Source organism: Adiantum capillus-veneris, chromosome 1 (assembly GCF_014529385.1).
Source record: "Adiantum capillus-veneris isolate H3 chromosome 1, ASM1452938v2, whole genome shotgun sequence".
Lineage (NCBI taxonomy): Eukaryota > Viridiplantae > Streptophyta > Polypodiopsida > Polypodiales > Pteridaceae > Adiantum > Adiantum capillus-veneris.
Genome location: NC_140931.1, coordinates 144,911,294 through 145,055,472, shown reverse-complemented (window position 1 = coordinate 145,055,472; position 144,179 = coordinate 144,911,294). Strand labels below are relative to the sequence as shown.

At 42.8% G+C, this 144,179-nt stretch overlaps 1 protein-coding gene and 2 pseudogenes across 1 annotated transcript; 2 read left to right on the top strand and 1 right to left on the bottom strand.

The window, feature by feature from the left end:
• Positions 1-61,961: 61,961 nt before the first annotated feature.
• Positions 61,962-65,694, top strand: LOC147465740 (uncharacterized; annotated as a pseudogene).
• An 8,115-nt stretch (positions 65,695-73,809) lies between these two features.
• Positions 73,810-75,773, bottom strand: LOC147465739 (uncharacterized; annotated as a pseudogene).
• Positions 75,774-77,381: 1,608 nt separating this feature from the next.
• On the top strand, positions 77,382-121,580 carry ENO1 (enolase 1). The gene is made up of 8 exons (XM_086521584.1): positions 77,382-77,538; positions 77,633-78,078; positions 118,295-118,602; positions 118,686-118,840; positions 119,898-120,215; positions 120,309-120,455; positions 120,553-120,603; positions 121,202-121,580. Exons 1-8 carry the CDS (start codon positions 77,437-77,439, stop codon positions 121,265-121,267), a joined length of 1,593 nt encoding a protein of 530 aa, XP_086377710.1. The 5' UTR covers positions 77,382-77,436; the 3' UTR covers positions 121,268-121,580.
• Positions 121,581-144,179: the final 22,599 nt, after the last annotated feature.

The window sequence follows — 144,179 nt, the reverse complement described above, 5'->3', positions numbered from 1 at the left end:
GGAAAAGCAAAGCTCTCTCTTCCTCTCTCTCATCCTTGGCAAGCAAAGCAAAGGAAGACTCTCTCTCGCTCTCGTGTTGAAGAGGAAAAAGGAAGACTCTCTCTTGCTCTCAACCTCAAGCGGGAAGAACAATCTCTCTCTTTAACTCTCCTTGTCGGCACAAGAGGAAAGCAAAGAACGGCTCTCTCTCTCTCTCTCTCTCTCTCTCTCTCTCTCTCTCTCTCTCTCTCTCTCTCTCTCTCTCTCTCTCTCTCTCTCTCTCTCTCTCTCTCTCTCTCTCTCTCTCTCTCTCTCTCTAGTGTTGGAGAAGCAAAACAAAAAGGAGACTTTCTCTCTTGCTCACGACCAAAGGAAGCAAGGAGTCGGGGAGGAAGCTCTAAAATCTTAAGGAAAAGGAATCCGCCTCTCTCTTATTCCTTAAGGAGCAAGTAGGCTCAATCTATCGAGCTCGGTAATACAAAGGCAATCAGAGAAAGTAAATTAGAGGAGAGTCGAAATTTGTAAGGCGGCAATTAAGGCAGTGCAAAGCAAATAGAGCAGGAAGTTGCAAAACATTTGATAATAATTGAATCATGAAAATCAAGGCAGTGAACAGAATTGAAATTTGCAGAATCCAAGGGTAGTTGAAGCTGGTAAAGCAGCAGGCAAAAATTTTCTTCATCGACATCAGTCCGAAGGTTGATTAATCATTTCATTAAGCCCTAATGTCGTTAACGGCCCGATTAATCTGTGAAGGAAGCTTAAACTCCTATTTACCAATTAATCCGAGTGTTGGTGCTGCTAAGAACCCGCCTTGGCTACCAATTACATTGTACTCAGAGTTTGAATTGATTAATTGAAGACTACGATGATTGCCAAATCCATATGTATCTGTTTTTCTTGTTCTCTCTCACACCCCCCACAACTAGAGGCCCGGCACCTGCCGGACTCACATTTCGAACACAAATCCCCCAACATCCCTGGTGAAGCCGATGCAAACCTGAGACGAGGTGGGAAAATAGTTGAAGAGTATGTCTACACCGCAAGAGGCAGCCATGCAGTAGATGATACAACAGTTTGCAGTGTACATGCAGCGGCAACAACAGGCCGCCCAGCAGCAACATAATCTGCAAGAGTGGATTCGTAAAGCTCGATAAAGTGTTACAGAGAAGTTGCAGCGGTTTGAAGGCCGAGATATTCAATTTTTTTATGAACAGTCTATGGAAGATAATGGAATTGAAGACCAAGACTCAATGGAAGGATTTCATCTGATTGCAGTGTCGGAGCTTAGGACCTGGACTAAAGAAATTCAGGCAGCTCAAGGACCGAATTGGCAGGACATCAAGAAGGCACTGCAAGAGGAACATTTTTTGGAAGATTCTCAGAGGGTGACCAGATAGAGTTTTATGAAGTGGGTGTAGAAGAAGAGTAAAAGTTTATTTGCACGAGGATTGTTACAAGAGTTTGATCAATTGTCATCAGCTGAACAACGCTCTTTGAAGGAACAGAAGGTGGAATTGTTTATTCAAGCTGCTGATCCATGACTTCAAGAGAATTTGGTGCAATTATTGGAGGACCCGACAGGAGAACTGGGGTTGACATCAGACTAGAAAATAGTCTCTGAAGCGTGAATATGATTCTAAAATGGCAGAAGCGAGTTGACAAGCAGATCGTTGTTGAGGTAATAGATGATGCTGAAGAAGAGATTACAGAGAAATCACCCTTAAGGGTACCCAAGGTGGAAGGGCCTGTTCTCGAAGATCTGGTAAAAGATATTCAAGAGCTAAATTTAAATTTCAAAACTGTTAAATTTGAAGGCTAGCTACAAAATCATCTACTTCCGAGCCTAAGCAGCAGCAGCCACCACGTAAAAACTGGGATAATCGATGCATGTGGTGCGATAGCCAAGACCATAGGTATGTGAAAGAGTGTGATGAGTTTGATGAAGCTTACAAGAAGAGTGTGGTTTTCTGGAAAGACAGGAAGATTCATCTCAAGGCAACAGGAGAGATGCTTTGCTTAAACTTTGGCAGGGGTGGCATGAAGAAGCTAGTGGAAGAAATACAGCATAATGTTGCTCTTGTGGAAGCAGCTACATATGGGCTGCAGGTTTGTGGTAAGGGAGATGATGAAGGTATAGGTACAAAGGGCCAATTGTGGCCGTATGCTTTAAAGACAGCAAAAGCAGGTAAGATAACATATGGGAAGTTACGACAGGTGGGGAATTCAATTTGGGAAACTACAAGGTGGACCGATCCAGTAGATTCTCTTTTAGAATATGCATATATTTCCAAAGCTCAAGCCAATGAAGCTATGGTGGAAGAGAAGCAGAAAAGGGATGAAGACGTTGCTGGGACATCAAAAAGGACAACGAGATCCAGCAGCAGCAAGAAAGAAGAACGGCTTGCTCCTGAAGCGGTTATGGAGGAGGCTCCGAAGGACAAAAAGCAAGGGAAGCCTAAGGGACCCTCGTATAAACTCAAATCTGATATTGAATTGGCTACAGATTTAAAGAAGGTTTCTGAAGAGTGTATCCTGAATAGTAAAGTGGAGCTCACATTGGGGGATATTCTGGGAATTGCCAAGCGCGAGCTCCATGAGGAGATCATCGAAATTATTAAAAGGAAGCGAGAGATACCGAGTGAGTAAGAGCCAAAATCAGTTAAGAGCCAAGTGGTTTGTCACATTGAAGCAATTTTGGATGATTATGAAGAATATTTAGCAGATCTTGAAGAAGAAGAGCCAAAGCCTATGGTGGTTTCAAACCCGATTGTACCCGAGGTAAGAAACATGCATTTTAATGACGGGGAAGATGAAGAAACTATACCCAAGAGTCACTTTTCAAGGACTCATCGGGCAAGAGCAACAACAGAAACTCTGGTAAAGCTTGGCGACATTGAGGAGCTAGTCTTAGCCCTAATAGACCACGGTTCAGAAATCAATCTTATGGTGAATAATTTGCACCAAAAGGGAAAGTGGCCTATTGATGTGGACCACGGGTGGAGGATTCGAGCTGCCAATATGCTTCCAGGAAATCTTTATGGTGCATGTGCAAATGTCAAGGTAACTATTGGGGATGTCTGTGATGAGCAAAATTTCTTTATACAGGAGCATTCCTCCTACCCACTAAATCTGGGACAGCCCTACATTACGACTGTACGGATGGAAATTAAGGTGCTAGATGATGACTTGGCCTATACCAGGGTTTGGAGCTGAGATGCTAAGAAAGCGGTTTAATCTTTAACTGTATGTGTTGACCATGCCAGGAACAAAGACAGTTTATGTGATCATCCAATGCCAAAGATACACAAAGAGTTCAAAGAATAAAGATTTGCTCAGGATTTTCTTGGGGTGCCACTATAAAGCGGGACTATGTTGGTACAAGTGAGGAGAAGTTCTTGCAAAGAGAAACCTTCTCTTCAAGATTTTTGGGAATGACATCTGAGGGTTCAGTATCTTACAAAAAATTTAATGATTTACCTAAGTGGGAGAAATAATATGTCTCAAGTATTCAAAGTGAATTGTAGGGATGTGATGTGCTTAAACCAGATGATGTGATTTCAAGAATCTTCGAAGAGATTTCTTATGTTGACACTATGTCAGAGCTTGAGGATATCTGGAAAAACAGGTTAGAAAGTGGAACTGAAGTTGTTAAAGTGCACTCAATGGACATGTATGAAGAGCGAGACATATATGAGGCATTTAAGCATATTGAGGATAACTTGGGTAAAGAAGTTGAAGCACAAGTAGAGACAAAGTACAAGACAGTTGTGCAAAGAAAGTGAGACCAGTGGCTACACCTCTACCAGAAGGAAGTGATGGGGTGATTAAAGAAGCTTCTTGACAGCCTATGCTCAGAAATCCTAAGAACATTGGGCATAAATTCACTAAGGAGATATTGCAACAGCTGAAGATTGGAGAAGATGGTTTTCTCAATGAAGAGGAAATCAAGTGCTTTCAAGGTATGCTCAAAAAACACGGTAAAGCTTTTGGTTTTGAGCCAAGTGAGATTGGGTGTGTGGATCCAAGTGTTGTTTCACCTATGGTTATATTCATTGTTCCTCACATGCCATGGAGCTTATGTCCCATTCCAGTTCCTAAAGCTCACTTTCCAAAGCTTATCAATTTGCTTAATGAGAAGATACAAATGGGAATTTTGGAGCCATCATGTGCGCCATACTCCAACCTATGGTTCACAGTTCCAAATAAAAATGGTACTTTAAGGTTTATACAGGATATGCAGCTGGTTAATAAAGTAACAATCCGCAATGTGGGTACTTGCCCAATCGTGGATGAATTTGTTGAGGCCTTTGCAGGTAGATCAATTTACTCTATCGGTGATCTTTACTCTAGATATGATCAATTTCAGTTAGCTTTGGAGAGCAGGGATCTTACTATGATGCGTACACCTGTCGGGTTGGTAAGGATGTGCACTCTGTCATAGGGTGCTACTTTTTTTGTAGCTCATATGATGAACAGCATGAATAAGGTATTAAGGGACTGTATCCCTCATGTTAATATGCCTTTCATTGATGATCTACAATTAAAGGCTGTGAGAGGAAGGTTCAAAAGCTGAGGTAAAAGATCAGAGGGGGTGCCGACAGTTTGTTGGTCAATTGTGATGCTATTTTATCCAGGCTTGAAGAAGTTAACTTAATACTTTCATGGCAAAAATCAACTTTTGGTGCTAGAGAGGTTCTAATTTTGGGGCATATGTGCAGTCCAAAAGGTAGAAAACCAAGTCCGGCTAAAGTTGAAGCTATTCAAAAGATGAAGGAAACGTGCTCTTCGGAAAATGAAGTTCGTCGGTTTTTGGGTGCATGTGTATTGCATACCTTTTCCTCTTTCACCCAAAATAATTCAAAAGAGGAATCATATCATATGATTTCAATATCTTTTTTCATATCCATAATTATTCCATATTGTTTCTTATTTTATACTCATTATTCTAACACCATGTGCTCATTGAGCTAAAATCCATGAATAGTCCATACACTAGTCCCACCATGTATATATTTCTTATTTCCTCAATAATCCTCCTTCATGCATGTAAAGGGAACTTTGATTCTTTGTATCATGATATGACAAGGGAGGGGCTCACTCTTGGATGCATTGTGCAAATTCAACAAAGGAGGGGGCCACTAAAAGACTTTTGCAGGCATTAAAAACAAGCTTTTTGGTGAGATTTTTGGCACCCATCTCCGCTCAGAATTTGAAGAAGTGGTCAGCAAAGAAAATGTAGCCCATAAGCTGAATAATCACCTCAAATGTTTTTATGATTTTTGGAGCTACCACCGGTGAAATAGGATTTTTTGAGTGGACCCTAGTCTGCCCACTTTTCTCACAAAGTAACCCATAGTCTTCTCTCACCTCCTTTCCCACTTCCACACACACACACACTCATTCCTCTCCATCCTTCACTCAAACTTGTAACTTTCATGGCTTCTTTCATCTTCTTCACCATTTCCATCTCTCCCTTACTCTATAGCTCAACATTGTCATCTCTATACATATAAAGCTTAATTTCTCTCTCTAGAATCAAACTCATATTACCATAACCTCTTCATCTTTTCACAGAAAGAGAAAAAATTAGCAAAAAACCAAACTCAAGCTCTATAAAAGGAGGAGTTTGATCATGGAAAATTCAACTTTCCCATGGTCACAAAGACTACACCGACAAAGTTCTACAACCGCTTCATTCACTGGAGGAGATAGGTGAAAAATTCCATTTCCATCTTGTGTTTTCCATCAAATTGTGTATATTCTCATCCTTCTCTTACTTTTTATCATTGTATAAATCGTGTAATGCACCTTGAGTTCATATGCCATGTAATTTTACCCCATCCTACTAACTACAAACTACTAACACTAATGACTAACCCTTCTTGTAAATTGCACCCCCTCTACTTTACCTTGGAGTAAGTAAACTCACCCAAAAAATCACTCACCTCTTTAGAATCTTCTCTATTTCACCTCAATAATTCTTCCTCTTGAGCCCACATCCATGTGACTCAAGAGACAAGAGAGGCCCACTCTCATAAGAACATATAAAATTTTCATAAACATGGTTTTCTATGAAAATGTTGATTAGGTCTAATCCTAATAAGAGCTCACCTCACCTATAAACAGAACCCTTTTCCCTTTGTAAATAGCATGATCTCTACACTATTGCTCACTACTTTGAGCACACCATTTTCCATCTTGATTGTAGGGAGAGAGAGTGAGCTCTCTATGCACAATTACTTGTGGTGTATAGGAAAGCTCCTTTGAGCTAGTTGTAGCATTGCAAGGGAGGGAGTGATTCATAACTTCCAATCAAAGTTGTACCTACTCTTGCGCATCAATTGAATCAATAAGTTGGGTGCAACCACGGTTCAAAACTCTCTTGAGTCTCTCCAATTCATGCTTGGCAACCTCATCTCGTTTGGTCTAAGGTGACACATTTTCATTTTGAGATTATTTGTAGTATTTTCTTGTATGTGACTCAAGAGCTTCTGTGTTTGTTTTGTTGCTTGGGAAAACATTATAAGAGGGTTGTATGGTGAGAGGGCTCCCATAACCCTAAGATAATGTGTAGATTGCAACATCATCAAAACTTAATTGTGTCTGTTGACTCTTCTCCAAGATGTTTATACACCCGCGTCAATCATTTAAATTGAAGTTTAATTCTTGCACAAAAATCTCTTTGACTCTCTCTCTCTCTCTCTCTCTCTCTCTCTCTCTCTCTCTCTCTCTCTCTCTCTCTCTCTCTCTCTCTCTCTCTCTCTCTCAGTGTTTGGTGTGTATTTGTAGCATTGATATTAGTGATAGTGTACCTTCCTTTTTGCTTGTATTGCTCAAGGATTCTCCTCTTTTGCATCCTAGGTCGCTCTATAACTAGGTGGTGCCCCTTCACTTGTTTGGCTGTGGGTTTTTTTTTGTTGTTCCTTGTTCCTTGTTCCTTGCTTGTGGTTGCCCCAGACCCAATTGAGCAGCACGCCTTGAGGGGTGTTTAGCGGTCGCCTCTCTTATTGCCCCGCCCTGGACCGCCTCAATTTTGGTGTCCCGACTGAGGAAGGCTTGTGTATTTTTGTGTAGGATCAACCTTTATAATAGTCAAGTAGTTTACATAAATCATGAGAATTTGTATGATCCTTTCATTCCCATTGCAAGGCAAAAGGTGCACATAATTGTTAGTACTAAGTTGCAATTTCAATGAGTAATTCATAGAATTTTGGGCCATCTTAGGTCGGCCGAGATAAACGCTTCAGTAAATCCTTTTATTTTGCCTCTCATTAGGTACGATCTTAGTTTGAACGTCTATATTTTTGTTTTATTTTAAGCATTAGGTCATACATAGACCATGGATAATGGCCCAGGAATAGAGGCTTTCCCCTTCCATTTCACTCCACACATTGAAATAAACGTTGCAATCAGTAGAAAGATCCATTTTCAACAATGTATGGTGTTCATGTTTGGTGCCCAAAGAGTAGGAGAAATTCTTGCATCACCAAATCCTGTCATCCTACCTCTTGTTGATTATCAGATATCATTATACTATTTCAAGGTAGAAGATAGTATGCGTGCACAATTGGCAGGGATTCTCACTTATAGAGTACATGAGAAGGAGATTAAGGTGCCTGAAGTAAAGACCCTACCATTGCCACCACCTAAAAGTATTCCTAATGCCTTTACCTTGTTCTTTGATGGAGCTTTTTGACGAGCCACAGGAAAAGCAGGGGGAGGGCTAGTGTTGCTCAACCCAAGTGGAGAGGTGGTCATGAAAGAGAAGTTCAATCTACCAGGTTCAACTAGCAACAATGAAGTAGAATACGACACACTACTTCATGGTTTAAAGATGTGCATTGGACAAGGTATACAACACCTCATGGTAAAGGGGGATGCACTTCTCATTGTGAAGCAGATTTTAGGCATTTGGGCATGCAAGAATGAAAGCCTAAGGACAAAAGTTCATGCCATTCGTAGGTTGTTTAATCAGTTTAAAGAAGTGCAATTGTATCATATTCCTAGGAAACAAAATGAAGATTCCGATTTACTTGCACAACAAGCAGTCACATGTGTGAGAAAGAAGTGCGGGTCATCATGGTGGCAGCAGCTATCAAGCAACCGAAATTCCAGGGATTGGAGTCATTGGCTCCCATTATTGGCTACATTATGGAGGGCGAGTTTCCACAAGATTTCACAAAAGCTCAGAAGAGGAGACTCATGAAGAAGTCAAGTGTCTATCTCTTCCTAGAAGGATCCCTTTATCAAAGAGGGAAGGATCAAGTGTGCAAAAGAGTACCAACTATTGAGGAAATTCTAGCCATTCTAAAAGGTTTTCATAAAGAAGCATGTGGTGATTATTTTGCCCAAGAGTTAACTGTGAAGAAGATTTTGCTTGTGGGGTATGTTTGGCCAAGTCTGCATGTGGATGTCCAACATTGGTGTAACAGTTGTCACAATTGTCAGGTAAATGGAAATAGAAGATTGGTCCATGGTCCAAGGCAGATCGTGCCTGCAAATGGACCCTTTGAAAAGTGGGGCATTGATGCTATGGGTCCTCTACCTAGAATAAAAAATGGTAAACTCTACATTCTAGTGGTTGTAGATTACATGAGTAGGTGGGTAGAAGCTCAAAGTGTGGCAAGGGTAAATGGAGAAACAATGAGCAGTTTGTCTACACTAATATTTGTTGCAGATTTGGCACACCTTTGGAGATTGTTTCTAATAATGGTCGAGGGTTCAGGAAGGGTTTACTCATGGAAGTTTGTGAAGAGCTTCACATTCTACATTGCCATAGCACACCCTACTACCACAGTCAAATGGTTTGGTAGAAAAGGCTAATGGTGTCATTGCAGACATCATTAGAAAGATGGTGAAAAAAAAGACAAAGTTGTGGGATGACTTCTTGGATGGTGCCTTGTGGGCGTATCGAACCACATATAAGGAAGCCACAGAGTTCACACCATTTCACTCGGTCTATGGTCAAGAGGCTTTACAGCCAATTAAGCTCAACATTCCAACAATGCGACTTCATGGCAAACAAGCACAAGATAATCAAGAAGCATGGATGGATTGACTTCTTACCTTAGCTGAGCTTGAGTGGAAAAGAGAAGCAACATACGAGCGCTACAAGAGAAAAGCTACACAGGTGAAGGAGAAGCTTGACAAGAAACTGAAGGACAAAGGCATCAATGAAGGAGATCTTGTGCTAAGGTATGACAATCGACTCGATAATCATTTTGATGCCAAATTTGAAACTAGATGGCAAAGGGACATAGTCAAGAAGGCTTTCAACTCAAGTTACTATCAGCTTACGGACTTGAATGGGAAAGAGCACTCCAAGAAGGTAAACGGGTATCGCTTCAAGCCCTATTTGAGTCACCTTCTACCAAAGGATCTACCAAAGATCTGTCAGAAATCATCTATCTCATGTAAGTATTGTTCCATGAAGCATGAGTGTACTCGAGCCAAAATTCCAAGGGGCCAAACAATGAAGATCTCGTCAAGGACTCTAAAGCACTCTCTTTGGAAAAGATGCTCTATGATGGTACATGAATATACCATCATCCTGGGGGAGGGCTAATGATAGCCATTTTTCAGCTATTCAAAATTGCCATAGTGAGCTACCTCACCCTATCAAATCACTCAAACACTGTGGTTATCCTCACCCTTTAACTGTACATAAGCGTGTGTGAGTTAGGGGACTTTCTCCATATCTCCTTGAAAACTCAATTAGCTAGTCACTAGGCTAACTGAACCAAAAAGAAAATTAAAAAATTTTAAAAAGTATATTATGGCATTTTTTGTGTATAAATATTTCAATCTATATATGACCTAAATATAGGGATTTTTATAATTATTTTGGTATTTTATTTAAATATTTATACATAGGTGTGTGTTTTATTAAATGTCTTCTTTCATCCTCTTGCTTCATAAGTATATTTTTTTGCCAACGTGTACATACTCTAACCTCATATTTTTTTTTATACAAATTATCTCCACATTTTCACCCTCACCCCCGTGAAAACAAAAAATTGATTTCTACTCCCTCAGTCACGTTTAATATATTATTTTCATTTACTTGCATACCTTTTCCTCTTTCACCCAAAATAATACAAAAGAGGGATCATATCATATGATTCCAATATTTTTTTTCATATCCATAATTCTTCCATATTGTTTCTTATTTTATACTCATTATTCTAACACCATGTGCTCATTGAGCTAAAATCCATGAATAATCCATACACTAGTCCCACCATGTATATATTTCTTATTTCCTCAATAATCCTCCTCCATGCATGTAAAGGGAATTTGGATTCTTTGTATCATGATATGACAAAGGAGGGGCTCACTCTTGGATGCATTGTGCAAATTCAACAAAGGAGGGGGCCACTAAAAGACTTTTGCAGGCATTAAAAACAGGCTTTTGGTGAGATTTTTGGTGCCCATCTCCGCTCAGAATTTGAAGAAGTGGTCAGCGAAGAAAATGTAGCCCATAAGCTGAATAATCATCTCAAATGTTTTTATGATTTTTGGAGCTACCACCGGTGAAATAGGATTTTTTGAGTGGACCCTAGTCTGCCCACTTTTCTCACAAAGTAACCCATAGTCTTCTCTCACCTCCTTTCCCACTTCCACACACACACACACTCATTCCTCTCCATCCTTCACTCAAACCTGCAACTTTCATGGCTTCTTTCATCTTCTTCACCATTTTCATCTCTCCCTTACTCTATAGGTGAAATATTTTATCTCTATACACATATAGCTCAATTTCTCTCTCTAGAATCAAACTCATATTACCGTAACCTCTTCATCCTTTCACAGAAAGAGAAAAAATCAGAAAGAAACCAATCTCAAGCTCTACAAAAGGAGGAGTTTGATCATGGAAAATTCAACTTTCCCATGGTCACAAAGACTACACCGACAAAGTTCTACAACCGCTTCATTCACTGGAGGAGATAGGTGAAAAATTCCATTTCCATCTTGTGTTTTCCATCAAATTGTGTATATTCTCATCCTTCTCTTACTTTTTATCATTGTATAAATCGTGTAATGCACCTTGAGTTCATATGCCATGTAATTTTACCCCATCCTACTAACTACAAACTACTAACACTAATGACTAACCCTTCTTGTAAATTGCACCCCCTCTACTTTACCTTGGAGTAAGTAAACTCACCCAAAAAATCACTCACCTCTTTAGAATCTTCTCTATTTCACTTCAATAATTCTTCCTCTTGAGCCCACATCCATGTGACTCAAGAGACAAGAGAGGCCCACTCTCATAAGAACATATAAAATTTTCATAAACATGGTTTTCTATGAAAATGTTGATTAGGTCTAATCCTAATAAGAGCTCACCTCACCTATAAACAGAACCCTTTTCCCTTTGTAAATAGCATGATCTCTACACTATTGCTCACTACTTTGAGCACACCATTTTCCATCTTGATTGTAGGGAGAGAGAGTGAGCTCTCTATGCACAATTACTTGTGGTGTATAGGAAAGCTCCTTTGAGCTAGTTGTAGCATTGCAAGGGAGGGAGTGATTCATAACTTCCAATCAAAGTTGTACCTACTCTTGCACATCAATTGAATCAATAAGTTGGGTGCAACCACGGTTCAAAACTCTCTTGAGTCTCTCCAATTCATGCTTGGCAACCTCATCTCGTTTGGTCTAAGGTGACACATTTTCATTTTGAGATTATTTGTAGTATTTTCTTGTATGTGACTCAAGAGCTTCTGTGTTTGTTTTGTTGCTTGGGAAAACATTATAAGAGGGTTGTATGGTGAGAGGGCTCCCATAACCCTAAGATAATGTGTAGATTGCAACATCATCAAAACTTAATTGTGTCTGTTGACTCTCCTCCAAGCTGTTTATACACCCGCGTCAATCATTTAAATTGAAGTTTAATTCTTGCACAAAAATCTCTCTGACTCTCTCTTTCAGTGTTTGGTGTGTATTTGTAGCATTGATATTAGTGATAGTGTACCTTCCTTTTTGCTTTTATTGCTCAAGGATTCTCCTCTTTTGCATCCTAGTTCGCTCTATAACTAGGTGGTGCCCCTTCACTTGTTTGGTTGTGGGTTTATTTTTGTTGTTCCTTGTTCCTTCATTGTGGTTGCCCCAGTCCCAATTGAGCAGCACGGGAGCCTTGAGGGTGTTTAGTGTGGACCGCCTCAACGTCTTCTTATCTACATGCAAATTGTGGTAATATTGCACATATTTTTGAGGTATTTTTTGAGGGTTTTTAAGATGGAGAGTGGCTTTTGATCGGTCGTTACCTTATCACTCTTACTAAGCATGAAGGGTGGACGGATCAAGAGTATAAAAGGATCAGAAAAAAGGCTTACGAATATTTTTTGAAGGATGGACATTTATGGAAACAACCAAAGCACTTCAAAGGGGTACCACAATGGGTTGTTTGTGATAAAGTGACTCAACAGCACGCTATCAAAGCATTTCATGAAATTTTATGGGCTGGACACAGAGGAGTCTGGGCAACTTTTGTCAAGATTAAGGATCATTACTGATGGAAAGGTATGTATAAAGATGTGGCTCACTTTGTGGAGACATGCTTAATATGCCAACATTATTCTAATGTGCGACATCGAGATGGATTGCATCCCACCTATCCACTGGCTATGCACTACAAGTGGGTGGTGGACTTGATCACTATGCCAGTAGGTGTTTGGCAGATACGGTATATTGTTCTTGCCAGAGAAGATCTTACTAATCAAGTAGAAGGCAGAGATTTGCGTACCAAAGCTACCTTCTTGCTTGAGGATGTTATTTCAAGGTATGGATGTGTTGGTAGAATTACTTCAGATAGAGGAGAGTTGGATGCAGATGAAGCTCGGGATTTCTTCGCTCGCTTGGGCATTAAATTGGCCCTCACTACAGCATACAATCCAGAGGGTAATGGTAAAAGTGAAAGAGGGCATCTGCCTATTGTTAAAGCTTTAGCAAAGGTGTGCTAGGGACATATTGGTGATTGGCCTAAGCTCCTACCATTTGCTTCATGAACTGATCCAACTACATATAATTCTGTTACAAGTTTTATGCCATTTGAGCTAATGTATGGGCAAAAACCCATTATGCCTACAGAGAAAGCGGTTATTTCTTGGGTCGTAATGCCATGGAAAGAAGGTATGCCTACAGAAGGTTTGCTTGCTTTGCACATTCGCCAAATTGAAAGGTGTCAGGAAGATATTGAACATGCTAAAGTAAAGCTTAAGAAAGCAAGGTTAGCAGCATTTGATGGTAAGCACAGACTACGACCTCGTGCTATTAAAGATGGGGATTGGGTCCTTGTATATGACAGTAGCCTGCAGAACCAGTACACTGCAATGCGGAAGATGGTTAAACGATGGTTTGGACCATATGTAGTACTTCATGTTTATGATAATGCGACCTATAAATTATGTGAGCTTGATGGCACTCAGCTCAAGGAGCCTATTGAAGGGAAAAGAGTTAAGATGTTTAAGCAACAAGATGGTGAGATTAATATAAAAGATCTCAACACAGATCAACCTCCTAAATATAGTGTTATGTATGCGTCTGATGATGATTTTGATAATAGTTCTTAACACTAGGTTGGTAACCTAACCGGACATAAAAGTGTCCTTTCAGGGTTTTGGAAAAAACCTCCAAAACCATAGTAGATCCACTCATTTTGTAAAATCCTTTCATGAGGTTATAGTTCAAGGCCTACTACACATGGAAAAAATAAGAAACTTGTAAAATTTCTCATCTTTTGGTCACACCAAGCCTCCAAAGTTGATGGACCAGTGCATTTTCATCAAAACAGTAATTTCTTACGTTTTGTTGCATAAAAATAAGATTAGGGATTTTTGTAGGACTTGAGATAAATTCCCTAGTTAACTTCAATGGGTTGGTGATCAGAACATATGATTGCTTCTCACTCACTATTTTTAGTTTTTCCAAAATAAATAGGTAGAAAAAAGTTGAATTTTTACCATTCTGCAAACCTATCATCAAAGTTTCTATAGCCACGCTCAATACAAATAATATATGCATGTTTTCTTAGTTCCCTATTGTCCTTTATGTTCATAAGGAGCCATGGAGCATGTCAAAAGAATAATACATTTCTTACCAAGGGGAATCTTAGGGACAAATATGAAGTGCTAAATACAGCAAACATGAAAAAACTGGGTTCAACATTATGAGTTGTAGAATCCCATAGAAACTATTTAATATCTAGCGAAATTTGATCCTTATGACTAGATATGGTTACTACCTACAAAATGCATGTAGTTGTCACAAGAAACTAACAATATTGAAAAAGCTATACTTGATATACTAGAATGTTTAGTTTTCTTCTATAATTGAAAAAATCAACCATCGTTGTATACTATGCAAAATAGGGTATTAGGTGCCCCAAAACTCAAGGAATATTAGCTTTATATTACAATATGCGACATAGAAAATAAAAAATGCATTTGGATATCATGAAATCCACCAAAAAAATCATAGAAGGGCTAAAATTGGCTAAAAAACAGGATTTGACAATTTTTGTAATTTGGTCATAACTTACAACTTTAATATTTATTTCTCCCTAGAAGCATCAGGACATGTTGAGGACTACTAAAGATAGTTCTCTAGCATTATAGACCGCACAAAAATGAATTCTAGAGTGGTATAGTTGCAAAAAGTTGAAAAAAGCCAAAAACAGGACCCGTTTTTTCACACAGTTTAGGTTGTGAAATGTTGTGCAAGGACAAGGTTAAAGATGGAATTGATATTCCAAAAAAATGTCGAGTTTTTTTCAGCTCATGAGACAACTTTCTAGATAGATAGCACCTCAAAATCCATTTTGAAACTCTTGACATAATTCAAGGAAAATGGTCACTTAACAGGACATAAAAGTGTCCCATTACCAACGTAGTGTTAAGTGCAATTGGCACAGATCGAAGGCTGTGCAGGTTTTGAGGGGGTGGATGTCGTGAAGCTCCGCTTCCATGCCAAGAAATATACCAGAAAAATTCACATTGAGCTTGTTTGAAGCTTACTTGATTAATGAACAATGTTCAGGGCTTGGTAACATGCCACGTTTAATGTTGAATGTATGTCAGATGCGGCTTAAAAGGACAACTCTACTGGCTATCTTTACGCCTCGTCGATTGGAGCTACAGTGCAAAAGTTATGGCAAGTTGAAGTAGATCCGTACCGGATTGGCAACTACATCTGAGGGAAAAGAAATGAAATGAATGCATGAAGTTCTCACTTTGTGGAGCGCATCGGTCTTTTCAAATCAGTGGATCAAAGTTACGATTGCCAAGATATTCGCCATTAAAAATTCACCGGAGGCCGGTTCCGTACAAGTCTGGTCCGCTCGGTTGTTGTTCCATCTGGGAGTTTTGAGCTACAGCCAGGGTTTTGAATGCAGTAGAATAAGTGCTCGAGGAGTATCATATCTGGTATGCCATCTCTTGCAGTACATTAATGACGAAAAATATCAAATAGGGAAATGACGGGAAAGCTATGGATGGCTTGGCACTGGATCCGTGCCAAATGCGGTACTTGGATGATGATTTGGCCAATAAGTATGCCTAATATGATGCTTTAGCACTGCTTTGGTTGAGATGTGTGTCGGATGTGATGCACTTCAGAGAGCACAATAAGTGCTTGAGTGGAGTTTTTTTAAAGGTCGTCTCTGGCTGTTCAAGATCTTGATACGGGCAACGAGACTCATATTGAGATTGCTTGATAGGGGCTACTGGAGAAAATTGTTGTGCCTTGCAATATGTTCGCCAGCATGTGTACAAAATGTGGCGCCCTTACAAAGTGGCTAGGTCAACCAATTAAGCCAATTGATTTTGGCCGCCTGATCGATATGTATGCCAAATGGGGTGACCTTGAATGGAAGCTGCCCACTAATGGCTGCCCAAATTACTTGGTCATGCTTGGCATTGCTTTGCTCGGTGCATATGTTCAATGTGGTGCCCTTACAAAGATTAAGGCCGCCCGCTATGGAAGCTGCCCACTATGAAGCTTAAGGCCGCCCATCACAATCATCGCCCGCCCAATAAACGCCCAAAGGGTTTTTTAAGTGGGGAATGAAGGGAAGAAATAGGGGGAGAAATGTGGTAGGCAGTAAGGTAGGACACAGGGTAGGAGAAACATAAACACGTAGGCCAAACAAGGCTTGCCACGGCACTCCATTTTGGCCTTACTCCCGCTATGATTCGTGCTGCTTGACTTGCCTCCCTGCCACGTCATAGGACCCACTCCCATGCCACGTCAGTCACGGCATCATGACTGCATGGGGGAGGGGCTTATTTATAGGGAATTGGAAGGGTTAACAAAAAAAGGTAAGGAGGAAACGAAGCAAGGAAAAGTGTGACGAGCAGGAGTTTTAGGGCTCAAGGAGGAAGGAAGTGCAAGGGAGGCTTGCTCTCTCTCTCGTCCTTGGCAAGCAAAGCAAGGGAGGCTCGCTCTCTCTCTCGTTCTTGGCAAGCAAAGCAAGGGAGGCTCGCTCTCTCTCATCCTTGGCAAGCAAAGCAAGGGAGGCTTGCTCTCTCTCTTGTCCTTGGCAAGCAAAGCAAGGGAGGCTCGCTCTCTCTCTCGTCTTTGGCAAGCAAACCAAGGGAAGGAAAACTCTCTCTTTCTCTCTCTCGTCCTCGGCATGCAAAGAGAAGGGAAAACAAGAGGTGCATAAGGAGAAAGCAAAGAGGTTATAGCTCAGCAAAGTGAGACTCTTTCTTTCTCTTGCGGAGAAAAATGCAGAAAATAAGCAAAAAGAAGCAAAATTAGCAACAAAAGGGAAATTTTTTGCCGCAATTCAACATGTTTAGTCTTACGTTTGTCAACACCGATCATCAACGGACATTTTCAATCAGTGCAGGCTAAACTAATTTGGCCTAGATTTTGTAACGAGAGCTTAAACTCCTTAATCCGCAATTAAGGAAATTAACGGTGTTGTTAACAGCACCACCTTGGCTATTGTGCGTCGGATTTTGTCGGCATCTTGAAAATCAATTATTTTGGCACTTCGTTCCATTTTCGAAGAGGTTACTTGCCAATTGTGCGGTATATGGCATCTTTTCTTCTCTCTTCTCCCACAGCTAGCAGCCTGGTGCTGACCCGGTTCACATTTCGAGCACATATCCCCCGATGTTTATTCTCCCACATTAAGTGATCAGTTTAATATGATAAAATTATTTGGGTTAGCTAGATATTAGATTTTATGACATTACCTCTCTCTTGAAATCATAGTCGTCCTAGACTATGAGGTAGAGAAGATAAAGCCTAGTCATTAGTCCATGTTTCTTAGCGGGTAGAGGATCCCTTTTTACCCTACGACATCATTCCAAGATGGATGACCAATCCATTTGGTGCTCAAGTGACTTAGCTACCACAAGCATGTCTGCTCTTTAGTCCATATCATACTTCCAAAGTAGAGTGACAAGTTCTACTTGGTGTTTGGGAGACGTCGTCACCACAAACATGATCCTAAGCATGCATACTTCTTAAATTTTCTGCACAATAAAAGAAAGAGAATGAGTCTTATAAGACAAAAACATTGGTTCATTTAAAATGCATTTTCATTTGCTTACTGTAGTGTAGCATTGTAAGCATTGACAAGGTTCATATTATCCTTAAGCTAGGTTCCTTGCATCCATCTTGCATCTTTAAAAGGATAATTCTTAAACTTAATAAGATATTCTTACCGTTTCTTAATACCTTGTCTTCATGTCATAGGATGGACTCAAATTGAAGTACTTCTTCTTTATCCTAAATTTTTGGAGGGTCTGCAAGTATTGCTTCTTTTGGTGATGCTCCTTTGTAAGGCTTACGTAGGCTCTCATGGAAAACATTGGGCATCATTGATTGGCGTAAGAATTTAAAAAGGACCATAGTATCTTTCTGCTAGTTTAGCATAATACTCTTGGTGTCCCATAGGATTCTTGCCTGTAGTATGCCTTAAATGAGTCTTAAGAAACTTTAGCAATACCCAATCATTTTCTTTAAAGGTTAAGGCTCTTCTGTGCTTATTAACAGTAGCCCTTCTTGCCTTTGCTTTGAGATGGATATAACCTCTTTAATCTTTTGAAAAGATTCTTGTGAGTCTCGGATATATACATCAGTAGCGAAGATCTTCCCATGTACTCTAAGTAGTAAGGGATGTTTGGATCTTCCCACTTTAAACTCGAAAGATGCTTTCCCCATAGAAGTATGTACAATGTCATTGTACGCATACTCTATAAGAGGTAGGTACTTCTCTCATTGAGAACGTTGATCTACTTCCATGACATAGGCTTTTAGTAGATTCAAGAATCGTTAGATTAGTTATTTCACTTTGGTCATCCGCTTGTGGATGATAGGCCACGAGAGAAATTTAATCTACTTCCTAGATTCTTGTTGAGACCCTTCTAGAAATTACAGGTCGTTTTAGGATCTTTGTCCGACACTATGGATGTTGGAAAGCCGTGATACTTGAAATTTTGACATCTAAAGAGGGTTGCCGTTTGATGTGCCTTAATAGTCTTTTTGACAGGCACAGAGTTTGTTTTCTTGCTAAGCCTGTCATCTGAAACAATCCAAGTTGCTTCCCTCGATCAAATTTCAATTTTTGGTATACCACGCATTTTGAAACATACTCTTGTATGTTTACTTTTCATGGTAGACCACATAAATACATTTCTACTCCTCGAAGAGTAGATTATGGAATCCCTCTTTGCCTCGCATAAGGAGAAGCATGGGATTCATACATGACTTTCTTATTGTATGGGTGAGTAACACATAGCCTATTTCCGTTTCGAAGATAACCATCCCCCAAGGTGAGTGGTTCTTTTTCTTCCCTAATGCAAAAGTTGTAATTACTCAAATAAAGTCTTGATCAGTAGCATACTCATCTATCATAAAAGATCATTGTGAGTTGCTATAGACACCACATTTACCCTTGGCCGTCATGAAAGTGCATCGACCACTTGATTGTGCTTGCCAGCAATGTGAGCAATATGAAATTTAAATTGCAAAAGAAAATTTTCCCACCTCATTTGTTTGTCAGAGAGCTTGGTTTGCGTCATGAAGTTCTTGAGGCTTTGTGATCCATTTGTCAGATGAATGGAGTCCCCAAGAGATAGCGTTTCCACGTGTCTAGGGCATATAGAACAGCTAGTAGCTCTTTTTTGTATTTGCCCAATACTTGCTTATCACAGTTGAGTCTTTGACTATCATATGCTATGGCATGCCCTTCTTGAAGCAAAATAGCTCCAAGGCAATCACCACAAGCATCATATTGGACCTCCAATGGCTTTGACCTAGTGTGAGCACAAGTTGAGAGATAAGCTTCTTCTTAAGCTTCTCAAAAGCTTCTTGCTATTTTGCAGTCCATGAATACTTAATGTTCTTTTTTCTGTTAAGGCATGTAATGGACCTTCTATTAGTGAGAATTTTTCTATGAAGCATCTACAGTATGCACACATACCTATAAATCTTTGTAGCTCCTGTAGAATCCTTGTATTAGGCCATCCTTTTATCACCTCTAACTTTGTTGGATCCATACGGGTGCCATCTTTAGAGATAATGTGACCTAAATATTGAATTTCTTGTAGGAAAAATTCACTTTTCTTTTGATTAATGAAAATCTTATTCTCTCTCACAACTTGAAAAGATTACCTGGAGGTGTCGCTTGTACTCCTCAAGAGAATTTGAGTGCCTTAAGATTTTTGTCCATCATGAGTTTCAATGCGGCTGGAGCATTTTTCAGGCCAAAACTTGCCACAGATCTTCTACCCGTGGCACGGGAAATCTTTTTGTTTATAGTGATCCATTTAGTGCACTATAGTCGACACACATGTGATATGTGCCATCTTTCTTTTGCACTAAAAGTAATGGTGAACATAATGGAGAGGAGCTAGGCCTCACTATCCCTCTTTCCACCAATTCTTGAACTTGCCTCATGATCTCCTCTTGTTGAGCTTGTGAAACTCAATAAGGAGGTTAATTAGGCGATGAGCTTCCTAATAGGAGCTCTATTGCATGGTCATTATCCCTCATTTGGAGGTATCTCACTAGGGATGTCATCAATGAAAACATCTTGGAATCCATTTAGGAAATTAGACAACTCTACTTTCTCTTGATTTCCTTTATTGTTCCTTGTGAGACCATTGGAATCATTTACAGATTCTCCAACCAAAATCATATACGTAGACGTAGAGCTTTTCAAGGACTTATCAAAAGCAAGATTATTTACCAGGGATATGGTGTTCCTCGACTCATTAGCATCTATGTACATGCTCTTTTCCCTGTAGGTGAAGTAGATTCTTCTTTCAGGGAACTTCATGTTGGAAGCCATGCGGTTAAACCATGGTGCCCCAACGATAACATCCTCATTTTTGAGAGGGGAGATGAAGAAATCTTCTTTGTCCACATACCTTTGGACATGAAGCCTCAATTTTCCAATTAAGGGAGTAATTGAGACGTCTTGTCCCTAGATCGCTCCAACGGCTTTCAATGCATCTCCCATCTTGTGGGCTTGTATGCCTAGCTTGGTGGTCAACTCCGTGGATATGAAGTTGTGAGTTGAACCAGGGTCAAACAAAATAAAGGCATCATGCTCTTCATCTTTTCTCGAGCATAGGAAAGGAGAAATCCTTGGCAATAAGCATCCTCTTTTGGAGCTTCAACGATAGAGGCTCTAGGCGTCTCATTGTGCATATTTTTTTGGAGACAAGCATGATAGGATTGTCCTTGCTCCTCGCACTTGAGGCACTGGTTATCTTTGCGATAACGCTCTAGCTCCTCGGGAGAAAGTTGATTCTTGCCTTTGTAGACTCCTTTCTTCTTAGCTTTATTGTTGTTGATAGAGTTTCCTTGGAAAGAATTTTGAGCATTTTTCTTCCCCTTTGCTTCATTTTGATCTTTGTTTTCCATGGACTTGGCATTCCTTTTATCCCCTTATTGGAAATTGATGCGCGAATCAACCATAGTGTGGTGGATTACTTCCGTGATAGAACCAGGCCGTTGGGAGTTGACACACTCGGCCATTTCTTCAGGTAATCCCACACATAAATGTTGCTTTATCTCGGCAAAGTCTATTTTTTGAAAGACAGTAGCCTTGAGATGTAAATCCCAAAACTTGTGCACATATTTGTGGATAGACTCATGGGGGAGAAGCTTCAAACTCCACCATTCGGTAAGCACTTTGTCCTTTGCATCGCTTGCAAGGAATTGCTTCATGATGGAAACTCGTAGAGTTTTCCATGTCTTTGGGGCTTCACCATTTCCACGAAGGCTAGCCCACCATTGAAGAGCAGATTTTTGGAAGTGCATAGCTACATGACATAGCTTGGAGGACTCTATGAATACCTCGTCTCCAAAGGCCGCATCAAATTGATGGATGAAAGCCAATAATTTGTTGGTAGCACCAAAGGTGTCATCATAGGTGAGAAAAGAGATACTCTTTCATCCCTCTTTGAACTTCTTGAGCTTTTGTGACCTTTGCCATGTAGGGTAAGATTTGCGATGTCCTCCCCTCTTGTATTCTCCAGGAGAATAGCCATAGCTTTCGTCGAAAGAGGAGGAAGGTAAAGAAGAGGGAGAAGAGGGTGACCTCTTTCTTACCCTTTTCTTCCTTTTCTCCTCTCTTCCCTTTTGGATTGACGATGAGAAGGACTATGGTTTGACCTTTTCCTCTTAGGAGGAGTTGGCGATCGTCTAGACCGCCATCTTTTGGAGCCACATCTTCAGAGGAACTTAGAAATTCATTACTTTCTCATTCTTTGGATTCCTCCTCTCATATGGGAGAGAGTCTTCTTTTGGGGAGTCTCATCAAGAGGCCTCCTAAGCTCTCTCTCCTCTTGGAGAGGAAGGAAAATCTCATAAGCACGAAGTTTTGAGTAACTTTGCATTGCAAAGTAGGGTTGCCCTTAGCTTGTTTCAACCTAGTAACAAGATAATTAAAAAACATGGGGACAACATCATTAGCACCTTCATGTGAAAAATCAAAGTCGTCAATATTCATTCTATTCTTTTGGTTATTGTCATCCATGCTAATTAAACTTAAGTATAAAATTACTTTGTGCTTTGGCATTACTCTTCTTTACCTTTGAAAATTAGTTCTCAAGTAGACACACCCGTGGTTTAGGCACTGTTGATTGCAAAGACTAGTGGAGAGGGTCTAACATTGCTCGGTTGATTATAGCTCCTATTGAGCTTGCTAGTAGCTCAATAATGGTTAATCTATAGACAATCCCTGAGAGACTCCATTGTTAAGACTATAGTTCCCAAACGGTGTACCTCGAACTAAGTCCTTCTCAACCAAGATAATAGATCTCTGTCCCACTTACCCTATAAATAGGCCCAACCTTTCATGGAAAACTTAAGGACCTCTCTTCTTAAGCAAGAAAAGAGAAACCAATAGCTGTGATACCAATGTAATGGAAATGGCCCATGAACTTTGAGAATAGCAGAATTAAGAAAATTAGAGTAAGCATTTTTATGAGACTACTTTGAGAACATAGAGGGTGAACTTAATTAGCAGTAGCAACATAACTATAGTACTTAATTAATTTGGCATGAACAATACTTTTACAATAAAGAGAGAGTTTAGAGAACTTGACAACAGTTGAGGACCAGATTGATGTGGAGCCAGTCCCCCCTCCAATAGGCTTTTGTATTATAGATTCTCCTATCAAAAGAGACTTGGTATAATACAATCTTTGTGTTCCTTGTGACCTAGGTTATGCAATGAAGATGGAAAGCTTCATGCATCACGAGCATAACATAAAATTTATAGAAAGCATTAACCATCCCTGGCCTCGGTCCCAAGGCCTCAAACACCTTCAAAGGTGGAGAGAGCGAGCGAGGAATGAGGGTAGGGAAGAGGAAGAAGAATCATTCATAGGAGAAAGAAATAGTTCCTCTCTTATCTTGACTATTCTTGCCTAGCATAGCATAATAGCATAGTAATCAAGATGGAGAAGATGGCAAGCTTAAGCATTGAAGCTTGGCTCTTGGTTGGATTTTCATTCCCTAACCAAGAGTGTTGGTGTAGGCTCTCAAGTTCTCAACAAGCTTGGAGAAGGAGATGGAGTTCCTCCACTTTCACCAAGTGAGAATGTGTGAAAAATGAGTGTGTGAGAGGGTGTATATCCCCAAGCACACCCCTTGCTTGCCTTGGTCGACCCCTCCTTATAGCTCAAGCCTGAAGCTCATTGGACCTCTCTAAGCCTAGCCAATCACATGCACAATGCATTTCAAGCAACATGGGTAGCATTAGGACAAGTGTCCTCCTTACCTCTTTGAGAGAGAGAGCTTGAAAATATCTAGATATTTTTGAATTGAAGTAGAACCTCATTGGACCCCTCTTTAACCCAGTCAATAGGATTCAAGCACACCATGTGGCTAAGCATAGGGAGAGTCTGACATGTTTCCATGTGCCCCTTGAGAAAGGGGGTGCCCTTTGGGTGAGTGGGAGGTTAAGTCAAAGATTCCCCTAACTTTGGGGCTTTCCCCCTCCTTTTTAGGGTCTCTTTTGACTCAAGAACCTTACCCCCCATGCATGGGAAGCTTCTCAAGCACCTTCCTCATCAAGCATGACAAGCACCTCAAGCACCTTAGTCAGCAAGCACGACAAGCACCTCATGCACCTTACTCATCAAGCATGACAAGCACCTCAAGCACCTTAGTCAGCAAGCACGACAAGCACCTCATGCACCTTACTCATCAAGCATGACAAGCACCTTAGTCACCAAGCATGACAAGCACCTCGAGCGTGGGTGGGGTTCCCACCTCAAGCACAGCCCTAGCTTGCCTAAGGTCTAAGGACTTTTAACACTAACCTTTGGAGGTCTTTAATGAAGCTAACCCTAAGGTATTTTAAGCTCCATTAGATGCACATTTCTCTTTGATAGACTATCTCCTTTTGGATCCCTATTGAGATGTAGCTATCTCTCCTCTCTCTCCTCTTGGTCCCCTGCTGAGATATGTCTAGAAGCAATTATTACACATTGCTATTTGGTAGACAATCTCCTTTTGGGCCCTTATTGAGATGCAATCATTTCTCCTTTTTGTTCCTTGCTCAGATAGGTTTAGAATCACATGTCCCACATTAAATGATCAGATCTTGTACCGACGGCATGGGAAATATGTTCTTGATAGTGATCCTATTTAGTGCCCTTTAGTCTACACACATGTGATAGGTACTGTCTTTCTTTTGTACTAGAAGGACTATGGTGAATAGAAAGGAAAGGAGCTAGGCCTCACCATCCCTTTCTCAACCAGTTCATGTACTTGCCTCATGATCTCCTCTTGTTGAGCTTGTGAAACTTGATAGGGAGACTTATTGGGCGGTGAGCTCCCAGGTAGAAGCTCTATTGTATGGTCATCATCCCCTTGTTTTGGAGGTAACTCTCCAGGGATCTATGCCTCACCATCCCTTTCTCAACTAGTTCATGTACTTGCCTCATGATCTCCTCTTGTTGAGCTTGTGAAACTCGATAGGGAGGCTTATTGGGATGTGAGCTCCTAGGTAGAAGCTCTATTGTATGGTCATTATCCCCTCATTTGGAGGTAACTCTTCAGGGATGTCATCGATAAAAACATTGAAATCTATTTAGAAAATTAGACAACTCTAATTCCTCTTGATTCCTACCACTTTAAATTACTAAAACATTAGGATCATTTATGGACTCTTTAACAAAAATCATGTATCCGAAAACTGAGCTTTTCATTGACTTATCAAAAGCAAGTGTATTTACAAGGGGTATAGTACAACCCGACTCATTAGCATCTAACCACAGAGCTCTTTCTTCTTCCAAAGATAAGCCTCCTTTCACATTAAAGTTATTGACCTTTATACCTAGGGCTTAAATTGGCCAATGACCAACTCACATGGACTTTTACAAATGTCATGGCAGAATTACAACTCAGGGAATTGACATGCTACCCTGGAATCAGGATTTACACAGAGTATCACTACACTAGATTGAAAAAATAATAGAGTACAAATGTGGTGTTTGGCTACGTGTCCCGGCAAGTGGACGCCCGTTTGGTCAATTTGCTCACATTTTCCCCTCCCTAGCTCATGTTGTCCCTTGACACGACCATGTGCAGTCTTGACATAGGGTTGTCTTCAGCTTTGTCTTCAAGGTTGGTTTTTAGCTTGGAAAGTGCTTTGTCATTGATGATGCTCTTCCCTTCCTTGAATGATTCATATCTGTCGTGTTGTTGATACATGATGGGACTTCAATTTACAAGGCAACTTTACAGTTTGTTGCGCATTTTCTTTTGTTTCTTCCACTTTTGGTATTGCAAATGGTTGTTGTCATTGCCTGCCTTTTCAAAAATTGAGCCTTTGGGTCGTTGACTTGAGGATAAAGTTTGTGTTTGGTTTCATAGCAATGCGAGTTCTCTGCAATGTTGCACTAAGTTTGAAGCACGTTGTGAGCTCCTTCTGATTTGTTATTGATTTCCTTCATATTTGTTGTTGATTTCTTTCTTGCTGAATTTTTCATTGCTTGTTCTTGTAGGTCATTCTTTGTTTTTCATTGCTTCTTGAAGCTTTGTTGTTTCCATTGAATGTAGGATATTCTCTTGATAAGTACAATGGTATTTGTAGTTGTAGCTTCAAGTCATTGCCGATTGATATAGATAGTTATTCCTTATTGTTGATGTAGAAGAAATATACACAAGAGGATGATGATGAGTGTTTCTAGATTATGGTCTAGAACATGGATGACCAAAGGGAAAAAACCCAGTGGAAAAAAAGTTCCTTTGGTTTACGCTCTTATTGGAGTTGAGAAATTACACTTGAAGTACCTATCATGCAAGGTGAGTGCTTGGGAGAAACAAAGGAAGAGTGCCTAAACGTGGTAATAATCGCGGTAATAAACACGGTAATAGCCTCGGTAATGCTTGGAGCCTACCGCCATCGCTCCCTCTCCAAGCTCCCCCCCCCCCCCCCCCCCCCCCCCCCTCCCTTCCCCCCCCCCCCCCCCCCCCCCCCCCCCCCCCTCTCCACCTCCCAAACCATCACTCCCCCTCCCCTCTCCCTACACCCTCTCTCCCTACTCCATCTCAAACACAATATCAACACATACACACACACACAAACATACACGCACATTCGGGTCAAGGAGGAGCTCGTCGAAGGGGGTTTTCCGCGTTCGTCATTGGAAGCTCAACCTAACCGGCAACCACGCTACAACGAAAGGTAAACACAAAACAACGCTCCTCCCCTCTCTTTCCCTATTGTTTTCTACTCCACACACACACACACACACACACACACACACATAGTGCCAAATATGGGACACTCTACATGCATATGAGAAATTTTTCAAAAAAAAGCATGCAATGCAAAAGAGGGATTCAAGGAACAAATGTAGCATGTGTGACATCAAAGGACATCGCAAAGCTTCTACATTTCCAAGAAGGGTTTTTGATGTAGAAACTTTTCCACTTGTATCTCACTGTGTTCTGTGCATAAGTGTCTTTTGGACTTCCTCCTTCACTTCACCAAACTTAATATACATAGACTTTGACTCTTATGCTCACCTATACCAGCATGAGCGACACAAAGTAATTATGCTCAACTCTTCCAGCTTGAGCAGTACCTAGAATAGCTAAGACGCTTAGACCACAAAGAATATTACTCGAAGCTTTGGAACTAACGCCTCACTCATTTGGTAGCTTAGCTACCCAACTTTGACTTTTATGACATGTATTTTTAATGGCGACTTGGATTTACCTGTTCAAAGCCAAAAACCCAATTCCATAAGTTCTTTGAAATTTAGGCCTCTTTCATTGTGTTGGTCTATGAATGCCACCATTTTGTCCAGTAAACTAGCATATTTTGGTTCCTCTTGAGTTGCTTGTTGTATGTTGATAATGCTTTGTGAAACAAGTCCTTCAACTCTTGTAGTGACTGATGTAGCCTTTGCTTTATCTCGCATGAGAAGCGGTTGAATCTATGTGTGGTTTCTTTGTGTCTGAGTTTCCACGAGAGATTTAGGAACCCACCTTCTCTTTGGTCCCTGGATGACTGTCTTTTGCATTTTCTCCTTTTGCTTGATGGCTTGATGGACATTAGGCTTCAGTAGCCAGACCAATGACTTTTGTTATAGAAGCCTTGATTTTTGAGTAGATGACAAGGTATCCATCTAGAGTTTGTAGCACCCTTTGTTATGATTGTCTTGTGTTGGCTCTTTGTTGTCATTGCTTGCTTTTGGGTGAAGCCCTTTGCTATATGAATGATATTCTTTGTTCCAGGTTGAGCTACATTTTTTGGTAGCCATATTTGTGTGTTACCTTCATAAAATCCTTGTGTTGCAACTAGCTTGACTAGAATCATCCAATGCTTCACCTGTCTTTGTTGAGTAGATTTGTTGAAGTCTGACTTTGACACCCATACTTGTCGTGTTGCTTGCTTGAAAGGTCTTTTTTTATTCCTTTTGCGGTTGTTTTTTCTCTTTCTTGAGTTATTGGTCTCTCGTTGATGGCTCGGCTTGCTCCTTGTAGAACTTCTTTATTGAGTTGAGTAGATCCAGGCAATTACTTTAGGTTTTTTGGCCCAAATACTTGTGCTTCCTTGGAAGTAGACTTGAGTTGTGATTGACTCATTTGATGCGACCCACTCTATCACCTTTGGTTGTTGAAGTTGAACCCATGCTTGATGTATCCAAATTGGGTCTTTGACTTTAATGTGCTCTTTGGATACCAATACTTGGTTGATTCTCTTCGGCTTCTTCTGGATGCTTTTTTGTGATGGAAACTTTCGTTGATAGACCCTTTGATTTGGTTTCCATTGCATTGTCAATGATCTGGATTTTGATGTAGAGGCTTCACAGGAAGTTTGATGGATGCTCGTTGAAGGTAAAGTCATCTTGCGAGGTTGATCTTCTTCAACATTTACCTTCTAAGCCTTACCTTTTTTTGTGATGGTTAGTTATTTCTTGTTTGCATTTACCCCAAAGTTCTTCTAAGTCGTTTAGTGTTGTTGTTGAAGATTTTCTTTGTGGTCGAAAGAAGATGTTCCTCCAGCTTTGTGTCAAGAGCATACTCTCTTTGATATGATGGGAGTCAATTATCTGGAAAGTATCCTTATACTCCCAGCTACTCAACTTGAGTACCGCTTCTGCCATGCCGAAGCTAGGAATCAACATTTTTGAACTTGTGTACACTGTTTCTTCTAGCTCTTTGATTGGCAGCTTTTCCTTCATGATCCATGTTTCATAAGTCATTAGATTCTTTTTTGCTTCTGGATCTATCATAGCTGAACATGTGATTTTAAGTCATGTTTCTCTGTACGTATGTTGAATTTCATCCCCATTTGATCTTTGTAGGAGACAATTGATCTTCTTCCTTATCCTTGTTCTTCTCTTGATCGTTTGTTTTGTAATGGAATTGGCCTATTTAACTTGAGAGTAGCGGAAATTAATGAGAGTGCTTTTGAGAAATGACTTTGTCAGCATAGCGAGTGAACATAATTGAAGATAGCAACATAATCATAGCAATTAGTTAACTTGGCATGAACAATACTTTTGCAAGAGAGAGAATTTAGAGAACATGACAACAGTTGAGGACCAGATTTATGTGGAGCCGGTCCCCCCTCCAATAGGCATCTGTATTATGATTTCTCCCATTAAGAGAGACTTGTTACAATACAATCTTTGTGTTCCTTGTAACCTAGGTGATGCAATGAAGATGGAAAGCTTCATGCATCAAAAGCATAACATAAACTTGAACAAAGCTTTAACTATCCCAAGCCTCAGTCCCAAGACCTCAAACACCTTCGAAGGTGGAGAGAGCTAGCAGGGAATGAGGGTAGGGAAGAGGAAGAAGAAACATTTCATAGGAGAAAGAATTAGTTCCTCACTTATCATAACTCTTCTTGCTAGAATACATAATAGCATAGTAATGAAAAATAAGGAGATGGCAAGCTTAAGCATTGAAGCATGGCTCTTGGCTGGATTTGCACTCCAAAGCCAAGAGTGTTGGTGTAGGCTCTCAACCTCTACTTACTTGGAGAAGGAGAGGGAGGGCTTGCACTTTGCATAGCACACAATGAGAGTGTTTTTGAGTGTGTGTGTGGGTGAGTATACCTTCTAAGCAACCCCCTAGATTTCTTGGGTCGAGAACCCCCATTGTAGCTCATGCTTGAAGCTCATAAGACCCCTCCAGGCCTAGCCAATCACAAGTAGGAGGCATTACAAGCAGCAAGGGTAGCCTTGAGACAAGTGTCCCCCTTTCCCCTTTGAGAGAGAGGACTTGATAAATGCAAAATCAATTAAACAAATATCCTAAATTATCATTGGACCCCTTGGGTGGCAAACCAATAGGCTTTAGGCACACTATGAGGGCAACATGAGGAGGAACTTGACAAGTGTCCCTTCTGCTTTCTTTGTACCATGCATGCCTTGTGTGAGTGTGTGGGTGTTCTCTCTCATCCCCCCTCATGTAGGGCTCGCCCCCTCCTTGTAGGGATTGAATATTTGACTTTTTGACACCTCAAGCCCCTCATGCATAGGCCCAGTTCCCACCACAAGTTTGGCCCTTAAGCACTTTAAGCTTGGGTTGGGTTCTCACCTCAAGTGCAACCCTAGCATCTCAAGCATGTCAAGCACCTCAAGCGTCTCAATCATCAAGCACCTCAATCATCTCAAGCACCTCAGTCATCAAGCATGACAAGCAGGACTAGCACCTCGAGCTGGGTCGGGTTCCCGCCTCAAGCTCAGCTCTAGCTTACCTAAGGTCAAAGGACTTTTACACACATTATTGGAGATCTTCAATGAAGCTAACCGTAAGGTATTATTCTCCAATGGTTAGCCTTACTCTTTGATAGACCATCTCTCATTTGGGCCCCTTTACCATTGGCCCCGTGTTGAGATAGATCTATAAGAACGTGTCTATATCTTAACACTTGTTCCCGTTTATTCTCCCACATTAAGTGATCAGTTTAATATGAAAAATCATTTGGGTTGGTTAGATAGTAGATATTAGATTTTATGACATTACCTCTCTCTTGAAATCATAGTCATCCTCGACTATGAGGTAGAAGAGATAAAGCCTTAGTCATTAGTCAATTTTACTTAGCGGGTAGAGAATCCCTTTTTACCCTACGACATCTTTCCAAGATGGATGACTAATCCATTTGGCACTTGGGAGACATAGCTGCCGCAATCATGTCTGCTCTTTAGTCCATTTCATTCTCCCAAAGTAGAGTGACAAATTCTACGTGGTGTTTGAGAGACGTCGTCATCACAAACATGATTCTAAGCATGCATATTAGTTAAATTTGTGCACAATTGAAAAGAGGGCTAGTCTTATAAGACAAAAACATGAGTCATTTAAAAGAAATTTGTACATTTGCTTACTGTAATGTAGCATTGTAAGCATTGACAAGGTTCATACTATCTGTAAGCTGTATTCCTTGCATCCATCTAGCATCTTCAAAAGGATAATTTTTGAACTTAATAAGATACCGTCGGATAATCTTACCATGTCGTAGTACCTTGTCTTCATGCCGAAGGACAGCTTCGGGTTGTAGCACCTCTTCTTGGTCTTCAACTTCGAGAGGGTCTTCAATAATTGGTTCACTTGGTGGCTCGCCTTTGTAGGGCTTAAGTAGGCTTACATGAAATGCATTGTGTATGAGCCAATGGTTGGGAAACTTGAGTTGACAAGCCGTCTCATTGATGGGCTTCAAGATTGGAAAGGACCATAGTAGCTTTTCGCTAGTTTAGCATAATACTTTTGATGGCCCGTAGGATTTTTTCCCGTCTTTTGCCTTAATCGAGCCTTAGGCATTAGGAAAATTTTGAACTCATTTTTGGACCTTTTAAGAGTGCCACATCATCAAAGTTGTACAAAAGAAAGCAACCCGGTAGACCCCTCTAAATATTTCTTAGAACCCCATGATATGACCTATCATTGGAAAGTTCTTGAAAAATGGATTCTAAAGAGCCAAGGTCCGAAAAGTTTGGATGACTTCTATGAAAGTTATGCCATTTTTTTTTCAATCAGCCAGGTTTTGTTATCGTTACGGTAATCTGAAATCACCTTTTTCTACATCTACATGAAGGCAATGTCCGATACATGTATGCTATATATCAATAGATAGCATTTGAAGAGTAGAATCTAAATATCCAACCTCCAACAAGTTTGGATCTTATTTGCAAAAAAAAAATACCGATCCCCACTTTTTGAAAGCTATGCCACATCAAGAATTCTTACAAGGCCCATTTTTTAGTCCAAACTTTTCCTAATGAAACTTGAGTAAGACCCAATCATTTTCTTTGAACATTAAGGCCCTTCTGTGCTTATCAGCAACAGCCTTTTGCCTTTGTTGAGAGATAGATATAACCTATTTAATCTTTTGAAAAGATTCTTGTAGGTCACGTCTATACTCATCGGCGGCGAAGATCTTCCCATGTACTTTGGGTAGCAAGGGACTTTTAGGTATTCCCTCAATGATCTCAAAAGGTGCTTTTCCCATAGAAGTATGTACAGTATTATTGTAGCCATACTCTACAAGAGGTAAGTACTTTTCCCATTGTGATCGTTGATCTAGTTTGGTAACATAAGTCTTGAGTAGATCGAGTATCGTAAGATTGGCTATCTCACTTTGGCCATCCGTTTGTGGGTGATAGGCCGAAGAGAAATTCAATCTTGTTCCTAAATTTTCAAAGAGACCTTTCCAAAAATTACTAGTCATTCTAGGATCTCTATCCGACATGATGGATGTGGGTAATCCATGGTGCTTGAAAATCTGAGATATGAAGAGAGTTGCCATTTGATGTGCCTTAATAGTCTTTTTGGCAGGAATAAAATGTGCTTGTTTGCTAAACCTATCTACTATTGTCCATATTCTCATATTCCCATGGATAGACTTGGGTAATCCAAAGATGAAATCCATGGATATACTCTCCCATGGTGAATTTGGGATAGGCAATGGTTGGAGTAATCCAGGTTGCTTCCCTCTATCATACTTGGTCTTTTGGCATACTACACATTTTGAAACATACTCTTGTATGTCCACTTTCATGGTAGGCCAATAGAAGTATGTCTCTACTCCTCGGAGAGTAGGTTGAATACCTCTATGCCCCGTATATGGAGAAGCATGGGATTCATACATAACTTTATCACGAAGGGAATGTGTAACACATAGCCTATTGCCATGGAGAAGATAACCATCCTGCAAGGTGAATGGTTCCTCTTTCTTCCCCAAAGCAAGGGCTAACATTTTGTCTCTATAGTCAGGGTCAGTAGCATACTCATCTATCATAGAAGATAGATCATTGTGAGTAGCTATAGATACCGCATTAACTTTTGGTCGTCGTGAAAGTGCATCGGCCACTTGATTGTGCTTACTAGCAATGTGAGCAATATGAAAATAATATTGCGAAAGAAAATTTGCCCACCTCATTTGTTTGTCGGAAAGCTTGGTTTGCGTCATGAAATACTTGAGACTTTGGTGATCAGTTTGTAGAATGAATGGAGTCTGCAATAAGTAGTGCTTCCATGTGTCTAGGGCATGTAGAACAGCTAAAAGCTCTTTCTCATAAATGCCCAAGACTCGTTCATCAGTATTGAGCCTTCGGCTCTCATATGCTATGGCATGCCCTTCTTGAAGCAAAACTGCTCCAAGGCAATCACCACAAGCATCAATGGTCCTTGCGAAAAGCTTCAAGATCTTCAAGAGAGTTTGTTTTTACCTTTGTAAACTCCCTTCTCCTTGGATCGATTGTTGTTGTTGTTGTTGGAAGTGCCTTGGGAAGAATTTTGAACATTGGTTTTCCCCTTTGCGTCATTTTTGTCTTTGCTCTCTATGGGCTTGACATTATGTCTAGCCCCTTGATGGAAATTGATGCGTGAAGCAACCATGGTGTGATGGATTACTTCACTAATAGTACCAGGCCGTTGAGAGTTAATGTATTCGGCCATCTCTTCAGGTAATCCTACACAGAATTGCTGCCTTTGCTCGGCAAAGTCTATCTTTTGAAAGACATTAGCCTTGAGATGTAAATCCCAAAACTTGTCTACATATTTGTGGATAGACTCATCGGAGAGAAGCTTCAAGCTGCACCATTCGGTAAGCACTTTGTCCTTTGCATCTCTTGCAAGGAATTGCTTCATGATGGAAACTCGTAGAGTTTTCCATGTCTTTGGGGCTTCACCATTGCCATGAAGGCTAGCCCACCATTGACAAGCTGATTTTTGGAAGTGCATAGCTACATGGCGCAGCCTGGAGGACTCTGTGAAGCCCTCGTCTCCAAAGGCCGCACCAAATTGCTGGATGAAGGCCAACACTTTGTCGGTAGCACCAAAGGTGCCATCATAGGTGAGAAAAGAGATACTCTTTCCTCCCTCCTTGAACTTCTTTAGCTTTTGTGACCTTCGCCATGCAGGAAATGGTTTGCAATGTCCTCCCCTCTTGTATTCTCTAGGAGAATAGCCATAACTTTCATCGGAAGAGGAGGAAGGTGAAGAAGAAGGAGAAGAGGGTGACCTCTTCCTAGTCCTTTTCTTCCTTTGTTTCCTCTCTTGCCTTTCAGAGTGATGAGGAGAAGGACTATGTGTTGATCTTTTCCTCTTGGGAGGAGTGGGCGATCGTCTAGACCGCAGTCTTCATGGAGCCACATCTTCAGAGGAACTTAAGCTTTCATTGCTTTCTTGCTCTTTGGATTCCTCCTCTCGAATGGGAGAGAGTCTTCTTTTGGGAGTCTCTTCAAGAGGCCCCCTAAGCTCTCTCTCCTCTTGGAGAGGAAGGGAAATTCCATAAGCACTAAGTTGTTGAGTAACTTTGGCTTGCAAAGCAGGGTTGCCCATAGCTTGCTGCAACCTAGTGACGAGATAATTGTTGTGGCAGTTACGCCGCTAGCGGTGGCTATGATAGCGAGAACTCAACCGAAAAACAAGAATGTCAGACGAGGACGGATCTTGGCCTGCAGGCAGATGCAAACAAATAGGTGGGTGTCAAATCACCTACTCGACCTTCTAATGACAATCACTACCAAGGAAATCAAATCTAAGTTCTCAAATACACAAGTGACTGAAATCCGTACTACGAACAAATGCTATCCGAAACATGATCTAGATTCATCGAATCAGCCTCAAACTCAAAGGGGGATCTCTACACTAGGTAAGGACAATACCCTATGAATCTACAATACAATCTCAACGTGTAACCACTCCGTGCGGTAAACGCGTATGAAGACAGGCCAAAAAATACATGTGACTGAATCTCGACTCCGATGGTACTAATGTGTATCTCTACTCGTTGCGGTTCTATAGATATATGGCACACTCAAGTCCGACACACAGGTAGGGAGAAAACTCACATAGAAGCTCGTGGGAGCTCCGTGCGCACACGCTTGGTATCGGTGCGTATCTCTCGCCGTTGCTAACACAATGGCAGTGTCGCTTCTCCAATGGCGGCTCTGTAGCTCGCGTAGCAAGAGGATAGACTCTCTCTCTCTCTCTCTCTCTCTCTCTCTCTCTCTCTCTCTCTCTCTCTCTCTCTCTCTCTCTCCCTCCTCTCTCTCTCTCTCTCTCTCTCTCTCTCTCTCTCTCTCTCTCAGACACAGTCACGGCGCTCAAAAACTCACCTTGATTAATGATTCAAAATTGTGTCCTTAGGTTTACAAAAATTGGCTCTTATACCTCAGCCTTGGAGGTGTGAAAACATCTCTAATCTAATTACATAAGCAGGTGAAACTACTTGGGGAATACAAGCTGGAAACTCAATTGAGTCCCGCTAATAACAATGAATCGGCTCCATGAAAAAAATGAAATGTCGGAAAGACATTTATTACAATAAGTGTTTACAAAAACATGAGTGTGAGCAAAAATGTATAGGTGTGGTCCTCCGCTCAACACTCCCCCCCTCTACGTTCATGTCGTCCCTGACATGACATCCTTGCTTTGTCTTTAGTGGAGTCCCATCGATTTCAGCATCTGAAGATGTGACTCGTATCTCAGGTTTCCAATGGTCAGTGTAGGGCTGAATATCTTATTTTCATGAGTAAAGAAACCAGTGTAGAATGCCTCCTCAAAGGCCTGCATGTGGAAGCTCGGCATAAACATGATTCTCTAATAAAAGAGGTGTAATACTTTTGGAGATGGCTGCAAGGCTAGATCATACATCATATCTGTCACTGTGTCGGCCGTTGACAACAATGTTGAGCTGGTAGCTTTATCCGGCGCGAACACTTCAATGCAAGCCAATAATGTTCTGCAAATATTTTTGAGCATTTGACACGAAAGGTCGAGAGAGCCAGTAAAGAGCTTAATGGTGCCCGTTAGGGTTTTCACCATGTAGGCTTTACTTATTCCCTCTCCCACCTTCGGTCCTGGCATCCTAGGATAATTAAGCCAAGTTGGCTTCTTTGCTGTGATTTTCCCATGTTCTTGCCAACTCCTGACTCGTGGCACTGGGCAGAATGTTGCATCTTCTCTAACTTCCTTGGGTGCCTTCACCAAATAGATTAGGTAGGTTGGGTACTTTGTCAACCACCCTTTCCTCCATCTCGGCTAGGAGTCTACTATCTTCTTTGATTCCTCCTCTTTTGTGATGTCGCCTTTGTATAGCACGACATACTGCTCCTCTTCTAGCCTTTTCTTTGTTTTCAGCACTTCAAACTTTAGTAGAGGAAAGGGCAATGTAGGTTGCATCCACTGTTCTTGCAGCACCTTAGTATCCAACCCGTGAAGTCCGATGGAGAACATGAGTCTTCTTTCCCACTCCATGGCCGCCTTTGCACTCTCCTCTGTTGCCTGCTCTATCTGCTTGTGCAATCTATTTTCCTCCTCCTCGGTAAGTCTTGATGTTGTGGCCTCTTCTTGTGCTGGGCTGGATCTTCAATAGTTGTGGCTTCCCCAGTCTCTGGTAGCTCCACGGCTGCCCCGCCTATTTCTTCTTGTTGAACCTCTGTATCTTTTATCATTTTGTCTTGCAGATCTTGGAGCTGCTTTTGAAGGGCCTCATTCTCCGCTCTCAGTGCTTGGTTCTCTGATGTAAGTAATTCTTCTGCATCCAATGAGCCCTCCGTAATGTGCAATCTCTGCACTTGCTCTAGCCGCAATTCTCTTTGCAAGCTCCGGACTTGATCTTCCAGAATGGGGACTATTGCTCCCTCTAGCTCTACTCCTGCTTTGCTAGCTCTTGGTGTGGATCTAAGCCTTAGGATTGTTCTCTCTTGCAGCTCCATCCTTTCTTGTAGCTCAATGAGCTCGTCCTTTGTAGCTTCAAATTCATCTTCAATTTTTTCTTTGGCTTCTTGTGCACTGGCCACCTCTCTTGAAGCATCAGCAAGTTGGAGGATTAGTCCATCTCTTTCATTTTCTGCTTCTTCTTTGCTGTCCCTCATTGTCTTTGATCGGGCTTTGATCTACTGCAATAGTTGATGCACTTTTTGGATATCTCTTTCATCCTCATCTTCAAGCTCAAGTGCTCTTTCTACTACAGTCTCCTTTAGCTTCAACTCATCCTTTGCCTTCTCAGGTACTAACCTCTACTCTCTGTCTAATCTATTCTTGGTCCTCCTCTCCGTTCCTCTCCGTTCTTCTTGTGCTATGGAAATGCCATACACAACCTTGAGGGCCTCTTCTTGAGTATATCTTGTGTCTATTAGAGCATCATATTGCTCTTTCTTCTCTTGAATAGGATCCGTTGTCTTCTCCTCTTGCTGTATTTCGGGCTTTTCTAGCACATCCACCTCAACTTCAGTAGTCTTCTCCTCCACTATCTTTTCCTTTCCTTTAGGACTTGGCTCCTCTACCTTGCCCTTGCCCTTGTCACCTCTTTTTAATTCAGCTTTAAGGTGTTGAACTTCTGCTTCAGTGTATGGCTCTACTGGTTGCTGCTCCAAGATAGCTTTTGATTCTTCATAAGCCTTGATATATTGATCGTACTGATCAACATTTGGTCTTGTTGAGCTGGCTCCGACTTTTGTTGGGTCTGGTACCCACTTTTCCTCAAAATCTCCTTTTAAAGCTCGCTCGGCTCTAAACTGTTCAATCAGCCTCTCCATTCTGGCGGCTTTCTGGCTCTTAGTTTGCTTTGGAGCAGGTTTCTTCTTGGTCTTCTTCTTGAGGGGCTCGTCTTCTTCTTCTTCTGGCTTGGATACAATTTCTAGTTTTCGCCTTGCCCTTGTTGACACTCTCTTTGTGACCTCTAGCTGGTCTTTATCTTCATCTATCTCTTTTAGCCATTGGTTTTGCGAGGGAGCCTTTGGCCACTGGTCCCTTGCTCCGATAGCTTCATAAGCTATCTTAGTCAACACTTCGACTCCTCCAATGTACTTTGGCTTCTCGTTCTGCAAAGCAATTACTTTCTCATGGATGTGTTGAGCATAATTGACTTCCTTCGTGATGTTGCTCTTTATTGCCCAAGTGATTGTTGTGGCAACAGCATGTGGTGGTGTGGTATACTTCTGTGGCCTTTTGCTGCATATGTGTAAAAACTAGTTGTAGAGCCGACAAAGCTTTGCCGCTCTCAGATCTGCCATGTCTTCATAGGTGGCATTTTGCTTCTTTGGCCCATACACTTCTATGGCTTCCCATCTTTCTCTGACTGAGCATCCTTTGTTGTGCAGCTTCAGAACATCTGCAATGAGCTAAGGAGTGATAACCACTTCAATTGTTTCCCCGTCCAAGGCTGTGAGTGTAGCCTTTCCGTCTTTCTGTATGGTGGTTGCCAACTCATACACTCTTTGAGTGTCTACTCCTGATGGTCTGGAAGTGAAAAAACTGTGGAGATCTGCCCTTTCCGGGTATCTGCTTATCTCCTCTGTTCTGCTATAGTCCACTAGTTCTTGGGGAATCATTGGGATATCCACTGTTTGTCCCCGTGGGTCTTTGAAAGTACCTTGGTGTATCTTTATCCCCTGTTCTTCTAACACTGCTTCTTCTACCCAAGTCTTTGTGGGCTTGAGAGTCTCTAGGGGAATAGAAAATGGCTCGGCTTCTGCTATTGCTTCTTTGAGTGTCGGTCTCTTTCTCTTTGCTGACGACTTCCCCAAATCCATGGATCTTGTAACTCCAATTTCAGAAGTTAGCGCCTTTTTCAGTACTGAAAGCCGAAATTAAGCTTTTAACTATCCAAATGACTTAAAAATTGAAACATAAGCTATTCACGGCCTAAGGATGAAATGCATGTGGAAAAATGTGCAATTTGGGTGCAAAATCATGCTGGAGACATCATACGCGTATGATGTCTTTTGTGTCAAAATGGCTTGATATTGGTTGTGCTTGTAGCTGATAGTGCATACATTCATTCTATATGCTTGGATTTGAATTTGGGTCCCATTTGGTCAAGTTATGGCCATTTTAGTCATGGTCAGGCTCTTTGCAAGATATTGAGAGGGAATTGGATTTTGTGATCCAAATTGGATGAAACTTGGTGGTTTTCTCTCAAATGGCATGTAGATCACTTCTGTGTGGTAGTTGCAACTCTGAAATGCAAAAATCAAGTAGGGAGACATCATACGCGTATGAGGTCTTTTTGGGTAAAATTGAACCATTTTGCATTGTAAGCTTGGATTTGGCTTTATATAGGCTTAAACAATGATTTTATGAAATTTGGGTATAGTTTGGACCAAAATCGGCTCTGGAGACATCATACGCGTATGATATCTTTTGTGCCATTTTTGCATGAGATTGATTCTGTGGGCTCCTCATATGATAGTAAAGGACTGTGTGTACTCAAATCTTGACTTGAAGTTGAGTATGATGAATTTTGGCAAGATTAGGCTTTAAATAGAGGATTTTCCGCTAATTGGGCTAATGGAGTGATCCCCTTGACCAAATGGTACCAAACTTCATATGTGGCATGTATTTGATATATATAATGGATATATGATGAGAAATGATCAATTTTGGCTCTGTATGTGCAAAGTGACATCATATGCGTATGATGTCTTTTTGGCCAAAATAGTACTTTTTGGTTCCAGATAGCTTGTGCATGTGTTGAACAACAATCCTACAAAGTTTCATTGAGTTTGGAGCTATTTTGGCAAATTTAGGGCCATAAGTCGGTTTTATGCCCTACTTTGCGTCTTTTTAGTTTCCAATTGGTTTTTCAACTCCAAATCTCATGATACTTTGTACATTTGATGTTGTTAGCATATAGAAAGAGGCTATGCATTCATGTGTTCAAGATGATGTGAAAATCATGTTGTGAGACATCATACGCGTACACTGTCTCTTCTTGATAAAAAAGTGTTTTTTGTGCAAAGCATGGTTTGTGCTAGTGCCCTAAGCCCTGCTAACTAGTTTTCAACCTTAAAAATCATTAGTTTAGTTAAAAGCCCCCTTTGTAGGCATTTCAGTCTCCGAAGTCGTCTTTTGGTGTTGAAGTTGATTTTCCTCGATCTTTCTCCTCGAGAGTTGCATCCCGAGCTCATTTGAGGTGTTGGGAAGTCGTCTATGTAGTTGGACTCGACTTTGGTCCCTTCTTTTCCACCTTTAGCCATTTGGTTTCCCGAAAGTGTCTTTTTCACCATTGGTAAGTGAAACGGCTTTCTCTTGGGTTTTGCTTGTACACATGTATGATTAATGGCTATTTGAAGCTGCTTGTGAAGTTTCATGGCAATCGGTCGTCCATTTTGGCCGTTATGCCAAAATGACGCTTTGTGTGTCTGCCGCCGAATCGGTTGTTTCGACCCACTTTTGGTGGTCCAAACCTGGAGATACTCCATGGTTGCATTGTCCTCAATGTTGTTAAGCTTCTTGTGAAGTTTTGTGTCGTTTTGACAACTTTTTCCTGTTTGCCGCTTGCAGGCTCTATTGACCTAGGGTTTTTTCAATTGGTCTTTCTCGTACTTTGAGAGTTAGAAACTCATCTTCTACACTAGGGTAAGCCACCTATTAGTTCTTGCATGGTTTGGTTAGGCAGTTGTGCCTCTACCTAGCATTCTACCCATTTCCCCGTCTGCTCTTGTTTCTTTGTTTTGGTTAGTTTTCACGACAAAAGTTAGTGGTAAGCATCAAAAGCTTATGGCAATGAGTCTACCTCTCATATCTGGAGTTCTCTGAGCTCTCGTAGCAGTCGTAGAAGGCTGTAGAAGGTCGGATGCTCCTGTGTGCTCTTTGCTCTCTCCAAGTGGGTAATAGTGCAAATGAGCTTGTAAGTGAAGTCAAAAATACTTAACTTTGGACTTCCCGGCTCACTTGTTACCAAATTTGACATGTGCTCCTATCTCGTCGTGAAATGCACTTTAGGATTTGAAATTTCTCAATTTGGACTCCGTTTGACCTATTTCTGAGAAATCTGTCCCCTTTGCCAAAATTCTGTCATTTCGGGCTTTTCGCAACTTTTCCCGAATTGTACCCAATTTTTACCATGGGTTGCCCTTGTCATTAGGATCATCACCATCTATTCTTTTCTTTTTTCTAATCTCGTTTCACCTGCTTTTTTATTTTTCTTTTACTTTTATTAAGAAAATCCTAAAAGATAAAGGAAAATAGCAAATTGAAGCCAAAAAATCCCAAAAATACACAATAATTAGCTGGTAACCCTGTGTATATGTATATACACTTATTTATGGTTTCTCGGCTTGGATTACCACTTTTTTCACTTTTTGGCTCCAAAAACACGCATATTTAGTCGTATTTACAAACTTAGAGACTCAAATTCATCATTTGATCTCTTATTATTGCAAAACAAAGTATATAAGGGCATAAATATTATCAATATCCGCAATCAAACATAAAAATTCTAAATCATGTAAGACACTGCCCTTGTAATATCATTTTCTTTTTCTTTTTGTCCTTATTGCTTGTAGTTCCTGTATACCTCCCCCCCTCTTAGTCTGAGTCCTCCCGGATGACTATGAAGTGTCTGAGGGTGAAGCATTGTATTTGTTGTGGTCATGCTTGGTCAATTCAATTGTAGATCGATGAAATAGCAATATTTCCAATAATGTCGCTCTTTGTTTGATTGTCACGTTTTTAAGAAATATTTGGGTTGTCTGTAGCACTTTTGTAGTAGAATCAGTATCTGGATTCTTCTTTACATTGTTATCCTTTTTTATAATCCAAATCTGCTTCCGATTTGCCTGTGCTTGCCACTTTTTTTTTTCTACCCAAATTTGCTTGACTTTAGGTTGTGATGTCTCTGTCCTTGAGTACTTAGGATTCTCTGTTGATTGTACTGAAGGGAGTTTCTGCTTACAAATCTTTGGAATCCAAATTTCCTTGCTATGGCTTTGTGCTATCATCAACTTCTTTGGAATCCGGATCTATTTCACTGAATTTGACTGTCTGAAATCACTCTGTTGTCTGGTGTTGAAGACTTTGTTTTCCACCTTTGTTCTCTCTGGCACAACCTTCTTTGGCCTCCATACCAACTTTGAGTCTGTCTTTATCCAAGGTTGAGCTGTGCCTTTATTTTCTTTCTTCTTTACCCATTTCTGAGAGTTCTTTGTTGAGGAGCATTCCTGTTTTGTAGAAGTGGCTTTTGGTTGCCATTGCTCCTTCTTAATCTCTTTAGGTCGTTTACCCTTATCATTGGATTCTTCGGCTTGCACCTGTATGGTTGCTTTGGAGAACGGAATTGATTGACTTTCCTCCTCATATTTGATGTTAACGGAATTAGAGCTCCAATTAATCATCGCATTGTACTGCTTTTTCCATGGTTGTCCTAGCAACAACGGATGTTGCGTAGCTTTGTCTTCAACCACATAATACATATGTGGATACACATATTGATTTATCTGTACGTGCAGTACTGTGCATCCAATTTCTTTAATTGAGTGTTCTGAATAACTCTTCAACTCCTGTTTGTCAGTTTGCAGCTTAGTGTCATGTTTCAATTGCTTGTACAAACTGACTGAAAGCAGGTTAGCTTGTGCTCCTGAATCCAATAGTTCTCTGGCTTTAACCTAGTTTGTGCCCACTTTCAACTCGATGATGGGTTCTACTTTGTCTTCACCCATTTCAGAAACACTGACTGCGTTTATTTGTAAGGCTCCTTCATTGCGCTGTCTCTGATGCAGTAGTCTTCTTTTCTCCATTCTTTCTTTTGCTTCCGCTTGCGCTTCCTCGACAATCTTTTTCTTTTTTTGAAGTCGCAGCTTATCTTGATGTATTTTGAGAAGCATCTCTTGGGTTAGTGGAAAATGATACTTCTTCAATCTGCATCCACTAATTCAGTTTGGCATTTCTTCTCCGTCTAATGTAGCAAGCTTGACGGCCCCACTTGGTGATAGATCTTTAATCACAAGAGTTCCCATCCCTCGCTTTTTAAGTTTTTTTGCATGCTGTTTTAGAGTGTATACTAAGACAAAGTCCCCAATCTTAAACTCTTTAGTTCGCACATGCTTATCAAAGAACTCTTTTTGTCGCCTTTTCTGAGCGTAGATTGAAGCCACGGCTTTTAAGCAAAGCTCATCTAGCTTTTCAAGGTCGTCTATTGTATATGAAAGCTCATGTCCTGTCCACTCTAATTCTTTAGCTACTCTCAACGTTGGAATTAAAAATTCTATTGGTAAAATAACATTCAAACCGAAAACCATGTTATATGGGGTCGTTCCTATGGATGTTTTATCTGCTACCCTATACGCCCATAATGTCGAATGCAATTTCTGGTCCCAATCAGTTCTCGACTCAGATACAATCTTTGTAAGGACCGTGCATATGGTTTTGTTCGTCGCTTCAGCTTGTCCATTGGCTTGTGGATGATATGGAGCTGATTTGCGATGTATTACCATGAATTCGTCTAGAAGGATCTCTATCACTTCATTTATGAAGTGTGTGCCTCGATCACTCACAATTTCTATTGGTAATCCATATCGTACAAAGACGTATTCATACAGAAATTGTGTCGTGGTCCTGGCATCTGCTTTTTGAGTTTCTTTTGCCTCAACCCACTTTGTTAGATAGGCCGTCGCCACAATGATGTATTGTGCATGAGTCCTGTATGCAGGAGGTGAGATAGGTCCAACATAATCAATCCCCCATTTTGCAAAGGCTCTTGCTCCCATCATTGGCCTGAGCCATCATCTACACCTATAGGGTCTTCTCCATTCGTCAACCTTGAAAGGTGATCCGCTCTAAGATGTGTCTTTCCTTTCTTTACTACTACCGTGAAGTCGAATTCTAATAAGATGATGAACCATCTCACTATCCGTCCCGTATTGCATGGTTTGTTCACTAGGTAGAGCAAGGCTTGATGATCTGTGAAAAACACAAACTTATTGGCTAGAAGATAATGCCGAAATTTCTTCACAGCATAAATCATTCTTAATCCCTCTCGCTCTGTTGTTGTGTAATTCCTTTCAGCATTGTTGAGCTGTCGACTAGCATAGCAGATTGGAAAATCCATGTTTCCTTCTTCTAGCTGAGCTAGGATGCATCCTATTGCATATGCCGAAGCATCTATATACACATGGAATATCTTCTCCCAATCTGGTGATTTCAAGACTGGAGCAGTAATGAGTGCCTCTTTCAGTTTCTTGAAGGATTCCTCACACTCCTCTGTCCATTCTAAATTCACTATTAGCCTGTAAAGTGGTTGGCCTATTATAGCGTACATGTAAATGAATCATCTATAATATCCACAATGTCCCATAAAGCTCTGCACTTGTTTCGCGTTGGTTGGTCTAGGCATATCCACTATTACTTTTATCTTTTCCATATCCGTGAATATTCCGTTATGTGAGACAATATGTCCCAGAATTCTGCCTTGTCGGACCACAAATACACACTTCTCAGGATTGAGACAAATGCGATATGTCCTACATTTCTCGAATACCTTTCTTAGGTGTTCTAGATGCTCATCTCTCAGAAGAGAGTGTACACACAGGTCATCCATGTATATTTCTAGAAACAACCTCAAGTACTCTTTGAATGCATGTGTCATCAGCCTTTGGAATGTTGCGGGAGCATTAGTTAAACCAAACAGCATTACTCGATAGGCATAAATTCCCCACTCCGTTGCAAAAGCTATTTTGTGTTGATCCTCTGGTGCAATGGCAAGCTGATTATATCCTGAAAATCCATCTAGAAAGGAATATGCTCTTTTCCTCGATACACGTTCTAGAACATGATCAGTTATTGGCAAGGGATAATTGTCCCTGATTGTCACAACATTTACTTTCTTCAAATTGGCATGCACTCGGAGTTTTCCGTTTTTCTTAGGCACTACCACAATCGGAGATACCCAGTCCGTGTGATCAATCTCATATATGAATTCAGCTTCCATTAGCTTGTCTATTTCTTCTTTGATTCGATTAGCAAACATGTCATTATACGTGTATGGTCTCTGTCTGCTAGACTTAGAATCTTGTTTCAAAGGAATTGTGTGTTGGCATATTGATGGATCGACTCCTTTCAAGTCCTTGTACGACCATGCAAACACATCCCTGTATTCTCTGAGAAGACTCAAAAGTCTCTCTTCTTCTTCCGGAGACAAATCTGTAGCTATGTATACCGGTCTCGGTTCCTCTCCTAGAGCTGCTAAATCAACCTTTTTAGCGTCCTCCGGTCCATCATAGGATTCGTTCTCCTTTCTTTCTCTAATAGGCTGGGTTAATATCACCTTCCTATCCTCTATCGTAAATTTCCTGTAGTGAGAGGGAACATCCATGTTTTCCTTGATGTTAGCGTTTTCGTCCTCACCACTCTCGAATTTAGTAGTCCAAACTTCTTTCAGAGTTTTCTTTAACTCTCTGTACTTGTTTCGGCGTTCTAATTTGAACTCTTTGTTTTCCTTGTTTCTCATGTTCTTTTCCGCTTTATCTGTTTCGGTTTTCGTTTCACTGGGTTGAACTCGATTTCTTGAGCTTCGTTTGTCTTTCCGTGAGCTCGTTTCCACATTTCCTCTCATTCTTCCAGAAATCTTATCCTTGACACAATCTTCCGCCTTTAATAGCATTAGGAATTGGTTTTTCCCTCTTATCCTAGGCATCGGATTGTTTCTAACCCCTATTGTTTTCCTCTTTGCTCTATAGCATTTCTGGCGTTTTTCAGTCTGATTTGGGAAGTCGTAGAATCTGACATCCTTTATAGTTTCCTCGTTCTCGCTTGAGTTGTCTGTGGACTCATTGTCAGCTTCATTTCCCCATTCTGGATGATCGGGAATGTCGGGAAACGTCTCCTCTTTATCTTCCTTGTCTGGTGTATCAATCTTTTCAGTCTTCTTTTCGAGTATAGCTCTCATCATGAAGTACGGAACCACATCATATCCATCTTTATCATAGAACTTTGTTGTGGGACCATCTTGAATTGCACAAACATCTAGGGTTGCTAGAATGTGTGTCCATTCTAATGGTTCAAGTGCATCCTCTGGAAAGGGTTCACCTATATAAGTTTCGTCTTCAATTTCCCTTTTTAAAACACATTCTTCGCGCTTCAGACTGAATCCACAGCTTGAAGCTCCACACATCTATAAACTCTCGGGGTTTGCCTAACCAAGCTGGAAACTCTGATCCTACCAAAGTAGCTAAATCAAACTCTTCAACTGGTGTTCGGTTCACATCCTTGTAGCTATGGTCTTTTAGGTTCACACAAGTAGTGTTTTCCATATGTCTCAAGTATATGTGGTCGTAACCCCAATCCTGTACCATTTTCAATTGTCTCATGAACGGTCTTCCAAGTATAATATCATAGTTATTCTCCTTGCCAAAGTCAACAATAGCAAAAGTATGCTCGTACTCAATTCTGCAAGAAGTCACTACGACTTTGTCTAATAGTCCCAAAGGTCTCCATATGTTCGTCCGCTAGTTGGAGTTTCAACCTCGTTTTTCTTATCACCGGTTTTTCCCATTTTTTCCATATTTCTTTCGTAGAAATGGCTACCCCAGCCCTGCTGTCAAGTATTGCCATCGTGTTAACTCCCTGGAATTCAACTGGTAAGGTTGTATTCCTCTCTTCGCCTTCGCAATACTCTCCGACCTTGTTCAAAGGTACAGGCTTAGCATTTTTTGCAATTCGTATGCCCTCTTGCAGTTTTGCAGTTGGGTCTTTTATCCCAAATTTCTCCAAGCATTTTCCTACAGTTGCCCACATGTTTGGTCGTAGTCTCAAAAGCTCAGCTAGGGTGATAGTGCATGTCACTGGTGTTGACAAAATCTCTATCAATCCTTGCGAGTCCAAAACTTTTTCTGAAGAGATTCCTCGTGAGGGAAGCGCTCTAATCTCATATTGTTCTTCGTATTCTCCTAAGTATGAAGGTAAGGTATTCAGCGAATGAGGTTTACTCTCTACTGTTCTAACATAGCCTACATCTCCCTAGTAAGAATGCAGATCTAAGTCCACTTAAGATCCTGCCTCAAATTCCTCTATGGGAGAATTCCTGATGTGCTTTTCCCCATTAGTCTGATTAGCTTGACAACTCAGCTTGTTTGCAAAGTTTGCCTCTCTCACTTGTTTCCAAAACTCATTGTAATCCTCATCTCTTCGGTAAGACCTCTATATCATAGGATGAAAACTCTCTATTTCTTGATCTGTTGTGTTCATCACTATACGTTCATCCCCGTGCATTTTTTCAAGCTTTTATGCACTGTTAGGCTTTTCAACTACCCGTGAGAGGATAGTCTCTTGATGAATTGGGTTTTCCGCTCCACAATTCATTGGTTCTCTAGGTGGTTCTAACAAGGCTTGTGCAGTCTCGATCATTCTCTGACACATTTCGAGTCTCTGCTTTTCCAATTCCGCATTTGGATAAGTCAACCACCGTTGTTCTTGTGTTTGGTTGCTCTTTAATCTCGCTTCGTAAGCTCTCATCAGTGCATCCAATGGTTCGTGTACATTGTCGACTAACACTGATCCCCCTAAGCTCACGCTCGTTGTCTCTTTGATGCTCTTCCGAGTTTCGACTTTTCAGAGTCCATTTCCCGTATTCCATTTTGACTCTCAAGTTTCTCTAATCTGTCTTTTGTTTGTTTTAATTCCTCAGCTAGAATCGCGTCTTGCTGTTCTTTTTTCAGTTTCATGCGTGCTTTCCTAGCTTTCCATGTGTTTCTATGGCTTCGTCGTCCTTGACTAGCCAATTCAGTCTCTGACTTTCCATTCTCTGGTTCTCTAGAGGTTTTCTTCGCTTGAGCTCTAGTAACAACTTGCGTTGGTATCAGAGTTTCATTTTCAGACCCACTGCTAGTAGGAATCGACTCTAGCATGTTCACTGTCGTTTTTTGCACTTTGTTGGGATTCTTTGAACAATCCTCAATGAAGTGAGTGACACCACACTCTGTGCAATATGAATTTATTCTAATGATCTCTGTGTGTGGACAAACATTCATCAAATGGTCACCTCCACAATTATAACAGGGTCCTAATGCAGGTCTTTGTGTCCCTTGATTTGCCCTTTGTGGATAAGTTGGTCTTTGGCCTGACAACCCTCCATGAGCTATGAACATAAGTGTCCTTGTGTCCAAGCTATACCTCTCTTCATCTGAGGCGTGTGCGGCTGTTGGTGGTCCAACATTTCCCATCATGCTCCAAGGTTCTGGTTGTTTTGGTTCTTCAGGTGGGTAATACACAGTAGGAGCCATGAGTGCACCAGAATCTTCGTAATAATTCTGAACAGGCACTAAAGCTTGTTCTTCCTGATTCTCTAGGGTGGGTGCATATCTAATGCCCACTGGCCTTGCTCATGGTAAAGGTGGTTGTTGCCCCAATACCGGCTGTGGTCTTTCTATCCCCATAGGTCGTGGTAGGTTTTTCATTGGGTATCGAGGTACTGGATGTACCTGAGGTGGTGCTATTTGAGTTGGAGGCGCATACTGACACTCCTTCACATAACCCTTGTTGTAATAGCACTCCTCTGTTGAGTGATTTGTCCATTTTTGTTCAATCGCACACCATTTCGTTAGTTTTGGAATTGGTTTAGGGTATGGTGCTAATCTCCTTATAGCATCCTCTATCATTTGTTCCATGTTCGGCACTGTTGTTGTTTGGAAATTCTTCTTAGTGGTGGTCTCGCTAGCTACGGATGATGAGCTAATGGATGCGACATCCGTATCCGTTCTAACTTTTCAGTCTCGGCAGTTTGTTTATCCCAATTCTTTATGATCAAAAGTGATCCAAACTGAATGATACTTGGTCAAATGGTTTGTTTTGTCAGTTGGAAGACTTTTGTTACCTCAAGCGAAAATTTTGTACCAGATTTGCTCAAAAAGACATTATACGCGTATGATGTCTTTTTTCACAGATTTTGGATATTTTTGCTTTGCTCACTCCCAGTAGCACCCTTATACTCTGTCCACTCACAAAATTCAATTTGAACTCTGTTTGTGCAAGTTATGGCCAGATTAGGCTTTTCTTGGCAATTTTCCGATTTTTGACTTACTTGGGGTCAAATGTGATCCACATGACATGAAACTTGAAATACAAGCTCTAGACAACTAGTACAAAGGATCTGTGTTAGCAAAATATCAAAATATGCCCAGAATTAAGAAAAAGACATTATACGCGTATGATGTCTTTTTGCCCAATTTTAGTCCAAAATTGATATTTGAGCTTTGCACAATATTTGTAACAACCTTGTCAAGTCAAATTTGAAAAATCACTTCAGTAAGTGCCAAAAGACATTATACGCGTATGATGTCCTTTTTCACATATTTGTCCAATTTTCAATTTTAAGCTTCTCCAATTGTTTATCTTTGAGTTTCAAGTGTTTTTATCAAGTCTGAATGCAAAAATGGGCTCTGAATCAATTTTCCCTATTCTTTGCATTTTTTGCACTCTGACTTGGTATTTTGAGTTTCTAGGGTTGTTAAAGCCCTTGTTTTAAGCTGAACTTAGGGTATAACCCCCCTTCTGAACACTCTGGTAATGTTAAATTTTCTGTTTTGGTCTTTGTTTAGCCCCTAAGACATCATACGCATATGATGTTTAAAGTTGCAGAATTTCAGTTTTTCAACACAGAACTCTTCCAAGAGCTCTCCTAAGTGCTCAGCAACACTCAGTCTCATAGAAAATTTCTTTGAACTTTGTTTATACGAGTTTCACTACCAAATCAACGGTTTAGTGATCTAACATGCAAACAAACACATAAAGCAAATAAATCACTGATTAATAGCTCTAGATCAGGATCAAATCAAGTCCTACCTAAGCTACTTCTAATCATAAAATGGGTTTTTGCAATTGTGAGTATAAAGAGATTCACTACCACACACGGACTAGTAAATACCTCAATCTCAACAACCACTCAACACCAACAAAAATCAATCTAATTTAAACTAAAAAACTGTCAAACACGAAAGACCCAGGAATACCACAAGTTTCCTAGTACCTCTCAAAGATCCTCGGAGTCCACCACTCCTAGACCTTTCTAACTAAAATATACAAAGTAACAAAACAAATCACCTCGTAGGATTAGTCTAAGGTTACCTACTTAGGGCTCTTGTCCCCGGCAGCGGTGCCAAATGTTGTGGCGGTTACGCCGCTAGCGGTGGCTATGATAGCGAGAACTCAACCGACAAACAAGAATGTCAGACGAGGACGAAGCTTGACCTACAGGCGCATGGAAACAAATAGGTGGGTGTCAAACCACCTACTCGACCTTCTAATGACAATCACTACCAAGGAAATCAAATCTAAGTTCTCAAATACACAAGTGAATGAAATCCGTACTACGAATAAATGCTATCCGAAATATGATCTAGAGTCATCGAATCAGCCTCAAACTCAAAGGGGGGTCTCTACACTAGGTAAGGACAATACCCTATGAATCTACAATACAATCTCAACGTGTAACCACTCCGTGCGGTAAACGCTATGAAGACAGGCCAAAAAATACAGGTGACCGAATCTCGACTCCGATGGTACTAATGTGTAGCTCTACTCGCTGCGGTTCTATAGATATATGGCACGCACAAGTCCGACACACAGGTAGGGAGAAAACTCACATAGAAGCTCGTGGGAGCTCACCTCGCGTAGAAGCCGAATGCGCACACGCTTGGTATCGGTGCGTAGCTCTCGACGTTGCTAACACAATGGCGGTGTCGCTTCTCCAATGGCGGCTCCGTAGCTCGCGTAGCAAGAGGATAGACTCTCTCTCTCTCTCTCTCTCTCTCTCTCTCTCTCTCTCTCTCTCTCTCTCTCTCTCTCTCTCTCTCTCTCTCTCTCTCTCTCTCTCTCTCTCTCTCTCAGACACAGTCACGGCGCTCAAAAACTCACCTTGATTAATGATTCAAAATTGTGTCCTTAGGTTTACAAAAATTGGCTCTTATACCTCAGCCTTGGAGGTGTGAAAACATCTCTAATCTAATTACATAAGCAGGTGAAACTACTTGGGGAATACAAGCTGGAAAATCAATTGAGTCCCGCTAATTACAATGAATCGGCTCCATGAAAAAAATGAAATGTCGGAAAGACATTTATTACAATAAGTGTTTACAAAAACATGAGTGTGAGCAAAAATGTATAGGTGTGGTCCTCCGCTCAACAATAATTCACAAACGTGGGAGCATCATCATTAGCACCTTCATGTGAAAAATCAAAGCTATCAATGTTCATTCTACTCTCTTGATTATTGTCAGCCATGTTAACAAAATTTATGTATGTACTTAGTGTATGCTTTGGCAATTCAAAACCTTAGTTTCCACTCCTCTTAGCCTTTGAAAATCGGCTCTTAAGTATCTACACCCACGGCTCGAAGTGGTTAATTATAGAGAGTAGAGGAGTAGGTCTAACATAGCAGAGTTGCCGAGGGCTAGCTCCTTTCGGACTTCTTATGGCTCAATAATGGTAAAGCCGTAGGCAAGTATAAAAAGACTCCATTATTAAGTCCAAGCTCCCGAGGTGTGCACCATCATCCCCCACATAGTGGGCTCAACAAAATTGATAATAGATCCCAATTCCACTTATCCTAATATAATTAACAACATCAACCATTTATAGCCTACTTAAGGACCTCTCTTCTTAAGCAAGAAAAGAGAAACCAAATGCTCTGATACCAATGTAATTTGGCCTATTTAACTTGAGAGTAGCGGAAATTAATGAGAGTACTTTTGAGAAATGGCTTTGTCAGCATAGCGAGTGAACATAATTGAAGATAGCAACATAATCATAGCAATTAGTTAACTTGGCATGAAAAATACTTTTGCAAGAGAGAGAATTTAGAGAACATGACAACAGTTGAGGACCGGATTTATGTGGAACCGGTCTCCCCTCCAATAGCATTTGTACTATGATTTCTCCCATTAAGAGAGACTTGTTACAATACAATCTTTGTGTTCCTTGTAACCTAGCTGATGCAATGAAGATGGAAATCTTCATGCATCAAAAGCATAACATAAACTTGAAGAAAGCTTTAATTATCCCAAGCCTCAGTCCCAAGACCTCAAACACCTTCGAAGGTGGAGAGAGCTAGCAGGGAATGAGGGTAGGGAAGAGGAAGAAGAAACATTTCATAGGAGAAAGAATTAGTTCCTCACTTATCATAACTCTTCTTGCTAGCATATATAATAGCATAGTAATGAAAAAGAAGGAGATGGCAAGCTTAAGCATTGAAGCATGGCTCTTGGTTGGATTTGCACTCCATAGCCAAGAGTGTTGGTGTAGGCTCTCAAGCTCTACATGATTGGAGAAGGAGAGGGAGATCTTGCACTTTGCATAGCACACAATGAGAGTTTTTTTAAGTGTGTGTGGGTAAGTATACCTTCTAAGCAACCCCCTAGCTTGCTTGGGTTGACCCCCCCTTGTAGCTCATGCTTGAAGCTCATTGGACCCCTTGAGGCCTAGCCAATCACAAGTAGGAGGCATTACAAGCAGCAAGGGTAGCCTTGAGACAAGTGTCCCCCTTTCCCCTTTGAGAGAGAGGACTTGATAAATGCAAAATCAATTAAAATTATATCCTAAATTATCATTGGACCCCTTGGGTGGCAAACCAATAGGCTTCAGGCACACCATGAGGGCAACATGAGGAGGAACTTGACAAGTGTCCCTTCTGCTTTCTTTGTACCATGCATGCCTTGTGTGAGTGTGTGGGTGTTCTCTCTCATCCGCCCTCATGTAGGGCTCGCCCCCTCCTTGTAGGGATTGAATATTTGACTTTTTGACACCTCAAGCCCCTCATGCATAGGCCCAATTCCCACCACAAGCTTGGCCCTTAAGCACTTTAATCTTGGGTTGGGTTCTCACCTCAAGTGCAACCCTAGCATCTCAAGCAGGTCAAGCACCTCAGTCATCAAGCATGACAAGCAGGACTAGCACCTTGAGCTAGGTCGAGTTCCCACCTCAAGCTCAGCCCTAGCTTACCTAAGGTCAAAGGACTTTTACACACATTATTGGAGGTCTTCAATGAAGCTAACCCTAAGGTATTATGCTCCATTGGTTAGCCTTGCTCTTTGATAGACCATATCTCATTTGGGCCCCTTTACCATTGGCCCCGTGTTGAGATAGATCTATAAGCACATGTCTATATCTTAACACTTGTTCCCGTTTATTCTCCCACATTAAGTGATCGGTTCAGTATGAGAAAATCATTTGGGTTGGTTAGATATTAGATATTAGATTTTATGACACGTTTGTTGAACATTAGACTTTGAACTTGGATACTTTGGTCCTTCATCTGCTTTCATTTGCACTCTTTCTCGAGTAGTCTTCTTTGAAATAATTTTTGTTGATTCTTTAGGTATATCAATGATGATATATTCTCATGGTTGCTTTGCTTCCTTTGTTTACACTTTGGCATCATGTTCAATGATGTAGCTATCTGTCTCACCTTTTCTACTTTCACACGCACAAACCTCATTAGCTTTCTCAACACCTTTATCATAAACAAAGAAGTTATGTCATAGCCACTTAAAAATTGGTCTTTAGCATCGTTCCATAATTTGTCACTCCTCAAATCATGGTATTCATTAGCTTCAGAGAGGTTTTCAGTTTCTTAGACTGCCAAAACCATTAGAAAGGGTCTTATATCATACCCATCTTTGTTGCAAAATTTGGTATTGGTTACCTCGTTTACGCAGACATCAAGAGTCGTCAGTATTTTCTCCCATCCAAAAGGTTCAAACAAAAATCCTCTAGAAATGGTTCCTTAATGTAAGCTTCATCTTCTATTGAACGCTCTAGGATGCAATCTTCCTTTCTAAGACTTCCGTATTTAGATACTCTGCACATCCAAATATGCACTTTGCTTTGCAACCAAGCAGGTACCTCGTTTTCCTATTTAGTTGAGGAGTGTAATTCTTCCCCCCGGGTTCACTGTACATCTCTATAAGTAGGATCTTTGACATTGATTTTTGTAGTGATCCTCTTTGTGTCTTAAGTAGATATAGTCATAGCCCCAGTCTTGTACCATTTGGAGTTGATGCATGAATGATCTGCCCAATATGATATCAAAGTTGCTGCTCTTGTCAAAATTCATTATGGCAAAGGTGTGCTTATACTCAATGCCACACTAGGATACAATGATTTTTTCTAACATTCATATTGGTCCCTCCATGTATCCATCCGCTAATTTCAGTTTCATTCGAGTTTTCCTAAGAGCAGGCTTTCCCCATTTTTCCCACATCCCCTTGGTTGCAATGGCTATTCTTGCCCCACTATCTAATATCACAATTGTCTTTACTCCTTTGTACTCCATAGGTAAGGTCATGTTTCCTTCCTCGCCTTCGCAGTAACCACCCACCTTATTTACTGGTATTGGTTTTGCTTGTGGTTTCTTAGGCGAATTTTTATCCATGTTGTCATCTGCAAGCTGGTCATGTGAAGGAATTTTCAACCCCATCTTTTCTAGGTTTTTGCTCATTTGTCTCCATAAATGCAGTCTAATTTTCAGCAACTCTGCAAGAGTAATAGTGCATCTTATAAGGGATGACATCACTTCGTGTAAGCTTTTGATATCCGTCACTTTTGGTGTGGCTTTCCATTGAGAAGGTATCACTCTAACCTCAGATTTTGTTTCGAGTCCTTCTATGAAAGATGGCAAAGTCTGTCGAGAGTGTGGTTTGCCCTCTTCAGATGCGACAAACCCGACATCCTCATATAAAGATTGTATCTCCCCTGGAAAAAATTTGTGATACATGTTTATCTCAGGGGTATGTCCTAATTGTAAAGTAGCACTACCACCTTTTTTGTTTCTAATCGATTCCCATAAGGATTGTGGCCATGGTTCTTCTACCTTTGGAATTGCCATCAATTCTTGTGCCCCATTTGTGGTATTGGCTACTTCCCTTGTATCTAAAGGTGCCTCAACTTATGGCTCTTCCTAGTCTGTATTTACAACACCTTGATTCTCCATTTCCTTGATTCTTTTGCGGATTAGCACCTCTGTTTTTGGAGCATCTGGAACATGTGGTTCCATAAGATCTTGGGCCACCTAGATGAGCTCCTTACACATTTGCAACCTCTCTTTTTCATACCCTAGATGAGGATACATATGCTCTTGGGTTTGATTGGGTTTAGCCTAACTTCATAGGCCTTTAAAATTGCATCTAAATGTTCAAAGACTTTGTCCACCAAGACTGAACCACTTGAGTCAGCCTTTGACTCTTCAGGTCCCTTTGCGTTTTTCTTGCTATCCTGCTCTCGTCTAAGCAGTTCTTTTGTTTGGTTCAATTCAGTTTCTAAAGTTGTTTTATCCTTTAGCCTCGTCACTTTCAATTTGTCTCGTTTGGCTTTCCATGATTTTCTTCCAGTTCTCACAGATAAGTTTTTTATTTCTGTTTGAGGTGGCCATGTGGGTTCCTCCTCAACAATTTCACTTTTGGTAGCTTCTTGAGTTTGAGATCGAGTCATTACCTTTAAAGGAATCATGGGTTCTACCTTGAATATGCTTGAAGAAGGCATTATGCCTACAACATTCATTGTTACTTTCCCCTTATTATCGGGATTCTTAGCACAATGTTGGAGTAGATGGTCTCTCCCACAATTGTCACAAAATACAAATATTTCTATTTATTGACCCTTGTTTGGACAGCCTCATGCCCAATGGTCACTTCCACATTCATAGCATGGACCTTCTTGTTTCATAGCTGGTGATCCGACCACTGGTTGTCCTAATCTGGTGAGGATGGCCTTTGGACCATACTCTTGATTGGCTATGAACATAAGCTTATCTCCGTCCATGGAATACAGATTTCTCGTGGGTTGTGGCACATGGAATGGTTGAGTGTAGCTGACTACTACTCTACCGTCATTAAGAAGAGGCGATTGTTGCCCTAGCATTTTTTGCGACTTTAGTTGAGTGCTACACCATGGAGTAGGGTGATCCCTCCACAAGTATTACATCTCCTCTATTGAGGTTGTTGTACATTTAGGTTTTGTATGTAGACTTCATTTATCGTTCTAATAACCTCTTTGATCACTTGGTCAAAGCACTGCATTGTAGGAGTTTGAACATCTTGCTTTGTTGCGGATTCACTCTTTGGAGAAGAGGCACTACTAGTCATGTTGTCTGTATCTTCCATCCCCTCTCCGTAGGCTTTACAATTGTTCACTAGATATAGAGCTTTCTAGTGACTTGATCGAACGCCATGCATCCTTTCAAATGTAGGTACTTTTTTAGAGTTTCATTCCTCAAGCCCTCTATGAAGAGAACTGATAATTCTCTCATCTTGTCGTAGCTCTCTCACAAGATATTTATCTATGTACTGTTTGAAGTGAAGCAGAGCTTCCTTCACTTTTTCGTCTTTTTTTGCTTGAAAGCGTAGATATGTGACACTTGATTCCCCTTTTTGAGAACTCCACAATCTGTTCAGCTCCCGAAACTTGTTTGAAGAGTGAGACATGAGCATATGGATCCCCTGACCCATTATACTTTGTTTTGACACATTGGGCCACTTGATGTGGTCTTAATTGTTGTGGTTCAATCACCAATCTAACCAATTTGTGATCTCTTGGAAAGACGTCTCTCACTCTCTCCTCTCATCTTAGAAATAATCCCGGTAGAATCCTCTCGGAATCACACTTTGGCATTGTTTTTGGCTGAAAGTAAGTAGAGATTGGAGTACCCTTGTACGTATATCTCTCTAGGTCAATTGGATCGACAAGTTTTTACCCTCTTCCATACTTATCTACCATCAAAACTTGCACTCCGTGGACATATGTATACATGAATGCATAGAGGTTCTTATGGGTGGTCAACTCTCTCGCATTGGATTCTCCACACTTGTAGAAGATATATGAATCCCTGTTTGTGAACCTATAAAAGCCCTCATAAGAGTAATCTGTAAGCACTTTCATGGATTTGTTGATTTTGATGAATCTCACATTCGGTTTGTTCATCAAAGGATGCCTCTCCTCTAAGGATTCTCCCAATCCCACTATTGAAGGCATTGTAGCATTTCTTGTGTTTTTCATATCTCTGAGTGGAGTAGGAAACTTTGGTGGTGGATGATTTGTCATTATTAAGGCTCAGTCAAGACTCTCTAGAAAGCCCTCAACAAGCTCACTTTGGATTAGTGCAACTTATCCATTTTTTCCCCTGATCAAGTATCTCAGAAGTTAGAAACTTGTGACTCTTTTGGTCTCTAGAAACTATTTCTAAGTACCCTAAAAGTGTGGATTTAGGAAACCTCAAAATATTTAACGTTACTCTATTACCCGCAAGCTTTCTTCTTGGCTATACCTGGCTCAATTTGGAGTTGTCTACCAAAAGTTAGAGCAGTTTTAGTGAATTGCACTGAAATGGCACTCAAAACAGTTTCAAGTGACAGGACTAGGACACCGGAACTTTGGCTTGTATCTTAGTCTCCAAAGGGTATTTTTATATTAAATTTGAGATTTGAGATGTTCTCAAGTATTTCTACAAAATCATCAAGTCAGATACATCCACTATGCTGAGGTGCATGGATCACGATCCATGACCCCCTGTCAAATTTTCACCCCCAATTTGACAGTATGTACACAAGGTCATATGCAGACTTTGTACCAATGTTCATCAAATTTTGAGCTTGGGATACATGGATTGCAATTCATGTTCAACCACATATGGACTTGATCTCTTAGAAGCTTGTTGCACTCTATGTCCACAAGCTAAATCTCAAATCTGTTTGGATTTGGACTTGTTTTGACAGGTCAAATGTCCAACACTAGGTCAGCACTATGGTTTTTAGTGTGTCACCTATTTTGCTTCCTTTTGACCCAAATTTGTTTGTTTTTTTCCAAAATTGGACTTTGGGGATATGTTTCCTTGTGTATGCACTACTGAAAGACTTGGTTTTTTATATCCAAATTTTGTTTTGAAAAGACCACTAGACTCCTTGTGATGTGCTCTAGCTAGGGTACAAGTTTGGTCTCAGTTTGTGATGACAGAGGAACATGGATCGTGATCCATATACACTTGTGTCATATTGCACTAAAACTTAGCACACAGCTTGCCCTTCGTCTTTTGATCCTTGCTATATGGTTTTTGTGTGATTTGGATCACTTTAGGTCAAGCAAAAGTCAATCCCTAGGTCTGTTTTAGGGTTTTCACCTTGAACTGTTTATGACACTTTTCACCCACTTTTTTGATTTTTTTGACAATGCTTCTTTGAGGAGTTTTGTTCACAATGGTCTTTGTTACAGGTTGGTAAAGTTTCTGTCCAAAAATTTATCAGGGGTCATGGATCGCAATCCATGTTCCACCACTTTTGGACTTGATCTTTGGTGTGTTGATACCTTATGATCTTTGTAGACTGCTCATCCATAAATTTTTGAATTTGGATCGGTTTTGCCCAACCAAAAGTGAATTCTACAGTCTGCTATGGCGATTTTGAGAATCTTCTGTTTTTGGCTCTTTTGACCACTTTTTTCAACTTTTTAACCAATGGTTGTTTTGGAAAAGTTGTTCCAAATGGTATCAGCTCCATTTCTAGCCAAAGATCATGATGAGGTACATGGATCCCGATCCATGTTTAACCTCATTTTGACATGAAACTTGGTCAACTTGTAGTCCATGTTATGATGACACTCTTCCCCAGATCTTTTCGAATTTGAATCACTTTTGCCAAACCAAAAGCAAAATTTTGTGTTTACTTTGCGGTTTTTCGTTATCTAACAAAATTTTGGTGTTTTGATCAACTTTAAAAAAAAAAATTCTATGGTCCCTTTTGGCAAAGTTGTTCCACTAGTTATTAGGGATGTGCTGGTCAAATATTAGTCCTAAATGTAAAAAAGGTACATGGATCGCAATCCATGTTCTGAAGCATTTTGTCATGAATTTTTGTTATGATTGTTCTCTATTCCCTGTAGAAGCCAAATCTCACCCCTTTTTTGATTTGGGTCCCAAAAAGTTGAAAAACCCCAAATTTTGTGTTTAGAATGCTTGTTTTGTTGTTTTTATCCTATCAGCCACTTTTAATGTGATTTTTGAGTTTTTCTTTCAACCAAACTTGATCAGAGCAATATCCCACTGATGCACAATCTCACTGGTCACTTTTCTGCAAAATTAATCTTTGGGGGTCATGGATCGCGATCTATGTTCCTCCACTGAATCTAGCCAAACTTTCTAGCTTTCTTTTAGAGAGTCTGCTAATGCCCTTGATCAACAAAGTTTTGATTTGGATCACTTTTGAGCTCTCTACTCTCAAATTTTTAGAATTTCAGAGTTTATGTTTGTTTCGGTTAAAATATGGTTTTCACTCTTGTTTCCCTCAATCTTTTAGTCCAAATTTGATGGTGGTAGTTTTTACTTACCCTACTCCTAATTACAAAAATGAAACTAGGAAGAAAAACAAACAAAACAGTACAAAATAAAGTCAAAACAAAAAACGAAACAGCACTTTGAAAGCATAGAGAAAATCGAAGAATGAAATGCTTTTGGCTATCTCACTCACAACCCTCTTTACCACTCGAGAATAGATCTAGCAAGTCCTTGACTTCTAGAGTCTACCAAGCACTAAACCCCGTGTCTAGTTGCTTCAGTGCTAAGGTGTAAATGGAATGGAAGACAAATCTTTGAAAAAGAACACTCTAAATACGCACTAGATCACTCGCCATCTAAGGATTATTATCCCCGGCAACGACGCCAATGTTAGCAGGTTGCTGCGACGACGGACATCTGTAGCATAGCTATCTAGCACTAACATAATGTCAATACTAAGGGAAGTGACTCGGATGGGGCACAGAGACTCTTTGAAGTTGTCAATCTCAAGAAGTGAACCTTAACAAGAAAATACACCAACTCAATAAGCAAACCAACACTCAATGATCATGAAAATCTGCCTATGTCTTTTCACCGTTCTAGGTCATCACGCCACTTCAGTACTCCAATGGACTGGAAATGCAACGAAACTTTAGAAGGAGGTCTAGGAAACTTAGTGGCACTGTCCTACCAAGTCTAGCTGCAATCCAACAAGGTACCAAAATCACGATCCATCATGAAAAAGGTCCTGAAAATTGCAACAGAACGTACCAGAAATGTTGCCATGTGGTCTAAGAACACTCTTCCATGGTCAAAACGTCAAAAAACAATGATTTAAGCACTCAAATCTGAAGATTAGGCTCACTAACGTGTAGTCGCAAACCTCAACAAAATTGACAATGCTTACACTTGAATGAAAGAGCAAAGAGAGAGGAACACAATGCAAGCTTTGGAATCAAAAACGGATTACCCAATCATTAGTTGTGATGATTACAAGTGGGAGCTTCATAGTCGATTGAGCGTACGTACCGCAGAGCTCTTTCACATTAAAGTTATTGACCTTTATACCTAAAGATTTTTAAATGGACAGTGGCCGACTCGCATGGACTTTTACAAATGTCATGACAGAATTACAAATCAGGGAATCGACATGCTACTCTGGAATCAGGATTTACACAGAGTATCACTACACTAGCTCGAAAAAATAATAGAGTGCAAATGTGGTGTCCGGCTACGTGTCCGGGCAGGTGGACGTTCGTTTCTTTTTTGCTAACACTCTTATCTTGAAACCGTCACCAATCCATCTTTTTCTACCTGCATGCACACATCCTCCGTCCTCATATACTCCTCTAATGCCTTGGCCATTTCTCTTTCTATGAAAACATCTTTCGGTCCCTTGATCCACTTATCACTCTCATCAAAAGCATTCCATTTTTTACGCAAAGACTTCTTCTTGGTTTCTAAAAACTTTGATTTTTTCCTCTTAAGCTTATAAATAGGGTCTTCAAACCGCACCCTTGATTGCTTTTGTATTGACTTGCTCTTGCCAAACTCCTATTCCTCAAGCCTCAAGGTCGACCAACCTTGCGTAGTGGAATATCACACTCAATCTTGTGATCATCTCAAAGATGGTCCATCATGTTGACCCTCTTCTCGTAGCATATCTTGCTAGTCCGGCATTCTTCCATCGCAATGCATTACTGAGTCGGCCTCCCATCATCACGTACGACATCAACGTAAGGAAGCCCCACATCTTCCATTGTTAAGGGTGAGGGTATAATGGTGCTCTAATGGCAAAAGGTAGAGCTTGGAGGGGAAAAGAAAGCCTTATAACTTCTTAAGGTATTAAGGATGGTGGGAGAAGAGCATCAAATAGAGTAGATAAAATGGTTCTCCACATAACGCATTAAGGGTAAGGGTGAGAAAAATGCATCAAAAGAAATGGAGTTCCAAGAAAGGGGGGGGGGGGGGGGGGGGGGGGGGGGGGGGGGGGGGTTGGGTTTTGCCCAATGTGGCCATTGATTCTCAAAGCAGGGCATCATATTGAAGGAAAGGGGTAAAATAAAAAGCACATTTAGGTGAAAATAGAGCATGCAAGTCACCGTGTGAGGCTGCTTCATAATGCGCCATAGGCAAGCTTGACGATGGAGGCAAGAACCAATAGAGGAGGTGGTGAACTAGGGTGTGTGTGTGTGCCATTATCAAGCCTCAGGTGAACTAGGGAGGGTGTGTGTGTGCAGCAAGCTACGCAGTGGAGCCTTGAATGCTCACATGTTCTTTATTGGAACGTCGACCCACCTACAATGAAAAGTGTAAAGTTTCTTTCTAGCTCGGCATTGCACACGTTAGCAATCCCAGTTAGCCTCCATTTGACGGCCCAATCGCCTTCCCTCTCCTCTGCCCTCGATCCCCCCTGCCACCCCGTCGTGCCAGAAAGAAACCAGCGCCCCTCCACCAAACTTTTGCCCGAATCATTGAGATGCAAGTGACAAGAGTATACTTTTCCTGTAACATCATACGAAGTGAATCACTAGGCAAGTTGTCATACTGCATGGGCTTTATGCATGCAAATCATGTTGTGAATCCGTTGTAGTATATGAGGCACTCCTTATTATAGTATGAAGGTATCTTCATTGCCTTAAGAGTGTGTGGATGAATATTGTAATCACACCAAGGGTTGTTCGTCCAACATGAATATTTACAAGCTTGCATGACCCGCACGTCCGGCGGGGTCTCGTTCGCTCTTATCAATTGGCCGCTACACGACTATTAACACAATGCCCTTGCAAATAACTATGTTAATGGATATTGTAATCACACCAAGGGTCGTTCGTCCAACATCAATATTTATGAGCTTGCATGACCCGCGCCTCTGGCGGGTCTCGTTTGCTCTTATCAATTGGCCGCTACACGGCTATTAACAGAATGCCCTTGCAAATAACTATGTTAATGGCTACGTAGCAGTTGTCAATGAGCCACATAGCGGCCCATTGATAAGGGTGAGTGAGACCCCCCCTAGGCGGTAGGTGGATCACTCAGGATCGTAACCAATAAAGAGATTCAATATTCACATTTGGCCATCAAGACCCAGAACTTCTTGCGCTCTCATGAACACTCACACTCACATAGACCCTCGACACTAACTAACACCCAGCCTTTAATGAGGGGTGGCAATGGGATCAAGGGATGGGAAGTGGGCACACTACTATCGGGGTGATCTGGGGCGTCCACCTCGTGAGGAACTAAACCCGGACGGCGTGCTGACCTGGCAATCCACCTCAACAAAAACTAAACATGGACAGGCATGCCCACCTGGCAGCCGACCTTAGCAAAAACTAAACTCGGACAAGCAGGCCCACGTGGCGGGATCAAAAGGGTGAAAGGCATCCACGCTGGCATGTGGAAAATCAACATGCATGCAGGAGAATTCAAATTTGGGCGATTGCAGGGTTTCAAATTTTTGGGTGTTCTTGGAGGTTAACTGGCAAGAAAGAGGGAGAGGATGGACCTGAATGCAGGTTGGGTGGAAGAGGAGGTAACGCAAGGCAAAGAGAGGATCAAAGATAGTTACAACATCAATCTCAATGTGACCTGGCAGGAAGAGGAAGCCATGAAGGGTAAAATGGATGGGCCTATACATGATTTGAATGAGGGTATAGAGGCGAGCAACGAATCTAAATCAGATTCAGGCCTAGATTCTGAGGATTCCTTGAGTTTTAATAATGGTTGGCTGAATGAAGGGAACTCAAGCAGTGCCGACCATCCAAAAGCTAGAGCCCAGTTCCCTGAAAAGCAACCAAGTGGGGGCTCAAATGGGGACTCAATCCACATGGTCAAACCTAGGATCCAATCTCCTGATCCATCCTTGCATCTTTCTCACCACTTCTTTAGTTTTGATCGAGCAAGCTACGACCTAATGCTTCAAGATATGAAGGGGATTTGAAACCCAAGTTTGGCTACACTTTGAGAAGTAGGTGTCCATGACATAAAGAGATGGAACAAGATGAAGGAAAATCTGTATATCCGAGGACCCGAACGTGATGGATCGACCAAGCTCTTCTTGAAGATGACTCCCCTAGCAATTGCACCAATTGAGCAGTGGGCAGCTATCATAGAAGAATGTCACATTGATCGGCAACGGGCTCCCCTTGGCATGTCAAAAAGTATTGATATTGTCAAATTGGAATGGTGTACAGATGTTAAAAATCATGGCATACCTATTTCCTTTATTAGAGACATGATTAGATCTTGCAAAGTGTGTAGCAAGGATCCAACACTCCTTTCCCAATTGCTTATGTCAAAAAAGGTTGAAGGAAAGTTGAATGCTGATGAGAATAACCCAAGTGAGAAAATTTTAACAGATAAAGCCCACGTGAATGATGTGCTAGAGAGTATTGCACTTAAGCATAAGGTGAGACTTGTCAAGATAAGATCAACTCAAGTAAGTTTTGGTAAGGTAGAGGACATCTACGTTTGTCATCGTGGTGGTTCAAGAAGGCAGCGTGAAGGAGACAAGCGCAGAGAGAGAAAAACAAAGAAGTGTGGTTGTCCTTTCAAGGCACGAGTGCAATTCGAAGAAGAAGTCGATGAAGTCACTATTGTTCTCCATGCTATGCATCATGCCCATGCTCCTGGATCTTGGCTTGCCTTATACTATCTACCGGTTCATCCACGAGTGCTTCACTGTTGCATGGAAGATTACTTTGATGTTGGTACATCTCGCACCGTTGCCAAAATGTCTGCCTCAAAACAAAACTTCCACATGCAACAAGTGCCTCCAGTAGATTGCGCGAATTTCCAATTCTTCATGATCCCAAAGGAGGTCCAACAGCTTGCATATAGCTTACAACTTCAAGGTAGTACTTTTCATTGCTTATGCTCTCAACCTATATAGCATTTTCTTGACCTAAGATATAGGGTCGAGCATCAGAAAATGATTGGTTGGGGATGTATATGGAGGCTTTGAAGTTACAAGCTGATGGGAAGGTAGCTTTTTACAGCAATAGTTTCATTTTCACTTTTATATGTTGTCCTTGCATCCTTATGTAGATGCTTGCTACTTTTGAAAGGTTGCATATGTCCAACCATACAATCCAAATGCATTGCAAGACATCCTCAAGCCATTTGTTATCATCATTCAAGATAGTTGGATGTTAAAGACATGTATTCGCTTCTCACGACGTAACGCATGGGTTGTGGACAGCGCATTCAAGACAAATGTGTATGGCTTGCCACCATTATATGCAGCCGTTTTGCCTAATCAAGCTGGAATATGATTGCATGTGTGGTTGATGATGAGCACATGTGACCCTGGGACATGTCAGGAGAGCATTTCCTTTGAATTGACCATCCGCATAATATTCTCAATGATGGGTAGCATTCGATCGAATGCAATTCTAATAGATAAGTGCCCTCAAGAGCTGAATGCTATCTTGAGAGTCATTAGGGATGATGATGCTTGCTGGGCTTAAGACAGCGGAGGGTGTCAAGTGCAAGTTTCATGCCATGTCCTGCTCTGTTGGTTTCATGCCAAGAAGGCTTCGGTAGAGAATCTTTTGCCCCAAGTGTCAAAAGATTTGCGAGATCAAGTATATTCTACGATGTGCAACCTTATGCATTCAGAGTGTGAGGATGATTTTGAAGCTCGCTAATTTCAGAAACTCTTATTGGACTACTCTGAGCATGCAAATATTCAACTTTATGTATCCAACGGATTGTGCTCAAAGTCATGTATATGACCTGAGCGTTGGCCAAATTTTGGGCGCTTATTTCCCCATGGAAATGTGGACACTAAAAATGTGGTGGAGAGATAATAGCAGTATATCAAGTACACTTTGTTGGATGCAAGGATAAATAGGTCGGTGCTTGACCTATTGCATGCACTTGTTGGTGATGCAAGGAGTGGAACCTGGATGGGAGGAACTCTATTGGAGTTCTTCAAGGAGAATCAAGAGCTAGGTGAGCATTGATCATTCTCCTTGCATTTTTATATCAGCTACTTTTCCTAAACAAGTTCATTGTGTGTATGTCAATAGTGGACTCTGAACGTTTTGTTGTGTATGGCTCAAGCAAGAGTGTGACCAAAGCACTAGCTGTTGGGGAGAAGTTATTTCAACGATATGAGTCTAATCCATCTACTCTTCAAGTGGTGAACGAATCTATATTGCTATTCAAGATTCAGAGCATGTCTTTAGACACTTGGTATCACGTGAGTTTACAGTCCTCCTATTGTGATTGCCAAGATTGGTCCTCCCAATGCAAGCATCTATACGGAGTGCGCCTAATACTACAAAGACATTTTCCGATGCCACATGCAATTTTGCCTATTGTGGATAGTTTGCATGCAACGGTTGAACTTCCTACAAACAATGGAATGCAAGAATGTCCTCAGGCTGTGGAGGTAGAGAGTGGTTGTGATGGCACAAAATTGGATGTTGACATGCATAGCTTTGAGCAAGATATGGACATGATTGATATGGAGATAGTTTCTTGTATTGAGAAGTTTAGAGATATCTTGCAGCAGCTTCCATATAATTTGTCCACATGGACATTGGTGCAAAAGGAGCTAGCTCTTGGACAATTGCAGATCTCTATGGAGAACCTGAAAAATCTCCACGAGGCAAAGAAGGCAAGCATGCCATGTAGAGGTAGCATTAAACAAATTCAAGCCAATGTCACGCAAACACGGCTTGGGCATGGTAGACTGTCAAGTATCATTGATCCTCTTTTGGATGCACTCGATGGTAGCCCCCAGCCAAACAAGACTAGGAGACTCACAGGTTCGATGAGGCACAAAAACGAGCGAGGGCGAAGTCGTGTGCGCTTCGAAAAATGGCGGCGTATTTCTTGTCCTCATTGTTGTATAGCAAGGCTCTTCTTGTTGATGAATCTTGCATAATATGTTGCCATGCTTTGCTGCCTTTATCTCAAAAGCATTCGACTGCATCTTCTACTGCTCAAATCATGGACCACTTGGTGCAGTTATGGGATGGCAACAGCTCAGCCAAAGGTTCTATCATCGAGTGTGACTATGAGGTGACACTTGAAGGAAGTGAATGGCATTTCTCAATGAAGCTTGATGATGGCAGAATCTATGAAAAGGTCTATGTGTCAAGAATACTCATAACCCTTATGTGATAAACATGTAGGACCTTTACATCCGCCATTATTGCACGATCAGCCAAGACTTGTCAGACATGCAAGCACTATGTGTACATGGGAATGTTGTGCATTAGCCATGTAGGCATTTTAAGATATACATTAGTCATTGCGACATGTATATACAAACCGGTCTTGTTTGTGTGCGGGCGATTGTGGCCTTCTTGGTGGTCTTGTTTCTTCTCACGGGTTGTTATTTTTGCTACAAGAATTTGTGTTGGGCTGTGAGTGAGCCCCTTGTCAAGTTTATGCATTGCCATTTTGTGGGTTTATACAAGGTCCTTGAGAGTAGGTTTATGCATTGAGAGCAGGTTTATGCATACAATCAACCATGCATGACTGAGTTTTTATTGTTGTTGCTTGTTTATACAAGGTCCTCGAAAGTAGGTTTATGCATACAATCAACCATGGCTGAGGTTTTATTGTTGTTGCTTGGAATGCATACTTCTGTTACCATATACATGTGGTAGTGATGTGTGTGAACACACTAGGACCGCCGGGGCATTTTTTCCCTCTTTAGGAGGTTTTTTCCCCCGTGCATTGTATATACGCCCATCACTCTAGGGCTATCTATCTTTCCATTGCACATAAGTAACACACTCTCAATTGTGTGCCTTGAGCTTCCTTCGTCTTCTCCAAGCTGTGTGTGTTTCTCTGCAACCCTAATTCCAACAATTGGTATCAGAGCAGGTCACGTCCTCCCGGGCTCATTTCGGCCTCCGTTTCCACTACGGGCAGTACTGCACAGGCTATTTCGTCATTTTGTGCAAATTTTCTGTCAGTGCCGTTTTCTGCATAACAGGTGCCTTATAGTCTTCTACGGTTTGTGCTATATAGCACAAGTTGTTCCCGCTCCATTTCTCCTATTTTCGGGCAGTTTTCACATCAGGTGCAGCATTTACCATGGCTGACAACAACAACACAGATGTGTTCAAGATGTTTGCTGCTGAGGACAGGTTGGATGGGGACAACTACCCTATGTGGGCTTATATGATGCAACATGTTCTTGTGTCAAAAGGTGTCTGGAACATTGTGCAGGGCATTGATGTACGTCCTGGTTCTGAAGATGTAGGCGATGTTGAGGATGTTGCAGGTCTTGCTGCAAGGATTGCAGCTGTTAGAGTTGTTTTGCCTACAGCAGAACAAGCTCGTTGGGATGTTAAGGATGCGCAGGCTCATGCATTGATTGCGTTGTCTGTGAAGCGCACCATTATTCCTCACATCCGTTCAGCAAAATCTGCAAAACAGGCTTGGGATATTCTAGCAGGTCTTTATGCAAGCCGCAATGAGGCTAAAATTGCTTTGCTGCGTAAAGAGCTAGAGTCGAAGATTATGCATGAGGAAGATGATATGGACACTTTCCTTGCTAGTGTCAAGGATATCAATGAGCAACTCATTTCTGCAGGTGAAGTCATTTCTGACAGTTCCCTTGTGCAGACTGTTCTTGATGCCTTACCAGATTCCTACCAGACTTTTGCTAGTACTTGAAGACTGATGACCCAAGGAAATCCTGAAGTTGTCAAGTTTGATGCATTATGCACATTGTTGTTGCAAGAGTCACTTTCTAGAAAAAACAGGACTAGGCAGCGTGCAGTTGAACAGGCTTTTATTGCTTCTCAAAGAAAGGGTGGTAACAGTAATGCAGCCACTTCTTATGGTTCTGCTGCGAGTGGCAAAAATTCTGTTCCTAATGCTTCTGCTGGCAGCACTTCGTCTGGCAATTCTGGTGATAAGGGCAAAAAGAAGATGCGTTGCCATTATTGTAAAGCCAATGATCACTTGATCAAGTCGTGTCCTACGTTGAAGGCCAAAGAGGCTAAGAAGAAAGAGGGTGGTTCCACTACAAATGCTGGTTCCACTACAAATGCAGCCATTGTTGAGTCTTCTGTGAAAGGAGATTGTGATGCTGATGTTGATGCAGAATGGGCTTTTAGCGCAGAGTGCACTTACAATCCTGCTGTCCATGATGCATGCTTGTCAGTTGCTGCAGATTCACATGTGTGGTATTTCGACAGTGGTGCTACAAAGCACATTACCTCACATCGTGAATTGTTTACCTCTCTCGAGTCTGTCCCTCATGGGAATTCAGTCACTTGTGCCAACAACGCCTCTTATCCAGTTCAGGGAGTTGGAAAGATTGTGCTCACTGCTGCTAATGGCAGTTCCTTCACACTTGTTGATGCACTTTATGTACCTGGGATCAAGAAGAATCTATTGTCTGTATCCGCACTTGCTAGACTTGGACTTGTAGTCAAATTTGTGGATGACAGATGTACAGTTCATGATCTCAGTTTTGGTGATGAAATTGTTGCATCTGGGCTTTTGTGCCGTGGGCTGTATAAGCTCACTTTGTATGACAAGTGTGGACAAAATTTTGCAAATGCTGTTGCAGATTCAAGGGCTATTTCAGATGCAAAACTTTGGCATGCACGTTTTGGTCATCTGAATTTTGCCAGTTTGCTGCGTTTGCAGAAATCTGATATGGTTGCTTCTTTGCCGCCTCTTGAAGCACCTATCAAACATGTTTGTGAAGGCTGTATTCTGGGTAAAATGCAGCGTTCTAAGTTTCCAAAGGATGGTTCAGTTAGGGCCACATGCAGGTTGCAGCTTGTGCATAGTGACGTTTGTGGGCCCATGCAAACTCCGTCCTTGGGCAATTACCTGTACTTCGTGACTTTCATTGATGATTACTCCAGGCATGCGTGGATATTTCCGCTTAAAGCGAAGTCCGAAGTTTTTATGTGCTTCAAACAATTTTTGGCTATGGCTGAAAATGTCTCAAAATGTACTATGGGCACCCTCCGTTCCGATCGAGGGGGGGAGTATATGTCTCATGAATTTAATGCATTTCTGGCTAGTCGTGGGATAAAACACCAATGTACAGTGCCTTATACACCTCAGCAAAATGGTGTTGCTGAGAGGAAAAACAGGTCACTAACGGAAATGGCACGATGTATGGTCAAAAGTCAAGCTTTGCCGCATTCTTTTTGGCTTGAGGCCATCATGTGTGCCACTTATGTACTTAACAGGTGTCCTACGAAAGCTTTGCAGTCTATTACTCCATATGAAGCATGGCATGATAGAAAACCTTCTATTGAGCACATGCGTGTTTTTGGCTGTTTGGCATATGCTTTGGTGCCACAAGTGCAGCGCAGAAAATTGGATGATAAGGCTGTCAAATGTATTTTTCTTGGTTATAGTGCTGAAAGCAAAGGTTACAGGTTGTATCATCCGCAAACAAAACGTATTTTGGTTTCACGGGATGTAGTGTTTGTGGAAGATTCTGTTCAACCCTTGCTGTCATGTACTAGAGACAGTAATGTAAGCTCACAGGACATCTATGACACTTTGTTGCCTCTTTTCAGTGGTGGAAATACGAATGTAAGTTCCAATGAGGCAAATGTACAGCCTATGGGGGTTTCTGAAAATGTTTTAGAACAGCCTATTACTGATGCAGATGTACATGATGTACTTGATGAGGAAAGGGCTGAAAATGAGCAGGCTAGAGGTATGCCAAAATGGCTGGTGCACACTTTGCGTGACAGTAAATTGGATGCACCTTTATCTAGTCGTACTCGTTCAGGCTCTCGCCATGCATCTTATGCATCAGATTGTTATGCTTTGGCTGTGTCTAGTTTACATGATGTTGAGGAGCCTCTGTCTTTTGATGAAGCACAGAATTCAGAAAATTGGATTGCTGCCATGAAATCAGAATATGATGCACTTATAGAGAATGACACATGGACTTTATGTGATTTGCCTCCTGGCAAAAAAGCCATTGGTACGAAGTGGGTTTACAAGTTGAAACGCAAGCCGGATGGTGAGATCGATCGCCATAAGGCTCGACTTGTTGCAAAGGGTTATGCACAACAAAAAGGCATAGATTATGAAGAGACTTTTGCTCCCACTTGTCGTATGACTACTGTGCGTTTTCTATGTGCATTGGCAGCTCATTTTGGTTGGGATGTACATCAATCAGACATTGTTACTGCTTTCTTGAATGGTGACATATTTGAGGAAGTTTATGTAGCGCAGCCTCGCGGTTTTGTCATAAAAGGACAAGAGGACAAAGTGTGCAAATGTAAGAAGGCTTTGTATGGGTTGAAGCAATCTCCTCGTGCTTGGTATGAGAAAGCTGACACTCATTTGGTTAAACGAGGCTTTCGTAACAGTCCAACAGAAAGCACATTGTATGTAAAGCGTGAGGATGATGTATTTCTCATTGTGGTTCTTTATGTTGATGATTTGCTGATCACTGGACCAAATGAGAGACATATTGCTGAATTTAAGGCTGATTTGAATGCTACTTTCAAGATGAAAGATTTGGGGCTGTTGCATCATTACTTGGGTATACAGTTTAAGCAGTGTGATGGTGGTATTGCCTTGTGTCAGAAAAGCTACATAGAGACATTGCTATGTAAGTTTGGACTTGAGGATTGCAAACCTATTGCCACTCCCATGGAAACAGGTTTGAAGTTGAGTCTACATGATGCTGGCGATCCTGCTGATGTCACTCTTTACCAAACTGCTGTTGGCTGCCTCATTTATGTATGCAACACGAGGCCAGATATTCAGTTTGCAGTCTCGCAGGTCAGCAGATTTATGCATAGCCCAGGGTCTAAGCATTGGCAGGCTGTCAAGAGGATTTTCCGCTACCTTAGTGGCACTTTACATCTTGGCTTGTTTTATCCCAAGGGGGGATCATTGCCGCCAGACTTACATGCTTTTTCGGACTCAGATTGGGCTGGTTGTTTTGACACGCGAGTGTCCACAAGTGGTTTTTGTTTCATGCTTGGCAGTTCATGTATATCATGGTTGAGCAAGAAGCAACCTACTGTGGCCACTTCGAGTTGTGAGGCTGAGTACAGGGCAGTCTTCACAGCTACGGTTGAGTGTGTATGGCTCAGACGCCTTATGGATGACTTGGGTGTTGGACAGGACACTGCCAACACTATCTACACTGACAGTCAGAGCGCATTGGCAGTTGCGAGGAACCCAGTTTTTCATGCTCGCACAAAGCACATTGAGGTGCATTATCACTATGTCAGGGAGAGGCTCTCAGCAGGAGAGATCAGCTTGGCTTATGTGCCAACACAGGACAACCTTGCAGATCTTTTCACAAAGGCATTGTCTCGTGAGAAGCTTGAAGCTTTCCGCAAAGCTTTGGGCTTACTCCCCTTTGTGGACTGATCCTGTCCTCAGGGCATGGCACTTCCCTTTACTCATGTGCCAGCTCTCGTTCACCGCATCACTCCAGGGGGGATTTGTTACCATATACATGTGGTAGTGATGTGTGTGAACACACTAGGACCGCCGGGGCATTTTTTCCCTCTTTAGGAGGTTTTTTCCCCCGTGCATTGTATATACGCCCATCACTCTAGGGCTATCTATCTTTCCATTGCACACTAAGTAACACACTCTCAATTGTGTGCCTTGAGCTTCCTTCGTCTTCTCCAAGCTGTGTGTGTTTCTCTGCAACCCTAATTCCAACAACTTCAAATGTACCTGGACTCAAGAAAAATGCAGTAGCTTGCCATAAACTTGCCATAATTACACATGGACTGCCATAAAAACCCAGTAGGACCCAAGCCATAAAACCTGGTCGTCCAATAAACACCTCGCAATAAACCTGGACTTGAACATAAATATGGACCAAGCCATAACCTGGACTACCATATAGGTACCCGGATTTAATAACATGGAATGGAAATGGTTTTGTAAATTCGAAGCAAATTTATAAATTTGGGTCAACTCTCTGTTGCCCAATCTGACAGCTCACAATTGAAGCACCCCTCATTTTTTCTTCCACCATTGACTCCCTTTTAAAGTGGCCCGTATAGTTTTGAGTTTTGCTAGTTAAATTTGGATTTGGTAGAAATTTTGACTTACAAATCAAGGCTAAGAAAATTTATCTCTATAGTCAATCTAATAATTAATTAGAGTGACAATTGTACACATGCTCGAACACCTCATATATTATTATTCATACTTCTATTGCCATCACCACTAGCAACATCATACTCCTCCTGCCGCACCTCACACTAAATGTGAAGTGCCATAATAACTAGACATAAACATGGACCAAGCAATAAACCTCAACCTCGCCACATAAATTGGAGCATGCCATAAACCTGGACTGCCATAAAACATGGACTTGCATTAAAACCTCGACCTGGCCATAAAACGGAACATAAACATAAAACCTCAAACATAAACATGGACCGAGCTTGCAAATAAATCTAGACTGCCATAAACCCAGACATAAACATGGACTCAAATTAAACCTTGACATGCCATAAACCCAGACATAAACATGGACTCGCATTAAACGTCAACCTCGCCATAAAACCTGGAACATAAACATGGACTAGCATTAAAACTTGACCTCGCCATAAAACCTAGAACATAAACATGGATTCTCATTGAACGACCTCGCCATAAAACCGTGGACCGAGCTTGCAATAAACCTCGACCTACCATAAACCCTGACATAAACATGGACTTGCATTAAACCTTGACCTCGCCATAAAACCTGGAACATAAACATGGACTTGCATTAAACGACCTTGCCATAAAATCGTGGATCGAGCTCGCAATATACCTGGACTGCCATAAACCCGGACATAAACATGGACTCGCATTAAACCTCGACCTGCCACCATAAAACCTAGGACATAAACATGGACTCGCAATAAACCTCGACCTCGCCATAAAACCGGGAACATAAACATGGACTCGCATTAAACAACCTCACCAAAAAATCGGGGACCGAGCTTGCAATAAACATGGATTGCCATAAACCCAGACATAAACATGACCTCGCCATAAAACCTGGAACATAAATATGGACCGAGCTCGCAATAAACCTGGACTGCCATAAACCCAGACATAAACATGGAATCGCATTAAAGATAGAACTCACCATAAAACCTGAACATAAACATGGACCGAGCTCGCGATAAACCTAGACTGCCATAAACCCAGACATACACATGGATTCGCATTAAACCTCGACCTCGCCATAAAAGCTGGAACATAAACATGGACCGAGCTCGCAATAAACCTCCATGGACTACCATAAACCCATACATAAACATAGACTCGCATAAAACCTCAACCTCGCCATAAAACCTAAACATAAACCCATAAGGACCGAGCTCGCGATAAACCTGACTGCCATAAACCCATACATAGACATGGACTCACATTAAACCTCGACCTCGCCATAAAACCTAGAACATAAACATGGACCGAGCTCGCAATAAACTTGGACCTGCCATAAAATCCAGACATAAACAATGGACTCACATTAAACCTGCCTAGACCGACCTTGCCATAAAACCTGGACATAAATAAAACATGGACTGGCAATAAACCTCGAGCTCGCCATAAAACCTGGACCTCGCAATAAACATGGCTGGACTTGGACATAAACATGGACCTCGCAAACCTCGTCGACCTCGCCATAAACTGGAACTGCCATAACCTTGCGATAATTGAAAGAACACAAAAAACTTGGACCTCACCATAAACCGAGCTGCAATTCCAAAAAATACACCCTTACAGTTTGCAAAGCTAACCAAGTGGATCGCCGTTTAACCTGTGACACTCGCAAAACTTTCTTAAAGTAGTCATCATCATCATCATTCGAACTTCAACCCCATAATGCCAAAAATAAAAAATAACCTCATCGACACTTGACCACACATAAGAGGCATTAGCCTCATGCATACCACTTGCCATAAACCTGTTGGATACACCCTAAACCTCGCCATAATAATTATACACATCACACTACTATTCACCACTTGGACTCGCCATAAACCTAAACACACCGTAGATCTCACAATGAACCTTAAAGACTCAAGACTCAAGTGTCATACCATAGTGCCGTTTACATAGATTAGGTAATATCACATTGTCATGTCCCAATTTTTCACAGTACCGTTTACATAGATTGGGTAAAGAGTCAAGCAAAGACTCAATAAAAATTGGGTAATAGTAATATCACATTGTCATGTCCTCTCATAATACCATTTACATAGATTGCTAGTCAAAACCATTTACATAGATTGCTAGTCAACTTCAAGACACCATCCATGGAGATTTTGCCTCATAAGTAACTTGCTTATACCAAGGCAATGCACTTTCCGACAAGCATTCCCAACAAAACAAGAAACAAAACAGTAAACTTAGTCTTTTACTACAACCTCGAGACACCATTCATGGAGATTTTTCCTGAGCATCAATATGTCATCATGGTTAAACCATTTCTTCGTTACCTGCAACACATAAGCAATCACAAGAGCACATAGAGACATGGACCAACTAGACAAGCACATAGGAGTTATGGCACCATACCCATCCCTAACTCTTCTCTGGAAGGCAAGAGGATATTATATATCTAATGGCCGCCATGACATAGAACCCACAGTCAATCCCATTCGGCTGATGCAGGCCCTGCGTCAAATCCATGACATGATCAGGGACATCCATGTTTTTAAGCAGCCACAAGAACACACCTAAATCATACTTGTAGCACTTTAATCTCAAACTCGCTACATGGCTCGAGCAATGCACGTTTCATTGCTGGATTGCTTGCTCCATGGCCCAACGCCTCCATAGCCCTACATGAATCATCTGTAAGAGTGCAAGACATAATTGACATGCAAAATCCAAATACACAATTATGCTAGTACCTGTGCAAGAAAGGTATAACATCCATCGGAGCACTACAACTGAGCGAATCATAAAAGAGAAGCTGGTGCTTTCTTCCACCTAGACCCGTTATCTTCATATGTGTGGAAAGGTACATCACACATAAAGTCCAATGCTTTCTGCGGCAAAGACAAGAAGGCAAATTTTAGGGCATTGCTCACATTAGGGAAATGTAACATATGTGTATCTGTATTGCATGACCTTATAACAATTGAAAAAATGGTTAGCACACAATGGCTTATATCCTTCTTCCCAAAGAAGTTTTGTATAGCATGTATGCCATCGTGCTTGCCTAGACTTGCTTCTACCAATGGAACCCATATGGAATCGACAAACATAACTCGATTTAGCACATCCGATGGTGCTATAGTTAAGAAACACAAGTTATGCTTCTAAATCCTTTTACTTATACATAGAAACACAAAAAAGGATCAACATCAAAAGTTTACATTGTAAATAAATTCATTGTCTTCGTTGAGGCTTCATTAAGTAGTATGAATTGCAACACCTCATCATCCATGTCCACATGTATGCCAAATTGAATGGAGCTGAATCTGATGGGTATATGCGAAGAGAATCTAGTGCAAATAGGTCACAACTAGCAATGTAATGATTGTCATGCACAAGAAAGCCAAAAAATATGAAGATGTCTCTATCTAAATCATACCTGTAAAGTGATCGATTGCTCCGTGTCGGAGACAGAGGGCATATTTTGTTCCCCTTCTTTTCCAGGCGCAAGTGTCCATATGAGACATAGAACTCAAGGGCCATATAAGGGCAATCATCAGGTGATCCTACATCAATAGGCTCGTTGGAAGTCTTGCCTCTCCGAATTGGTAGCTTCTTCTTGGATGGAGAAGTAAGTACATAATCCTAAAAGGTAAAGTGCATCTCATTATTTAAATGACATAAACAAGACATCTTCGTGAACAAGCAAGTCATGAACCCTCCTCTCACAAGAGACATAAATGTAGAAGCACCTCCCACAAACCTCATCAAGATTGAGGTTGCCTAAAGACTCTGAAAGATCTCCTCTTGTATCAATAGCTTCAAAAGTTTTCTCTACATTTTTATCATGATCCTCCTCACCCTTTGGAGCAAACTGGAAGGGATCCTCAATATCAATGTCATCCAAGGCAACCTCAAGCCATGGAGGGACATCGTGAACTCTCTCCTATTTACATGCATAGCATTAAGGGAAAAAGTAATTACACATGCATGCTTAGTGTGATGAGGCAAAGAAGCAACAAAGTAGGACACTCACATGTGCATCATAACCTTCTTCAATTCTCTTTTGAATTTGGCCAAGCCGGCGAACCATGTCCGCCATCTATTGCTTCATCCTCCCACTTATAAACTCTTGAACAAAGGAAGCTTGATCCATCTCCTTGTACTTTCCACCAAGCTCCTTCCATACTTGTAAAGCTTGAATGTGCATGAGGCGTTGATATTGCTTGCAGTTTTGCTTGAACTTCCAATCTTTGTCGACAAACCTTTTCACGGCTGCTTTCTTCCAAGCCTTAACCTCGGGATTAGGCAGCAAATTAGCTCTTCTCTCCGCCTCTTTGTGCAAGGGCCGACCTCTAGGACGCTTTGGAATCTCTATGTCAATACCATGAGACTCCTTGAGGCGAGTCATCATTCTTGAATATGAAGGCCGAACGAGAGGGGCAATCCTCACTTGCGCGACATTGGTGTGCTAGTCTTCCATCGGGGAGCTCAATCTCTACATAGAATTTGCAAGGATCAATGTTTGTTGCCTCTTCCTTCTTTGCTTGTGCTTTCTCTTCTACGCCATTAGAATCATCGCTTAGCTCTTCGTTGTAGGAGGCATTATCAACACTTGAACTAGCCATCTTCTTTCGCGGGCGGTTGTTGAGGCTAGGAGGTGTGGGCAGATTATGCATGACCAGCCGCGAGCTTCTTCTCACCTAAGATGCTGGCAATTTTTGACCATGAGACATGGGGGGGCTGTTGAAGCTCTCCTCTTGAGACGGCAACAACTCTTCACGAGCCTCATTGACACCATCCACATGCTCAAGGATGTATCCCTCTACCTTGCTCTTTGCATCCCCTGGATTACCCCTCCTCTCAGTTAAATCTCCGAGAAGCATGGAGTTGGCTTGTGTCATGCGAGAGGAAGTAGCTCCCACACGAGTATTCTTGCCAAGCTTTTTTCTGGGTGATCGCCCCATTTTTAGGGATGCTTATTGCCAGGCACACAACCATTAGCACAACAATGCATTCATATTCATGAGTGTGTGTGTTGGGGATGACCTATTACATTTGTGTGTGTATGTGTGTGTGTGTGTGTGGGGAGCAACCGATTGCATTCATGTGTGTGTGTGTGTTTGGCAAAAGAGAGAGGAGATGCATTCATTGATTCACAAGTAGTATCATATGCATACTGGGCAGCCATCACAAACAAGTGTGCCTTCCCCCTCTTTGTTCAGCATGTCAGAATGCATCACTTGCCAACCTCGGCTCAAACACAAACACCCCTCACGAACACTTGCTAGTCCTCAACCGCCTGCATGTCCCCGGGCTATACCTTGCACATCAATATGGCAGCTTCGGTGTCCCCCCATGCCACCCCCTCATGCATGCATGCAAAATGACAGGGAATCCCCTCCAAGCACTGAGTGGTATGCCAACGTGGATCCCTTTTTCGTCCATATTTACCTCCCAAATCCCGCCACGTGGGGCCTTTCTGTCCGGGTTTAGTTTTTGTTGAGGTGGATTGCCAGGTGGGCATGCCTGTTCGGGTCTAGTTTTTGCTATGGTGGATTGCCAAACCAACACGTCATCCGGGTTTAGTTTTCAACGAGGTGGACACCCCAGATCACCCCGATAGCAGTGCGTCCACTTCCTCTCATTAAAGGCTGGGTGATACTTAGTGGCGAGGGAGGCACACAGACACATGAGTATTCATTGCTGTTGTGGATTGCTAATATGGCACGGCGCCATGTCAGCATCTTGCTGGTACAGCCACGTCAGCTGTCGAGCGTGCGGAGAGGTTTTACTGCTGACTGGTCGTCTACAACAACTACAGAAGGCGGCTCTTCCGAAGGCTTACGGGCCGCCCTTTTTCGTTTGTGTGCATGCGCGCGTGTGTGAATAGGGGCTTCCTTCTCTGGATTTTCCGCGCAGCCTACCTGAGGCTCCTACATTTTCTGCGACACATTCCTCGTGTTCGTCTGCTTGTAAGTTGTTGTAATTCCCTGCATTCCTGCATTTTCCCAACCGCGCCGTCTGATTTGCTATTATCTCTTCTCTCCCCTTTGATTTCTTCTGCAGCTCGCCATGGCGGCTCAAACCTTACCTAAAGCTCTCTCGCCAACCAACAGTCCTCCTTCCCTTTCCTCTGCATATGCCGCAAATTCTCTTCGCAGTCATAATTATCTTTCCCTCTCTTCTGCACCAGGACGACATATGCGTGTAGTTAAGGTTTCTGCAAATGCTGTGGCAACCCCAGCTCCTGTTTCTGTGGACCAAGCAACAAAGATTAAATCTATCAAAGCGAGACAGATCATTGATAGCAGAGGCAATCCTACTGTGGAGGTGGACCTTGAGACGGACCGGGTCTATAGATCTTCTGTGCCAAGTGGGGCCTCCACCGGTATTTATGAAGCATTGGAGCTTAGAGATGGAGACAAGTCTGTATATGGTGGGAAAGGAGTTCTGACAGCGGTGAAGAACATCAATGAGGTCCTGGCTCCCAAGCTGATAGGCCTTGACCCCAGGTACTATTGATGTAGATGTAGAGCATATGTGCATCTTTCATCATTCTTCCCTAATGACTGATCTGCAGACGATTTAGTGCGCAAGATATCAAGAATGGGCTGTTTGCTTCCGGCATGTAAATTAATACCTGCATGCATCTGCTGTCAATTTTTTGCATGCATGTCTATTGCCTTTCAACTTCTTTGTGAAACCTTTCAAAGGAGTCTTGTTTGTCAAAAATATCCTAATTGCTTGGAGATGCTTATGGGGATGCCCCTGTATGTCGAGAAACCATGACCTACTATACGGTCAGCCCATATGACCCTTATCTCAGAACCGTGTATCTCCTCATCTCCAATGATGAAATTTTCAATTGAGGTTTTCAAAGGGCTATATTTCACTTTTTCTTGAGCATTGTATGTAATTTTTTGCCAAAGTTTCTTCCCTTTAGGTACATTGGAAGTGTATTTTTTTGTAACCACTCAAATTACAGGGTGGTTCCCTTGTGACACCGGTTACTCTCGCCGTACCTGACAACAAACGTATAGCGAGATCCCTACATGGAAGCGACAGGCTGGCCCCAAATGTGGTGCCCCTTGGAGTCTCTCTTTATTTGCTCAAGCAGTTGATTGTAGTGGTCTCTGTTCTCATGGAGACTTCCAAATCAGACAGTAGGCCCATTGTCTGAGCTTACAGGCTCCAAAGGCATTTGCCCAGAAATCAATCAAAAAGCCTGGAAAGAAAGGCTCCATTCTCTATATGTGCATGCACCTTTCTGGCCAACAACAGCCCCGGAATCTGAATTTTGAAATTTCGCTGCTTGGCGTGCTTTTAATACCTTTTAGTGGCACTTTTCGAGCGTTTTGCCTGCCCCATGCGCGGCAAAGTTCAGTGCTTTCATCCATCTGATCTGGGTCCTTCCCCACACAATTTGGTACCGGTCTTGCTTTCATCTTTCCTTTTCTTCCATGTTCTTCGGTTGCTCTGGAACTCTCTGGCCTATCCTCTGTTTGGCTTATCAGTTCATGTCCTTCCTCTAGTACCTCAAGGACATTAATGCTTCATCAATCATCAATCTTATGAGCACATAGGAACTCGTCGTACGATTCTGTTGTAATGCCCTACCCACAATAGCAAGTAATCTATGGGGAACTACCGGATACCATATCAATTAGTGACCTTCCGGATGGTTTAGCAAACCAGTTCATCTCATAGAACAATGTTCTAACTTGATCCTACTCTCATAAGCACTCGAGAGTGGTCGTCTTGGTTAGACATGCATACCCTGTGCGTAAAAGAAAACGCACTTTATGATTTCCTGAAAGATGTAACTTTGATCAGAGACTTGCACTCTCACTTAATGTTTGAGGGTCTTCGGTTCAAAATCTCAGGAGTTGTTTGAATTTCGTTACTCCAAAACTTTCTTTGGATAGCAATGTATTGTTCGAGGAGAGAGAACAATAATTTGTTGTGCGTGTGAAATGGTTCCCGTCTCACTATGGGGATTTGATTCTTCGGAGAGTGTATACTTTCAGCTTGTATGGCTGACTCTACCATCCACTGCAAAGTATTTTGCGGATATAGTATGCATCTACGAAGTTCGGGGAAAAGTCCTTCATTGAGGGTTAAGAATGGAGCGACCTTTGAAAGAGTGAACGAATACCAGTTCACGTAATCCGTGACTCGCTCATGCTTCTTTTGGAGAAAAACGGATCTCAATCTTCTTTGATGCCTTCCGCAAAGTGTAGAGGAAAGAAACAGGTGAATTGGGATTACTTCTAGGTTCTGAAGGATCTCATGCATTTCGCTCCTCGGATTCTCTAGGTTCTTGAGCATCATGCTATTAGGTGCAGCGGAATGATTGTTTGCGCTTTGCTCAAGATGAGTGCTCCGAATGTGCTCAAGGTTCCTTTTAGTTCTTATGGAAGGGAGAGCCTTCCGTTCTTAATGGAAAGTGCTATGATCACGAACAAAGTGAATGGACAATGTGCGTGCAAGTGTATGAGATTGAGAGATAGAGAGAGAAGAGAGATACGACACCAGAGACGTAAAACCCTCCTCCGAAGGCCCCACTCTCGTCGGTGAGAATGGTCTACTTTTTGATTGCACAAAGTTGTACAATGACTATGCAATGGACTGATGCAATCTGGGACTATGCCGATGACGACGACGACAACTTTAGGGCTGAAATCTGTGGTCTTCTATCTGCTGAATTTCGGGACTGTTTCGGTGGCTGAAAATGACTGTTTTGGCTGCGATTTCTATGGCGGAAAATGGGGGATATCTGCAATGCTTCAAGGGCTGAATCTGCTACTGTGGAGGATGCTGAAAACGCTGCTGCAAGTGCTTCATTAACGGCTGAAAATGAAAACGCTGCAGCAAGTGAAAAACGCTAGGCTGCCTGGGAAGTTCCGGCGATGGCAACTGGAAAACGCTAGGGAATCTGGTACTGCTGCTAACAATCTGCAAACGCCAGGGCTTGGAGGACTTCCGACGATGATGCAAGCTAAAAACGCTGGGGCTGATGTGTGGCGAGGATGGGGATCAAAATGCCAAGGCTATTGCTTGGGTTCTGTTGAGAAGGTGCTTGTTGAGCATGTGCTCTTGTTGCCTCTTCTGCCAGAAAGTGCTAACTTGGGTTTGCTTATATATTAACTTAGCAAAATTGCCCTACCTACTTTTGTTGGAAAGTCACTTAAAAATAATAAGTGAAAATACCAAAAATAGGGAAAATAGGCTAAATGCAATGGAAAATTCCCCTGACTGAATCTGATGGATTTTGAAGGGAATATTGATGATCATGTTGTGTGCAACCAGAGGATATGCATCTATGCTAAGTGACTTGGCATGCACGGTCTACGAATACTCACAAAAGTGTCAGATCACTGCTAATCTAGATTGACTGGACTGACTGAACCCTGATCATGCTGTAGCTTGTCCACGGACACATAGGGTTGGATGTGTCACGTGACACATGCTCTTGTCGCCTTCTCAGAGAAGTCCCAAGTCTTTTTGACTTCCTGCAGAGAGAAAAATTCTCCCAACTTTGCGAGCTTTTCCTGCAGGGCTTAGGGTTCTGCTTGCTTACTTCTCTCTTGGCTTGTGCTTCTTCCTGTATCTTTCCACAGTTATCCTCCTTTACAGAGATAGAGAGGAGACCATGCTTTGATATCACTGTCCCAAACAGGAGCGCATAACAATAATAATATACTTGGATAAATAGAATTTATCACTTAATATTGAAGCCATAGGATATATATATATATATATATATGATCTGGCTCTAGTTCCTCATAGCGCTTTTATCTTGCAGAGGCTCATGCCTTCCTTTGATCCTACTCCCTCGCGAAGAGGAAACAAACACTCAGAGATCATAACATGAAAAACGTCACTTTGAGGTCTCGACGCTCGAAACGCATTTCGGTTCTCAAAAAGCAATTTCCTGAAAGAGATCTCTATACAGAGGAGCCTCTCTTCCAATCCTACACACAGAAGAGGTGTGCTCGCGGGTTCCTTCTCGTAAATCAGCCCTGTCTACGACATTTATGGGCTGAAAAGAGAGAAAAACAGCAACTTGTCGCGATGGATGTTAGATTTACACCACTCTGCTGCTTCACAGGTCTAGGGCATGCATGTACGGCTAGTGTGCCTCCGGGCTGGCCACCCATAGCATATGCATATAGGCTGCATTGTCCGGCCGCCTTCATTTGTCCAGGCGCCCTACTCACTTTTTTTCTGCTGGGTCGTGGGGCATTCCTCTTGCATGCTCGACCTCCGGGGGGGTACCCACAGACATATAGATACCCACAGACATAGATATAGCATCTGGGATTGTACGGGTCTCATGCTCTGGTAGTCATGGGGGGCTGATCGTACCCTCTTCCCTACATCTAGCGTTTGTGTTCTTTGTTTCTCTTCCTCTCCTCTCTCACGCTTCCGCACACGCGCACTCACATGGTATCAACAGCTTCAACTCTCCATGGTCTAGGTGCTTCCTGCATCAAGCTTCTCTCTCAAGGGCTGGATCAGTCAGCGTTTTTGCATCAGCCAGGCAAGCGATGGAATTTGGAGCTTTTTTGTCGCGGAGAAACCCTTCTCCACCTATGTTTTTGCTCTCCCACATGGTGATCCCCTCAAGGCAGCCAACGCCAGCCTTTTCAGGCATTTTCATCGCCGGAAATTTTCTACCACCTGCATTTTCAGCCAGCATTTGTGTTATGGGCAGATCTGCGATTTCAGGGCTGAAATACCTGCGTTTTTGGACAGCAGGGCAGGGTTTTCAGCAGAGGGGGGCAGCGCTAGCCATGGCCACCATGGATCTTGCCTCCTACCTGGCTTAGCATGCGGTGCTTTGCCGACGAAATTTCTCTCTATATCATCAGATTTCAACCATATATCCACTGCTGTTTTCTCTGTTTCCAGCCCACTTGGGGTTGTGACTATGATTACCCACCCTCCCCAGATCCCCTGCACCGCTCCGGACCATGCCGGGAGCGTACGAGCACGCTGAACATCCGTTCTCATCTCCTTGCAGTTGTGTTTGTGGGTGGACAGCAGCCACATGGCTTGTGTTTTTCACAGAGCATGAGGTGACCTCTTGCTAGGACACCATTCGATGGTGGTCTGTGCCGTCTCTCAATGACTGTGGTGTTAGACTTACACCACTTTGCTGCTTCACAGGTCTAGGACATACTTGTACGGCTAGTATGTCTCCGGGCTGGCCACCCATAGTCTAGGTTGTACCTGGTCCGGCTGCCCACTTTTGTCCGGGCGCCCCCATATATTTCCATATATCATTTTTCTGTTTGGTCGTGGGGATTTTTATCAGGCCTTGCCCTACCTCCCCTTGGGCACCTATTTGTAGGGCGGCGGGCCAAAGGGGGACCCACTTCCACATCTCACAGAGATCACACATCTGATTGTATTGGGTCTTCTGCTCACGGTAGTCATGGGGGGCTGATCGCCCCCTCTTCACCATATCTGGCGTTTGTGTCTACTGTCTCTCTCTCCCCTCTCACGCTTCCGCACGCGCGCACTCACATGGTATCAAAGCTCAGGTCTCACATGGTATCAATAGCTTCAGGCTCTGCCTATTTTAAGGCGCTACATCGCATCAGGTTCTTCTCCCAAGGGCCCGATCAGCCAGTGTTTTTGCAACTGGAGCCAGATCTGCTAGCGTTTTTGTAAGGTGCAGCGGAATGAATGTTTGAACTTTGCTCAAGATGAGTGCTCAGAACTGTGCTCAAGGTTCCTTTTGTTCTTATGGAAGGGAGAGCCTTCCGTTCTTAACGAGAGAGTGCAATGATCACAAACAAAGTGAATGGACACTGTGCGTGCAAGTGTATGAGACTGAGAGATAGAGAGAGAAGAGAATACGACACCAGAGACGTAAAACCCTCCTCCGAAGGCCCCACTCTCTATGGCCAGAGCGGTCTACTTATGATTGCACAAATCTCTACAATGCTTGGACTTGTCGACGATGTCGACGACAATGAGGACGACGACGAGACGGGCTGGAATCTGAAATCCCTAATGGCTGAAATCTGCAAATCTTTATCTGCTGAATTCTGACTCTATGTCGGTGACGATGTCGATGGCGACGATGGGACGATGACGCGCTGAAAACGCAGATGCTGAAATCTGCGTTTTCCGGGCTGAAACTGTAAACCTTGCGGAAACTGACCGTGCGGCGAGGAACTGTTGCTGGAAGGTGAGATCTGCGAGGTTCGGGACTTGATCTGCGGTGTCTAAGGGCTGAAAACTGAAAACGTTGGTGGATCTTGATGCGGTAAATCCGCAAAACACTGGGGCTGATCTGCAAATAAAAAACGCTAGGGCTGAAAATGGCTCTGTTGCCGCCGGATGGCGTGCAACTGCAAAACGTTAGGTCTCTTGTTGAGTCTTCTGTCGCCAGGGATCTGCAAAAGCAAAAATGCTGGCTGATCTGGTCCAAAAACGTTGGGTGGTTGCTGTGGAGCAAAAACGCTAGGGCATGGGGTTCTGCTAAGAAGTTGCCTGTTGAGCAATGGTGCGCGTGCTGCCTCTTTTGCCAATTAGTGCTAGTCTAGGTTTGCTTATATACAAACATACTCAATTTGCCAGGGATCTGCAAAAGCAAAAACGCTAGCTGATCTGGTCCAAAAACGCTAGGTGGTTGCTGTGGAGCAAAAACGCTAGGGCGTGGGCTTCTACTGAGAAGTTGCGTGTTGAGCAATGGTGCTCCTGCTGCCTCTTCTGCCAATTAGTGCTAGTCTAGGTTTGCTTATATACAAACTTACTCAATTTGCTCTATCTACTTTCCAACAAAAGTCACTTAAAAATAATAAGTGAAAAATGTCAAAAATAGGAAAAATAGGCTAAATGCACTGGAAAATTCCCCTGAAGGATTCTAATGGGAATGCTTATGATCATGCTGTGTGCAACCAGAGGATATACATCTACACTAAGTGACTGGGTATGCACGGTCTGCGAACAGACTCACAAAAGTGCCAGAAGATATACATCTACACTAAGTGACTTGGCATGCACGGTCTGCGAACAGACTTCTAATCTAGACTGATTGAACCCTTGTCATGCTGTAGCTTGTCCACGGACACATAGGGTTGGATGTGTCACGTGACATCCCCTCCTTTTCAAAGTGAGGTACTGAAACCGGCCTGTTCAATCCAAAAAGGGCGGTAGACTTTACTTTAAACCTTGATTTAGCTTTCACCCATTAGTAGTCGTCTATTTTACCTGTACTTTCAAGACACAACAAAGGGGAGAGGGATACAGGCTGCTAGATTGCACCTGTATGAGTGGACAGACACCAGATTGGCCCCCAACTTAGGCGCCCCTTTCGGTATTTCTTTATTGTTCAAAAGAGGGAATAAACGTTGTGGTTCCTACAAGCTGCCCCGCACAAACTCAGCTGAATTTCCACTGTTCTAGCCCGATTTCGGCAGCATAACTGTACTAGAACCCTTCACGGTCAGTATTCCCACGCATTGACCGACCTTCCCGACGCATATTAGCGCTTTGCAAAACCTGGCGAGAATCTGCAGCACGCTGAATTCTCTGTTTTCAGCCCTGAAAATGCGCCAGATCGCCTGTACAGCGGTCCCCTTGCGTCCCCGAACCTCTTGGGGGTATTAGGGTCCGTTTAGGGCCAAAACCCTAAACCTGCAAAAATACACAGCAGGCTGTAATTCGCTGTTTCGGGCTCCGTTTCGCGTGCCGGTCGCATCCTTAGCAAGTCCTCGAGCTCCCGCACCTGTAGGGCTACTTGCCCTTTGAATCGGACGAGATTTCTGGCGTGAAACCTCTCCGAATTCACCTGTACCTGCGGGGGGATTAGCCGCTAGCTAATCCAGTACCTGTGCAAGAGGCTCTTGCCTCGGCAATCGCGCATGAACCCACACAACTGTACATTGGTCAAATGAAGAGCCCACTTGAGGGGCATAACATTCTGCCAAAGGGGAGAGAGAGGGCAGTGCGTAGCGTGCAGGGCATCACTCCTGGCACCGCACTGTGCATAAGAGGGAAAGCAAGCACTCCATAGCTCTTAACCTGTGACAAAATCTGAAAATGAGGCTCTCCCCTCTTCAAATTCAGCGCCACTTCTTGTTGCATAAGGCAAGTGCACCAGAAGGTGCCACTTGGCACTTTTACAAGCATTTTCCCGTTTCGGGGTTGCCGCCTAAAAATATCCCAACCGGTTGCCCAGTTGACTTCACGGCAGACTAAGAAAATGTTCCCTTTGTCATTCCGGAGGTAATGACGTCAACACATTTTCAGGTCCCAAAATAGCAGTTCCCTAAATTTTAGGAGATGCTGCCATTGTATCTTTCTAGGTCATCCGACCCTCTTTGTACACTGCGGCCACATCCAGAACTGAAATGTAGCCTCTGTAGCAAAGGATTCCACTTTGGCTAGTCAATGACCCCACTTGGCTAACCATAGTCCTTGTCCAACCTTAGTGCTCTCTTGCCCTCAGGCCTGGACTCCCTCTGGACAGTTCCACACTAGCTATGCAATGCAGGGCAGTTAGATTTCCCGAGGGGTGTTTCCAAAAAGTGAAAGTAAATCAACAAAAAGGATAGATAGTAGTCACACGCTGGTGACATACCCCCCTCTTGAAATCTCAAACGTCCTCGTTTGCATCTATGTCGTACATGCTTACTGTCAACACTGATGTATTCAACACCTGTCGACACATATACGACACATACATGCTCATTGTCAACCCTGGTGTATTCAACACCTCGTCGACTCATGTATTGCCTGCGTGTGAACCCTGTCCCAATGACATAGTGGTAGCTTCGCACTCTGCCATTGCTTTGAGTCACTAACTTTCCAATGACAAAATGGTAGCTGCACATTTTGCCACTGTCTTATAGTACACGTTGGATCCCGTAACACTTTTGAGCATACCCAAACCGACAGTTTAAGAATGCAGTTTGTCACCAGTGTGTGACTACTATCTATCCTTTTTGTTGATTTCTTTCTTATTATCTATTTACTTTCACTTTTTGGAAACACCCCTCGGGAAATCTAACTGCCCTGCATTGCATAGCTAGTGTGGAACTGTCCAGAGGGAGTCCAGGCCTGAGGGCAAGAGAGCACTAAGGTTGGACAAGGACTATGGTTAGCCAAGTGGGGTCATTGACTAGCCAAAGTGGAATCCTTTGCTACAGAGGCTACATTTCAGTTCTGGATGTGGCCGCAGTGTACAAAGAGGGTCGGATGACCTAGAAAGATACAATGGCAGCATCTCCTAAAATTTAGGGAACTGCTATTTTGGGACCTGAAAATGTCTTCGCGTCATTACGTGCAGTTTGACATGGGGATCATTTTGTTACTCTGTGGCCAAGTCAACAGAGGCTGCAGGTGATATATTTTTAGACCCGAGGGTCTAAAGCGGGAAAATGCACAAATGAGTGACACTTGGCACTCTGAGACCAGTTTACTACTTATAGAGAAGGCAAAAACGTGATTTATAGCTGGGAGGCTCATTTTGCAAGTCTCTGTCATAGGTTAAGAGCTATGGAGTGCTTGCTTTCCCTCCTATGTACAGTGCGGTGCCAGGAGTGATGCCCTGCACGCTACGCACTGCCCTCTCTCTCCCCTTTGGCAGTATGTTATGCCCCTCTAGTGGGCTCTTCATTTGACCAATGTACAGTTGTGTGGGTTCATGCGCGATTGCCGAGGCAAGAGCCTCTTGCACAGGTACTGGATTAGCTAGCGCCTAATCCCCCCGCAGGTACAGGTGAATTCGGAGAGGTTTCACGCCAGAAATCTCGTCCGATTCAAAGGGCAAGTAGCCCTATAGGTGCGGGAGCTCGAGGACTTGCTACGGATGCGACCGGCACGCGAAACGGAGCCCGAAACAGTGAATTACAGCTTGCTGTGTATTTTTGCAGGTTTAGGGTTTTGGCCCTAAACGGACCCTAATACCCCCAGGAGGTTCGGGGACGCAAGGGGACCGCTGTACAGGTGATCTGGCGCATTTTCAGGGCTGAAAACAGAGAATTCAGCGCGCTGCAGATTCTCGCCAGGTTTTGCAAAGTGCCCGTATGCGTCGGGAAAGTCAGTCAATGCGTGGGAATACTGACCATGAAGGGTTCTAGTACAGTTATGCTGCCGAAATCGGGCTGGAACAGTGGAAATTCAGCCGAGTTTGTGCGGGGCAGCTTGTAGGGAACCACAGCGTTTATTCCCTCTTTTGAACAATAAAGAAATACCGAAAGGGGCGCCTAAGTTAGGGGCCAATCTGGTGTCCGTCTTCTCATACAGGTGCAATCTAGCAGCCTGTATCCCTTTCCCCTTTGTTGTGTCTTGAAAGTACAGGTAAAATAGACGACTAATAATGGGTGAAAGCTAAATCAAGGTTTGAAGTAAAGTCTACCGCCCTTTTTGGATTGAACAGGCCGGTTACATGGTTCCATCGACGGGATTAAATCACTTTTTCCCATAGAAGTGAGCCTTGGTCAGTTTTGGACTTGAAGACACAGGGGATCATAGACCAGACACAGGGAATTGTAATTATGGCTGACAGACCAGATGATGTGACTGAAGAGGTTTCCTCTTCACAGGGTCAACAGACACATGAAGTGGGTGAGTCCTCAAGACCACCACAGACTGATGATGATATATTCAGGACCCAGTTGGCTACTGCTGTGGCTATGTTCACACAAGTAATGCAGAACCCGAGGTTTTTAGCCTTTCTGCAACCTCCTGTTCCGTCTCAGCAACTTGGGTCACTGGATCATATTCAAAAGCCTTTTAAGGCTCGAGCACAGGTGATTCATACCGCACAGTCAATGGAAACACCTGTACACTTGACGGAGAACATGCAGTCTCCACAACTTATGCCTAAGGTGCAAGAACAGGTGGCTGAGATGCCAGTCTTTCAAGCTGTACCAGTTCAGCCCGCCACCTTTTAGCAGCCTATAGCTGGTTCTAATGGACAGGGAAGCAACCTACAGGCTATGCAACAGGTCTTCCCACCACCTTCAGGACACCCTGGCTATTTTGGAGGTGGATCCGTATTTCAGAGCATGGCTGGTCATGCACCTGGAAATCAGTTTTATACGCCAGGAACAGTGTTTGGGGGTGCTCAAACGATGATGCCTAACCCCATGTACAGTGTCATGGGTATGCAACCAGGGTTTCAAAGCACTCAGGGACAATTTGGGATGCCACAAGCAAATTTTGGTATGGCTGGAATTACAAATCAGCAGCCAAATATGGCATTTCCAGGTCAAGTTAATAGCGGCCAAGGAACACAGATGAACCCTATTAGTGTTCCCATGTTTCAGTCACTTCCATATGACAATTTAACGCCGCTGGAGAGGCCAACTCCGTACAAAGAAGGTGGCAAAGGAGTGTCATTCACGACCTTTACAGGGTTTGATGACAGGAAGAAGGCTCTTTCATTCCTCCAGCAGTTTGATAAGGCCTATGCAGGGGGAAACTTTACAGAGGCTTCAAAGGTCCGCAAGGCAGCCACTTTCTTGACAGGGAATGTGGGACAATGGTGGACAACTTTATTGCTTCAAGGGCAAGCTCCGTCCACATGGATTTACTTCAAGCAGATTTTTGCAGCAGCATGGTTATCTGATGACTTTGAAGCAGATGTCGTGACAGAATGGCACCAGCTAAATGCTGCGACTTGCAGAAATCTGGATGATTACAATCGGAAGTTTTGGAAAGCTCTACTTCCAGTAACTTCCTATAGGTTTGTGCCATTGACAGAACAGATTGAAAAATACTGTTGTGGCCTACCTAAAGGATTGAGAAAGTACTGTACGAAGACAAAAGTCACTACTTTGACGCAGCTCATCGAGGTAGCAAACACTGGCAATGGTTTGCTCAAGGGAGAAGATTGTGAATTTAACACTGGCGTCAAGGCAGGATCAGGCAAGAAAAATTCAGCCAAGAAGCACGTTCCCAATGAGGCTCCTAAAGGGACTCAGGAGTCAGCCAACGCAGGGAAAGATACAGCTACGGCTGAATCAGAAAAGGGACCAGCAAAGAAATGGAAAAGACGTTTTCCTTGCAAGTCAGAAGAGCAAAAGAAGGTCCCGAGGACAGAGAACAAATGCTTTATATGTGAGCAGCCTGGCCACATTGCTTACAACTGTCCTACAAAGAAAAGGCCAGCTGATTCTGAAGACAAGGAGGACAGGAAAGGAAAGAAGCCCATGGCTGGTCTAGTGCCAGATATGGTGGGCGACAAGCCAAATTCAGATGCAAGTGAGCTTTGCAGAGCATGGGGAAAGGTCAGGAATCAAACAGTACTTATCTTCTTTGATCCAGGTGCCAAAGCCAACTTCATTTCCCCAGAATTGGCTTCAAAGTTGGGAATCAGACCTGAAGAGATGGGGTAGACAGCAGAGGCAGGTTTGGCATGTCCTGGCCATACAGAGGCTGTGACACCCATCATTGGAAAGTTGCGTCTACATATCCAGTCCTATGTAGATGCTGAAGAATTTTACATCATGCCACTGGACGGATGTGATGTGTTGTTAGGTATTCCTTGGTTGTTTCGTGTACAGGGAATCCTGGATGCCTACAACAAAAAGATCACTGTACAGAGCAGGGGAAAGACTCACATTCTGGATGTAAAGCTTAAAGGGGAGTCTATTCCTACTGTATCAGCTTCTGCTATTACTTCTGTAATGAAAAAGCATCTTTCTGCGTACTTGGTTTTTGCACGTGAAGTGTCAGATTGTGATGAATCAAATTTATCTGTGCTAGATAAAGAAAGGTCAATGTTTTTACAACAGTACAGTGACTGTTTTTCCGATTCATTACCGTCTCAATTACCACCAGAGAGACCCGAGGACCATGCGATAGATTTGGTGCCAGGTAGTAGCCCACCAAATAAGCCTCCGTACAGGGTTAGTGCGGCTCAGCAGAAAGAGATAATAGGCCAAGTACAGGAGTTGTTAGAAAAGGGGTTGATTCAGCCTAGTTCATCTCCATTCTGTTCTCCAGTGTTGTTGGTGCAGAAAAAGGATGGCTCATGGCGTATGTGCATCGACTACCGTGCACTGAACAAGAATACCATCAAGAATAGGTTTCCTATACCTAGAATTGATGATATTATGGACAAATTAGAAGGAGCAGCTATGTTTAGCAGGATAGATCTAAAGAGTGGGTACCATCAGATCCGCATTAGATCAGAGGATGTGCACAAGACTGCTTTTAGAACGACGTTTGGCCTTTACGAATTTTTAGTGATGCCCTTTGGTTTCACAAATGCTCCTGCTACGTTGAATAGGATGATGGACAGAATTTTCCGTCCACACCAGCAGTTTGTTGGTACATTCTTTGATGACATGATAGTCTACTCAAAGAATGAAGAGGAGCATAGGCATCACTTGGCCATTGTGTGCAAAGAGCTACGCAGTCATAGGTTGCTCATCAATGCAAAGAAAAGTGAGTTTTTTCTGGAAGAGATTCACTTTCTGGGACACATTGTCTCAAAGGATGGTGTCAGAATGGATTCTGCAAAAGTTGAAGCGATCAAGTCATGGCCAAATTTGAAGACGGTGCATGATGTCCGAAGCTTTTTGGGACTATGCTCCTATTACAGAAGGTTTATCCGAAATTTCGCTGAGATTGCTTCACCTTTACATGCTCTTCAAAAGAAGGCAGTCACCTTTAGATGGACACAGAAAGAGATTTCAGCTTTTAATCTCTTAAAGGAAAAGATGACTTCGGATCCAGTCATTGTGTTGCCAGATCTTAGGAAGTCATTTGTGGTCCAGTGTGATGCCTGCGGTAGTAGCATTGGTGCTGTGCTAATGCAAGATGGCAGGGTAGTAGCCTATGAGAGCAGAATTTTGCAAGGGCCAGAGATGACCATGCAGGTCTATGAGAAAGAGTTACTGGCTGTGATTCATGCGCTCTTAAGTTGGAAACACTACCTGCTAGGTGCAGACTTTGTTGTCCAAACGGACCATCAGACCTTGCGATACTTCTTGACACAGACAAAGTTATCTGAGAAGCATATGCGATGGGCAAATATCTTGTCCATGTTCCATTTTCAGATTGTGCATGTGGAAGGCAAGAAGAACGTTGTGGCTGATGCCTTGTCAAGGAAGCCACAAATTTCAGCTGTGTCGATTCCTTATCATCATGAACTTGATGATATGAGAGAACAGTATGCAAATGATGAAGACTTTGCAAGGGTCTTCGAGCAACTAATGGATGGACAACGTCATGAACACTATCTTCTTAAAGATGGGTTCATGATGATGCATGGCAGATTGTGTGTCACAAAGCCATTGCGACGCAAAGTTATGGAAGAGAGTCATGTCCCACCGTATGCAGGGCATCGTGGTATTGATGCTACAGTTAAAGCGGTTGAGACATTCTTCTATTGGCCTACATTGAGAAGGGATGTGGATGCCTTTGTGCGAGAATGCCTAATATGCCAAAAGGTCAAGTTTGACAGGCAAAAGGCACCAGGGTTATTGCAACCACTACCTATTCCAGATAAACCATGGGAAAGTATTGCTATGGATTTTATCTTTGATCTTCCCAGAACGCAGACAGGAAATGATGGTATTTGGACCATTATTTGCAGATTCAGCAAACATGCTCATTTTATTCCTGTCAGGAAGAAGATAAAGCCAGATCAGATGGCACGCTTGTTTATGAGCAATATTTTCAAGTATCATGGCATGCCACAGTCGATTATTAGCGACTGTGATCCACGCATGACTAGTTTGTTCTGGAGAGGCTTGTTTGAGAATATGGGTACCACGCTCAAATTCTCTTCGTCATTTCATCCTCAAACAGATGGGCAGTCAGAAGAGGCAAATTCTACTGTCCTAGATCTGCTGAAGTGCTATGTGTCAGAGCATAAAGGAAAGTGGGAGCAGTATTTGCCATTGGTGGAGTATGCATACAATAATACAGTGCATTCATCAACTGGCAAGGCACCTTTTGAGATAGTTGAAGGTGGCAAGAAAGTTCCTCCCATACTGCATACAAAGGACAAGATATTTGAAGCAGATAAGTATGTTCAAGACATGGATGAAATGTACAAGAAGGTCAAAGTGGCCTTAGAAAGGACTCAGGCAAAGCAAAAGAAAGCAGCTGATCGTCACCGTCGTGAAGTGGTATATTCACTTGGTGATTGGGTGCTTCTACGGTTTGAAAAGGCAAGGTTAAAGAAGATGAAGGGCAAGGAAAGACTGTTTCCAAAGCTCAGCATGCGTTACTATGGGCCTTTTCAAGTGTGCGACATAATCAGTGATGTTGCATATAGGCTGAAATTGCCTGACAGTTGGAAGATTCACAATGCGTTTCATGTGAGTCTTCTCAGACCCTATGTGGGTGATGTGCCAGAAGCTATTCCAGCTGAAGATCAGCCGGAAGTCGAGGAACTTGACGAGATCTTGGTCCCTGAACAGATTTTGGCACACAAAGAAAGGAAAATGAAAGGCAAGGTTGCTAGGCGTTACTTGGTAAAGTTCAGAAACTATCCACCAATGGATGCTAAGTGGATGGAAGAAGGTGAACTTGCAGAGTCACCAACTGTGTTATCACTTTACTTGGAAGCCTTCGATTTGCAACCTACCTTGACCCCTTGAGTTTCAAAGCTACATGGATTGTCAGTGTGACAATGGCTTCTGAAACAAATGATGTACATGGTATTTAAAGTGAGCTCAAACCAAATACCTGTTACATGAATGTTAGAGCTGTACAGATTGTCAGTTTGGCAATTGCTCTTATGGAATGTCCAAAAGTTTGGTTAGTGCTATAGAAGTGAGTATTTCTTGTCAGTCTGTCAAGGATACAGTGATTGCTTCTATTAAAGAGTACATGTGTAACTGCATTCTTAAACTGTCGGTTTGGGTATGCTCGAAAGTGTTACGGGATCCAACGTGTACTATAAGACAGTGGCAAAATGTGCAGCTACCATTTTGTCATTGGAAAGTTAGTGACTCAAAGCAATGGCAGAGTGTGAAGCTACCACTATGTCATTGGAACAGGGTTCACACGCAGGCAATACATGAGTCGACGAGGTGTTGAATACACCAGGGTTGACAATGAGCATGTATGTGTCGTACATGTGTCGACAGGTGTTGAATACATCAATGTTGACTAAGGGCTTGTACGACATAGATGCAAACGAGGACGTTTGAGATTTCAAGAGGGGGGTATGTCACCAGTGTGTGACTACTATCTATCCTTTTTGTTGATTTCTTTCTTATTATCTATTTACTTTCACTTTTTGGAAACACCCCTCGGGAAATCTAACTGCCCTGCATTGCATAGCTAGTGTGGAACTGTCCAGAGGGAGTCCAGGCCTGAGGGCAAGAGAGCACTAAGGTTGGACAAGGACTATGGTTAGCCAAGTGGGGTCATTGACTAGCCAAAGTGGAATCCTTTGCTACAGAGGCTACATTTCAGTTCTGGATGTGGCCGCAGTGTACAAAGAGGGTCGGATGACCTAGAAAGATACAATGGCAGCATCTCCTAAAATTTAGGGAACTGCTATTTTGGGACCTGAAAATGTCTTCGCGTCATTACGTGCAGTTTGACATGGGGATCATTTTGTTACTCTGTGGCCAAGTCAACAGAGGCTGCAGGTGATATATTTTTAGACCCGAGGGTCTAAAGCGGGAAAATGCACAAATGAGTGACACTTGGCACTCTGAGACCAGTTTACTACTTATAGAGAAGGCAAAAACGTGATTTATAGCTGGGAGGCTCATTTTGCAAGTCTCTGTCATAGGTTAAGAGCTATGGAGTGCTTGCTTTCCCTCCTATGTACAGTGCGGTGCCAGGAGTGATGCCCTGCACGCTACGCACTGCCCTCTCTCTCCCCTTTGGCAGTATGTTATGCCCCTCTAGTGGGCTCTTCATTTGACCAATGTACAGTTGTGTGGGTTCATGCGCGATTGCCGAGGCAAGAGCCTCTTGCACAGGTACTGGATTAGCTAGCGCCTAATCCCCCCGCAGGTACAGGTGAATTCGGAGAGGTTTCACGCCAGAAATCTCGTCCGATTCAAAGGGCAAGTAGCCCTATAGGTGCGGGAGCTCGAGGACTTGCTACGGATGCGACCGGCACGCGAAACGGAGCCCGAAACAGTGAATTACAGCCTGCTGTGTATTTTTGCAGGTTTAGGGTTTTGGCCCTAAACGGACCCTAATACCCCCAGGAGGTTCGGGGACGCAAGGGGACCGCTGTACAGGTGATCTGGCGCATTTTCAGGGCTGAAAACAGAGAATTCAGCGCGCTGCAGATTCTCGCCAGGTTTTGCAAAGTGCCCGTATGCGTCGGGAAAGTCAGTCAATGCGTGGGAATACTGACCATGAAGGGTTCTAGTACAGTTATGCTGCCGAAATCGGGCTGGAACAGTGGAAATTCAGCCGAGTTTGTGCGGGGCAGCTTGTAGGGAACCACAGCGTTTATTCCCTCTTTTGAACAATAAAGAAATACCGAAAGGGGCGCCTAAGTTAGGGGCCAATCTGGTGTCCGTCTTCTCATACAGGTGCAATCTAGCAGCCTGTATCCCTTTCCCCTTTGTTGTGTCTTGAAAGTACAGGTAAAATAGACGACTAATAATGGGTGAAAGCTAAATCAAGGTTTGAAGTAAAGTCTACCGCCCTTTTTGGATTGAACAGGCCGGTTTCACAGTTACACATGTACTCTTTAATAGAAGCAATCACTGTATCCTTGACAGACTGACAAGAAATACTCACTTCTATAGCACTAAGCAAACTTTTGGACATTCCATAAGAGCAATTGCCAAACTGACAATCTGTACAGCTCTAACATTCATGTAACAGGTATTTGGTTTGAGCTCACTTTAAATACCATGTACATCATTTGTTTCAGAAGCCATTGTCACACTGACAATCCATGTAGCTTTGAAACTCAAGGGGTCAAGGTAGGTTGCAAATCGAAGGCTTCCAAGTAAAGTGATAACACAGTTGGTGACTCTGCAAGTTCACCTTCTTCCATCCACTTAGCATCCATTGGTGGATAGTTTCTGAACTTTACCAAGTAACGCCTAGCAACCTTGCCTTTCATTTTCCTTTCTTTGTGTGCCAAAATCTGTTCAGGGACCAAGATCTCGTCAAGTTCCTCGACTTCCGGCTGATCTTCAGCTGGAATAGCTTCTGGCACATCACCCACATAGGGTCTGAGAAGACTCACATGAAACGCATTGTGAATCTTCCAACTGTCAGGCAATTTCAGCCTATATGCAACATCACTGATTATGTCGCACACTTGAAAAGGCCCATAGTAACGCATGCTGAGCTTTGGAAACAGTCTTTCCTTGCCCTTCATCTTCTTTAACCTTGCCTTTTCAAACCGTAGAAGCACCCAATCACCAAGTGAATATACCACTTCACGACGGTGACGATCAGCTGCTTTCTTTTGCTTTGCCTAAGTTCTTTCTAAGGCCACTTTGACCTTCTTGTACATTTCATCCATGTCTTGAACATACTTATCTGCTTCAAATATCTTGTCCTTTGTATGCAGTATGGGAGGAACTTTCTTGCCACCTTCAACTATCTCAAAAGGTGCCTTGCCAGTTGATGAATGCACTGTATTATTGTATGCATACTCCACCAATGGCAAATACTGCTCCCACTTTCCTTTATGCTCTGACACATAGCACTTCAGCAGATCTAGGACAGTAGAATTTGCCTCTTCTGACTGCCCATCTGTTTGAGGATGAAATGACGAAGAGAATTTGAGCGTGGTACCCATATTCTCAAACAAGCCTCTCCAGAACAAACTAGTCATGCGTGGATCACGGTCGCTAATAATCGACTGTGGCATGCCATGATACTTGAAAATATTGCTCATAAACAAGCGTGCCATCTGATCTGGCTTTATCTTCTTCCTGACAGGAATAAAATGAGCATGTTTGCTGAATCTGCAAATAATGGTCCAAATACCATCATTTCCTGTCTGCGTTCTGGGAAGATCAAAGATAAAATCCCTAGCAATACTTTCCCATGGTTTATCTGGAATAGGTAGTGGTTGCAATAACCCTGGTGCTTTTTGCCTGTCAAACTTGACCTTTTGGCATATTAGGCATTCTCGCACAAAGGCATCCACATCCCTTCTCAATGTAGGCCAATAGAAGAATGTCTCAACCGCTTTAACTGTAGCATCGATACCACGATGCCCTGCATACGGTGGGACATGACTCTCTTCCATAACTTTGCGTCGCAATGGCTTTGTGACACACAATCTTCCATGCATCATCATGAACCCGTCTTAAAGAAGATAGTGTTCATGACGTTGTCCATCCATTAGTTGCTCGAAGACCCTTGCAAAATCTTCATCATTTGCATACTGTTCTCTCATATCATCAAGTTCATGATGATAAGGAATCGACACAGCTGAAATTTGTGGCTTCCTTGACAAGGCATCAGCCACAACGTTCTTCTTGCCTTCCACATGCACAATCTGAAAATGGAACATGGACAAGATATTTGCCCATCGCATATGCTTCTCAGATAACTTTGTTTGTGTCAAGAAGTATCGCAAGGTCTGATGGTCCGTTTGGACAACAAAGTCTGCACCTAGCAGGTAGTGTTTCCAACTTAAGAGCGCATGAATCACAGCCAGTAACTCTTTCTCATAGACCTGCATGGTCATCTCTGGCCCTTGCAAAATTCTGCTCTCATAGGCTACTACCCTGCCATCTTGCATTAGCACAGCACCAATGCTACTACCGCAGGCATCACACTGGACCACAAATGACTTCCTAAGATCTGGCAACACAATGACTGGATCTGAAGTCATCTTTTCCTTTAAGAGATTAAAAGCTGAAATCTCTTTCTGTGTCCATCTAAAGGTGACTGCCTTCTTTTGAAGAGCATGTAAAGGTGAAGCAATCTCAGCGAAATTTCGGATAAACCTTCTGTAATAGGAGCATAGTCCCAAAAAGCTTCGGACATCATGCACCGTCTTCAAATTTGGCCATGACTTGATCGCTTCGACTTTTGCAGGATCCATTCTGACACCATCCTTTGAGACAATGTGTCCCAGAAAGTGAATCTCTTCCAGAAAAAACTCACTTTTCTTTGCATTGATCAGCAACCTATGACTGCGTAGCTCTTTGAACACAATGGCCAAGTGATGCCTATGCTCCTCTTCATTCTTTGAGTAGACTATCATGTCATCAAAGAATGTACCAACAAACTGCTGGTGTGGACGGAAAATTCTGTCCATCATCCTATTGAACGTAGCAGGAGCATTTGTGAGACCAAAGGGCATCACTAAAAATTCGTAAAGGCCAAACGTCGTTCTAAAAGCAGTCTTGTGCACATCCTCTGATCTAATGCGGATCTGATGGTACCCACTCTTTAGATCTATCCTGCTAAACATAGCTGCTCCTTCTAATTTGTCCATAATATCATCAATTCTAGGTATAGGGAACCTATTCTTGATGGTATTCTTGTTCAGTGCACGGTAGTCGATGCACATACGCCATGAGCCATCCTTTTTCTGCACCAACAACACTGGAGAACAGAATGGAGATGAACTGGGCTGAATCAGCCCCTTTTCTAACAGCTCCTGTACTTGGCCCATTATCTCTTTCTGCTGAGCCGCACTAACCCTGTACGGAGGCTTATTTGGTGGGCTACTGCCTGGCACCAAATCTATCGCATGGTCCTCGGGTCTCTCTGGCGGTAATTGAGACGGTAATGAATCGGAAAAACAGTCACTATACTGTTGTAAAAACATTGACCTTTCTTTATCTAGCACAGATAAATTTGATTCATCACAATCTGACACTTCACGTGCAAAAATCAAGTACGCAGAAAGATGCTTTTTCATTACAGAAGTAATAGCAGAAGCTGATACAGTAGGAATAGACTCCCCTTTAAGCTTTACATCCAGAATGTGAGTCTTTCCCCTGCTCTGTACAGTGATCTTTTTGTTGTAGGCATCCATGATTCCCTGTACACGAAACAACCAAGGAATACCTAACAACACATCACATCCGTCCAGTGGCATGATGTAAAATTCTTCAGCATCTACATAGGACTGGATATGTAGACGCAACTTTCCAATGATGGGTGTCACAGCCTCTGTATGGCCAGGACATGCCAAACCTGCCTCTGCTGTATACCCCATCTCTTCAGGTCTGATTCCCAACTTTGAAGCCAATTGTGGGGAAATAAAGTTGGCTTTGGCACCTGGATCAAAGAAGATAAGCACTGTTTGATCCCTAACCTTTCCCCATGCTCTGCAAAGCTCAGTTGCATCTGAATTTGGCTTGTCGCCCACCATATCTGGCACTAGACCAGCCATGGGCTTCTTTCCCTTCCTGTCCTCCTTGTCTTCAGAATCAGCTGGCCTTTTCTTTGTAGGACAGTTGTAAGCAATGTGGCCAGGCTGCTCACATATAAAGCATTTGTTCTCTGTCCTCAGGACCTTCTTTTGCTCTTCTGACTTGCGAGGAAAACGTCTTTTCCATTTCTTTGCTGGTCCTTTTTCTGATTCAGCCGTAGCTTTGTCGTTCCCTGCGTTGGCTGACTCCTGAGTCCCTTTAGGAGCCTCATTGGGAACGTGCTTCTTGGCTGAATTTTTCTTGCCTGATCCTGCCTTGACGCCAGTGTTAAATTCACAATCTTCTCCCTTGAGCAAACCATTGCCAGTGTTTGCTACCTCGATGAGCTGCGTCAAAGTAGTGACTTTTGTCTTCGTGCAGTATTTTCTCAATCCTTTGGGTAGGCCACAACAGTATTTTTCTATCTGTTCTGTCAATGGCACAAACCTATAGGAAGTTATTGGAAGTAGAGCTTTCCAAAACTTCCGATTGTAATCATCCAGATTTCTGCAAGTGGCAGCATTAAGCTGGTGCCATTCTGTCATGACATCTGCTTCGAAATCATCAGATAACCAAGCTGCTGCAAAAATCTGCTTGAAGTAAATCCATGTGGACGGAGCTTGCCCTTGAAGCAATAAAGTTGTCCACCATTGTCCCGCATTCCCTGTCAAGAAAGTGGCTGCCTTGCGGACCTTTGAAGCCTTTGTAAAGTTTCCCCCTGCATAGGCCTTGTCAAACTGCTGGAGGAATGAAAGAGCCTTCTTCCTGTCATCAAACCCTGTAAAGGTCGTGAATGACACTCCTTTGCCACCTTCTTTGTACGGAGTTGGCCTCTCCAGCGGCGTTAAATTGTCATATGGAAGTGACTGAAACATGGGAACACTATTAGGGTTCATCTGTGTTCCTTGGCCGCTATTAACTTGACCTGGAAATGCCATATTTGGCTGCTGATTTGTAATTCCAGCCATACCAAAACTTGCTTGTGGCATCCCAAATTGTCCCTGAGTGCTTTGAAACCCTGGTTGCATACCCATGACACTGTACATGGGGTTAGGCATCATCGTTTGAGCACCCCCGAACACTGTTCCTGGCGTATAAAACTGATTTCCAGGTGCATGACCAGCCATGCTCTGGAATACGGATCCACCTCCAAAATAGCCAGGGTGTACTGAAGGTGGTGGGAAGACCTGTTGCATAGCCTGTAAATTGCTTCCCTGCCCATTAGAACCAGCTATAGGCTGTTGAAAGGTGGCGGGCTGAATTGGTACAGCTTGAAAAACTGGCATCTCAGCCACCTGTTCTTGCACCTTAGGCACAGGTTGTGGAGACTGCATGTTCTCCGTCAAGTGTACAGGTGTTTCCATTGACTGTGCGGTATGAATCACCTGTGCTCGAGCCTTAACAGGCTTTTGAATATGATCCAGTGACCCAACTTGCTGAGACGGAACAGGAGGTTGCAGAAAGGCTAAAAACCTTGGGTTGTGCATTACTTGTGTGAACATAGCCACAGCAGTAGCCAACTGGGTCCTGAATATATCATCATCAGTCTGTTGTGGTCTAGAGGACTCACCCACTTCATGTGTCTGTTGACCCTGTGAAGAGGAAACCTCTTCAGTCACATCATCTGGTCTGTCAGCCATAATTGCAATTCCCTGTGTCTGGTCTATGATCCCCTGTGTCTTCAAGCCCAAAACTGACCAAGGCTCACTTCTATAGGAAAAAGTGATTCAATCCCGTCGATGGAACCATGAAACCGGCCTGTTCAATCCAAAAAGGGCGGTAGACTTTACTTTAAACCTTGATTTAGCTTTCACCCATTAGTAGTCGTCTATTTTACCTGTACTTTCAAGACACAACAAAGGGGAGAGGGATACAGGCTGCTAGATTGCACCTGTATGAGTGGACAGACACCAGATTGGCCCCCAACTTAGGCGCCCCTTTCGGTATTTCTTTATTGTTCAAAAGAGGGAATAAACGTTGTGGTTCCTACAAGCTGCCCCGCACAAACTCGGCTGAATTTCCACTGTTCCAGCCCGATTTCGGCAGCATAACTGTACTAGAACCCTTCACGGTCAGTATTCCCACGCATTGACCGACCTTCCCGACGCATATTAGCGCTTTGCAAAACCTGGCGAGAATCTGCAGCACGCTGAATTCTCTGTTTTCAGCCCTGAAAATGCGCCAGATCGCCTGTACAGCGGTCCCCTTGCGTCCCCGAACCTCCTGGGGGTATTAGGGTCCGTTTAGGGCCAAAACCCTAAACCTGCAAAAATACACAGCAGGCTGTAATTCGCTGTTTCGGGCTCCGTTTCGCGTGCCGGTCGCATCCTTAGCAAGTCCTCGAGCTCCCGCACCTGTAGGGCTACTTGCCCTTTGAATCGGACGAGATTTCTGGCGTGAAACCTCTCCGAATTCACCTGTACCTGCGGGGGGATTAGCCGCTAGCTAATCCAGTACCTGTGCAAGAGGCTCTTGCCTCGGCAATCGCGCATGAACCCACACAACTGTACATTGGTCAAATGAAGAGCCCACTTGAGGGGCATAACATTCTGCCAAAGGGGAGAGAGAGGGCAGTGCGTAGCGTGCAGGGCATCACTCCTGGCACCGCACTGTGCATAAGAGGGAAAGCAAGCACTCCATAGCTCTTAACCTGTGACAAAATCTGAAAATGAGGCTCTCCCCTCTTCAAATTCAGCGCCACTTCTTGTTGCATAAGGCAAGTGCACCAGAAGGTGCCACTTGGCACTTTTACAAGCATTTTCCCGTTTCGGGGTTGCCGCCTAAAAATATCCCAACCGGTTGCCCAGTTGACTTCACGGCAGAGTAAGAAAATGTTCCCTTTGCCATTCCGGAGGTAATGACGTCAACACATTTTCAGGTCCCAAAATAGCAGTTCCCTAAATTTTAGGAGATGCTGCCATTGTATCTTTCTAGGTCATCCGACCCTCTTTGTACACTGCGGCCACATCCAGAACTGAAATGTAGCCTCTGTAGCAAAGGATTCCACTTTGGCTAGTCAATGACCCCACTTGGCTAACCATAGTCCTTGTCCAACCTTAGTGCTCTCTTGCCCTCAGGCCTGGACTCCCTCTGGACAGTTCCACACTAGCTATGCAATGCAGGGCAGTTAGATTTCCCGAGGGGTGTTTCCAAAAAGTGAAAGTAAATAGATAATAAGAAAGAAATCAACAAAAAGGATAGATAGTAGTCACACGCTGGTGACAGGTACGGTACCAAACTGTATGGCGTCAAGGGAGATCGTCGACAACATCAGGAATCTTGGAAAGGACTTTTCGCCGGCCCACTCTAATGTGTGGGTCATGCGATACTTGAACTTCATAAAGGTCTGCAAAGTCTTCTTCTTTGGGCCGCGCCGAAAGCGACACAAAATCATTTGTAGCTCCTTTAATGCTTCAACTTTGTCTATGGACGTAGGTCCACCTTTCTCAAGAATCTCCATGGCTGAAACAAATCACTTCCAACACAAAAACATGAACATACCTATTGCATGTAAAGTGAATGGAAATTTTTTTGTCTTCCTCAAAGACTGTGCATGCAATGTAGATGAACAAATAGACGGAGTGGCAAACGGTTCACCACACACACACAAACAATGAGATCGAATCTTGTCTTTCTGATCTAAACCAATCAACTGTGGCAATTCACAATGGAAATGCTCACGCTTGGTGCTCATACTTTCATGTGCTCTTTCTACGAATGTGTCATGCCAAGGAAGAGACATGGAATGTGACTTCCTTGAATGCATACTTTTCAGCTTTTCATGAACAATCCGCATACATTCGTGCTCATTCATGAGTGAAACGTGCTCAACGTACAATATGTCATGCCTCGGAAAAGGGATCACATAAAGATGCTGACGAAAATACAGGAAACGGTCACGAATGAAACACTCGAACAATGCGTGCGTATCAATCATGCGAACACATAATACTTCCTGTGAGGGTTCTTTGGACCTAGGCTCGAGAGCCAAGATCGGTTCTTCGTGATTGATCGAACCTGCAACGAGGTTAGCTTTGCTAGAAAAAGCATCCACTAACACATCATACTTGTGAACAATCACATCATCTTCATGCAACTCATCATGCTTGTGAGAAATCACATCTTGATCATGCAAATCATCATGCTCATCATTATCATTCAAATCATCATGCTTATCATGATCATTCAATTCATCATGCTTCTCATAATCATGCAAATCGTGTGTCATGCTTTGGAGAAGAAGAGACTGAAAGAGTCTCCTTTTTCTGAATCTGTTCAATCTTGTCCTGCACATTAGCAATGAGAGAGGGAGAATGAACAACTTCCTCTCCACGAATGACAATGGGAGAGTCACTTTTGGCATTGAGAGTGAAAGTGTTAGCCTCCCAATTAATGAGAGGGTTATGCTCACGAAACCATCGAATGCCCAAAATCATATCACATCCTTGGAAAGCAGCTTGTTGAATTGTAAACACACACCCCAAGACACTCCTGCGTGATGAGAGAGTCCATACCGAGAACAAAGCCACAGACCTCGAGACGAGATTTCTGACTAACCTCTAGGCGGGCTCTCTCAACAAGAGAGGGATTGATCACATCATGCATACTACCTGGGTCAAACAATATGACAAAACGGTGCCCCGTCATATGACCGTAACATTTAATGAGAGAATCATCAATGGGAGGGTCAGGAGAAACTTGGGGCACACTCGTGTTATCATGAATTGCATTGACAGAGGAAGTGGGTTCTGTGGATTCTTTAGATTCATTCGATTCAAGCTTAGGACATGTTCTTTTTATGTGACCCTTAACGTGACAATGAAAACAACGACCTTCCTTAGAATAAGTGCTTTGCTCTTTCGACGTGATGTATCCTCCTACAATTCCTTGTGCTACCTTTTCATATGGAGTAAGCTTAGGTTTAGCAATTGTGTTAGCCTTACCCTTAGGTTCATTGGAAGAATTCTTTTCTGAGAGACCGTTGGAAGATTGGTTAGTGTAACAAACTTGGACACTCCAAGTCAAGAATCAACCGCGACAGCACCAAATAACCACTTCAAAACAATTCACAGATCACAATAGATTTGCACTGGCGCGGCGGAGTTCCGTGCCTAGAGATATTGGCCCCAAAGACTGGCGCCCCTTTCGGTATTTCTTTTTGTATTAATCAATCATCAAAGTACAAGAGAGCGGTTAGGGTTTCACTCTCAGACTCTGCGTCCAGATGCTCTGAGAAGTGAGGCCCTCACCACTAATTTAAAGGTTACAAGGGATGCCCAAAAGCAGAGCCCCAAAAGCTTTTAAAATCAAAAGCATCAGTTCTCTCTCTCTCTTAGAGAGTCTTTTCTCTTTTTTTTTTTATAAAAAAAAGCAAAAGCAAAATTCGCGTCGCTCATCATTTTCCAAATTTTTTTTTTTTTTTAATAAATTTAATAATCCGCCTCCGCGATTTCCGGAATTTAGGGTTTTTGGCAAAAATTAGGGTTTGCAGGAATTTTAGGGTTTCTGGCAGAAATTAGGGTTTCTGCTGTCCGCCACGTCATCACTTTGTGACATACCCCCCTCTTGAAAGCATTGTAATCGACCGCGATTACGCCTGCAAAACCGACAAAAGCCATAAACCGTCTTAGCAGACACTGACTGTTAGTACCTACGTACTAGGAACAAACATCTAGCACATGTACAAAATCGACAGTCACATCACATGACATCACAGGACATCACCAGACATCACAGGACATCACATGACATTCAACATTCATTCGGATCTTAGACCATGATTTATCGGCAATGTAGCTAGCAATCACATCTAGGTCCAATCGGGACCTCATCGATGTCCGATTGACTAACCCCTATTGCAACCATGTCTATTCGAGATCAATCAGACCAAAATGCTGCAGTCATTTCGGCTATCAGTTCCTGCACTCACAAGAAGTCAAGAACAAATCAGTGTCATAATCAGGAATTCCATTTCATAAAGTCATCCAGCAGAATACTGTCAGCTCTCAGTATCCCTGAAGCTCAAAGAGACATCAGTGACTTTAGTATCAAAATCGAGGCATCTGTTGACAAAGGAGTGGAGCGACTCCCCTCTTGTGCATCCCACTGCACCAGATCTTCGGCCAAGCTGAGTTTCTGGGTTCCGTTTGGAGTAGACTATGCTAAACCAAAACATCGAGGTAAAGTTTCACAATCCGAGGAGTATCTGCTAGGTCCTCCTCCTCCATCCACTTCGCATCAAATGCAGGAAAGTTCTTGAACTTAACCAAGAACCGCCTTCAGACTTTACCTTTCTTCGTATCATTATGTGCCAAAATCTGTTCAGGAACAAGGATCTCCTCGTTTTCTTCCACTTTGGGTTGCTCATCAGGCTCCCCATCATCAGGCACATCACCCTTAACAGGGTTCAAGAGACTCACATGCAATGCATTGTGAATCCTCCAAGTATCTGGCAGTTTCAATCGGAAGGAGACATCATTTATCTTGTCAGTAATCTGGAAAGGTCCGTAGTATCACATACTAAGCTTTGGAAAAAGCCTCTCCTTTCCCTGTTTCTTTCTTAGGCGTGCCTTCTCAAAAGTAAGAGCACCCAATCATCCTCCTTCAGTTTCCAGTCGCGACGATGGCGATCCGCTGCCTTTTTCTGTTGTTCTTGAGACTCCTGCAAAGTCTCGCGAACCTTGGCAAAAGCCGTATCCAAATCTCGCGAATATACATCCGCTTCAAATTTCTAATCTTTCGTGCTCAGGAAGGATGGAACCTTCGCAGCAGTTTCAACAATCTCACATGGCATCTTCCCCGTCGAAGAGTGTATCGTGTTATTGTAGGCAAATTCCACCAAAGGTAAGTTCTTTTCCCATTGAGTCTTCTGATGCGAGATACAAGACTTCAATAAATCTAAAATCACTGAATTGGCAATCTCAAATTGCCCGTCAGTCTGCAAGTGGAACGATGACGAGAACTGCAACCGCGTCCCAATGTTCTCCCAAATTGCCTTCCAAAACAAACTCATAAATCTGGGGTCTCTGTCGGAGACAATCGTCTCAGGCGTGCCATGTAATCGGAAAATCATCGTGATCATTCTGTATTCTCGGGAGATCAAAAAAAATGAAATCCATTTTAATATTTTCCCAGGGGCGGGTGGGTATGGGTAAAGGCTGTAACAATCCCTGTGCCTTATGCCTGTCAAACTTGACCTTCTGGCATACCAAGCAACTGCGCACAAACTCTTCCACATCCTTCTTCAGTCTCCGCCAAAAGAAATCTCTCTCTACCCCTTTCATGGTGGTAGCAATGCTGCGGTGACCCGTAAAAGGTGGACAGTGGCAATCAGTCATAACCTTTTCCCTCAACGGCTGTGTAACGCACAACATAGTCTTTTTCATCAAGTAGCCTTCCCGAAGGGAGTATCCAGCTACTGTCTCCCCATCCCGTATCCGTGTGAAAATATCTGCAAAATCTGTATCTGTGGCACACTGATCGACCATATCCTCGAAGCTCCTATGATGTATCGCGGAAATAGCCAGAACCAACGGTTTCCGAGACAAAGCATCTGCCACCACATTCTTCTGTCCCTGCACATGGACAATCTGGAAGTGAAACTGTGACAAGATGTTCGCCCACCGCATCTGCTTTTCCGAAAGCTGCTTCTGTGACAAGAAGTAGCGCAAACTCTGATGGTCTGTAAAGACAATAAAATCCGCTCCGAGTAGGTAATGCCACCACTGAGTAAGAGCATGGATAACCGCCAAAAGCTCTTTCTCATAAATCTGTGCTGTCATCTCCGGCCTAGAGAACAAACGGCTCTCGTAAGCTATGACATGGCCTTCTTGCATCAAGACCGCACCCAGACTACGACCACAAGCATCACAATATACTTCGAATGACTTCTGCAAGTCCGGCAAAGTCAAAATAGGTCCCGTAGTCAATTTCTCTTTCAATGTCTGAAAGGCAGTCACCTCTGTGGGTCCCCACGAAAAAGGTACTCCTTTCTGTGTCAAGATATGCAAAGGGGAAGCAACCTCTGCAAACTTTCGTATGAACCGCCTGTAGTATGAACATAGTCCCAAGAAGCTTCTAACTTCATGGACATTCCTCAAATCGGGCCAATCACGGATAGTCTCTATCTTGGCCGGGTCCATTTGCACTCCTGTTGTGTTGCTGACACAATGTGTCCCAAAAAGTGTATCCATGGTAGGAAAAAAATTCACTTTTCTTTGCATTAATCACTAGCGTGTGATCTCGTAATGCCTAAAAGACTTGAAGCAGATGATCTCTGTGTTCTGCCTCATTCTTCGAGAAAACAATGATGTCGTCAAAGAAAGTGCCAACAAATAGCCTGTACTCTCGAAAAATCCTGTCCATCATCCGGTTAAATGTCGCAGGAGCATTGGTTAAGCCAAAAGGCATCACCAAAAACTCAAATAACCCAAAAGTCGTCCGAAAAGCTGTCTTGTAGACATCTCCTGGCGCTATCCTGATCTGATGATATCCACTCTTCAAGTCAATCCTGCTAAAGCACGAGGATCCCTGTAACCTGTCGAGTATATCATCGATCCTAGGAATCGGAAATCTGTTCTTGATGGTGATTTCGTTGAGAGTGCTATAATCGATGCACATCCTCCAAGATCTGTCTTTCTTCAAAATCAACAACACTGGAGAGCAATACGGTGAAGTACTAAGCTGGACAAGACCCTTTTCCAAGAGGTCTTTCACTGAGTTCATAATCTTTTCATTCTGTACTCGGCTCACACAATAAGGTGGCCGATTCGGTGGTGTGCTTCCAGATATCAGATCAATGGTATGATCTTCAGGCCCTCTCAAAAGCAATCGGCATGAGCGTGGAGAAAAAAAATCTTGGCGTTCTTTTCTTCAGGTCAAAACATATTCAACTTTTATCCATGGTTCAGTTCTCCCAAAAGAATGAGTAAGAAAACTGAAGTTCATCAAGTACAATCTCTAAGCCCTTCATTTATCAAAGTCGCTTTCTCGGCCCGGTAGTCAACCACGGCGTAGTTCTTGTGGTACCAAGGGATCCCGAGTAGAACGTCACTCACGTGCCCTGAACACCCCTGTCATTGCAAACGAAGTTTGCCAATGCTCGGTGTAATGGCAACATCCCATCCGGGTGCCAGTCGAACTACCTCCGCCAGTGGCGTCAGTCTGTTGGGCGCAGTTCCAAATCGAGCCGCCAATTCCAAGTGAAAAGAAGTTGGCCTTGGCTCCTTCAAAAGAGCTTCTTGATCCTTCACTTTGCCCCAAAAAAACGGCAAAGTTTGTACTTTCATTCATTTGATTCGGTGCAAGTCCCACGCCATGTGGTAGTAGTTCTGCTTTTCTATCTGCCTTTTCTGCCACATTCCTCAGCTGCTCTCGAACTCTCAGACCTGTCGTCGTCTTTATCATTCTGTTCTTTCTGTGCCTTATCAGGGCACTTTGCGGAAATATGTCCATGTTTCCCGCATCCAAAGCACTTCCCCTCTCTGATGAAGCGAGCTCTCTCCTCAGGAGTAAGCTTGGGTCGTGCATCCTTTTTTTTTTCTCTGGGTTGCTCTTTTTCATTCTACTTTCATTCCCAGAAGTCTGTTTGGCTCGTTGTGTCATGGCCTCATCTGTGGGGTAGGTCAGACTGCCAGAGTGAATGGCAAAGCCCCGCTTCGCATGACTCATCAACTCCTGAATAGAAGCTGACTTCTGTTCCAAGCAGTGATCTCGGATCTCTGTAGGTAGACCCAAGGTAAACCGCTCAATTTGTTCTCTGAACGAGATCTTCTTGAATGAAGAGGCGGGTAGAAAAGAGCTCCAGAATCTTTCACAATAAGAATTCACTGTATCGCTCTTGGTCATCCGGAGATGGTTCCAAGCAGCTCGTATATCTCGCTCAAACTCTTGAGTCAACCAAGAAGAAATAAAAAGCCTCTTGAATTTCAGCCATGTAACTGGCACAGTCTTGCTTAATAGAAGCGTGGACCACCAAGTACGAGCATTCCCCTCAGAGTAAGAGGCAGCTCTCCGAATCTTGGAGTGCTCTGAATAGCGTCCTCCCGCGAAAGCGATGTCAAACTGCTGTATAAGAGACAAAGCCTTCGAAGCATCTGAGTATCCTGAAAAGTATCAAACTTGATCGAGTGGCCACCTTCCTTAAACTCTCGGACTTTCTTGCTGTTATCTTCGAGAAAGTCATACTGGTTGGCTTTGTAAAAATTCTTCTTGTTCGCATAAAACTTTCCGTCATCGGAATCTGAGCTGTCTGTAGACGAGTCCTCAGTAGAACTGTCAGTCTCTGGGCGAGATTTAGCCTTCTTTGCCTTTCTCTTGCCCTTTCCAAAGCGTTGCTTCTTGCTTCGCTTTTTACCTTTTCTGTCTTCTTCGCTCGAATCTGAGCTGCTAGAAGAACTGTCAGAAGAAGGAGAAGAAGAAGAACTGGGTACTCCTTCAAATCGAACACGCTTCTTCCGTTTCTTTGCTTTGTCGAATGTCGACTGACGACCCAAATATCCCGGGAAGTCAGTACCTTTGTTCTGCTTTTTGCCGTGCTTTTTGCCGTGCTTTTTGCCTTTCGTTTGCACGTCGAAAAGCTGAGCAATCCGTGCATCAACCACGTTCTCCAGTTCCTTCTCCGTATATTTCTTGGAGGTAGAAGGTTTCTTGAGAGCGGGTTTCGGGAGTGGTGTTGTGGTTCTCTGCCACTCCATCTGTACCTCTTCCAAAGAGGTCTGGTTCATATATTTTGCCATCTTCGGGTCCTTGGCAAAATTGAGCATCATCTTTGTTGCATCGCCAATCAATTGACGACGCTCCATCTCTGTTTGCTCCGCCTGAGTAGGCCGAGGCGGGCCATACTCTCTGTGTGAATCTTCGTTGTGATCCCAGCCCGCATCTCCAGATGCAGAGGGAGTCGACTGATCATTGCCTGAAGCCATAGGTGCCGCGGAAAAAAAAAATTCGGGGATCGGATTTCCCGTAGAAGAGAAATCGGCCGTGCTCTGATACCACTGTAACAAACTTGGACACTCCAAGTCAAGAATCAACCGCGACAGCACCAAATAACCACTTCAAAACAATTCACAGATCACAATAGATTTGCACTGGCCCGGCGGAGTTCCGTGCCTAGAGATATTGGCCCCAAAGACTGGCGCCCCTTTCGGTATTTCTTTTTGTATTAATCAATCATCAAAGTACAAGAGAGCGGTTAGGGTTTCACTCTCAGACTCTGCGTCCAGATGCTCTGAGAAGTGAGGCCCTCACCACTAATTTAAAGGTTACAAGGGATGCCCAAAAGCAGAGCCCCAAAAGCTTTTAAAATCAAAAGCATCAGTTCTCTCTCTCTCTTAGAGAGTCTTTTCTCTTTTTTTTTTAATAAAAAAAAGCAAAAGCAAAATTCGCGTCGCTCATCATTTTCCAATTTTTTTTTTAAAAAAAAAAAAAAATTTAATAATCCGCCTCCGCGATTTCCGGAATTTAGGGTTTTTGGCAAAAATTAGGGTTTGCAGGAATTTTAGGGTTTCTGGCAGAAATTAGGGTTTCTGCTGTCCGCCACGTCATCACTTTGTGACAGTTAGAAGAGTTACCGTTCTTACCATTCTAAGGGTTTTGAGAAGGCTGAGAGGTCCCTTGAGAAGTCTTGTTCTCCTTAGGCTTTCCCTTGTTGTGCTTCATCTCTTGGGAGAGAGCAATCGCTACCACCTTGTTGAGATCCGCGGGGTCAAAGACTTCTACATCAAACTTGATGTATTCGTCTAACCCAAAGAGGAAAGCCTCTTTGCGCTCATCATCCGATTTGCCTAATTGAGTGCCGAGTTGCAAAACACGGTTAGAAAAAGACATGACTGGCATACCATGTTGCTTGAGATTGTGCCAATCTTCCTTCAATCGTGCGAGATACTGAGGAGGCATAAACCGCGCCTTGAGCTTGTCTTGGAAATCAGCCCAACTAAGGGACAGGGGCGTGAATTCGTCGGCTTCCTCTAGGTGCGCGGCTAACTGTGCCTCTTGCCATGCGTGGTATCAATTGATGGCATCACCGACAAGATACATGGCTGCCGTCAAAACTTTGCTATTTCCTGTCCTCTTAGTTGTCGCAAAATAAGCATTAAATTGATGCAACCAAGAATGAATAACCGTAGCATCCATCTTACCATCATACTTACTGAAAGTCAACTTCTTTGTGACTGGGTTGTTGGAGTCCGCATCTCGGCTTGCACCACTTGAGGAACTACCTACATCTTTGGTTGGTTTAGATTTCGAGGCAAGAACTTGTCGAACCAATCCTTGAGTGCGGAGTTCTCTTTGAGCCTCACGATCGGCCTCCAAGGCCGCTCGTCTTGCTTCGGCTTCTTTCTTTCTTTGTGCTTTTCTTTCTTTTTGTTCGTCGCGCTCGCGTTCCAAGGCAACGCGAGTCGCTTCTTGTTGTATGGCAAGTCTTTCGTTTCGTTCTTCGCGCTTGCGTTCCAAGGCAATGCGAGTCGCTTCTTGGTGTATTGCATTTCTTTCATTTCGTTCTTCGCGCGCGCGATTCGCTTCTTGTTGTGCCAGAGCAACGCGAGTCGCTTCGCAATTCGCTTCTTGTTGTTGGGCCATCATGTCAAACATCGCCTTGACCATCGCCTCCATGGAAGTTGGTACAACTCGTGGCGTAGATGGAGAAGGGGGAGGGTCGGAAAAATCTCTTGGTGGGGAAAACTCTTTGTCGCCTCTCTCATGCTCATCACCTGTATGCGAAGTATCCATTCCGCTTTGGGTGATGACCATGCACTATGATCTTTGGTTCTTAAGTTCACGAGGAGCTTGGGTTCTTGAGGGTCTTGAGGTTTTCTTTCGCTTGCAATTTGTGTTTGAGAAGGATCTTCTCTTCACCCGAGTTCTGCTCTTTTCCGCGGGCGCACCCCTTGGCAGCCTTGCGCTCACACCAAGGTTGCTTTTTCCAACCTCACGTCGATTGGCCGGTCGCTAAGTGCACGGTTCGCTCTAAATGAGTGAAAAGAGGCACAAGGGGAGGCTGGACAAGCCCTTCTTTCCTGGGATTCCGGTCACTCTTCAAAAACACGATTAGGAATTGACACGCCCAAGCGAACTTGGGTTCGTGCGACCGCAACAAGCAAAAAAAATCTTGTGATTCTTGTGGTTCTTTCCTCGAGTGATACGGAACACTGCCAAAGCTCTGATACCAATGTAAGGTGCAGCGGAATGAATGTTTGAACTTCGCTCAAGATGAGTGCTCCGAACTGTGCTCAAGGTTCCTTTTGTTCTTATGGAAGGGAGATCCTTCCGTTCTTAATGAGAGAGTGCAATGATCACAAACAAAGTGAATGGACACTGTGCGTGCAAGTGTATGAGATTGAGAGATAGAGAGAGAAGAGAATACGACACTAGCGATATAAAACCCTCCTCCGAAGGCCCCACTCTCTATGGCGAGAGCGGTCTACTTATGATTGCACAAATCTCTACAATGCTTGGACTTGCCGACGATGTCGACGACGACGAGACGGGCTGAAATCTGAAATCCCTAATGGCTGAAATCTGGAAATCTTTATTTGCTGAATTCTGACTCTATGTCGGTGACAATGTCGATGCCGACGATGGGACGTCGACGCGCTGAAAACACAGATGCTGAAATCTGCGTTTTCCGGGCTGAAACTGTAAACCTTGCGGAAACTGACCGTGCGGTGAGGAACTGTTGCTGGAAGGTGAGATCTGCGAGGTACGGGACTTGATCTGCGGTGTCCAAGGGCTGAAAACTGAAAACGCTGGTGGTTCTTGATGATCCGTCGCGGTAAATTTGCAAAACGCTGGGGCTGATCTGCAAATAAAAAACGCCAGGGCTGAAAATGGCTCTGCTGTCACCGGATGGCCTGCAATTGCAAAACGTTAGGTCTCTTGTTGAGTCTTTGTCGCCAGGGATTTGCGAAAGCAAAAACGTGGCTGATCTGGTCCACAAACGCTAGGTGGTTGTTGTGGAGCAAAAACGCTAGGGCTTGGGGTTCTGCTGAGAAGTTGCCTGTTGAGCAATGGTGCTCCTGCTGCCTCTTCTGCCAATTAGTGCTAGTTTAGGTTTGTTTATATACAAACTTACTCAATTTGCCCTACCTACTTTCCACAAAAGTCACTTAAAAATAATAAGTGAAAAATGTCAAAAAAAGGAAAATAGGCTAAATGCACTGGAAAATTCCCCTGAAGGATTCTAATGGATTCTGATGCGAATGCTTATGATCATGCTCTGTGCAACGAGAGGATATGCATCTACACTAAGTGATTGGGCATGCACAATCTGTTCGGGCATGCACAGTCTGCGAATAGACTCACAAAAGTGCCAGAACACTTCTAATCTAGACTGACTGGACTGACTGAACCCTTGTCATGCTGTAGCTTGTCCACGGACACATAGGGTTGGATGTGTCACGTGACAGTTTGTACATCAGCCAGGCATGCGAAGGACCGGGAGCGTTTCTGACGCGGGTATCCTCCATTTCCACCTGCGTTTTTGCTTCCTCCATTGGCGATCACTTGCTGATCGTCAGCGCCAACCTTTTCTGGACAGTTTTGTCGCGGAAAAACCCTCCTATCCATCAACGTTTTTGACCTTCATTTGCGTTTCGGCGGTTTTATTGGTCACTTTGTGTCGTTGACACCTTCCACAAGTTGCTGGGCACCTAGGGTACCCATCAAGCCTTTGTTTTTCCAGCAAACAGAAGGTTTCTAGTGCCAAAAAGTGCAGCAAAAGTGGGCGGCAAATTGACCTGCGTTTTTGCAGCAGGAGGGCAGCGCTCAGATTTTGGACCCCGAATCTTGCACCCGGCCTTTGCATCCGGTGCCTTGCCGACGAAGTTACTCTTCAGATCTAAGATTTCAACCATATACACCTGTTGTTTTTTTCTATGTTTTCAGCCCTCTGACGGGTGTGCACACAGAGATAAACCCTCCCTACACCCTCTTCACCGCTTCGGACCCTACCGGGAGCGAACGAGCACGCTGAAAATTGCTGGACAGCAGCGTTTTTATCACCTCGCAGTTGCGTTTTTGGGTGGACAGCAGACACATGGTTTGTGCTTTTCACAGAGGATGAAGTTACCTCCTGCTAGGACACCATCCGGTGGTGGTCCGTGCGGTCTCTCAGTGACTGCTGCAGTACACGGTATCTTTGACATCGGCTTGATCATCTAGGGGCATATGATCCTTGGGAGATCCATTCATTCCAACCATCATTCGGCGGTTGCGCACTCTAGAGGGGGTGGTGACTTGTGGTTTGCTATGGACACACCTATGTACTCATCAGAGGAGTTCACACGAGATATGGCCATGCTCATGGCATATGTGATTCTGACATTCCTAGAGAAGGCACCAGCATCTTGGGTGGACAGGCACTTATCACTTGACCTCGACACTTCATATCAGTTGCTTACAGAGGAGCATCTATATGGACCTAGGGAGAGGATCTTGGATCTCTTCTTGGACAGGTTCATTGCTTGGATCTACAGACTGGAGTGGAACTTCAGTGCTTTAGACTCTCTCTTGGAGAGTTTACCCGCAAGATGTGAGCAATCAAGCATCCCGCAACTACATCCGGAGTCACCCGAAGCTTGTCGTTGCTCTTCTACACTCATGATCATTTGGATTGCTACCTTCAGAGTTGCTTACACTCATCCTCGATAACCTTACAATAGACTCATCCCCTGACCTGGGCAGTAGGCCACTCCTAGCTCATTCACATTGAGAGCCACAGTTGCGGTTTGGTTGCGTTGTTGGCGCGGATTCTGTTTTGGTTGACACCGGAGGATTGGAGGCAGGAGATACAGGCAAGATGGAGCAGACATCTTGGCCTGGCCACTTCACTTCACAGCGCAGACTTCTCAGTCTGGCTTCCCTTCTTCATACAGGATGATTACGGTGCAGACAACTTGGTCTGACCACACCTCTTCTCAGAGGCCCTTCACAGCTCATATTGTTGAGTCTGGCTTTTCTTTCATCGTGGATTACCCTACCTACTGACAAGACACCATCTGGTGGTGGTCCTTGCGGCCTCTCGATGACTGCTGCAGCTTACGGTAGCTTATACAGTGCAGATTGTTTTTTCCTTGATTCGGAGGACGTTTACGGCGTGGATTGCTACATCCGGCCTTCCTGGAGTTTTACACAGCTTAGCCACTTGGCCACATTAGGTTGCAAATTCATGCACTGACAGGCTTCCGGTCATTCTCATGACAGTTCTTGGGCTTCTCCATTTTCTCCAGACGGTTTGACTACAGACACCACAGATCCTATTGGGCAGGACACTTGCAGGTCTATTGGCACTTCTTTCACGACAAGGAGTTGTTTTCACACTCAGTTCGGGACCTTTCACGCAGTACCTTCACACTATATCGGCAGAGTACATTAGTTTGCTACACTGCTCGTGACGGCACTTTACCACGGAGATTTCTTGGCGGGTCGAGGCACCCCAGACTGCTGCTACGCTCGCGGCGTTCGCCGAAGTATTGTCCTTCAGTGGACATCGCAGCAAGCATCTTCATCATTTGCCTCACATCTTCGGCTTCATACGGTTTGTTCAGCATCAGGTGCTGAGAGGGGGTGTTAGACCTACATCATTCTGCTGCTTCACAGGTCTAGGGCATACTTGTCTGGCTAGTATGTCTCCGGGTTGGTCACCCATAGTTTAGGTTGTACCTAGTCCGGCCGCCCGAGTTATGAGCCAGTTGTCCACTTTTGTCCGGGCGCCCATATATGTTTCCATTTATCATTTTTCTGTTGGGTCGTGGGGATTTTTTATCAGGCCTTGCTCTACCTCCCCTTGGGTACCTATTTATAGGGCCAAGGGGTATCCACTTCTAAATCTCACAGTGATCACACATCTGATTGTATCGGTCTTCTGCTCATGGTAGTCATGGGGGGTTGATCGCCCCCTCTTCACCATATCTACCGTTTGTGTCTCTCTCTCTCTCTCTCTCTCTCTCTCTCTCTCTCTCTCTCTCTCTCTCTCTCTCTCTCTCTCTCTTTCGCACACGCACACTCTCACATGTTGCAGTACACGGTATCTTCAACATCGGCTTGATCATCTACGGGCGTACGATCCTTGGGAGATCCATTCATTCCACCATCATTCGGCGGTTGCGCACTTCAGAAGGGGTGGTGACTTATGGTTTTCTATGGACACACCTATGCACTCATCAGAGGAGTTCACACGAGATATGGCCATGCTCATGGCATATGGGATTTTGACATCCTAGAGAAGGCACCACCATCTTGGGTGGACAAGCACTTATAACTTGACCTCGACATGTCAGATCACTTTCTTACACAGAAGCATCTACATGGACTTAGGAGAGGATCTTGGATGTCTTCTTGGACATGTTCATTACTTGGATCTATAGATTGGAGTCTGACTTCAGTTCGTTGGACTCTCTTGGAGAGTTTACTCGCAAGATGCGGGAGATTAGGCATCATGCGACTACATCCGGAGTCGCCCGGAGATTGGCTTGGATGGTAGTGCAGTTGCTCTTCTACACTCCTGATCATTTGGATTGCTACCTTCAGAGTTGCTTACACTCACCCTTGGTAACCTTACAACAGACTTATCCCCCGATCTGGGCAGTAGGCCACTCCTAGCTCATTCACCTTGAGAGCAAGATGCGGTTTGGTGGTGGTGTTGGCGTGGATTATGTTTTGGTTGACATCGGAGGATTGGAGGCTGGAGATACAGACAAGATGGCACAGACAGATTGGTCTGTCCTTTCCTCTTCTCAAAGGTTCTTCACAGCGCAGATTTCTCAGTCTGGCTTTCCTTCTTCATGTAGAATGATTATGATGCAGACAGCTTGGTCTGACTACACCTCTTCTCAAAGGCCCTTTACAGCGCAGATTGTTGAGTCTGGCTTTCCCCACATCTTGATTACCCTACCTACTGACATCCGGTGGTGGTCCATGTGGTCTCTCGATGACTGCTGCAGCTACGGCAGCTTCTACAGTGCAGACTGCTTAGTCTGGCTTTCCTTGTTTCGGAGGAGCGTACGGCGCAGATTGCTACATTTGGAGTTTTCACACAGCTTAGTCACCTGGCCACCTTGGGTTGCAGGTTCATGCATTGACAGGCTTCCGGTCATTCTCATGACTGTTCTTGGGTTTCCACCGTTTTCTCCAGATCTATTGCATGCAGGGCTACCATTGAGGATTTCCTGAAGGTGGGATCAACGGCATGTATAGAGGAGACTTTTGGCATGGAGGGCAACACTATTGAGACAGGATTTGTATGACCAGCTGGCATTGATGGAGAAACAGAAGGATTACGAAGGAGACGAAAACGTTAGTTTGACACTTTCCCAAGGCCTAGAGATGAGAAGATGGGATTGCTTTCATACTTTCATACTAAAGTTTAACCCCGCCTTTTCTGGGGGCAATTGCAGGGAAGCCTCTAAGGTTAGGATAGTGGCCTCTCTTACGAGGGGAATGCACAGCTGTGGTGGTCGACCTTATTGCTACATCATAGACTGACACCACAAACTTGGGCGGGATTTAAGCGCTTGTTTGCTTCCCTACGGGTGACACCTGCTTATGAGGCAGAGCTTCTTATAGCTTGGCACCACTTGCCGATGAAGGTGGTCGACCTTATTGCTACATAGACACCACAAACTTGGGCGGGATTCAAGCGCTTGTTTGCTTCCCTACGGGCGACACGTGCTTACAAGGCAAAGCTTCTTATAGCTTGGCACCACTTGCCGAGCCAACGTTTCTGGGACTGTTTGGAAAGTTGTGCGACATATGTGGGTCTTGTTGAAGGACTTGCATGACGAGTCTAGTTTGCTATGTTAGTATGTACATTGCATAGCTCTCTTTGCACTCAATGACTGTACCTATTGTAGCTGGTAGATGTACATGTTTGTTTTGGGTTGTGGAGTTTTTTTTTTGGGCGGGAGAGGGTGGGGTTCCATCATGTAGCTTATTTCATTTTGATGTCATGTTTCCTGCTCTTGTGCCCATTGGACAAGTATAGCACGGTGCATGTACCATTTGCTCATCAGTAACTAGGCTCCTTTTTACAGGTTCTTTGACCAAAGAACACAATTGAGCAGTCGTTGGGTTGGTTGTGACCCCGTCATGGTGTTGGTGTCTCTCTTTCTCTGTCCCTATCTATCTTCCTATCTCTTTTCATCCCTATTCATCTTCCTCTCTCTCTCTTCATTCTCCTGTCCAGAGTTCGGGAGTGCTCATCAACAGCGTAATAGCTGTTTTGGATCCCCTTTTGGCTTGTTTTACTGCACATGACACTTTTTAACTGGCCAAGAAAGGAATTTTCTGGCTGCTAATTGGCCTTGCGGCAGAGCAATAATGGTACGTAGGTTGAGGCTCCATGTTCATAAGCATGTTGACCCTAGCAGGCTTGGTAATTTTTGGTATAGCAGTAGTGTAGATTAAATGAGAGTTTTTCTTTCCACTTTGGCAGGGAGCAGAATGATTTGGACATGCTTATGCTGGACTTAGATGGAACACCGAACAAGGCGAAACTGGGGGCCAATGCAATTCTGGGAGTTTCCCTTAGCTTGTGTCGTGCTGGTGCAGGAGCTCATGGAGTGCCTCTGTATAAACACATCCAGCATCTGGCAGGAACCAAGGAGCTCGTCATGCCTGTTCCTGCTTTTAATGTTATCAATGGTGGTAGCCATGCTGGCAACAAGCTTGCAATGCAAGAGTTCATGATTTTGCCCATTGGTGCATCTTCATTTGCAGAAGCTATGCGAATGGGTAGCGAAGGTAGAAGGAGAAACCGATCAAAATGCATCTGCCTTTTTTAATTCTCTCTGTATATTAACACACTTGTACTTGCACTTTTCCAGTATATCAGGTCCTGAAAGGAATTATTAAAAAGAAATATGGACAAGATGCTTGCAACGTGGGTGACGAGGGGGGTTTTGCACCGAATATACAAGATAACAGGGAAGGCCTGATTCTTCTTTTGGATGCAATTGAGAAGGCAGGCTACACTGGCAAGGTCTCTCTCTCTCTCTCTCTCTCTTTCGGGCATGCTCTCTTCACGGGACATTGTATTACATAAAGCCAAACCGATAGTCTCAAAGTCATGGCCAAAGCCAGATATTGAGATACAACCGAAGGTGAAAAAATGCAGGGGATACAAAACTGTGGGGAAAAACCTAAGGGCATTTAAAGGAATAAAGGATACATGTGATAGCCAAGATACGAGATCTTTAGATGGGTGTAAAGGATACATGCAACTGGGGAACAATGGGATAGCCAAAGACTAGGATCTCCAGATGAACATCATAATCTTCGACCAATGTGGCACTGTGAAGAACAGCGACCTGTGGAGCTTCTTCCCATACTAACCAGTAACCGATGAGTGGCACAGCTTGATGGCTCAATGCCATTCACAAAGCAGAAGACCATCATGCTAATCCAGGGAAAAAAAGGAAGGAAACAACAAAAAGAAACAACAGCATGCACACCTCAGAAAACGACAAAAACCATACACAAAAAATAAGCAAAACAAGGAATAACCCTGTCTAAAAGGAGGAAGAAGAGAAATCCGAAACCAGAGATGGGTAACATAGAGGTAGGCATAGAGAAAGAGGAAAAAGGCCCGGGGGGCGGGGGGGTTGGGTGTGCGGGGGGCGCAGGTTTGGGCTCAGCTGCTTGGCTGTTCGAAACAGATCCGTGCACAGCAGCAGACACCAACGCTAGAGTGGCACTGGCAGCAACCACCTGATAGGCAAGGAAGGCATGGCCAGTAGCGCAGAGGGAGAGGGGCAGAACATGCAGCAGATAGACATCCTGCAGCTGAGCTCTCTCTCTCTCTCTCTCTCTCTCTCTCTCTCTCTCTCTCTCTCTCTCTCTCTCCCCTATTGTCTGTGTATGACGTGCGTTATCAAATTCAATGCGTCTTATTGGCGGTTGTTATGTGTTGGGAGCTGTTTATGCACACAGAGCCAGCTCCCCTTTGTTGTTTCAAATCCCCTTGCTCAGTTGTATATTCGGTACTTATGTAGTACCTATGGGATGTTACCAAAACTCTGAGTTTGCATGCTTGGCAGGTGAAGATTGGTATGGATGTTGCTGCATCAGAGTTCTTGACCAAGGATGGGAAGTATGACCTTGATTTCAAGGAGCAACCCAACAATGGTAGCAATATACTGAGTGGAGAAGCACTTGGAAATCTTTACAAAGAGTTTGTAAAGGATTTCCCTATCGTATCGATAGAAGATCCTTTCGATCAGGACGATTGGAGCTCGTGGGCTGGCTTGCAAGGAGCTGTAGATATCCAGCTTGTTGGAGATGACCTTCTTGTCACCAACCCAAAGAAAATTGCAGAAGCCATAGGAAAGAAGGCTTGCAATGCTTTGTTACTGAAGGTGAGGTTCTGAGTTTGCTTGTTTTTCCAATGTGCAACTTTTGCTTTTGGTATATTCATGCCGATTCTCTTCGTGCATATGCTCTTTGAATAGGTCAATCAAATCGGTTCTGTCACGGAGTCAATTCAGGCTGCATTGGACTCCAAAGCTGCAGGTTGGGGAGTCATGGTGAGCCACAGAAGCGGAGAGACAGAAGATACTTTCATTGCAGATCTCTCCGTTGGTTTGGCGAGTGGACAGGTAATGGATGTGTTTCACAGCATGATTTGGATTCCAAACGACATATTTGATGAGTAAAATCTGAGATGAGGCTTTCTCTATCTCTCCTGTTTCTTAGATTAAAACTGGAGCTCCATGTCGAAGCGAGCGTCTGGCAAAATACAACCAGGTATGAGTGTCTGACATTACAGCCATATCCTTTATGGCTTGGTTTGCATGAGTAAGTCTTAGCCCTAGCTACAAAATGATGTCTTAGAACTTTGGGACATCGGTGCACATGGCGACATGGCCAACTTTGATTAGTCGGTTTTGCTAGATGCTCTCCCTAGTCTTATCATCCTGGAATCTTCTTGTTACATGGAGAGAAAATAAGCCAAAGGCAAAAACAGTCTATAGCAGACTTGAGAGGAGGAAGAAGATTGATGATGCCCCAAAGTGGTGCACACAGCCCAATGAGGCCAATTACCAAGGGAGCAAGGCCATTTTGTAGTGTCAGCTCCCTGTGGCATGAAAAATGCAATAAAAAGAGTGTGGAAAACATTTACATTTGTAGTTCCAAGATCAAAAGCCAAAGCCATGCATGGTGTTAAGAAATTTCGAGGTAGTGAAATCTTTTACAGTATTTATTGTGCAAGAGCAATAGTTTGCAACACTAATTGAAGGTGCAAGGGCACACATATTCATGCAGTTCTTTTCTGCTGCACTCTAAAAATAATAACCTTGTTCACTTGAAGTAAAAAGACTTGAAGTAAATGGTTGTCCTGCAGCTATTGCGCATTGAAGAGGAGTTGGGGAATGTCCGTTATGCGGGTGCAGACTTCCGGAAGCCATGAAAACTTGGAAGATGATTCAATAATGAGATGCAGGTTTTTTAAGTGTGAAGCTTGTTTTGCACTTCCAAGAGGGTGATAGATGTCAGTCAATACACAACAATTTTGTAGTAGAGCTTGCAATCAAGCACGCGAGGCCCTTTTGCTTTAGTGGAGAGGTCAGCTTTTGTCTTGGTTTATTAGAATTGAGGGGTTAACAAGTCTCATCAAAAAGCGTGCGGGTGCAATTCTGGTGGTCAATGAATAAAATTGAAATGCATTTAATACTCTTCTACATATTGATGTTCAAAGAAAAAAGGATTTTCTTCTTCTTACAGATCAGGGCTATATAGGTCTGATGCAATCAAGAGGATGTATCTGTTTGGTGAGAGTCAAGGCAGGGTTTTGCAGATCAGAAAGCTTTGTTAGTAAATAGGTGATTAAATGTCAATTAATAAACAAAGAGGAAAGCAACCCATACGTACAGCGTGACTACATTTTAAACTTTTGATAGAATGCCGAAAATTTTGTTTCAACGATTCTGAGAGTTTCATGAGGCCTTGTGATAGCCAACATGAATTATTCTGATGGAGTAAAAAGCGTAACCTGATGGCGATTGCTGTTATGACGCTGATGAATGCAGGGTGCTGTTAAGTGGTCTTCTCCAATTCTAAACACAATAGAAAACAAACATTCTGATCTCTTGGATTCCAACTACTCTCCTTTTTTCTTTAATCAAGTTTTGATTAAGTTGGTATGAAAATTAAGGATGGATCGAATCCCCCTCCCCCTTCCTAGAAAAAAAAAAGACAAATAAGTAATTAAAGGAAAAAGAGCACACAACACTTTGAGTTTATATTTCGAGAGCATCTCAGAATTTGTCAAAACGAAATCCGGATGTCAAGTTTTTGGAGTGATCACTAAAATCACTTTAGACATTGTGGGCTTCCATTACGGTATGGTTTGATTGATGCTTTATAGCCACATTCTTGGCAATCTAAATGTAATGTGACATGGAATCAATGAAAATGCAACAATTAATTTCTCTCTCTCTCTCTCTCTCTCTCTCTCTCACACACACACACACACACACACACACACACACACACACATTACTTTTTTTAATATAGTAATGTTAGATTGAATTACCAACGGGAAATCTCAACACGAGGAAAACCCATAGAAAATATTACCACCACCAGTAAATCAGAAGCGGTCAAAGTAGAGCTCGTAATGATCAAGAGGGAGCTTGTCCTAGCCATAGGCAACTTGAAGAGACTCTCGAAGAGAAGTCTTGAAAAAGGAAACGAACTCCACTTGAACCTACTGAAACATGAGGAAATTATGTGCTCTCCACACGGGCCATAGGACCTAGAACCTAACCTAGCTGAAGAAGCATGCATACAGCCGAAGTAATGAAATGCATATTGGGAGATCGCGCGCGTGTGCGCACTCTCGAGCAAACCGAACATAGGGAGAAAGAATGGGTTGTCAGAGATCCTACCCTATTGCAATGTCGCGGGGACTCCAGAACCTCGGCCCACCTATGCATGCCAAACTACACCCTTGGTTTGGTATAGGTAGTACCCCCTTGCGCATGTAGCTTCACATGTAGTAGGGTTAGAGCTCCATCTCCCTTATCCCTCAAGAAGACTATTCATAAAACTCTCTCTCTCTCTCTCTCTCTCTCACAAAGAAAAACACAAGTACTCCGGATTTGAGTTGCAACTCCTTTCATGTTTCCCTCGCCATTAGGCATAACATCCCACAAAGGTGGTTCTTTTCTGAGCTTGGTACTATGACACTAATGTGGCTTCATTTCAAAGTGGGAGCGACCACGTATAAAGCTCTCTCTTTTTGTCTCTCTCATCTATATGGTCACCTAAGAGCATAATAATCACCTTAGGCTGAGGCCCATGTTCCATTCTAGCCTGCAACAAGGAATTTTTTCATAGTATTTGCTCATGCCTAAGTTCTAAATCAGTCTAAACCTTGGAGGTTGAGTCAATTTCTATATAAGTTGATCAAAATCCAGCTACAAAATGCAGAAGTAGCAAAATATGCATTGATACCCCACAATTTGGCTTTGAGAACATTTTAATTTGAGCATGGGCTAGTCTTTTAGAATTCAAATGAGGGGTCAAAACCAAGCTTGTAGCTTTTGTGTGAATCTTTTACATGAAGATAACATTTGGGATCATTATTCTCTTCTTTGTGGATTAAACATGATATCAACTCATTCAAAAACTATGATCAATTAACTTTCAAGTTGAACCGTGAGCCTAGTTGCAATCTTTTTGGTATCTGTGTTCTATAATGATATGTGGAGCTATATTTTTCTATTATGGCAATTTGAAATACCAAGCAAAGTGCTTATGCAAATAGGGATCTAGGTTGTCAAGAAATTTATTATATATACGTTACAAAACATTGACAACTTCCACTTGACAGCATCTTAGATCTCCCTTTGACCATGAGTGCACATCATGCTTCTTCACTCATTTTGTTTTTGACATCTATGGAGGTGTTTTCTATTATGGCAATTTGAAATACCAAGCAAGATGTTTATGTGAGTCTTCTTGAGGGGTAATAAGAAATAGGAATATAAATTATTGCTCCCATTTACTCATCATCTACCATTGATTGCCAATAAATTTATTATATATGTGTTACAAAACACAGTCAACGTTCACTTGATTGCTAGCATCTTAGATCTCCTTTTGACAATGAGTGCACATCATGCTTAAACAATTGGAATGTCAAATAACCTTGAATCATGTGGTGCTGTATGATTAATCACATTTTTTTCTTTTAAAGAAAGCGTCCATACATATTTACATGAATTCACAAGCAATAATGGTTAATGTGATGGTGCTTTTTTTCATTAATCTCAAAGGAATTAATGATAATGCTCCAAAGGTCCTAATAAAGTCAATGAAAGAGATGTATGACACTTGAATTGAAGAAAGACACGGGAATGCAAACCAAAGTGTAACCTTTAGATGTTTAGAGTATCCACTTTACTAAGTGGCAAAAGTTATAAACAAAAGTCTTCTCTTCTTCAATAGATCACTAGTCTGTGTGCTCCGTGGGACCCGTCCTTCAAATCCCTAGATACTTTTAAGGACCCATGCTTAGTATGGATTGATCTTGGCAACCTTCCATCATGGCTCCATGGTAACCTGAAAGACCTAGCCAACACGCTGGGAACCCCTCTCTTCATCCCATCTAATAGGAAACTCTAGAAACAAAGCATCCATATGTTAGGACATTCGGAAGCCTCAAACACAAAATATGGTTGTAAATGTGGGGGCCGATCTTAAAGTAATTTTGTTAAAATTTTGTACATTCTTTGGGGAATGCTTCAAATGCAGCGGATTTGGAAATTTCACAAAAACTTGCCCGAGCAACCTCGCCAACATGGTTGATCCCAAGAGGAAAGGATGCCCTCACAGAATCTACTCATGTATATAGAAAAGTTGGAAAAGCCACTCATAAGGGTACTCCCTACTCAAAGAAGGAAGGACAAGCCAATGAAATCCAAGCTTTAAAACTGAAAAAGAATTTACAAGTACACATTGCTGAGGAAAACAAGATCATTGCTAATGGCAAAAAGGTCGCCCTATAATTTTGATTCACATCTTTGTCCCACCAAAAATCACATGCCTTGGTAATTTTAAAGATTTTTCTCTTGCCTGCCTTTACAAGGAAGGATGTTGGGTGGCCTAATATAGCATGTAAACGCTTCACCTCAATCACTTGCCATTGGGCAAAGATGGAGCGACCTCACAAACTGAGGTCGCATCGATGGACCACAAGGAAGAGGAATTAATCTCATGGAGGATGAAAACCAAAAGAAGACTATAGAGGAAGCCATTCTAGAGGTTGATGAGGAGTTTATACCTCTGTCTCAATGATGGAGGAATTAACTATGCAGTCATGGAATGTGAAGGCCCGTAAACTTTGCAAAAAGCATGTCCTTTTAGGATGCGGTATGTCAGGCCTAGGGTAAGACCGGGTAGGCCAAGGGCCAAGACTCACATGTGGCCAAGGGGTGAAAGAGAAATTGATAGGCAAGAAGTTTGTGTTGCGTCGACTACTTCATGCTTGTCTCACCACCCTCTCTCTCTCTCTCTCTCTCTCTCTCTCTCTCTCTCTCTCTCTCTCTCTCTCGCTCGGTGTTATCTTGAAGACTTCTCCCAAAATTGAGAAGTTGACATGCGTAGAAACTCTAAGCTCTATTTGGTAGCTGCAATCTGGAGGCCTTTTATAGATGGTGTTGAAGCGGAAGAAGAGGGAAGGTGCCTTTGTTTGTGTTGAAGGAGGGAGGAAGAAATAAAGAGAAAGAAATCAAACTATAGTTTGAAGAAAAGAACCCATAATATCTTTGATCCACAAACTAGAACCAGCAAATTGCAATGGTCTCTGCTCCAACCCCCTCACAAAACTAGTAGATCTTGATCGTGTCTCTCTTTATCACCATATCTACATATGCATTTGAACAACAACAACATGTGATCCTAGCGACAATTATATATCCATATAAATCAATGTGATGATGAAGGCACCTGTAGATAGCTAAAGAATGTGACTTTGGTATCCTTGTGCTGATGGAAAAAGGGAGCCATTCTCTCTCTCTCTCTCTCTCTCTCTACAAAATTTACTCCCTCCCTAGATTTACCAGCCAGATAGTATCATACACATTGCAATACAAGCACATGAAACTACTAACCAAACTATGACACCTGTCTAATCGGGTTCGGTGAACGTCCATGATCTTGGACATAGGGAAAACCCACGTCGCATGTCTGTCATATAAAAGCACAACCACTCTCCTAATATGTAAGAAACTTGTGAAACAAATGGGGACCCTAGGGAGCAAGGGCTACCAATGCTAATGGGGTGGACTACACCTAGGTGGACTCCCCCTAGGGCCATCGTATCCATCCATGCACTTTACTTCCTCAATTCACCTTCTACCTTGTTTTCCCTACATGCTATTGAAAATAAGAGGCCGATTGGCCTTGGTCTTTTTCCTCTTTCTGCCTCTTCTCAACCAAGGAACAAGCCATATCAAAGAGGATCCCAACTAGTAGATACGATCCCATATGTGATACTCAATGTGGCTAAATTGTAGAGGATCTCAACTCCCCCTCCCCTCTCTTGACCTCCCCAAGCCCCATGCACCAATAGCCTTTGACGGAGTTATTTAAAAATAAATAAATACATAGAGAGTATGTAGCCACTATTTTTTTGAGATTGCTATGGTCAGGGGGGCTATAGAATTATTTTTATTTTGAGAGGAAAATCTCTGTGTGTGTGTGTCTCATCCTTGCTTCTGGAAAACCTATGATGAGCATGTGGCGGAAAGTGTTGCCATGGAACTCTTAATAGTGCATGGTCACATTAGAGAGGCAATGTGAGATTTTTTAAATTGTGTGGTAGATCGGGTGAGCCGTTGTTTGCGCCCTTCGTAGGGCTTGGAGGGGTGGCTTGCACCATTTCCAAAAAAAAGGGCTTGGCAGAGGAAGGTTGAAAAAATAGGGGTCAGAGCTGCCCGATGGCTCACTCCAATACCCATTTCCCTCCAAGAATCGAGTGCCCTTGACCTCCAGCTGGACCCACCCAGGCTCCGCCTTGTTGCAAAAGCCTTCTTTTGCACCCTCAACGACAAGGACTCGCATGGAGCTGAGCGGAGTAGCTCCAAAAACCCGCGAGAGAGAGAGAGAGAGAGAGAGAGAGAGAGAGAGAGAGAGAGAGAGAGAGAGAGAGAGAGAGAGAGAGAGAGAGAGAGAGAGAGAGAGAGAGAGTCTTTTTATAAAAAAAAACCTCCCTCAAAGGATCTGTGCCGGCGTAGATCTTTTGAGGAAGGTCTTTTCTTTGTTTGAACACAATCTCTCTCTCTCTCTCTCTCTCTCTCTCTCTCTCTCTCTCTCCTTTTGTTCCAAATGCAGAAAGTGAGTAGGGTGCACAATTTTGGGATTGTTTCATTTAATATGAATATGGAAAGATGCCTTTAGTTGAGTAGAGTTAAAGGGGAAATCAAAAGGGGAGGGGGCAGAGGGTATTTGTGAGAAAAGGATGCTAGACAAGGTGAATGAGTGGGCAAGGATAGGAAAGCTAGGGGTTTTTCTTTTTATTGGGAAAATCAAACCTTATAGGGGGCACATGTGCTAACGCAAATGGCTTAGCTCAATGGTTTTAGTATCATGGGTACACCCATCTGGCTTTGATGCTTGTCATTGGACTTGTTGGCCTTGACAAAATCCTATTCAAGAGAGAGTGTGTGTGTGTTTTTTTATTGAAAAGCCTGCCTCAAAGGATCTACGCCAGTGCATATCCTGTCTCTCTCTCTCTCTCTCTCTCTCTCTCTCTCTCTCCCCTTTATTGACATCATTATATAGATCTATTTGCAAGCCTTATTCATTAGTTAATTAAGTGCCAAGATTCCATTCCGTCCCATTTGCAAAAGAAAAAGTCTCTACTTCTCTTGTTCCCATGCTCATTTCCACGCAATATCCTGGCCCTCACCTCTGCCCAGCTTGTCGGGCGTACCCCTCCTTGGGTACACCTTTGTCCATCCCCTCAACATACGCCTTGTTGTAGGCTCAACTTCTTTGCCTTTTCGCCTCACATCGCCACATCACCATTGCTTACTCTACATAGCCCTCGTCCACTTTACTGATCCCTGTCATATGTCAGTCTCTCTTTGTTTTATTCCCACATGCGCTTGCTACCCTTCGTCCCTGTTGGGGGTTTCCATCGTTGCATAGCTCAATGACCAACAAAATTATCAATCCGGAGGGATGAGATACCCGGCTAGGGCATGGGAACACTCACACGATTAGTGAGCTAATCATGGCAACACGAATGGTGACTCTACGAGGTGATCTTCTTGGCCTATGGAGGAGCTAAGCCACAATGATGGGCAATCTCCACATCCACTTCCCTTCACCTCCAATCAACTCAATCACACACACTAACGATTGCAAGACGCACACAACACTAATCCTATCATGCAACACACTAATCACAAGCACACACACATAGATCTATTGAGCACCACACTCTAATCAAATCTACATGCACACACAAACAAGAGAGGGTACTTACACAAGATTAGAGAGGGATTAACCATTTATTAGTTACGATCTAGCTAATCAAAGCATCATCAGCAATCACAAGAAGCATGAGAGAGGCATAGTGAAAGAGAATTAAGCATTGATTAGTGTTAATCAAGTCACATGAGCAAGGAGAAGCTCAAGGACTCCATAGCCACACACCTCAAGAGCTCTCACCAAAGTGCGCTCTCAACAAATGAGCTTGAGAACCCTAATTTCTTTTACACACTGCCTTACGTTAAACAATATGTTGTGCAAGAAAGATTTTGAGGGGTTTTTCAGGAAGATGGTGTAGCTATAAAAGCATATGACATGGCTTTGCAAACTGGCACCCCTTTAAGAATGGTTTTTGTTGACGAGGATATGTGCTCTCATCTTACTGTGCACTGTGCGTGAGTGTTGGACTCTACGACACTCCACCGTTTGTAAGTTTATTTAGACTTCAACGCTTATGCTCATCTCATCCAGCATGAGCAACATGACTTAGATATGCTCAACTCTTACAGCTTGAGCATAAGCCTAATAACTATGACTCTTAGCACAGACTTTAATATGACTTGAAGATTTGGGACTAATGCTTTGCTCATTTTATGGCTCAACAGCCCGACTTTGACTATGCCAAAGAGTGTTTTTTGCACCCTGGCGACTTGACTTTTTACATTCTTGTGCTTACTACAAAAATTTCTTCAAGTAAAAGTAAGCTCAAATTCTCAAAAAGAGGATTAGTTTGATGAAGGACCAAGTTGGCATTGAAGGTTTCTTTTACCATACCTGTTTTATCATCTTTGAATCTGCATTCTCGTTGGTTGGGTTGTCCTTCTTTGACTGTGAAGACTCCATTATGTGTTTGATTCTCCAATTAGGCCTGTTGATATGAGTCTTTGATATTGTTGTAGGTTCTCTGTTCAGTGTCGGCATTTGGATTTTACTAGAAGCATTGGAAGACTTAGGAATCCAAATCTCTTGTTGAGCTTTGTATCTCTTTTGTTGACTTTGCCTTGCTCTAGGTCTTGTTGAGTTCTTGAGATCTTCATGCAGACCTGGTATAGTTGCAGTTGGCTTGTGGTTGATTGGGAGCCAAATCTTTGTATAACCTGTGTAGAATCCTTGTCTAAGAGGAAGATTCTTTGAGATCCATCTTTGTTCTGTATCCTCTTGAGAGTTGTGGTAGACTTTAGCATCTTTCGATTGTGTTCTAGGTAATGGAATTATCTTTATCTACTTAGCTATCCTAGGATATTGTTGAGGCTGATACCTTGTGGGCCTTCTTTCTTGGGAGGGCCCTAACTTCACTTCATATGCTCTAACGTGCGGTTTTGGTACCCATATCTGTCTATTACCTCCATAGTACTCCTATTATTTTAAGCTCCATTGTGATGCTATCCATCCCATGTGTTTGTCTTTCCGTGTTCATTTCTTGTCTTTAATCCAAATTGGATCATTGACTTTAACTAAACTGCTCGGAACAAACATTTGCTTGACTATCTTTTACTTTCTTGAGTACTTTGGCTGAAATATCTTTGCTTTTTTGGTTTCAGTTGGGTCAGCAATTGACTTGAAGTTCTGAAAGCTCAACTTGCTTGAAGAAGCTGATCCATGAGGGTTCTTTGATGTAGAGGCATATGTTGTCACACCTTCTTTTGCTAATTGGTGAAGGGTCCACTTTGGCTTTACCTTTGTCTGCAAGATTTGTCTTTGATGCTTGTGACTTTTGCAACTCTGAATCTAGCATTAATGGTACTAGTAAATGTTGATGGCTACCTCTTTAAAAAGAGAGTATTAACATTGTATCTTCTTTGTAGGCCTTGTGTTGGTCTAACCAATGATGTCCAATGACGACATCTGCAAGAATTTCCTATGAAGGCTTCACCTGAAACTTTACTTGCTCTTCATGATTTTGGATGCTAAGGGTAGCAACCATTTTTTTTTGACTTGTAGCCTTACCCATGATTTCTCTAATATCTAGCTTGCCTTGAGTAATTTCTAGAATGCTTTGAATGTTGTTTGCAACCATATTGCAATTTTCTTCTTTATCTAGTAGAGTAGTGTATTTGACACTTGCTCCTTTTATACTGCTGAGAACTACAATAATTCTCATTTTTGGTTCTATTGAAGATCTTTGTTTTGCTTTTGCCATGGTCTCATCTTGATCTAATTGTGTCTCTATGGAGGGTAGCTTGAGACTTTGTATTCCACTCTGACTTACATCGGATGATTCGACTGGTAATAATGAGTGATTGATCTTTGGACTTCCTATTGCTTCCTGACTTTTTGCAACCTCATTCTTCTTAAATTTTGGCTTTGGTGGCATTGTCTGCTCAATAGCTATTGTGGTTGCTTTTTGTTCAGTTTGATCTGCACTTGCTATTGCCTGATCTGCTTTAAAATCTTTTGAAGTTCTGTTCAATGGAGATGAATCATCTTCAATAAGATCTTCCATTTGAATTGTGCTTGAGTACTTTGTGCTGTCGTCCGTGGGTGACCATTTTTGGTCTTCATTCTTTGTTGTCTATGATGACTCCGTCATGTTTGCATTTTGTATCTCTAACATCTTCTGGGCCATTGGCATTTCCATTATGATGTTGTCTGGCATATCCTTTGCTGTAATCACATGGAATTGAGCTATGATGATCTGTGAACTTACTTCAATGGTGGTGGAGATGATTCCCCAGCATTCTGCTTGTTTGTCTCCAGATACGTTCACAAATTCATGAGAATCTTCTAGCTGTGGTTGGCCACATCTTTTCCAAGTGCAAAAAGACATGAGGTTCCTGTCTAGTTGAAAATCTATCTTTACTTCTCTCGACAGTTTTTTTTCGTTTTCACCAACAATGTTGCACTTGATCGTCTCACGATTTGTGCTTGAATTAACTGCTTTTGCTGTGGCAGTGCCCTTGGGTTGAGCTTTATCTGCATTTTATTTGCTTTGATCATTTTCTTCAATTGATGTTGACTCCATTAGTTGTAATGTTACACTTTTGTTTGCAATTGATGAGCATTATCTGCCTGCATCTGGGTAACCCTTGATCTTAATAGATCCACTCTACTTTTTGGCAGAATCTGTCCCTTTTGTGGAGATTTCAGTGGAGACCTTTGTGTAGATTTCTAAACTTTAGCTTCCGTTGACTTTGGCTTTTTTGTCAACTGTTCTGGCAGCTTGAGGCTTTGCATCATCTTGAGATAGTCTTTGACTTTAGTCTTACCATCCATAGGGGTTTGTACAAGGTCATGATCTTGCTAATATTTGTTACCATGTGCATCTTGATATGCATATGTGAGCTTGGTCATATGTAAGTGTTTGAACACTATTGGATTTGTCGGTTTTTGGCTTTGACTTGTGGAGATCAGCTGAAAATTCTGTCCTTGATGGTCTTCATAAAGGAATTTATCTGTAGACTTTGAGGGAACCTGGGTCAATTGGAAACTTCCTACAACCATATGACCTTTCAATGGTTTCTGCTTTGAAGGGGTCTGTTGACTAAAGGCTTTAGGACTTCTAACCGGTGTAGCATTTCTTGGTACATAAGCTGAGCTTGTTGGATTTACAACTCCCCTCTTCTTAGGGTGATCACTATAGTCTGCTTCATTGTAAGAGTTGAAAATTGTTTGGCTCTGGTTTAGTCTCACCTTTTGGGACTGTGAAGGTACACTTTGGGTAGCATTGTTGATGTTTGGCATCTGCGAACTTTCTGCATAGTTTCCTATGTATCTTCATGAAACATGACAAATTATTCCCCAGTCAAGCTGTAGATAGCATTATCTTTGCCCTGATATTTTCTATCCCATGGGTCTCCTATGATATGAGCTTTTGTGGTTTCAAGATCCAAGGCATCATAGATGCTAGACTCTCGTCTATATCTACGATTGTTTTGGTCAAAGTATATACTCGTTTGGTTACAATGACGAAGCTTGATTTTCGATGGAGGAGAGTTTGACTCTGAACAGATTTTTGGGTTCACTCGGGTAATATCCTTCAGCTCTAAAGAGGATGGGCTATAATAGATTCTTTCCTTTGAAATAAACCATCCTTTCTGATCTACTGGAAGCACTTCTATGAGCTGGTATGTGGGCCGTTCAAACACTGGTTGATTATTTTTGCACTGTTTCCCTTTTTGGTCTACATAGCATGCATATGAATTATGTGTACCATACAAAGCTAACATCATTATGTTTGATGCGTCCTTTAGACTCGTGAATGATTGCACACTTGTGGCAGTGGATGCAAAATCATTTGCAAACCTAATAGTGTTTTCAACCTTCGGTGATATCTGGACATCTTGACCAAATTCGTGCAGGAATTTGTTGTTCAAAGAATCAATTTTAAGCTTTTCAAGTGTCTATGGATCTTTATGCTGATTTTGAATTTGTAGTGCTTTTACTGGTGCCTCTAACGGTAATACAGAATCATTCGATGGCATTAAAAGTGACGAGTTGGATGCACTTACATCGAAATTTGCATTTTCAATTTTCTTTGTACCTTGCTTGACAGTTGATGTGTCCTTGTTGGCTGGATTTCTTGGACAATCTTCAAAAAAGTATCCACCTTTTCATCCACAATCTGGGCAATATGCAATGACTGTTGGTATTTCATTTGGTTCTGTCATGTCAAGCTCGAGCTGAGAAGTTTTTGTTTCTGTGCTTGCCAAATTGTTGGCTAGAACACTAAGCATCAAGCTATAAAGTGCTCCATATTGACCTTTGTACAGTCTTTGGCTTTCTTCTCTAATTAGACTGGCTTTTATTGGTTGATCTGTTGGATCTTGCAATTTTGGTTCTCGACTATAGACTTGACCATTGTAATCCATGTACAATGACCCTGATTGCATAAGCACCAACTGTTTGTTTTGTTGGCTTGTGCAAACTTCTGGATAAACACTTGGGTTGACTTTTTGAACTTCTATCTGCACTTCATCTTTGAGTTTGCAATACTTGGCTCCATTGAAATCTGTGAACATCTGGGAGTTTTATGAATCAGGCTTTACTGTGATCAATAGAATCTTGGCTCCTGTGTTGCTTTTGCTGCTCATCAAGTATCTATAACCTTTTGAATCTGTATATAAGATTTTATCTCCATTGTAGCCATATAGCTGTAAAATCTGCTCTGCTGCACTTGTGAATGTGTTGCCACTGCTGCTAGCTTGCTTTGCTGTACTTGAACTCTTGGCTCGATTTGAGTCCATATTGACTGGTTCTATAAAAACTGTCTCCTGGCAGATTTTGGTATCGATTAGCAAAATTTCTGCTGCTTCGGTTTTGATTATACTTTTGAAACAATGAAAATTTGGGCTTTGAATAATTTGATTTGCAATCCATCGAGATTTGTGCCCCTGTTCGTCCGATTAGAAGCTCAATTTGTACGCTTGATTTTTGAAAACTTTTTAAAAAAATTCTGCCGCTCACGGCTTCGAGCTGGTCTTTTTGCTCGATTTTTATTTCGGTCGTTTATCTGCTAATCTAGGTCGCATTGTGGTGTGTGATTCTCTCGGCGGTGTGTTTTTTGCTTTTTTGCCTCTTTCTGGCTCTTTCGACGACTTCCCTTTTATTTTTATTAAACTTTTGTGAAATTTTAAATTTTCTAAAATTTTTAGTATTTTCACGATTTTTATAAATTTTTTTTTTGGGAAAGTTTTGATTTTTAATAAGTTTGTCTTGTTATTTTGTACTTTTTTTGTGATTTTGTAAGTTTGATGAATTTTTTTTGAATATTTTATGAAATTTTTATTTATTATGGTTTTTCCTGTCAATTTTTGATTTTACAATGAGCTTTTTGTGAGTTTTATTATTTTTTTACATTTTTGTGAATTGTCAGATCAATTTTTGACTTTTTATGAACTTTTAATAAGGTTTTTGATTTTTTTAATAAATTTTTGATGAGTTTTTTAATTTTTTAAAACCTTTTTATGTTATTTTTTTCTATTTTTATGCATTTTTATTTTGAATTTTTGTGTTCTTTTTTTTGGTGAATTTTAAGAACCCTTTTTTTTAATTTTTGGATTTTTAAATTGTTTTTGTGATATTTAAAGTTCTTTTTTGTGATGTTTTTTTCTTTTTTGTTAAACTAATTTATTTGAAATTACTAAATAAAATAAAAATTTACCTGACTTGGTGGCGGGGCTGACCAACGGTGAAGGTGGAGGGCCCTGGCACGCAGCACGAGACGAGAAGAGAAGATAGTATGACGCGGCGTGCAGGAGCCTGGGATAGTGGGTCCTGGCGTGCAACAGAGAGAGACGAGAGAGGGACTATTGACTGGCCGGCAGCATGACACGGCGTAGGTGCACAAGATTGGAGGTGAGGTAAAAGCGGGGAACCCTTGGTGCAACACTGTAGCATCAACTGCGAGCGGGCCCGGGCCTGAGCAGGGCAATGAGAGAGAGAGCGCGCGACAAGCCGGGCAGAGGGGGGTACGTGACAAAGAGGTAGAGAGAGACAAGGCGGCAGAGGGGGTGTGTGTGTGTGTGGGTAGCCTTAATGGCGCCGGACAAAGAGGAAGAGAGAGGGCGGGTCAATGGGTTGCGCCGAAAGGCAGGGGAGCGAGAGAGAGTGAAAGAAGAGAGAGAGAGAGGGTTAATCATCGCAATTTTAGAGAGAGGAACAAAGAGTTAGAGAGAGAGTGAGGGGGTTAGAGAGAGAGTGTAAATGATCACTGGTGGGAGAGAGAGAAAGAGGGAGAGTGGGAGTGTGTGTGTGTGATGGATGGTGTTCACGCGTCCGAAGCAAGAGACATGGAGGCAACAGAAGAAGAACAAATATTATTTTAACGTTGTAGGAAACTATCCCAAGAGACCGTAAAGATCTATCCGACGAGAAGGGTTTATGCGCCAAAAGGCAAGGGCGTTGAAGCTCGAAAACCTTTTTTTTTTACTATTTTATTTTCAAACGTCCAAAATTGCCAAAAATAGGCCGAAAATCACCCGAGAACACAAAAAATCATACGAAAATCCCAAAAATTTATAAAAATTATAAAAATATCTAAAAATCATTGGCAACGATAATCGAACACTTTCAACACGCATAAGCACACCAAAAATAGATGTTTTTATCGAAAACGACAAATTCGACAAAATCATCAACTCGACCTCTGAAAATAGTAAAACGGTCAAATTTTGGCAAACAAAAGCCCAAATGCGCTCAAAATCAAGCTGTAAATATGCATTCAAAAGAGCTCGTAAAGATCACACGATATTAATTTTTTAACGGAATTAAACAAAAATTAATACAAAAATTAGCAAAAAATACCAAAAAATTATCCGAAAAATACAATTTTTTTGGATAATTTTCCACACATAGGGGATTTGTGCGGCCAAATAAAATTAAAAAAAGCACATCAATTCAATTGCCAAATAATTTCATCAATAAAATCCAAACTAGAGAATTAAATCGGCAAAATTAGTGGCAAAATTATGTCAAAATTTTACGCATTTGGAGTGTGTAAATCCCTGTTTTGAGCTCAAGAATGAAACAATTAACCATTACACACATCAAATATGCAATCAAAAATTGAATCAATTATGCACATTAAGCACCTTTTAGGTGCACACACACACACTAATAATTGACAGTTTTTACCAATCATTACGTGCGCACACAAAAGGGTTAATCTTGTCAAAATTGCAATGTGATTTTACAAATCTTTAGTTGGGCATGACCACAACACAAATTAACCATCACAATTGAAAAATCATTAAGCACACATTGATTTTTAGGTGCACAATCAAGGGCAAAATAGTGTACACACATTTAAAATTAAGCATATACACACTCAATTAGAATGCACACACACTTGATTTTAGTGCACACACACTTGCAATTGACCATTCAAGCATGCTATTAGATCAATTAGGCACACAACTAGCAACGCACATTCACCAATTAGTAATTGAGACTTTTCAATTTCATACGCCACCAAATCTGAAAAATTTCGGCATTACGATAGCATGAAAACGAAATCATAGCATCAACATTGCATTGCAATTAACATAGCATCAACATTGCATTGGCATTGACATTACATTACATCATTGTGGAGTCTTTACACAAATCTACATATGTTTAGATTCTAAATGTTGGGGTATAGGCGCCTATGCCTTGCCCGGCTGCCCACAGTCTGGGCGCCCACTGACTTGTATACCTTATACATAACATAAGTTTATAGGGGGCTGCTCACTCATTGAGTCTCACCACCCATATCTGTGTGTCGTGGGTCTCCTTCTCTCTCTCACTCTCTGTCTGTGGTGCTCCCCGATCCCCTTCAATTGGTATCAGAGCGACAAGTGTGGGAGCGTAGATGGACGGCTTCGCGATGAACTCGTCGGCTATGGCGGAGAGGTCACAGATCTGAACAAAGAAATAGAGGAGGCTTGTGGACATCCATATAGAGGCTTGCAGGAGAGCTCTTAGGAGCTTCCTAGTGCTCACAGATCAGTCCACAGTTCCTCTATAGATCAGCCCATTGTGTACAACATCTTCCCTCTTCTCGGCAAGCTTTGCAACGGCTACATCCGAAACAGATTGGAGCTTGGAGCTTCCATAGACATGGAAGCATTGTGAGATTGATGCATTCAGCTCACGCATTGAGGTGGGAAGTGAGTTTGAGCCTTTCTATGAGCTCAAAGAAGCACAGAAGAAAGTTGTTCAGTTTTTGGAAATTTGACAACAGTCTACTGTTTTGATCATAACTTGAGCTACAAATCTCCGATTCCAAAACTTTTTGGTTCAAAATGGAGCTGGCTTCAAGCTCTACGACTTTGTAGAAGAAATCATTTTCTGATTCGGAGTGCAGGTGGGTCTGAAATTAAAAACACAGAGACTATTTTTCAGGACAGTTTTGGGCTCTGTTGTTTTCTTTGCTGCAGACAGCTTATCCGTGCACACTGCAGGTAGGAGGCACATATGAGGTGGATTGGTTTGATTTGCTTGATTGTGAGCATTTGTAGATATTACAAGATCGGGTTTGACTCCCAGGTACAGGTTGAGTCTAGTACTCCCATATGTGTTGCCAGTTGCAGTTGAGTGGTTCTTCTGTAGTGTTGTGGCTTGCATACATGGTCTTTGAGTGGGTAATGCTCTATGTATGCTTATGTGGTGAGTAGTAGATCTTGTGAGCAAGTGCAGAGGTTGGTTGTGGATGATATGTATGGTCATCTGTGGTACTCTTTGTGAGCATTTGCTGGACACAGGTTTACAGAGCTTATGCATGTATGTTGAGTGTAGTTTGATGCGCATTGATTGCTCATTGTATTGAGCTTGCAGGACAATGATTATTTTGTGTTGATAGCTATTGTGCGTCGAAACTCTGGCGAAATTTTCCCAGGAGTTTTATGCGCATCATTTATGCGATCTAGGTAGAGATTGCGGGTTGCACTCAGCATTTGCATGCGGTGTTCTCTGCAGGTGGGAGATTTGTGCGTGTGTATGCATCGATACCGCACAGTGTGGGCTTGGTGATTAGCTCATGGTTTGACAGGCGTACAGTTATCTTGGCACATTCACAGGAGTGAATATTGTGATGTATGCTTGTGTGGCTACGAGCTAGGTAGCCGGATTCGAGCACTAATGGCTTGAGGTTTTTCAGCAGGTTTTAGCTACAGGTTTACAAGTTACAGACAGGTTTGAGGGCTTATTTGGACGCTGAATTTTCAGCCATTTTTTCCTCTTTGCAGGTGTCCATGTATGGCTCAGTTGTAGGCTGATCTGGGACACGTTTGTGACTTGTTTATGCAGCTGTTTAAGAGTTGAATTTTGGGACTGTTTTGGGCCTGATTTGCAGCCATATTTTACAGCCATACAGGAGCTTGGTTTACTCTACAGGAGCCTCGTACACTTGGCATTTGGGATTTGCATCATTGCCATTTGTGGAGCACAGTGTGGTTACACTACTGCGAGAGATTTTATGCGTGGATTCGCATGAGCATTGTAGGTGCTGGTGAGCTCTTTTTCGGAGAGCATTTTCTCGTTGCAGGTTGCTTCTTTTGGATTAGTTGAGTGCATTTCATTGCTACCGTACCTAGAGTAGAGTTACAGCTCTTGGTTATTTTTGACATTCACTTATAGTAGTCAATATGTGTGAGGCTTTCGAGTCTAGTACAATGACTCATGAGAGACGACGTTCTCGTTCGTGTCGGCACTTGAGATGTTGGCATTGTGGTCACACATGGCACATTAGACGGCGATGCTTTCGTCGTATGAGACAACACAGGAGACATGCTAGTCTCAAGGATGCAGTAGATGCTATAGGCTTCGTTGACTTGACAGTTGCAGGATCAGATACAGTGTCTGAGTACCCTAGTGACAGTGAGGTCACATTTGCTTCCTGTATTACTTCTGATTTTTTGACGTCTGAGGATAGTGAACTTCTTTTGCAGTGGGTGCTAGACAGGGACGCTACTTTTCATGTCACTCCGTATCGTGACTGGTTCAGTAGCTATTCTAGCAGAGTACATGGTAGTGTGCGATTGGCAGATGGGTCACTGCATGAGATTGCTGGTTCAGGAGATGTGAGACTGTCATTACCGAGCGGTGCATCGTACGTGCTCAGAGATGTGAGTCATGTGCTAGATTTGACGATGAGTTTGATCTCTGTTGGTCAGCTCAGGGATAATGGATGTCGGGTATCGTTGCTTGAGCGATCTTTTGCATTGCATTTGGGTTCGCTAGTGATTGCGAGAGGTGCTAGAGTTGGCACATGGTACCCATTGCACGTATTACTGGTGCGAGATGGTCGAGTCTCAATCTTGTTACAGCCATGCAGAGAGCGAGAGACCCGGACAGTCTCTTTTGCTCATGGGTTGCAGGGTGCTTTGCATGGAGTGCAGAGTAGTGAGCTCGTTGTGCACACAGTTGGGGCACGACATGAGCATTCACACAGAGAGGTGACAGAGTCAGACATACATGCTTTGCTAGTGACTGAGCAAAGCAGAGAGTCAGTTGTGCGAGATACTTCTATGCAGGATAGAAATGTAGAGCGGTCTTGCTCTAGTGAGTCACGACAGGAGGAAGTTGTGCAAGAGTCTATGCATAAGGAGTTAGAGCATGAGAGCTCTAGTGAGTCACAGAAGATTGAGTGGTCATGTTTGCAGTGGGTGATTGCAGAGGAGGATGAGACGTCAGTAATTATGCAATCATTCCTTTCTATGCTCGACAGTGAGCATGGGGATATAGTTGTGCAGGATATGTCTTCCAGCAGACACCTAGAGAAGTTGGTTTGCTTTGAGGTTGCACGATAGGTTGATGCATCTTTTGCGGACAGTCAGGAGATGCATGTGGCTGACACGCCTTGTCAGTCAGAGATGCCTATTGCCAGGGATATATATGTTGATACATGCTCTGTAGAGCTAGCAGGGACCGCTAGAATTGCAACGGCATTCGGTGGTCTCATGTATGGGATGCTGATCTTGAGACCGGATATCGCAGCTGTAGTGGGAGCATTTGTAGTTGGGGTTGTCAGTCGTTTGTTGACTGATGATGGCATAGTGCACGAGGGAGATATGCAAGTATTGCGTACATACTTGCAGTTCGTGTGCGGTACGTCTGGTGGTGTATGGACTTACACGGGAGCAGGACAGCCGGATGCACACGATCACAGCCAGCCAGTGGGCATCGGTTGAGAGTGGTTTTCTCTCGCCTTTTGTAGTCTTTAGACTAGGTTCTCTTGCTTAAAGGCACAATCGCCTTTAAGTGGGAGGTTGTTGGGGTATAGGCGCCTGTGCCTTGCCCGGTCGCCCAGAGTCTGGGCGCCCACTGACTTGTATACCTTATACATAGCATAAGTGTATAGGGGGATGCTCACTCATTGAGTCTCCCCACTCATATCTGTGTGTCGTGTGTCTCCTTCTCTCTTTTACTCTCCGTCTGTGGTGCTCCCCGATCCCCTTCACTAAAGAGGTTGAGAATACCACCTTGATTACCTTTCCAATGAAGATCGATTGAACGGTTGAAAGCTCCAATCCTTCGTAGAAAATTAGTGTGTAAGTTAGCAAAATTAGTGAAATTAGCAAGGGGTTAGTGTGAAATTAGAGTGCGTAAATACACAATTGGCAAGATACGGTTACAAATTAGGGAATAATGAACACATTGCTTCATGCACACACATCCAAAATCCAGAAAAACATAAACACACAAGTGAAATTAGTGAGAAAACACATCCGATTATGCCACAATTACACTAGCGTAAGCCATCGTCTCGGAAATGGCGCCAAATGTTGGGGGTTTCCATCGTTGCATAGCTCCAATGACCAACAAAATTTTCAATCCAGAGGATGAGCTACCGACTAGGGCACGGAAACACTCACATGATTCGTGAGCTAATCATGGAAACACGAATGGTGACTCTATGAGGTGAGCTTCTCGGCCTATGGAAGAGCTAAGCCACAATGATGGGCAATCTCCACATCCACTTCCCTTCACCTCCAATCAATCAATCACACACATTAATGATTGCAAGACGCACACAACACTAATCCTATCGTGCAACACACTAATCACAAGCACACACATATAGATCTATTGAGTACCACACTCCAATCAAACCTACATGCACACACAAGCAAGAGAGGGAAATCAGACAAGATTAGAGAGGGATTAACCACTAATTACTTATGATCTAGCTAATTAAAGCATCATTAGCAATCACAAGAAGCATGAGAGAGGCATAGTGAAAGAGAATTAAGCATTGAATAGTGTTAATCAAGTCACATGAGCAAGGAGAAGCTCAAGGACTCCATAGCCACACACCTCAAGAGCTCTCACGAAAGAGTGCTCTCAACAAATGAGCTTGAGAACCCTAATTTCTTTTACACACTGCCTTATATACCCAGGGTAAAAATATGCAATGTCCGGGCGTCCAAGGCCTTTAGGGCTCCACCACTTACTGAATTTGCTACATGAGCACACTAACTGACCCATTCTTTACAGCTTGGAACTCCCATTGAGCCCGTAACATATTAAAATAATACAATGGCTTGAAATAAATCGAGAATTTACAATACATGACCATTTTGGAAAAATGTGAAAAATGTGTAACTCCAATCTTTACTGCTTCTTTGTATTCATCCTCGATGTGCATCTGTACGTCTTTGGTCTTTAGCAACTTCTGTTAACTGACGTTGACTCAGTTAATAGTCCCTTGCCATTTGCAAGTCTCTCCAGCCTTTCCTTTTCTCCCCACACTACCTATGAAGCCTAGGGAACTACCTTGTAGGATTCACCACCCAACCTCCGGTATATATAGCCCTTAGCCTGAATCCGCAGTTCACACTGGTAGCTGGCCTCTTGGCCTTGGTCCGAAACCCCCCCGGGTATGCCCTTGGAATGAAATTACTCCCCCCTTGGAGAAGTGTTTTCGTCCTCAAAAACAAAAGTGGGAAACTTTTTCCTAAGAACACTAATGTTTTCCCAAGTGGAGCCTTCCTCAGGTCGACCTTTCCACTTGATTAGAGCTTGACGACGTACATGATGGCGCGTAGGTAAATCATGATAGTCGAGAATTCACTCAGGTTTATGCGGTGGGGTAGGAGGTTCAATGAAATCGACTAGAATCTATTGGTCAATTACATTGTCATCCCCATGTAAACATTTAAGTAAATGGCTTACATGAAATACCGGATGGACACGAGAGTGTGTTGACACAAGAGTGTGTCGATAACAAGAGTTTGTAAGCACGATCACCAACTTGCTTGAGTATCTTGAAAGGCCCACAATATCTTGGAGATAATTTAGGTGTTGGCCCAGTCTTTAGACTTTTTGAATGCTCTGGCACACGCAAAAACACCTCTTTCCCTTCCTCAAAGGTAACTTGTCGACGTTTCTCATCGGCGTACTTCTTATATCGATCCTGCGCTTGCTGGATATTCTGACAAGCGACTTTCAGCATATCCATATGGTCTTGGAGAAAATCTTGAACCTGCTGGAGTTTTTCGGTTGCCAACCCCACCATAACGGGTGACCCAGGTTGAAAACCATACATGAGCATGAAATGACTAAATCCATTCGTGACATGCTTAGCACTGTTGTAAGCAAAATCAAGAAGAGGTAGATACTCTGCCTAATCTATTTGTTTCTTGCTAATGTATGCTAGTAGCATATCCTCTAGCACTTGGTTAACTCGTTCAGTTTGACCATCCGTTTCTGGATGATCTGCTGTACTGAGGTTGAGTTGTATACCCAATCGTTTAAACATAGACTTCCAAAAAATGCTTGTTAAACTTGGAATCACGATCACTCAGGATGTTACTTGGCAATCCATACAACTTGTACAGATTGTCCACAAAATAACTTAGCTAATTTTAGAGCCTTTATGGTTGACTTGGTTGGAATAAACTTGCATAGTTTAGTCAACCAGTCCACGATCACCTATACCGAGTTATGACCTCGTATAGTGGTTGGTAAACCCACAATAAAATCCATAGAGATACTTTCCCATTTCCCATCGGGAATCTCCAAAGGATGTAAGAGTCCTCCTGCCTTCAGGCACTCTGCTTTGTGAACTTGACATTTTTGGCAATGCAAGACATAGTCTTGAACAAAGCCATGTAAACTTGTCCAGTAAAACCATCATCTTACAAGAGCATAAGTCTTTTTAATACACGGGTGCTCTACACTTGGACTGTCATGACATTCGTAAAGAATTTGGCACCAAATGTCCGAGTCCGTCGGTACACACTCTCCCCTTGTGGAGTAGGTACCCATTATTGATGGAAAAATTCTTCCATCTTTGCAGTTCATCACTCAACAGAGGAGAACTGTGTGTGGAGGTGAACAAAACACTACCAGCATTGGAGTGAGAGGATCCCTCATTTGCACATGGCTCCATACTTTGGAGTATGTGGCATCATGCTCAGATTTTCCCTTCAGAGAATCCAAAAACTCACTTTGGAGTTTCGTGAACAAAAGAGAATTGATCTCCGGCATACGACTAAGAGCATCAACCACCACATTGTATTGTCCTTTATGATTAGGGTTGTTCTTATCCGTCAGATAGAATGAGACGTCCGGTGGTGTCTCGTTTGGTCAAGGCGTCCAATCCGTCCGGTGGCTTTTTTAGTCCGTTTGACCAATCAACGGTCAGTTTGACCGTTTTGAGAATTTTTGGGTGCACTTTTTTTGGGAGGTTTTTGGGTTGCCTTTTGGCATAGGATCCCTCCCACCTAGCCTAGGATCCTCCCCCTCACCTCCCACATGCCTTGAGCCTAATCTCTCTCTCTCTCTCTCATTGCTTTGGACCTTGGTCCTTCAACCTTGGATCCCATTAGGCTCTCTCTCTCTCTCTCTCTCTCTCTCTCTCTCTCTCTCTCTCTCATTGCTTTGGTCCTTCACCTTGGATTCCATTAGGCTCTCCTCTTTCTCTCTCTCTCTCTCTCTCTCTCTCTCTCACACACACACACACACACACACACACACACACACACACACACATATTGTGAAAGAAGCTCTTAGACTTTAGTGTCTCTCATATCTTTTTTGCCCCTTCTTCCACTTTTTGCACGATTGAGGCATAAAAGGCCTACTTTTTTGTATCATCTCGATTATCAAATCTCAACTAAGCTTTTTGATTTATGACATATGTAATGCAAATCATGGTTCATGTCCATTGTGTCTCATTGTCTTGATTCTCGACTCTTGAGTGTTGGCACTTGGCACTTGCAAGTTGCCTTCTTGTCCAATGTGATAATCAATTGTCTAATTGTCTCAAGTGTAAAATCTAGGCTTGAGAGTTGCGTGTTTTTATTTTTGAATGTACGTAACCATGTCGTACAACATGAAATTTTCTAGTTCAATGAGTACCATACGTCTTTGTACGTGGACAAAACGTACGTAAC

Coding starts and splice junctions, on each gene's coding strand:
- ENO1 (XM_086521584.1), top strand. CDS start 77,437: ATGCGCGCGTGTGTGAATAGGGGCTTCCTTCTCTGGATTTTCCGCGCA. Junction 78,079..118,294: donor CTGATAGGCCTTGACCCCAG/GTACTATTGATG, acceptor CCACTTTGGCAG/GGAGCAGAATGATTTGGACA. Junction 118,603..118,685: donor TATGCGAATGGGTAGCGAAG/GTAGAAGGAGAA, acceptor GCACTTTTCCAG/TATATCAGGTCCTGAAAGGA.